The 131,555-nt window shown below is 45.5% G+C and overlaps 46 non-coding genes and 6 pseudogenes across 46 annotated transcripts; all 52 read right to left on the bottom strand.

The window, feature by feature from the left end:
* Positions 1-1,790: 1,790 nt before the first annotated feature.
* Positions 1,791-1,981, bottom strand: LOC130343909 (U2 spliceosomal RNA). Its single transcript, XR_008883043.1, has one exon. It is a non-coding gene; the product is annotated as a U2 spliceosomal RNA (small nuclear RNA).
* A 2,091-nt stretch (positions 1,982-4,072) lies between these two features.
* On the bottom strand, positions 4,073-4,263 carry LOC130343910 (U2 spliceosomal RNA). Its single transcript, XR_008883044.1, has one exon. It is a non-coding gene; the product is annotated as a U2 spliceosomal RNA (small nuclear RNA).
* Positions 4,264-6,355: 2,092 nt separating this feature from the next.
* Positions 6,356-6,546, bottom strand: LOC130343911 (U2 spliceosomal RNA). The gene has a single exon (XR_008883045.1). It is a non-coding gene; the product is annotated as a U2 spliceosomal RNA (small nuclear RNA).
* A 2,084-nt stretch (positions 6,547-8,630) lies between these two features.
* Positions 8,631-8,821, bottom strand: LOC130343912 (U2 spliceosomal RNA). Its single transcript, XR_008883046.1, has one exon. It is a non-coding gene; the product is annotated as a U2 spliceosomal RNA (small nuclear RNA).
* A 2,075-nt stretch (positions 8,822-10,896) lies between these two features.
* Positions 10,897-11,076, bottom strand: LOC130343875 (U2 spliceosomal RNA; annotated as a pseudogene).
* A 687-nt stretch (positions 11,077-11,763) lies between these two features.
* Positions 11,764-11,951, bottom strand: LOC130343882 (U2 spliceosomal RNA). The gene has a single exon (XR_008883022.1). It is a non-coding gene; the product is annotated as a U2 spliceosomal RNA (small nuclear RNA).
* A 2,075-nt stretch (positions 11,952-14,026) lies between these two features.
* On the bottom strand, positions 14,027-14,217 carry LOC130343914 (U2 spliceosomal RNA). The gene has a single exon (XR_008883047.1). It is a non-coding gene; the product is annotated as a U2 spliceosomal RNA (small nuclear RNA).
* Positions 14,218-16,306: 2,089 nt separating this feature from the next.
* Positions 16,307-16,497, bottom strand: LOC130343915 (U2 spliceosomal RNA). Its single transcript, XR_008883048.1, has one exon. It is a non-coding gene; the product is annotated as a U2 spliceosomal RNA (small nuclear RNA).
* Positions 16,498-18,589: 2,092 nt separating this feature from the next.
* Positions 18,590-18,780, bottom strand: LOC130343916 (U2 spliceosomal RNA). Its single transcript, XR_008883049.1, has one exon. It is a non-coding gene; the product is annotated as a U2 spliceosomal RNA (small nuclear RNA).
* Positions 18,781-20,874: 2,094 nt separating this feature from the next.
* LOC130343917 (U2 spliceosomal RNA) lies at positions 20,875-21,065 on the bottom strand. Its single transcript, XR_008883050.1, has one exon. It is a non-coding gene; the product is annotated as a U2 spliceosomal RNA (small nuclear RNA).
* A 2,093-nt stretch (positions 21,066-23,158) lies between these two features.
* On the bottom strand, positions 23,159-23,349 carry LOC130343918 (U2 spliceosomal RNA). Its single transcript, XR_008883051.1, has one exon. It is a non-coding gene; the product is annotated as a U2 spliceosomal RNA (small nuclear RNA).
* A 2,073-nt stretch (positions 23,350-25,422) lies between these two features.
* Positions 25,423-25,613, bottom strand: LOC130343920 (U2 spliceosomal RNA). The gene has a single exon (XR_008883052.1). It is a non-coding gene; the product is annotated as a U2 spliceosomal RNA (small nuclear RNA).
* A 2,084-nt stretch (positions 25,614-27,697) lies between these two features.
* On the bottom strand, positions 27,698-27,888 carry LOC130343867 (U2 spliceosomal RNA). Its single transcript, XR_008883012.1, has one exon. It is a non-coding gene; the product is annotated as a U2 spliceosomal RNA (small nuclear RNA).
* A 2,106-nt stretch (positions 27,889-29,994) lies between these two features.
* Positions 29,995-30,180, bottom strand: LOC130343872 (U2 spliceosomal RNA). The gene has a single exon (XR_008883017.1). It is a non-coding gene; the product is annotated as a U2 spliceosomal RNA (small nuclear RNA).
* Positions 30,181-35,571: 5,391 nt separating this feature from the next.
* On the bottom strand, positions 35,572-35,789 carry LOC130343883 (U2 spliceosomal RNA; annotated as a pseudogene).
* Positions 35,790-37,886: 2,097 nt separating this feature from the next.
* Positions 37,887-38,077, bottom strand: LOC130343922 (U2 spliceosomal RNA). Its single transcript, XR_008883054.1, has one exon. It is a non-coding gene; the product is annotated as a U2 spliceosomal RNA (small nuclear RNA).
* Positions 38,078-40,163: 2,086 nt separating this feature from the next.
* LOC130343923 (U2 spliceosomal RNA) lies at positions 40,164-40,354 on the bottom strand. The gene has a single exon (XR_008883055.1). It is a non-coding gene; the product is annotated as a U2 spliceosomal RNA (small nuclear RNA).
* Positions 40,355-42,445: 2,091 nt separating this feature from the next.
* Positions 42,446-42,634, bottom strand: LOC130343877 (U2 spliceosomal RNA). Its single transcript, XR_008883019.1, has one exon. It is a non-coding gene; the product is annotated as a U2 spliceosomal RNA (small nuclear RNA).
* A 6,871-nt stretch (positions 42,635-49,505) lies between these two features.
* Positions 49,506-49,696, bottom strand: LOC130343924 (U2 spliceosomal RNA). Its single transcript, XR_008883056.1, has one exon. It is a non-coding gene; the product is annotated as a U2 spliceosomal RNA (small nuclear RNA).
* Positions 49,697-51,792: 2,096 nt separating this feature from the next.
* On the bottom strand, positions 51,793-51,983 carry LOC130343925 (U2 spliceosomal RNA). Its single transcript, XR_008883057.1, has one exon. It is a non-coding gene; the product is annotated as a U2 spliceosomal RNA (small nuclear RNA).
* A 2,090-nt stretch (positions 51,984-54,073) lies between these two features.
* Positions 54,074-54,264, bottom strand: LOC130343926 (U2 spliceosomal RNA). The gene has a single exon (XR_008883058.1). It is a non-coding gene; the product is annotated as a U2 spliceosomal RNA (small nuclear RNA).
* A 2,086-nt stretch (positions 54,265-56,350) lies between these two features.
* Positions 56,351-56,541, bottom strand: LOC130343927 (U2 spliceosomal RNA). Its single transcript, XR_008883059.1, has one exon. It is a non-coding gene; the product is annotated as a U2 spliceosomal RNA (small nuclear RNA).
* Positions 56,542-58,627: 2,086 nt separating this feature from the next.
* LOC130343928 (U2 spliceosomal RNA) lies at positions 58,628-58,818 on the bottom strand. The gene has a single exon (XR_008883060.1). It is a non-coding gene; the product is annotated as a U2 spliceosomal RNA (small nuclear RNA).
* A 2,086-nt stretch (positions 58,819-60,904) lies between these two features.
* LOC130343876 (U2 spliceosomal RNA) lies at positions 60,905-61,108 on the bottom strand (annotated as a pseudogene).
* Positions 61,109-66,134: 5,026 nt separating this feature from the next.
* On the bottom strand, positions 66,135-66,267 carry LOC130343887 (U2 spliceosomal RNA; annotated as a pseudogene).
* A 2,088-nt stretch (positions 66,268-68,355) lies between these two features.
* On the bottom strand, positions 68,356-68,546 carry LOC130343929 (U2 spliceosomal RNA). Its single transcript, XR_008883061.1, has one exon. It is a non-coding gene; the product is annotated as a U2 spliceosomal RNA (small nuclear RNA).
* Positions 68,547-70,646: 2,100 nt separating this feature from the next.
* On the bottom strand, positions 70,647-70,837 carry LOC130343908 (U2 spliceosomal RNA). The gene has a single exon (XR_008883042.1). It is a non-coding gene; the product is annotated as a U2 spliceosomal RNA (small nuclear RNA).
* A 2,086-nt stretch (positions 70,838-72,923) lies between these two features.
* Positions 72,924-73,107, bottom strand: LOC130343878 (U2 spliceosomal RNA). Its single transcript, XR_008883020.1, has one exon. It is a non-coding gene; the product is annotated as a U2 spliceosomal RNA (small nuclear RNA).
* A 5,171-nt stretch (positions 73,108-78,278) lies between these two features.
* Positions 78,279-78,411, bottom strand: LOC130343884 (U2 spliceosomal RNA; annotated as a pseudogene).
* Positions 78,412-80,497: 2,086 nt separating this feature from the next.
* Positions 80,498-80,688, bottom strand: LOC130343931 (U2 spliceosomal RNA). Its single transcript, XR_008883062.1, has one exon. It is a non-coding gene; the product is annotated as a U2 spliceosomal RNA (small nuclear RNA).
* Positions 80,689-82,773: 2,085 nt separating this feature from the next.
* On the bottom strand, positions 82,774-82,964 carry LOC130343868 (U2 spliceosomal RNA). The gene has a single exon (XR_008883013.1). It is a non-coding gene; the product is annotated as a U2 spliceosomal RNA (small nuclear RNA).
* A 2,091-nt stretch (positions 82,965-85,055) lies between these two features.
* On the bottom strand, positions 85,056-85,238 carry LOC130343879 (U2 spliceosomal RNA). The gene has a single exon (XR_008883021.1). It is a non-coding gene; the product is annotated as a U2 spliceosomal RNA (small nuclear RNA).
* A 743-nt stretch (positions 85,239-85,981) lies between these two features.
* Positions 85,982-86,091, bottom strand: LOC130343881 (U2 spliceosomal RNA; annotated as a pseudogene).
* A 2,098-nt stretch (positions 86,092-88,189) lies between these two features.
* On the bottom strand, positions 88,190-88,380 carry LOC130343921 (U2 spliceosomal RNA). The gene has a single exon (XR_008883053.1). It is a non-coding gene; the product is annotated as a U2 spliceosomal RNA (small nuclear RNA).
* Positions 88,381-90,465: 2,085 nt separating this feature from the next.
* On the bottom strand, positions 90,466-90,656 carry LOC130343933 (U2 spliceosomal RNA). The gene has a single exon (XR_008883064.1). It is a non-coding gene; the product is annotated as a U2 spliceosomal RNA (small nuclear RNA).
* Positions 90,657-92,742: 2,086 nt separating this feature from the next.
* On the bottom strand, positions 92,743-92,933 carry LOC130343932 (U2 spliceosomal RNA). The gene has a single exon (XR_008883063.1). It is a non-coding gene; the product is annotated as a U2 spliceosomal RNA (small nuclear RNA).
* A 2,091-nt stretch (positions 92,934-95,024) lies between these two features.
* LOC130343854 (U2 spliceosomal RNA) lies at positions 95,025-95,215 on the bottom strand. Its single transcript, XR_008883001.1, has one exon. It is a non-coding gene; the product is annotated as a U2 spliceosomal RNA (small nuclear RNA).
* Positions 95,216-97,319: 2,104 nt separating this feature from the next.
* On the bottom strand, positions 97,320-97,510 carry LOC130343934 (U2 spliceosomal RNA). Its single transcript, XR_008883065.1, has one exon. It is a non-coding gene; the product is annotated as a U2 spliceosomal RNA (small nuclear RNA).
* A 2,091-nt stretch (positions 97,511-99,601) lies between these two features.
* LOC130343895 (U2 spliceosomal RNA) lies at positions 99,602-99,792 on the bottom strand. The gene has a single exon (XR_008883031.1). It is a non-coding gene; the product is annotated as a U2 spliceosomal RNA (small nuclear RNA).
* A 2,083-nt stretch (positions 99,793-101,875) lies between these two features.
* On the bottom strand, positions 101,876-102,066 carry LOC130343935 (U2 spliceosomal RNA). Its single transcript, XR_008883066.1, has one exon. It is a non-coding gene; the product is annotated as a U2 spliceosomal RNA (small nuclear RNA).
* Positions 102,067-104,157: 2,091 nt separating this feature from the next.
* On the bottom strand, positions 104,158-104,348 carry LOC130343936 (U2 spliceosomal RNA). Its single transcript, XR_008883067.1, has one exon. It is a non-coding gene; the product is annotated as a U2 spliceosomal RNA (small nuclear RNA).
* A 2,093-nt stretch (positions 104,349-106,441) lies between these two features.
* Positions 106,442-106,632, bottom strand: LOC130343937 (U2 spliceosomal RNA). The gene has a single exon (XR_008883068.1). It is a non-coding gene; the product is annotated as a U2 spliceosomal RNA (small nuclear RNA).
* Positions 106,633-108,723: 2,091 nt separating this feature from the next.
* On the bottom strand, positions 108,724-108,914 carry LOC130343938 (U2 spliceosomal RNA). The gene has a single exon (XR_008883069.1). It is a non-coding gene; the product is annotated as a U2 spliceosomal RNA (small nuclear RNA).
* Positions 108,915-111,006: 2,092 nt separating this feature from the next.
* LOC130343855 (U2 spliceosomal RNA) lies at positions 111,007-111,197 on the bottom strand. Its single transcript, XR_008883002.1, has one exon. It is a non-coding gene; the product is annotated as a U2 spliceosomal RNA (small nuclear RNA).
* Positions 111,198-113,275: 2,078 nt separating this feature from the next.
* On the bottom strand, positions 113,276-113,466 carry LOC130343856 (U2 spliceosomal RNA). Its single transcript, XR_008883003.1, has one exon. It is a non-coding gene; the product is annotated as a U2 spliceosomal RNA (small nuclear RNA).
* Positions 113,467-115,553: 2,087 nt separating this feature from the next.
* Positions 115,554-115,744, bottom strand: LOC130343858 (U2 spliceosomal RNA). Its single transcript, XR_008883004.1, has one exon. It is a non-coding gene; the product is annotated as a U2 spliceosomal RNA (small nuclear RNA).
* A 2,095-nt stretch (positions 115,745-117,839) lies between these two features.
* LOC130343859 (U2 spliceosomal RNA) lies at positions 117,840-118,030 on the bottom strand. The gene has a single exon (XR_008883005.1). It is a non-coding gene; the product is annotated as a U2 spliceosomal RNA (small nuclear RNA).
* A 2,083-nt stretch (positions 118,031-120,113) lies between these two features.
* LOC130343860 (U2 spliceosomal RNA) lies at positions 120,114-120,304 on the bottom strand. The gene has a single exon (XR_008883006.1). It is a non-coding gene; the product is annotated as a U2 spliceosomal RNA (small nuclear RNA).
* Positions 120,305-122,382: 2,078 nt separating this feature from the next.
* Positions 122,383-122,573, bottom strand: LOC130343862 (U2 spliceosomal RNA). Its single transcript, XR_008883008.1, has one exon. It is a non-coding gene; the product is annotated as a U2 spliceosomal RNA (small nuclear RNA).
* Positions 122,574-124,654: 2,081 nt separating this feature from the next.
* Positions 124,655-124,845, bottom strand: LOC130343864 (U2 spliceosomal RNA). The gene has a single exon (XR_008883009.1). It is a non-coding gene; the product is annotated as a U2 spliceosomal RNA (small nuclear RNA).
* Positions 124,846-126,930: 2,085 nt separating this feature from the next.
* Positions 126,931-127,121, bottom strand: LOC130343865 (U2 spliceosomal RNA). Its single transcript, XR_008883010.1, has one exon. It is a non-coding gene; the product is annotated as a U2 spliceosomal RNA (small nuclear RNA).
* Positions 127,122-129,202: 2,081 nt separating this feature from the next.
* On the bottom strand, positions 129,203-129,393 carry LOC130343866 (U2 spliceosomal RNA). Its single transcript, XR_008883011.1, has one exon. It is a non-coding gene; the product is annotated as a U2 spliceosomal RNA (small nuclear RNA).
* Positions 129,394-131,555: the final 2,162 nt, after the last annotated feature.

Below are 131,555 nucleotides of genomic sequence, written 5' to 3' on the forward strand. Positions count from 1 at the left end.
CACACACCTACCTTTGTTGCCTGCAGATGCCTCCTTGGCTGTCCCCAAACGGTATCAAACCAACACCCACGGGAAGCTGTAAGCATAGAGGACATGCCTGCACCCCATTGGACTTACCTGTGTGGGTTAAATCCGGGTTATTTGACAACCTATGGCGGTGATGGTTCTGCTCAGGCAGAGCAGTGCTGATGCTCCTCATAAAGCTGTCGCTGCTGTGAAGGTTCTAGGTGACATCACAAATCCCTATGGTTACATACACAACAAAGCTGGGTTGTTGTTGTTTACACTCTGCAAGGCCTGTGGAAGTGAGTGACATCATAGCACTGTAGTTCTGAGGGTTCAAGATGGATGCAACAATCTCCTGTTGCTTCTATGAAGGCCGTAATAGACGACATCACCAAACAGCTCCATAGTCACATACACAGCAAAGGAGAGATGTTGTTTACACCTAGTGATGTCAGTGGTATTGAGTGACATCACAGCACAGTGCTAAGGCTCCTGGGCCTGGACACAGCAGCGGCTGCAATATCTCAACGGAGAATACGTTTATATCTATGTGTGTGTGTGCGCATATATATATATATATATATATATATATATATATATATATATATATTTCTCCGCCGAAATCACTTTTAAACCCATTTCCACCTTTTTTTCCCTTCTCTTCCTCTTACTTTTTTTTCACGTTTTTTTACGTTTTTCTCCTTTTCGCCTCTTTTCTGGGCGTATTATTCTTCTTTTTCTTCTTTTTTTTCGTCTAATGCATACCCCATCAGTGCAGCAATGCTTATTCAATACCGCCAGCAGATGGAGACACTGGGGGATCATTTTCTAAGGATTTATACTGATTTTTCCTGTCTGAATTTGTCGCACAGAAAGTTGCAGGCCAAATATGTGTGACATTTCTGCGACTTTAGCTTCTAGAGCATTTTTACAACATTATACATAGGTGCTGAATACATAAAAAGCGACTGTTCAGCGACAGACAAGTCGCATCGGCTGAAAGTAGGCCAGAATGTCAGTCCATGTTGGAGCAGGTTTAGATACAGTCTAAAGCATAGATCTCAAAGTCTGTGCACAGAATTTAGCAAGGGCCTCGCACCTTCTGATGCATCAGGTAGGTGCACAATAGCATAGCCTAACCCTCTGTACTTTGGTCTATATTGATGCGGGACATAGACAGCCAGCTGATGACCAATCCATTAGTGCAATGGATGGCTGGAAGCATTTGTCTTTGCCTTTGCAATACCACAGAAGCAATGCATGGTCAATGTACAGCAATGACACACCTGTGTGAACAGCCAGGAGACCCCCCCCCCCCCCCATGTTATGTTACATAGTTACATAGTTAGTACGGTCGAAAAAAGACATATGTCCATCAAGTTCAACCAGGGAATTAAGGGGTAGGGGTGTGGCGCGATATTGGGGAAGGGATGAGATTTTATATTTCTTCATAAGCATTAATCTTATTTTGTCAATTAGGAACATTCAGCACCCACCCGCTATCAAGGCAGCTGCCTATCATGTCATGCCCTACCTGCACAGGTGTGCTGGCTACTCAAATGATCCAATTAAGGAGGCCATTTAGTCAGCAGCAGCAGAAGTCCTGTGCCTGGACGCTCCAACAGGGGCCAGACACAAGCAGAAGCAGAAGCAGCAGAAGCAGCAGCAGCACCACCTTTTGTTTTTTGGCTGCAGCAGCAGCAAGGCCCACAGGGCTGGCTAGCTGGCTAGCCAGCAAGCAGGTAGCAATGAAAGTAGGAATCTTTCTTTTTAACCCTGTAAGGGGGTGGTGCACTGTACCCGAAGATACTGCCATATCGGGTCAATGCATAGGGCGACGGAAGCAAGCTTCGAAATCGGCCCCCGTTCTCAAAAATCCATTTAATATATGGTCCCCAGATAGGGGACGTATCAGATATTAAACTGATAAGAACAGATACTACACTTGATCTTAGCCAAAAGGCCGAGAAGCGATAACCGTGAAAGGGGCGGGCCCAACAAGGTCCCCTTCATGGGCACTATCACTGCTTGCTGTCAGGGAGGCTGCCAGACAATTTTCCATGCACACTCTGGGCTGGGGGGCAGTCAACCACCAGTACACACAGCAGAACCTAAACCCATACCATTATTGCTAAGCAGCAAGACAGGGGCCCATTGCACTCCCACGGGGCCTTTTTAAATGCAATCCATAACCCGGATTTGCCAGGAACCCTTCTTACTCCTCCTACTTGCATGTGACACTGGGCTTAGGATCTGCATAGGAAACACACACACAAGCACACACCTACCTTTGTTGCCTGCAGATGCCTCCTTGGCTGTCCCCAAACGGTATCAAACCAACACCCACGGGAAGCTGTAAGCATAGAGGACATGCCTGCACCCCATTGGACTTACCTGTGTGGGTTAAATCCGGGTTATTTGACAACCTATGGCGGTGATGGTTCTGCTCAGGCAGAGCAGTGCTGATGCTCCTCATAAAGCTGTCGCTGCTGTGAAGGTTCTAGGTGACATCACAAATCCCTATGGTTACATACACAACAAAGCTGGGTTGTTGTTGTTTACACTCTGCAAGGCCTGTGGAAGTGAGTGACATCATAGCACTGTAGTTCTGAGGGTTCAAGATGGATGCAACAATCTCCTGTTGCTTCTATGAAGGCCGTAATAGACGACATCACCAAACAGCTCCATAGTCACATACACAGCAAAGGAGAGATGTTGTTTACACCTAGTGATGTCAGTGGTATTGAGTGACATCACAGCACAGTGCTAAGGCTCCTGGGCCTGGACACACAGCAGCGGCTGCAATATCTCAACGGAGAATACGTTTATATCTATGTGTGTGTGTGCGCATATATATATATATATATATATATATATATATATATATATATATTTCTCCGCCGAAATCACTTTTAAACCCATTTCCACCTTTTTTTCCCTTCTCTTCCTCTTACTTTTTTTTCACGTTTTTTTACGTTTTTCTCCTTTTCGCCTCTTTTCTGGGCGTATTATTCTTCTTTTTCTTCTTTTTTTTCGTCTAATGCATACCCCATCAGTGCAGCAATGCTTATTCAATACCGCCAGCAGATGGAGACACTGGGGGATCATTTTCTAAGGATTTATACTGATTTTTCCTGTCTGAATTTGTCGCACAGAAAGTTGCAGGCCAAATATGTGTGACATTTCTGCGACTTTAGCTTCTAGAGCATTTTTACAACATTATACATAGGTGCTGAATACATAAAAAGCGACTGTTCAGCGACAGACAAGTCGCATCGGCTGAAAGTAGGCCAGAATGTCAGTCCATGTTGGAGCAGGTTTAGATACAGTCTAAAGCATAGATCTCAAAGTCTGTGCACAGAATTTAGCAAGGGCCTCGCACCTTCTGATGCATCAGGTAGGTGCACAATAGCATAGCCTAACCCTCTGTACTTTGGTCTATATTGATGCGGGACATAGACAGCCAGCTGATGACCAATCCATTAGTGCAATGGATGGCTGGAAGCATTTGTCTTTGCCTTTGCAATACCACAGAAGCAATGCATGGTCAATGTACAGCAATGACACACCTGTGTGAACAGCCAGGAGACCCCCCCCCCCCCCATGTTATGTTACATAGTTACATAGTTAGTACGGTCGAAAAAAGACATATGTCCATCAAGTTCAACCAGGGAATTAAGGGGTAGGGGTGTGGCGCGATATTGGGGAAGGGATGAGATTTTATATTTCTTCATAAGCATTAATCTTATTTTGTCAATTAGGAACATTCAGCACCCACCCGCTATCAAGGCAGCTGCCTATCATGTCATGCCCTACCTGCACAGGTGTGCTGGCTACTCAAATGATCCAATTAAGGAGGCCATTTAGTCAGCAGCAGCAGAAGTCCTGTGCCTGGACGCTCCAACAGGGGCCAGACACAAGCAGAAGCAGAAGCAGCAGAAGCAGCAGCAGCACCACCTTTTGTTTTTTGGCTGCAGCAGCAGCAAGGCCCACAGGGCTGGCTAGCTGGCTAGCCAGCAAGCAGGTAGCAATGAAAGTAGGAATCTTTCTTTTTAACCCTGTAAGGGGGTGGTGCACTGTACCCGAAGATACTGCCATATCGGGTCAATGCATAGGGCGACGGAAGCAAGCTTCGAAATCGGCCCCCGTTCTCAAAAATCCATTTAATATATGGTCCCCAGATAGGGGACGTATCAGATATTAAACTGATAAGAACAGATACTACACTTGATCTTAGCCAAAAGGCCGAGAAGCGATAACCGTGAAAGGGGCGGGCCCAACAAGGTCCCCTTCATGGGCACTATCACTGCTTGCTGTCAGGGAGGCTGCCAGACAATTTTCCATGCACACTCTGGGCTGGGGGGCAGTCAACCACCAGTACACACAGCAGAACCTAAACCCATACCATTATTGCTAAGCAGCAAGACAGGGGCCCATTGCACTCCCACGGGGCCTTTTTAAATGCAATCCATAACCCGGATTTGCCAGGAACCCTTCTTACTCCTCCTACTTGCATGTGACACTGGGCTTAGGATCTGCATAGGAAACACACACACAAGCACACACCTACCTTTGTTGCCTGCAGATGCCTCCTTGGCTGTCCCCAAACGGTATCAAACCAACACCCACGGGAAGCTGTAAGCATAGAGGACATGCCTGCACCCCATTGGACTTACCTGTGTGGGTTAAATCCGGGTTATTTGACAACCTATGGCGGTGATGGTTCTGCTCAGGCAGAGCAGTGCTGATGCTCCTCATAAAGCTGTCGCTGCTGTGAAGGTTCTAGGTGACATCACAAATCCCTATGGTTACATACACAACAAAGCTGGGTTGTTGTTGTTTACACTCTGCAAGGCCTGTGGAAGTGAGTGACATCATAGCACTGTAGTTCTGAGGGTTCAAGATGGATGCAACAATCTCCTGTTGCTTCTATGAAGGCCGTAATAGACGACATCACCAAACAGCTCCATAGTCACATACACAGCAAAGGAGAGATGTTGTTTACACCTAGTGATGTCAGTGGTATTGAGTGACATCACAGCACAGTGCTAAGGCTCCTGGGCCTGGACACAGCAGCGGCTGCAATATCTCAACGGAGAATACGTTTATATCTATGTGTGTGTGTGCGCATATATATATATATATATATATATATATATATATATATATATATATATATTTCTCCGCCGAAATCACTTTTAAACCCATTTCCACCTTTTTTTCCCTTCTCTTCCTCTTACTTTTTTTTCACGTTTTTTTATGTTTTTCTCCTTTTCGCCTCTTTTCTGGGCGTATTATTCTTCTTTTTCTTCTTTTTTTTCGTCTAATGCATACCCCATCAGTGCAGCAATGCTTATTCAATACCGCCAGCAGATGGAGACACTGGGGGATCATTTTCTAAGGATTTATACTGATTTTTCCTGTCTGAATTTGTCGCACAGAAAGTTGCAGGCCAAATATGTGTGACATTTCTGCGACTTTAGCTTCTAGAGCATTTTTACAACATTATACATAGGTGCTGAATACATAAAAAGCGACTGTTCAGCGACAGACAAGTCGCATCGGCTGAAAGTAGGCCAGAATGTCAGTCCATGTTGGAGCAGGTTTAGATACAGTCTAAAGCATAGATCTCAAAGTCTGTGCACAGAATTTAGCAAGGGCCTCGCACCTTCTGATGCATCAGGTAGGTGCACAATAGCATAGCCTAACCCTCTGTACTTTGGTCTATATTGATGCGGGACATAGACAGCCAGCTGATGACCAATCCATTAGTGCAATGGATGGCTGGAAGCATTTGTCTTTGCCTTTGCAATACCACAGAAGCAATGCATGGTCAATGTACAGCAATGACACACCTGTGTGAACAGCCAGGAGACCCCCCCCCCCATGTTATGTTACATAGTTACATAGTTAGTACGGTCGAAAAAAGACATATGTCCATCAAGTTCAACCAGGGAATTAAGGGGTAGGGGTGTGGCGCGATATTGGGGAAGGGATGAGATTTTATATTTCTTCATAAGCATTAATCTTATTTTGTCAATTAGGAACATTCAGCACCCACCCGCTATCAAGGCAGCTGCCTATCATGTCATGCCCTACCTGCACAGGTGTGCTGGCTACTCAAATGATCCAATTAAGGAGGCCATTTAGTCAGCAGCAGCAGAAGTCCTGTGCCTGGACGCTACAACAGCGGCCAGACACAAGCAGAAGCAGAAGCAGCAGAAGCAGCAGCAGCACCACCTTTTGTTTTTTGGCTGCAGCAGCAGCAAGGCCCACAGGGCTGGCTAGCTGGCTAGCCAGCAAGCAGGTAGCAATGAAAGTAGGAATCTTTCTTTTTAACCCTGTAAGGGGGTGGTGCACTGTACCCGAAGATACTGCCATATCGGGTCAATGCATAGGGCGACGGAAGCAAGCTTCGAAATCGGCCCCCGTTCTCAAAAATCCATTTAATATATGGTCCCCAGATAGGGGACGTATCAGATATTAAACTGATAAGAACAGATACTACACTTGATCTTAGCCAAAAGGCCGAGAAGCGATAACCGTGAAAGGGGCGGGCCCAACAAGGTCCCCTTCATGGGCACTATCACTGCTTGCTGTCAGGGAGGCTGCCAGACAATTTTCCATGCACACTCTGGGCTGGGGGGCAGTCAACCACCAGTACACACAGCAGAACCTAAACCCATACCATTATTGCTAAGCAGCAAGACAGGGGCCCATTGCACTCCCACGGGGCCTTTTTAAATGCAATCCATAACCCGGATTTGCCAGGAACCCTTCTTACTCCTCCTACTTGCATGTGACACTGGGCTTAGGATCTGCATAGGAAACACACACACAAGCACACACCTACCTTTGTTGCCTGCAGATGCCTCCTTGGCTGTCCCCAAACGGTATCAAACCAACACCCACGGGAAGCTGTAAGCATAGAGGACATGCCTGCACCCCATTGGACTTACCTGTGTGGGTTAAATCCGGGTTATTTGACAACCTATGGCGGTGATGGTTCTGCTCAGGCAGAGCAGTGCTGATGCTCCTCATAAAGCTGTCGCTGCTGTGAAGGTTCTAGGTGACATCACAAATCCCTATGGTTACATACACAACAAAGCTGGGTTGTTGTTGTTTACACTCTGCAAGGCCTGTGGAAGTGAGTGACATCATAGCACTGTAGTTCTGAGGGTTCAAGATGGATGCAACAATCTCCTGTTGCTTCTATGAAGGCCGTAATAGACGACATCACCAAACAGCTCCATAGTCACATACACAGCAAAGGAGAGATGTTGTTTACACCTAGTGATGTCAGTGGTATTGAGTGACATCACAGCACAGTGCTAAGGCTCCTGGGCCTGGACACAGCAGCGGCTGCAATATCTCAACGGAGAATACGTTTATATCTATGTGTGTGTGTGCGCATATATATATATATATATATATATATATATATATATTTCTCCGCCGAAATCACTTTTAAACCCATTTCCACCTTTTTTTCCCTTCTCTTCCTCTTACTTTTTTTTCACGTTTTTTTACGTTTTTCTCCTTTTCGCCTCTTTTCTGGGCGTATTATTCTTCTTTTTCTTCTTTTTTTTCGTCTAATGCATACCCCATCAGTGCAGCAATGCTTATTCAATACCGCCAGCAGATGGAGACACTGGGGGATCATTTTCTAAGGATTTATACTGATTTTTCCTGTCTGAATTTGTCGCACAGAAAGTTGCAGGCCAAATATGTGTGACATTTCTGCGACTTTAGCTTCTAGAGCATTTTTACAACATTATACATAGGTGCTGAATACATAAAAAGCGACTGTTCAGCGACAGACAAGTCGCATCGGCTGAAAGTAGGCCAGAATGTCAGTCCATGTTGGAGCAGGTTTAGATACAGTCTAAAGCATAGATCTCAAAGTCTGTGCACAGAATTTAGCAAGGGCCTCGCACCTTCTGATGCATCAGGTAGGTGCACAATAGCATAGCCTAACCCTCTGTACTTTGGTCTATATTGATGCGGGACATAGACAGCCAGCTGATGACCAATCCATTAGTGCAATGGATGGCTGGAAGCATTTGTCTTTGCCTTTGCAATACCACAGAAGCAATGCATGGTCAATGTACAGCAATGACACACCTGTGTGAACAGCCAGGAGACCCCCCCCCCCCCCCCCATGTTATGTTACATAGTTACATAGTTAGTACGGTCGAAAAAAGACATATGTCCATCAAGTTCAACCAGGGAATTAAGGGGTAGGGGTGTGGCGCGATATTGGGGAAGGGATGAGATTTTATATTTCTTCATAAGCATTAATCTTATTTTGTCAATTAGGAACATTCAGCACCCACCCGCTATCAAGGCAGCTGCCTATCATGTCATGCCCTACCTGCACAGGTGTGCTGGCTACTCAAATGATCCAATTAAGGAGGCCATTTAGTCAGCAGCAGCAGAAGTCCTGTGCCTGGACGCTCCAACAGGGGCCAGACACAAGCAGAAGCAGAAGCAGCAGAAGCAGCAGCAGCACCACCTTTTGTTTTTTGGCTGCAGCAGCAGCAAGGCCCACAGGGCTGGCTAGCTGGCTAGCCAGCAAGCAGGTAGCAATGAAAGTAGGAATCTTTCTTTTTAACCCTGTAAGGGGGTGGTGCACTGTACCCGAAGATACTGCCATATCGGGTCAATGCATAGGGCGACGGAAGCAAGCTTCGAAATCGGCCCCCGTTCTCAAAAATCCATTTAATATATGGTCCCCAGATAGGGGACGTATCAGATATTAAACTGATAAGAACAGATACTACACTTGATCTTAGCCAAAAGGCCGAGAAGCGATAACCGTGAAAGGGGCGGGCCCAACAAGGTCCCCTTCATGGGCACTATCACTGCTTGCTGTCAGGGAGGCTGCCAGACAATTTTCCATGCACACTCTGGGCTGGGGGGCAGTCAACCACCAGTACACACAGCAGAACCTAAACCCATACCATTATTGCTAAGCAGCAAGACAGGGGCCCATTGCACTCCCACGGGGCCTTTTTAAATGCAATCCATAACCCGGATTTGCCAGGAACCCTTCTTACTCCTCCTACTTGCATGTGACACTGGGCTTAGGATCTGCATAGGAAACACACACACAAGCACACACCTACCTTTGTTGCCTGCAGATGCCTCCTTGGCTGTCCCCAAACGGTATCAAACCAACACCCACGGGAAGCTGTAAGCATAGAGGACATGCCTGCACCCCATTGGACTTACCTGTGTGGGTTAAATCCGGGTTATTTGACAACCTATGGCGGTGATGGTTCTGCTCAGGCAGAGCAGTGCTGATGCTCCTCATAAAGCTGTCGCTGCTGTGAAGGTTCTAGGTGACATCACAAATCCCTTTGGTTACATACACAACAAAGCTGGGTTGTTGTTGTTTACACTCTGCAAGGCCTGTGGAAGTGAGTGACATCATAGCACTGTAGTTCTGAGGGTTCAAGATGGATGCAACAATCTCCTGTTGCTTCTATGAAGGCCGTAATAGACGACATCACCAAACAGCTCCATAGTCACATACACAGCAAAGGAGAGATGTTGTTTACACCTAGTGATGTCAGTGGTATTGAGTGACATCACAGCACAGTGCTAAGGCTCCTGGGCCTGGACACAGCAGCGGCTGCAATATCTCAACGGAGAATACGTTTATATCTATGTGTGTGTGTGCGCATATATATATATATATATATATATATATATATATATATATATTTCTCCGCCGAAATCACTTTTAAACCCATTTCCACCTTTTTTTCCCTTCTCTTCCTCTTACTTTTTTTTCACGTTTTTTTACGTTTTTCTCCTTTTCGCCTCTTTTCTGGGCGTATTATTCTTCTTTTTCTTCTTTTTTTTCGTCTAATGCATACCCCATCAGTGCAGCAATGCTTATTCAATACCGCCAGCAGATGGAGACACTGGGGGATCATTTTCTAAGGATTTATACTGATTTTTCCTGTCTGAATTTGTCGCACAGAAAGTTGCAGGCCAAATATGTGTGACATTTCTGCGACTTTAGCTTCTAGAGCATTTTTACAACATTATACATAGGTGCTGAATACATAAAAAGCGACTGTTCAGCGACAGACAAGTCGCATCGGCTGAAAGTAGGCCAGAATGTCAGTCCATGTTGGAGCAGGTTTAGATACAGTCTAAAGCATAGATCTCAAAGTCTGTGCACAGAATTTAGCAAGGGCCTCGCACCTTCTGATGCATCAGGTAGGTGCACAATAGCATAGCCTAACCCTCTGTACTTTGGTCTATATTGATGCGGGACATAGACAGCCAGCTGATGACCAATCCATTAGTGCAATGGATGGCTGGAAGCATTTGTCTTTGCCTTTGCAATACCACAGAAGCAATGCATGGTCAATGTACAGCAATGACACACCTGTGTGAACAGCCAGGAGACCCCCCCCCCCATGTTATGTTACATAGTTACATAGTTAGTACGGTCGAAAAAAGACATATGTCCATCAAGTTCAACCAGGGAATTAAGGGGTAGGGGTGTGGCGCGATATTGGGGAAGGGATGAGATTTTATATTTCTTCATAAGCATTAATCTTATTTTGTCAATTAGGAACATTCAGCACCCACCCGCTATCAAGGCAGCTGCCTATCATGTCATGCCCTACCTGCACAGGTGTGCTGGCTACTCAAATGATCCAATTAAGGAGGCCATTTAGTCAGCAGCAGCAGAAGTCCTGTGCCTGGACGCTCCAACAGGGGCCAGACACAAGCAGAAGCAGAAGCAGCAGAAGCACCACCTTTTGTTTTTTGGCTGCAGCAGCAGCAAGGCCCACAGGGCTGGCTAGCTGGCTAGCCAGCAAGCAGGTAGCAATGAAAGTAGGAATCTTTCTTTTTAACCCTGTAAGGGGGTGGTGCACTGTACCCGAAGATACTGCCATATCGGGTCAATGCATAGGGCGACGGAAGCAAGCTTCGAAATCGGCCCCCGTTCTCAAAAATCCATTTAATATATGGTCCCCAGATAGGGGACGTATCAGATATTAAACTGATAAGAACAGATTTTTTTATCTAAAGCCGAGGAACGTGCTTTCGATTCACCCAAAGTGCAAGAAAAAGTGCAAACGTGTTACACTAAAAAAAACGTGCACAAAGGATGCGGTCTATCGCAAGCCCTTCTCCGATAGGAGAGAGGCCCCCCAACAAACCTTACCCTTCGCCTCCGGACCAAAAGGTACCTGCGAGGTTCCAGGTTCGATGTCCCTTTTCACCGAAGCTACTAGGGGACCACAAATGCTCCCGGCATCCCCCTTGGCGTTAGCCAAGGTATCTGCCCGCAGAGCCGATTACGGTAGGTACCCTGCCAAAGCAGGAGTACCCGGGGTGTTTGCAGGGAGGTGCGGAACCTAATGGCCACACACACCTCCCCTAGACCGCCAGGAGGGACACCCAGAAGGGCTACCGCATCCTGACAAATCCTGTGAACACACAACACGCAAAAAGTGACACAGTGAGACAAAAAATAAATAAATAAGTGAATGTGTGCAGATATACTGCCCGGACATCCGGCCGGATCTATAAAAATTTCTCTGATCCTAGCCAGAAGGCCGGGAATCAAGAGGTGAGTGCCACAAGGTGAAGAGATTATGGTGCCCGTGCTTCAACTCAGTGAGTCTATCCTCCCAGTGAGTTTCGGCACCTCGGGGTCACCACTCCCCGAGGCACAAAAGTACCTCGGCTCTAGACCCTCTCAGCCTCATGGCGAGACCCGGAGGGAACAGGTCACATCGGGGCAGCCGTCGAGCTGATTCCTCAGAACCAGCCCCGGAAAGCCCTGGTACACCTGCATCCTCCATGCAGCACCCATCCCCACCAGCCCCATATCGGCGTTACGGTCCACCGGTATGAAAAACTGATAAGAACAGATACTACACTTGATCTTAGCCAAAAGGCCGAGAAGCGATAACCGTGAAAGGGGCGGGCCCAACAAGGTCCCCTTCATGGGCACTATCACTGCTTGCTGTCAGGGAGGCTGCCAGACAATTTTCCATGCACACTCTGGGCTGGGGGGCAGTCAACCACCAGTACACACAGCAGAACCTAAACCCATACCATTATTGCTAAGCAGCAAGACAGGGGCCCATTGCACTCCCACGGGGCCTTTTTAAATGCAATCCATAACCCGGATTTGCCAGGAACCCTTCTTACTCCTCCTACTTGCATGTGACACTGGGCTTAGGATCTGCATAGGAAACACACACACAAGCACACACCTACCTTTGTTGCCTGCAGATGCCTCCTTGGCTGTCCCCAAACGGTATCAAACCAACACCCACGGGAAGCTGTAAGCATAGAGGACATGCCTGCACCCCATTGGACTTACCTGTGTGGGTTAAATCCGGGTTATTTGACAACCTATGGCGGTGATGGTTCTGCTCAGGCAGAGCAGTGCTGATGCTCCTCATAAAGCTGTCGCTGCTGTGAAGGTTCTAGGTGACATCACAAATCCCTATGGTTACATACACAACAAAGCTGGGTTGTTGTTGTTTACACTCTGCAAGGCCTGTGGAAGTGAGTGACATCATAGCACTGTAGTTCTGAGGGTTCAAGATGGATGCAACAATCTCCTGTTGCTTCTATGAAGGCCGTAATAGACGACATCACCAAACAGCTCCATAGTCACATACACAGCAAAGGAGAGATGTTGTTTACACCTAGTGATGTCAGTGGTATTGAGTGACATCACAGCACAGTGCTAAGGCTCCTGGGCCTGGACACAGCAGCGGCTGCAATATCTCAACGGAGAATATGTTTATATCTATGTGTGTGTGTGCGCATATATATATATATATATATATATATATATATATATATATATATATATTTCTCCGCCGAAATCACTTTTAAACCCATTTCCACCTTTTTTTCCCTTCTCTTCCTCTTACTTTTTTTTCACGTTTTTTTACGTTTTTCTCCTTTTCGCCTCTTTTCTGGGCGTATTATTCTTCTTTTTCTTCTTTTTTTTCGTCTAATGCATACCCCATCAGTGCAGCAATGCTTATTCAATACCGCCAGCAGATGGAGACACTGGGGGATCATTTTCTAAGGATTTATACTGATTTTTCCTGTCTGAATTTGTCGCACAGAAAGTTGCAGGCCAAATATGTGTGACATTTCTGCGACTTTAGCTTCTAGAGCATTTTTACAACATTATACATAGGTGCTGAATACATAAAAAGCGACTGTTCAGCGACAGACAAGTCGCATCGGCTGAAAGTAGGCCAGAATGTCAGTCCATGTTGGAGCAGGTTTAGATACAGTCTAAAGCATAGATCTCAAAGTCTGTGCACAGAATTTAGCAAGGGCCTCGCACCTTCTGATGCATCAGGTAGGTGCACAATAGCATAGCCTAACCCTCTGTACTTTGGTCTATATTGATGCGGGACATAGACAGCCAGCTGATGACCAATCCATTAGTGCAATGGATGGCTGGAAGCATTTGTCTTTGCCTTTGCAATACCACAGAAGCAATGCATGGTCAATGTACAGCAATGACACACCTGTGTGAACAGCCAGGAGACCCCCCCCCCCATGTTATGTTACATAGTTACATAGTTAGTACGGTCGAAAAAAGACATATGTCCATCAAGTTCAACCAGGGAATTAAGGGGTAGGGGTGTGGCGCGATATTGGGGAAGGGATGAGATTTTATATTTCTTCATAAGCATTAATCTTATTTTGTCAATTAGGAACATTCAGCACCCACCCGCTATCAAGGCAGCTGCCTATCATGTCATGCCCTACCTGCACAGGTGTGCTGGCTACTCAAATGATCCAATTAAGGAGGCCATTTAGTCAGCAGCAGCAGAAGTCCTGTGCCTGGACGCTCCAACAGGGGCCAGACACAAGCAGAAGCAGAAGCAGCACCACCTTTTGTTTTTTGGCTGCAGCAGCAGCAAGGCCCACAGGGCTGGCTAGCTGGCTAGCCAGCAAGCAGGTAGCAATGAAAGTAGGAATCTTTCTTTTTAACCCTGTAAGGGGGTGGTGCACTGTACCCGAAGATACTGCCATATCGGGTCAATGCATAGGGCGACGGAAGCAAGCTTCGAAATCGGCCCCCGTTCTCAAAAATCCATTTAATATATGGTCCCCAGATAGGGGACGTATCAGATATTAAACTGATAAGAACAGATACTACACTTGATCTTAGCCAAAAGGCCGAGAAGCGATAACCGTGAAAGGGGCGGGCCCAACAAGGTCCCCTTCATGGGCACTATCACTGCTTGCTGTCAGGGAGGCTGCCAGACAATTTTCCATGCACACTCTGGGCTGGGGGGCAGTCAACCACCAGTACACACAGCAGAACCTAAACCCATACCATTATTGCTAAGCAGCAAGACAGGGGCCCATTGCACTCCCACGGGGCCTTTTTAAATGCAATCCATAACCCGGATTTGCCAGGAACCCTTCTTACTCCTCCTACTTGCATGTGACACTGGGCTTAGGATCTGCATAGGAAACACACACACAAGCACACACCTACCTTTGTTGCCTGCAGATGCCTCCTTGGCTGTCCCCAAACGGTATCAAACCAACACCCACGGGAAGCTGTAAGCATAGAGGACATGCCTGCACCCCATTGGACTTACCTGTGTGGGTTAAATCCGGGTTATTTGACAACCTATGGCGGTGATGGTTCTGCTCAGGCAGAGCAGTGCTGATGCTCCTCATAAAGCTGTCGCTGCTGTGAAGGTTCTAGGTGACATCACAAATCCCTATGGTTACATACACAACAAAGCTGGGTTGTTGTTGTTTACACTCTGCAAGGCCTGTGGAAGTGAGTGACATCATAGCACTGTAGTTCTGAGGGTTCAAGATGGATGCAACAATCTCCTGTTGCTTCTATGAAGGCCGTAATAGACGACATCACCAAACAGCTCCATAGTCACATACACAGCAAAGGAGAGATGTTGTTTACACCTAGTGATGTCAGTGGTATTGAGTGACATCACAGCACAGTGCTAAGGCTCCTGGGCCTGGACACAGCAGCGGCTGCAATATCTCAACGGAGAATACGTTTATATCTATGTGTGTGTGTGCGCATATATATATATATATATATATATATATATATATATATATATATATATATATATATTTCTCCGCCGAAATCACTTTTAAACCCATTTCCACCTTTTTTTCCCTTCTCTTCCTCTTACTTTTTTTTCACGTTTTTTTACGTTTTTCTCCTTTTCGCCTCTTTTCTGGGCGTATTATTCTTCTTTTTCTTCTTTTTTTTCGTCTAATGCATACCCCATCAGTGCAGCAATGCTTATTCAATACCGCCAGCAGATGGAGACACTGGGGGATCATTTTCTAAGGATTTATACTGATTTTTCCTGTCTGAATTTGTCGCACAGAAAGTTGCAGGCCAAATATGTGTGACATTTCTGCGACTTTAGCTTCTAGAGCATTTTTACAACATTATACATAGGTGCTGAATACATAAAAAGCGACTGTTCAGCGACAGACAAGTCGCATCGGCTGAAAGTAGGCCAGAATGTCAGTCCATGTTGGAGCAGGTTTAGATACAGTCTAAAGCATAGATCTCAAAGTCTGTGCACAGAATTTAGCAAGGGCCTCGCACCTTCTGATGCATCAGGTAGGTGCACAATAGCATAGCCTAACCCTCTGTACTTTGGTCTATATTGATGCGGGACATAGACAGCCAGCTGATGACCAATCCATTAGTGCAATGGATGGCTGGAAGCATTTGTCTTTGCCTTTGCAATACCACAGAAGCAATGCATGGTCAATGTACAGCAATGACACACCTGTGTGAACAGCCAGGAGACCCCCCCCCCCCCCCCCATGTTATGTTACATAGTTACATAGTTAGTACGGTCGAAAAAAGACATATGTCCATCAAGTTCAACCAGGGAATTAAGGGGTAGGGGTGTGGCGCGATATTGGGGAAGGGATGAGATTTTATATTTCTTCATAAGCATTAATCTTATTTTGTCAATTAGGAACATTCAGCACCCACCCGCTATCAAGGCAGCTGCCTATCATGTCATGCCCTACCTGCACAGGTGTGCTGGCTACTCAAATGATCCAATTAAGGAGGCCATTTAGTCAGCAGCAGCAGAAGTCCTGTGCCTGGACGCTCCAACAGGGGCCAGACACAAGCAGAAGCAGCAGCAGCACCACCTTTTGTTTTTTGGCTGCAGCAGCAGCAAGGCCCACAGGGCTGGCTAGCTGGCTAGCCAGCAAGCAGGTAGCAATGAAAGTAGGAATCTTTCTTTTTAACCCTGTAAGGGGGTGGTGCACTGTACCCGAAGATACTGCCATATCGGGTCAATGCATAGGGCGACGGAAGCAAGCTTCGAAATCGGCCCCCGTTCTCAAAAATCCATTTAATATATGGTCCCCAGATAGGGGACGTATCAGATATTAAACTGATAAGAACAGATACTACACTTGATCTTAGCCAAAAGGCCGAGAAGCGATAACCGTGAAAGGGGCGGGCCCAACAAGGTCCCCTTCATGGGCACTATCACTGCTTGCTGTCAGGGAGGCTGCCAGACAATTTTCCATGCACACTCTGGGCTGGGGGGCAGTCAACCACCAGTACACACAGCAGAACCTAAACCCATACCATTATTGCTAAGCAGCAAGACAGGGGCCCATTGCACTCCCACGGGGCCTTTTTAAATGCAATCCATAACCCGGATTTGCCAGGAACCCTTCTTACTCCTCCTACTTGCATGTGACACTGGGCTTAGGATCTGCATAGGAAACACACACACAAGCACACACCTACCTTTGTTGCCTGCAGATGCCTCCTTGGCTGTCCCCAAACGGTATCAAACCAACACCCACGGGAAGCTGTAAGCATAGAGGACATGCCTGCACCCCATTGGACTTACCTGTGTGGGTTAAATCCGGGTTATTTGACAACCTATGGCGGTGATGGTTCTGCTCAGGCAGAGCAGTGCTGATGCTCCTCATAAAGCTGTCGCTGCTGTGAAGGTTCTAGGTGACATCACAAATCCCTATGGTTACATACACAACAAAGCTGGGTTGTTGTTGTTTACACTCTGCAAGGCCTGTGGAAGTGAGTGACATCATAGCACTGTAGTTCTGAGGGTTCAAGATGGATGCAACAATCTCCTGTTGCTTCTATGAAGGCCGTAATAGACGACATCACCAAACAGCTCCATAGTCACATACACAGCAAAGGAGAGATGTTGTTTACACCTAGTGATGTCAGTGGTATTGAGTGACATCACAGCACAGTGCTAAGGCTCCTGGGCCTGGACACAGCAGCGGCTGCAATATCTCAACGGAGAATACGTTTATATCTATGTGTGTGTGTGCGCATATATATATATATATATATATATATATATATATATATATATATATATATATTTCTCCGCCGAAATCACTTTTAAACCCATTTCCACCTTTTTTTCCCTTCTCTTCCTCTTACTTTTTTTTCACGTTTTTTTACGTTTTTCTCCTTTTCGCCTCTTTTCTGGGCGTATTATTCTTCTTTTTCTTCTTTTTTTTCGTCTAATGCATACCCCATCAGTGCAGCAATGCTTATTCAATACCGCCAGCAGATGGAGACACTGGGGGATCATTTTCTAAGGATTTATACTGATTTTTCCTGTCTGAATTTGTCGCACAGAAAGTTGCAGGCCAAATATGTGTGACATTTCTGCGACTTTAGCTTCTAGAGCATTTTTACAACATTATACATAGGTGCTGAATACATAAAAAGCGACTGTTCAGCGACAGACAAGTCGCATCGGCTGAAAGTAGGCCAGAATGTCAGTCCATGTTGGAGCAGGTTTAGATACAGTCTAAAGCATAGATCTCAAAGTCTGTGCACAGAATTTAGCAAGGGCCTCGCACCTTCTGATGCATCAGGTAGGTGCACAATAGCATAGCCTAACCCTCTGTACTTTGGTCTATATTGATGCGGGACATAGACAGCCAGCTGATGACCAATCCATTAGTGCAATGGATGGCTGGAAGCATTTGTCTTTGCCTTTGCAATACCACAGAAGCAATGCATGGTCAATGTACAGCAATGACACACCTGTGTGAACAGCCAGGAGACCCCCCCCCATGTTATGTTACATAGTTACATAGTTAGTACGGTCGAAAAAAGACATATGTCCATCAAGTTCAACCAGGGAATTAAGGGGTAGGGGTGTGGCGCGATATTGGGGAAGGGATGAGATTTTATATTTCTTCATAAGCATTCATCTTATTTTGTCAATTAGGAACATTCAGCACCCACCCGCTATCAAGGCAGCTGCCTATCATGTCATGCCCTACCTGCACAGGTGTGCTGGCTACTCAAATGATCCAATTAAGGAGGCCATTTAGTCAGCAGCAGCAGAAGTCCTGTGCCTGGACGCTCCAACAGGGGCCAGACACAAGCAGAAGCAGAAGCAGCAGAAGCAGCAGCAGCACCACCTTTTGTTTTTTGGCTGCAGCAGCAGCAAGGCCCACAGGGCTGGCTAGCTGGCTAGCCAGCAAGCAGGTAGCAATGAAAGTAGGAATCTTTCTTTTTAACCCTGTAAGGGGGTGGTGCACTGTACCCGAAGATACTGCCATATCGGGTCAATGCATAGGGCGACGGAAGCAAGCTTCGAAATCGGCCCCCGTTCTCAAAAATCCATTTAATATATGGTCCCCAGATAGGGGACGTATCAGATATTAAACTGATAAGAACAGATACTACACTTGATCTTAGCCAAAAGGCCGAGAAGCGATAACCGTGAAAGGGGCGGGCCCAACAAGGTCCCCTTCATGGGCACTATCACTGCTTGCTGTCAGGGAGGCTGCCAGACAATTTTCCATGCACACTCTGGGCTGGGGGGCAGTCAACCACCAGTACACACAGCAGAACCTAAACCCATACCATTATTGCTAAGCAGCAAGACAGGGGCCCATTGCACTCCCACGGGGCCTTTTTAAATGCAATCCATAACCCGGATTTGCCAGGAACCCTTCTTACTCCTCCTACTTGCATGTGACACTGGGCTTAGGATCTGCATAGGAAACACACACACAAGCACACACCTACCTTTGTTGCCTGCAGATGCCTCCTTGGCTGTCCCCAAACGGTATCAAACCAACACCCACGGGAAGCTGTAAGCATAGAGGACATGCCTGCACCCCATTGGACTTACCTGTGTGGGTTAAATCCGGGTTATTTGACAACCTATGGCGGTGATGGTTCTGCTCAGGCAGAGCAGTGCTGATGCTCCTCATAAAGCTGTCGCTGCTGTGAAGGTTCTAGGTGACATCACAAATCCCTATGGTTACATACACAACAAAGCTGGGTTGTTGTTGTTTACACTCTGCAAGGCCTGTGGAAGTGAGTGACATCATAGCACTGTAGTTCTGAGGGTTCAAGATGGATGCAACAATCTCCTGTTGCTTCTATGAAGGCCGTAATAGACGACATCACCAAACAGCTCCATAGTCACATACACAGCAAAGGAGAGATGTTGTTTACACCTAGTGATGTCAGTGGTATTGAGTGACATCACAGCACAGTGCTAAGGCTCCTGGGCCTGGACACAGCAGCGGCTGCAATATCTCAACGGAGAATACGTTTATATCTATGTGTGTGTGTGCGCATATATATATATATATATATATATATATATATATATATATATATATATTTCTCCGCCGAAATCACTTTTAAACCCATTTCCACCTTTTTTTCCCTTCTCTTCCTCTTACTTTTTTTTCACGTTTTTTTACGTTTTTCTCCTTTTCGCCTCTTTTCTGGGCGTATTATTCTTCTTTTTCTTCTTTTTTTTCGTCTAATGCATACCCCATCAGTGCAGCAATGCTTATTCAATACCGCCAGCAGATGGAGACACTGGGGGATCATTTTCTAAGGATTTATACTGATTTTTCCTGTCTGAATTTGTCGCACAGAAAGTTGCAGGCCAAATATGTGTGACATTTCTGCGACTTTAGCTTCTAGAGCATTTTTACAACATTATACATAGGTGCTGAATACATAAAAAGCGACTGTTCAGCGACAGACAAGTCGCATCGGCTGAAAGTAGGCCAGAATGTCAGTCCATGTTGGAGCAGGTTTAGATACAGTCTAAAGCATAGATCTCAAAGTCTGTGCACAGAATTTAGCAAGGGCCTCGCACCTTCTGATGCATCAGGTAGGTGCACAATAGCATAGCCTAACCCTCTGTACTTTGGTCTATATTGATGCGGGACATAGACAGCCAGCTGATGACCAATCCATTAGTGCAATGGATGGCTGGAAGCATTTGTCTTTGCCTTTGCAATACCACAGAAGCAATGCATGGTCAATGTACAGCAATGACACACCTGTGTGAACAGCCAGGAGACCCCCCCCCCCCCCCATGTTATGTTACATAGTTACATAGTTAGTACGGTCGAAAAAAGACATATGTCCATCAAGTTCAACCAGGGAATTAAGGGGTAGGGGTGTGGCGCGATATTGGGGAAGGGATGAGATTTTATATTTCTTCATAAGCATTAATCTTATTTTGTCAATTAGGAACATTCAGCACCCACCCGCTATCAAGGCAGCTGCCTATCATGTCATGCCCTACCTGCACAGGTGTGCTGGCTACTCAAATGATCCAATTAAGGAGGCCATTTAGTCAGCAGCAGCAGAAGTCCTGTGCCTGGACGCTCCAACAGGGGCCAGACACAAGCAGAAGCAGAAGCAGCAGAAGCAGCAGCAGCACCACCTTTTGTTTTTTGGCTGCAGCAGCAGCAAGGCCCACAGGGCTGGCTAGCTGGCTAGCCAGCAAGCAGGTAGCAATGAAAGTAGGAATCTTTCTTTTTAACCCTGTAAGGGGGTGGTGCACTGTACCCGAAGATACTGCCATATCGGGTCAATGCATAGGGCGACGGAAGCAAGCTTCGAAATCGGCCCCCGTTCTCAAAAATCCATTTAATATATGGTCCCCAGATAGGGGACGTATCAGATATTAAACTGATAAGAACAGATACTACACTTGATCTTAGCCAAAAGGCCGAGAAGCGATAACCGTGAAAGGGGCGGGCCCAACAAGGTCCCCTTCATGGGCACTATCACTGCTTGCTGTCAGGGAGGCTGCCAGACAATTTTCCATGCACACTCTGGGCTGGGGGGCAGTCAACCACCAGTACACACAGCAGAACCTAAACCCATACCATTATTGCTAAGCAGCAAGACAGGGGCCCATTGCACTCCCACGGGGCCTTTTTAAATGCAATCCATAACCCGGATTTGCCAGGAACCCTTCTTACTCCTCCTACTTGCATGTGACACTGGGCTTAGGATCTGCATAGGAAACACACACACAAGCACACACCTACCTTTGTTGCCTGCAGATGCCTCCTTGGCTGTCCCCAAACGGTATCAAACCAACACCCACGGGAAGCTGTAAGCATAGAGGACATGCCTGCACCCCATTGGACTTACCTGTGTGGGTTAAATCCGGGTTATTTGACAACCTATGGCGGTGATGGTTCTGCTCAGGCAGAGCAGTGCTGATGCTCCTCATAAAGCTGTCGCTGCTGTGAAGGTTCTAGGTGACATCACAAATCCCTATGGTTACATACACAACAAAGCTGGGTTGTTGTTGTTTACACTCTGCAAGGCCTGTGGAAGTGAGTGACATCATAGCACTGTAGTTCTGAGGGTTCAAGATGGATGCAACAATCTCCTGTTGCTTCTATGAAGGCCGTAATAGACGACATCACCAAACAGCTCCATAGTCACATACACAGCAAAGGAGAGATGTTGTTTACACCTAGTGATGTCAGTGGTATTGAGTGACATCACAGCACAGTGCTAAGGCTCCTGGGCCTGGACACAGCAGCGGCTGCAATATCTCAACGGAGAATACGTTTATATCTATGTGTGTGTGTGCGCATATATATATATATATATATATATATATATATATATATATATATTTCTCCGCCGAAATCACTTTTAAACCCATTTCCACCTTTTTTTCCCTTCTCTTCCTCTTACTTTTTTTTCACGTTTTTTTACGTTTTTCTCCTTTTCGCCTCTTTTCTGGGCGTATTATTCTTCTTTTTCTTCTTTTTTTTCGTCTAATGCATACCCCATCAGTGCAGCAATGCTTATTCAATACCGCCAGCAGATGGAGACACTGGGGGATCATTTTCTAAGGATTTATACTGATTTTTCCTGTCTGAATTTGTCGCACAGAAAGTTGCAGGCCAAATATGTGTGACATTTCTGCGACTTTAGCTTCTAGAGCATTTTTACAACATTATACATAGGTGCTGAATACATAAAAAGCGACTGTTCAGCGACAGACAAGTCGCATCGGCTGAAAGTAGGCCAGAATGTCAGTCCATGTTGGAGCAGGTTTAGATACAGTCTAAAGCATAGATCTCAAAGTCTGTGCACAGAATTTAGCAAGGGCCTCGCACCTTCTGATGCATCAGGTAGGTGCACAATAGCATAGCCTAACCCTCTGTACTTTGGTCTATATTGATGCGGGACATAGACAGCCAGCTGATGACCAATCCATTAGTGCAATGGATGGCTGGAAGCATTTGTCTTTGCCTTTGCAATACCACAGAAGCAATGCATGGTCAATGTACAGCAATGACACACCTGTGTGAACAGCCAGGAGACCCCCCCCCCCCCCCCCCATGTTATGTTACATAGTTACATAGTTAGTACGGTCGAAAAAAGACATATGTCCATCAAGTTCAACCAGGGAATTAAGGGGTAGGGGTGTGGCGCGATATTGGGGAAGGGATGAGATTTTATATTTCTTCATAAGCATTAATCTTATTTTGTCAATTAGGAACATTCAGCACCCACCCGCTATCAAGGCAGCTGCCTATCATGTCATGCCCTACCTGCACAGGTGTGCTGGCTACTCAAATGATCCAATTAAGGAGGCCATTTAGTCAGCAGCAGCAGAAGTCCTGTGCCTGGACGCTCCAACAGGGGCCAGACACAAGCAGAAGCAGAAGCAGCAGAAGCAGCAGCAGCACCACCTTTTGTTTTTTGGCTGCAGCAGCAGCAAGGCCCACAGGGCTGGCTAGCTGGCTAGCCAGCAAGCAGGTAACAATGAAAGTAGGAATCTTTCTTTTTAACCCTGTAAGGGGGTGGTGCACTGTACCCGAAGATACTGCCATATCGGGTCAATGCATAGGGCGACGGAAGCAAGCTTCGAAATCGGCCCCCGTTCTCAAAAATCCATTTAATATATGGTCCCCAGATAGGGGACGTATCAGATATTAAACTGATAAGAACAGATACTACACTTGATCTTAGCCAAAAGGCCGAGAAGCGATAACCGTGAAAGGGGCGGGCCCAACAAGGTCCCCTTCATGGGCACTATCACTGCTTGCTGTCAGGGAGGCTGCCAGACAATTTTCCATGCACACTCTGGGCTGGGGGGCAGTCAACCACCAGTACACACAGCAGAACCTAAACCCATACCATTATTGCTAAGCAGCAAGACAGGGGCCCATTGCACTCCCACGGGGCCTTTTTAAATGCAATCCATAACCCGGATTTGCCAGGAACCCTTCTTACTCCTCCTACTTGCATGTGACACTGGGCTTAGGATCTGCATAGGAAACACACACACAAGCACACACCTACCTTTGTTGCCTGCAGATGCCTCCTTGGCTGTCCCCAAACGGTATCAAACCAACACCCACGGGAAGCTGTAAGCATAGAGGACATGCCTGCACCCCATTGGACTTACCTGTGTGGGTTAAATCCGGGTTATTTGACAACCTATGGCGGTGATGGTTCTGCTCAGGCAGAGCAGTGCTGATGCTCCTCATAAAGCTGTCGCTGCTGTGAAGGTTCTAGGTGACATCACAAATCCCTATGGTTACATACACAACAAAGCTGGGTTGTTGTTGTTTACACTCTGCAAGGCCTGTGGAAGTGAGTGACATCATAGCACTGTAGTTCTGAGGGTTCAAGATGGATGCAACAATCTCCTGTTGCTTCTATGAAGGCCGTAATAGACGACATCACCAAACAGCTCCATAGTCACATACACAGCAAAGGAGAGATGTTGTTTACACCTAGTGATGTCAGTGGTATTGAGTGACATCACAGCACAGTGCTAAGGCTCCTGGGCCTGGACACAGCAGCGGCTGCAATATCTCAACGGAGAATACGTTTATATCTATGTGTGTGTGTGCGCATATATATATATATATATATATATATATATTTCTCCGCCGAAATCACTTTTAAACCCATTTCCACCTTTTTTTCCCTTCTCTTCCTCTTACTTTTTTTTCACGTTTTTTTACGTTTTTCTCCTTTTCGCCTCTTTTCTGGGCGAATTATTCTTCTTCTTTTTCTTCTTTTTTTTCGTCTAATGCATACCCCATCAGTGCAGCAATGCTTATTCAATACCGCCAGCAGATGGAGACACTGGGGGATCATTTTCTAAGGATTTATACTGATTTTTCCTGTCTGAATTTGTCGCACAGAAAGTTGCAGGCCAAATATGTGTGACATTTCTGCGACTTTAGCTTCTAGAGCATTTTTACAACATTATACATAGGTGCTGAATACATAAAAAGCGACTGTTCAGCGACAGACAAGTCGCATCGGCTGAAAGTAGGCCAGAATGTCAGTCCATGTTGGAGCAGGTTTAGATACAGTCTAAAGCATAGATCTCAAAGTCTGTGCACAGAATTTAGCAAGGGCCTCGCACCTTCTGATGCATCAGGTAGGTGCACAATAGCATAGCCTAACCCTCTGTACTTTGGTCTATATTGATGCGGGACATAGACAGCCAGCTGATGACCAATCCATTAGTGCAATGGATGGCTGGAAGCATTTGTCTTTGCCTTTGCAATACCACAGAAGCAATGCATGGTCAATGTACAGCAATGACACACCTGTGTGAACAGCCAGGAGACCCCCCCCCCCCCCCATGTTATGTTACATAGTTACATAGTTAGTACGGTCGAAAAAAGACATATGTCCATCAAGTTCAACCAGGGAATTAAGGGGTAGGGGTGTGGCGCGATATTGGGGAAGGGATGAGATTTTATATTTCTTCATAAGCATTAATCTTATTTTGTCAATTAGGAACATTCAGCACCCACCCGCTATCAAGGCAGCTGCCTATCATGTCATGCCCTACCTGCACAGGTGTGCTGGCTACTCAAATGATCCAATTAAGGAGGCCATTTAGTCAGCAGCAGCAGAAGTCCTGTGCCTGGACGCTCCAACAGGGGCCAGACACAAGCAGAAGCAGCAGAAGCAGCAGCAGCACCACCTTTTGTTTTTTGGCTGCAGCAGCAGCAAGGCCCACAGGGCTGGCTAGCTGGCTAGCCAGCAAGCAGGTAGCAATGAAAGTAGGAATCTTTCTTTTTAACCCTGTAAGGGGGTGGTGCACTGTACCCGAAGATACTGCCATATCGGGTCAATGCATAGGGCGACGGAAGCAAGCTTCGAAATCGGCCCCCGTTCTCAAAAATCCATTTAATATATGGTCCCCAGATAGGGGACGTATCAGATATTAAACTGATAAGAACAGATACTACACTTGATCTTAGCCAAAAGGCCGAGAAGCGATAACCGTGAAAGGGGCGGGCCCAACAAGGTCCCCTTCATGGGCACTATCACTGCTTGCTGTCAGGGAGGCTGCCAGACAATTTTCCATGCACACTCTGGGCTGGGGGGCAGTCAACCACCAGTACACACAGCAGAACCTAAACCCATACCATTATTGCTAAGCAGCAAGACAGGGGCCCATTGCACTCCCACGGGGCCTTTTTAAATGCAATCCATAACCCGGATTTGCCAGGAACCCTTCTTACTCCTCCTACTTGCATGTGACACTGGGCTTAGGATCTGCATAGGAAACACACACACAAGCACACACCTACCTTTGTTGCCTGCAGATGCCTCCTTGGCTGTCCCCAAACGGTATCAAACCAACACCCACGGGAAGCTGTAAGCATAGAGGACATGCCTGCACCCCATTGGACTTACCTGTGTGGGTTAAATCCGGGTTATTTGACAACCTATGGCGGTGATGGTTCTGCTCAGGCAGAGCAGTGCTGATGCTCCTCATAAAGCTGTCGCTGCTGTGAAGGTTCTAGGTGACATCACAAATCCCTATGGTTACATACACAACAAAGCTGGGTTGTTGTTGTTTACACTCTGCAAGGCCTGTGGAAGTGAGTGACATCATAGCACTGTAGTTCTGAGGGTTCAAGATGGATGCAACAATCTCCTGTTGCTTCTATGAAGGCCGTAATAGACGACATCACCAAACAGCTCCATAGTCACATACACAGCAAAGGAGAGATGTTGTTTACACCTAGTGATGTCAGTGGTATTGAGTGACATCACAGCACAGTGCTAAGGCTCCTGGGCCTGGACACAGCAGCGGCTGCAATATCTCAACGGAGAATACGTTTATATCTATGTGTGTGTGTGCGCATATATATATATATATATATATATATATATATATATATATATATTTCTCCGCCGAAATCACTTTTAAACCCATTTCCACCTTTTTTTCCCTTCTCTTCCTCTTACTTTTTTTTCACGTTTTTTTACGTTTTTCTCCTTTTCGCCTCTTTTCTGGGCGTATTATTCTTCTTTTTCTTCTTTTTTTTCGTCTAATGCATACCCCATCAGTGCAGCAATGCTTATTCAATACCGCCAGCAGATGGAGACACTGGGGGATCATTTTCTAAGGATTTATACTGATTTTTCCTGTCTGAATTTGTCGCACAGAAAGTTGCAGGCCAAATATGTGTGACATTTCTGCGACTTTAGCTTCTAGAGCATTTTTACAACATTATACATAGGTGCTGAATACATAAAAAGCGACTGTTCAGCGACAGACAAGTCGCATCGGCTGAAAGTAGGCCAGAATGTCAGTCCATGTTGGAGCAGGTTTAGATACAGTCTAAAGCATAGATCTCAAAGTCTGTGCACAGAATTTAGCAAGGGCCTCGCACCTTCTGATGCATCAGGTAGGTGCACAATAGCATAGCCTAACCCTCTGTACTTTGGTCTATATTGATGCGGGACATAGACAGCCAGCTGATGACCAATCCATTAGTGCAATGGATGGCTGGAAGCATTTGTCTTTGCCTTTGCAATACCACAGAAGCAATGCATGGTCAATGTACAGCAATGACACACCTGTGTGAACAGCCAGGAGACCCCCCCCCCCCCCCCCATGTTATGTTACATAGTTAGTACGGTCGAAAAAAGACATATGTCCATCAAGTTCAACCAGGGAATTAAGGGGTAGGGGTGTGGCGCGATATTGGGGAAGGGATGAGATTTTATATTTCTTCATAAGCATTAATCTTATTTTGTCAATTAGGAACATTCAGCACCCACCCGCTATCAAGGCAGCTGCCTATCATGTCATGCCCTACCTGCACAGGTGTGCTGGCTACTCAAATGATCCAATTAAGGAGGCCATTTAGTCAGCAGCAGCAGAAGTCCTGTGCCTGGACGCTCCAACAGGGGCCAGACACAAGCAGAAGCAGAAGCAGCAGAAGCAGCAGCAGCACCACCTTTTGTTTTTTGGCTGCAGCAGCAGCAAGGCCCACAGGGCTGGCTAGCTGGCTAGCCAGCAAGCAGGTAGCAATGAAAGTAGGAATCTTTCTTTTTAACCCTGTAAGGGGGTGGTGCACTGTACCCGAAGATACCGCCATATCGGGTCAATGCATAGGGCGACGGAAGCAAGCTTCGAAATCGGCCCCCGTTCTCAAAAATCCATTTAATATATGGTCCCCAGATAGGGGACGTATCAGATATTAAACTGATAAGAACAGATACTACACTTGATCTTAGCCAAAAGGCCGAGAAGCGATAACCGTGAAAGGGGCGGGCCCAACAAGGTCCCCTTCATGGGCACTATCACTGCTTGCTGTCAGGGAGGCTGCCAGACAATTTTCCATGCACACTCTGGGCTGGGGGGCAGTCAACCACCAGTACACACAGCAGAACCTAAACCCATACCATTATTGCTAAGCAGCAAGACAGGGGCCCATTGCACTCCCACGGGGCCTTTTTAAATGCAATCCATAACCCGGATTTGCCAGGAACCCTTCTTACTCCTCCTACTTGCATGTGACACTGGGCTTAGGATCTGCATAGGAAACACACACACAAGCACACACCTACCTTTGTTGCCTGCAGATGCCTCCTTGGCTGTCCCCAAACGGTATCAAACCAACACCCACGGGAAGCTGTAAGCATAGAGGACATGCCTGCACCCCATTGGACTTACCTGTGTGGGTTAAATCCGGGTTATTTGACAACCTATGGCGGTGATGGTTCTGCTCAGGCAGAGCAGTGCTGATGCTCCTCATAAAGCTGTCGCTGCTGTGAAGGTTCTAGGTGACATCACAAATCCCTATGGTTACATACACAACAAAGCTGGGTTGTTGTTGTTTACACTCTGCAAGGCCTGTGGAAGTGAGTGACATCATAGCACTGTAGTTCTGAGGGTTCAAGATGGATGCAACAATCTCCTGTTGCTTCTATGAAGGCCGTAATAGACGACATCACCAAACAGCTCCATAGTCACATACACAGCAAAGGAGAGATGTTGTTTACACCTAGTGATGTCAGTGGTATTGAGTGACATCACAGCACAGTGCTAAGGCTCCTGGGCCTGGACACAGCAGCGGCTGCAATATCTCAACGGAGAATACGTTTATATCTATGTGTGTGTGTGCGCATATATATATATATATATATATATATATATATATATATATATATATATATATATATATTTCTCCGCCGAAATCACTTTTAAACCCATTTCCACCTTTTTTTCCCTTCTCTTCCTCTTACTTTTTTTTCACGTTTTTTTACGTTTTTCTCCTTTTCGCCTCTTTTCTGGGCGTATTATTCTTCTTTTTCTTCTTTTTTTTCGTCTAATGCATACCCCATCAGTGCAGCAATGCTTATTCAATACCGCCAGCAGATGGAGACACTGGGGGATCATTTTCTAAGGATTTATACTGATTTTTCCTGTCTGAATTTGTCGCACAGAAAGTTGCAGGCCAAATATGTGTGACATTTCTGCGACTTTAGCTTCTAGAGCATTTTTACAACATTATACATAGGTGCTGAATACATAAAAAGCGACTGTTCAGCGACAGACAAGTCGCATCGGCTGAAAGTAGGCCAGAATGTCAGTCCATGTTGGAGCAGGTTTAGATACAGTCTAAAGCATAGATCTCAAAGTCTGTGCACAGAATTTAGCAAGGGCCTCGCACCTTCTGATGCATCAGGTAGGTGCACAATAGCATAGCCTAACCCTCTGTACTTTGGTCTATATTGATGCGGGACATAGACAGCCAGCTGATGACCAATCCATTAGTGCAATGGATGGCTGGAAGCATTTGTCTTTGCCTTTGCAATACCACAGAAGCAATGCATGGTCAATGTACAGCAATGACACACCTGTGTGAACAGCCAGGAGACCCCCCCCCCCCCCCCCATGTTATGTTACATAGTTACATAGTTAGTACGGTCGAAAAAAGACATATGTCCATCAAGTTCAACCAGGGAATTAAGGGGTAGGGGTGTTGCGCGATATTGGGGAAGGGATGAGATTTTATATTTCTTCATAAGCATTAATCTTATTTTGTCAATTAGGAACATTCAGCACCCACCCGCTATCAAGGCAGCTGCCTATCATGTCATGCCCTACCTGCACAGGTGTGCTGGCTACTCAAATGATCCAATTAAGGAGGCCATTTAGTCAGCAGCAGCAGAAGTCCTGTGCCTGGACGCTCCAACAGGGGCCAGACACAAGCAGAAGCAGAAGCAGCAGAAGCAGCAGCAGCACCACCTTTTGTTTTTTGGCTGCAGCAGCAGCAAGGCCCACAGGGCTGGCTAGCTGGCTAGCCAGCAAGCAGGTAGCAATGAAAGTAGGAATCTTTCTTTTTAACCCTGTAAGGGGGTGGTGCACTGTACCCGAAGATACTGCCATATCGGGTCAATGCATAGGGCGACGGAAGCAAGCTTCGAAATCGGCCCCCGTTCTCAAAAATCCATTTAATATATGGTCCCCAGATAGGGGACGTATCAGATATTAAACTGATAAGAACAGATAAGGTTTCAACAAAATTTTATTGAATAAATAAGAAACCATACAAAATTTAAAATGCAAAATAATAAAAGGTTCACAAAAGTTTTAAAATACAAATAATAAAACCAGTAATAAAAGGAGAAAAAATAAAAATGGCAGGATAAAACATTATACAAATATCATATAAAAACTGATTATACTGTTATTTCGTTCCATAGAGGCAGACACCACATGGATGCTGCCTCGCTGGCCCCCAACTGTTTCTTGTCTCTTAGGTAATAGATGTACATCTCACTCAGGGCCAGCTTTATACAGTTTTTAACATCAATAAAATCATGTTTAAAAAGTAAGATGTTCCTAACTTTCCAGATGGCATTTTTAAAACAATTAATAATCATCCAGCAGATCATCTGCTGTTTAAAATTGGGGCAGTTAAAAAGACCGTAAAAGACACATTCGTGATTAAAATCTTTTAGGCCGCAGGCCCACTTCAAAAGTGGGCCTACCTTCCTCCAAAGCTCCCGTGCAAAAGGGCAGTTCCAAAATATGTGCAGCACCGTTTCGTCCACTCCGCAGCCATCTCTCGGGCACTTGGCTCTCGCCACCAGTCCTCGCCTGTGCTGGAACTCACGAGTAGGGAGGCACTGGTGGACGATTGCCCAGGCAAGATCCCTGTGTACATTCGCCAGAAACTTCCCGTACACGTTCCGCCATACCTTTTTGGATCTTGCCTGTGTGAAATTGGACACTGCCAGGGTAACCTCACTCCGCCTGAGGACCTTTGATACCTTTCTCTGGTCCCCCAGTATGTCAGGCTCCAAATCTTGGAGACCTAGGAGCCTGACTGTCTTTTCCAACACCACATAATGTTTTGGGGGACACAGAAGCACCGGAGCGTTCAGAGGGATGCGCAACCATCTTTTAAAAACCATGCCCGCAGCGTACCTTAAAAAGCAGCTAAAAATGCCATCGGATTTAATAATTTTAAAACAGAAACAGAAATACTTTATGTAAAAGAAAGTAAAAAGGTTAGGAACATCTTTCCCGCCATTATCTTTACTTTTGTACATAAAATCACGCTTTAATTTCTCCATTTTTGAACCCCATAAAAAGGTAAAAACAATTCTAGTTACTTTTTTAATGTATAAAATAGATGGAGGAAATACCATGGCAATGTATAGCATAATAGGGAGTAAAACCATCTTTATTATTAAAATCTTCCCCTCCATGGTAAGGTTTCTAAGATTCCACATTAAAATCTTCTTCTCCATCTTAGCTATAGCTGAATCCCAGTTAGGGCTCCCATCATTGACCTGGTTAAAAACAATACCTAAAACTTTAATTTGATCCTGTTGCATTGTGACTCCTGGGGTGATGGATGAATCCCAGGAGCCAATATAAAAACAGTCACATTTATCTGTGTTTAGCTTAAAACCAGAGACCTCGCAGAAATAGCTGGTGTTCCTCAATGCCCCCCTCATGGATGGAGAGTCCGGGCACAGTATGGTGACATCATCCATGTACCCCAACACCTTTAGATGGGTCCCTCCTCCACCAGGTATCGGTACGCCTCTTACTACCCAGTCTTTTCTGAGGAGGGCCATCAGTGGTTCGATTGCGCAAATAAAAAGGAGTGGGGACAGGGGGCAGCCCTGTTTGACACCTGATAAAAGAGGAACACCGCTGGTTAAAAAGCCATTAACAGAGACTTGACTAAAACAGGATCGGTATAAAAGCATGATTCGGCTTAAAATCGTTTCAGGCACTGCAATCTTTTTAAGAACTAAAAACAGGTATTCATGGGAGACCCTATCAAAGGCTTTTTCAAAGTCTAAGGATAAAATTGCTACAGTTTGATTTCTATCCTTAAAATACCATAAAACATCTCTTAAAATATTTAGGGATTCAGCTATAGACCTTCCAGGTACCCCACAAACCTGATTTGGGTGAATTAATTTATGAATAAAAGGTTTAAAACGGACAGCTAATAACTTGGCTAAAACTTTATAATCGACATTTAAAAGTGTGATGGGGCGCCAATTTTTTAGCATATCCTTTTCACCTTTTTTAAAAAGTAATGATACAATCCCCCTCCTCCAGGAAGGGGGAAGTTCATTAACAATAAAAGTTTCTTTATACAATAAAACCATATCATCCTTTAAAATATCCCAAAAAGCTAAATAAAATTCGATGGGTAAACCATCTTCCCCAGGGGCCTTCCCACTAGAAAAACTTTTAAAAACAAATAAAAGTTCAACTAAGTTAAGATCACGGGATAAAACCTCCTGGTCTAAAACATCTAGCTTAAAATCAAGGGAATTAAGAACATGTTCTAAAAAGGATGGATTAAGATCTTTCTTATTAAAAAGAAGCTGGTAGAAGTTAAAAACTGCATCTAACATGCCTTTTGGAGTGGATTCACCCTCAAGGTTTTGGATGATATCCCTCCTATTCATCACTTTTTTAAAAAAGAAACGGGAACATTTCTCGCCCTCCTCCAGGTGCTGCACATGTGAGTTAAAAATGATTTGTTTCCCTTTCTTTTCTATGGCATGTTTTATTTCAGTTTTAAGGTTTAAAATATCATTTTCTACATCCATACCAGCTTCTTTCAATTTAAAAAGTACATTTAAACGCATGTTAAGAACATAAAACCACTGTTTTTCCATTTTTGCCTTCTTCTTACCTGCTTTGATAAAAAAAAATCTGATTTTAGATTTGGTGCCCTCCCACCAGTGCAGCATAGGCTCGTGGGGTTTTCTTTGTGATTGCCAGCACTGGTAGGTCCGCACAAACTCCTCTTTTATCTCAGGGTCCTCTAGGAGTGTGGTGTTTAATCTCCAGAGGCCCCTTTTTGCTTTTTGCTCCCCCTCTAGCTCCAGGCCCACCAAGAGGAGCTTATGATCAGAGAAGATATTCTGCTCGAGCGTGCATTTCAGGGGTTTAAAAGCTCTAGAGGAAAAAATAAAATCGATTCTGGAGCTCACTCTTCCATTGGACCATGTGGCGCCCGGGTCCTCCGGCAAGAGATCCTTCCAGCAATCTTTCAAATTAAAATCATCAATAAAATTTTTAAGCAGGTAAGAAGTGCGGTCTTTACGATTAATATCCCCACCCTGCCGGTGTTCCCCATCACGTATGCAGTTAAAATCACCTCCCACCAGCAGGGGAGAAGACCCAACACAAAACAGTGGTAAAATTTCAAATAGTTCTGCCCGATCCTGTTTATCAGGAGGGGCATACACATTTAAAACACGAATTAAAAGTCCATTAAAATATAGATGAATTAAAAGAGCTCTGCCAGGCACAATCTCAGTTACTGTATGAATAGAAAAGGACTGGCCTCGGCAGAGCAGCCCAACACCCACAGAACGACAGTCATTTGCACCGGACCATATGGATGGGCCCAGCTTCCAGTCTTCTTTTAAGTCTTTATAGTCCATTTTACTAGGGATTCCACATTCTTGTAGCAGGCAAAGGTCAAAGTCACATGTCTCTAGATAAGAAAATAAAGCAGCCCTGCGATCAGGGCTCTTTAAGGACCTCACATTGAGTGAGGCAATTTTTACAGGGATAGGCATAGTTTATGGAGAGTCAGTGCTTGGAGAATCAAAGTCAATAATAAGCTGCGTACCGTCATCCCCCGCCTGCGGGGTCATCAGCTCCTTGATGTTCTGAGGGTCGGAGCTTGAGATCGATGATGCCCCGACCCTGAGCTCGCTCTCGTCCGAACTACGGCACGCCGCTTTCCTTTGAATGTCTTCCTCTTCTTCTTCTCTTTGTCTTTTAAATGTCACACTGCTGTCCATATCCTCTGTGTTGCTCTCACTCGATGTAATCTCTGGCCCCCGGCTGATGGATCTGCGTCTTCTTTCATCATTTGACGACTGGAACTGCTGCACAGGGGCCTGTGAGGCCTCTTTTCCGGAACCTTTGCCGCTACCTTGGGAAGTTTTCATCGCTTGTTCCCCAGCAAGCGTTGCTGAGGACTGTTGCTCCAACTTCCCCATCGATCGACGATGGCCAGTTTTACCCACCGGGTCCACTGCTGGCGGGGCAGCAAACCCTGGTTTGGCGCCACTTGTCTTCTTGGCCCTGTCCTGTATAGGCGGAGTAACAGGACCGGGCTCAGACCTGGCCACCTGGCTCCCCTTCCGGCGGGCTTTCACCGGGGCCTCTTCGTCCGGAGCAGGGCGACCCTGGGCCAAGCCAGTACCTGGCTTATGCTGCAATTTTGGGTCCACCTTTGCCCCCACCGAGGCCCGTCGGCTGCCACCCGCCACAGGTGAGCCCCCTTCAGAAGTTTCGGCGGGCTCTTGAGCCAGGTAGGAAGTCGATCGACGTCTTTCAATTTCCCGGGCAGTAAACTCGATTACCCGCCCGGGCTTCGTGGAATCCCCATGGCCTCCCCCTAGCACTACCACCGGTGGGCCCCCCGATGGAGCACCAGAGGTCTTGGGCCTGGACCCATCAGTACCTGCCATCTGGGGTTTGGGCATCTTAAAAAAGGACGTCTTTTGTCCTGTCCCCTCTTTGGGTGGGCCCAGCCTTGACCCACCCATCGTAGTTTTTGCTTTATGGGGACAGGAATTAAAATCGTGATTTTCCTCTCCGCAGAGGTTGCACCTTATCGTATGGCTACATCTTGAGGCTATGTGACCTTCTTGGCCACACCTATTGCAGCGAATCACACGCTCCGCGCCGCAGGTCTCCTGGGTGTGGCCAAACCTCAAGCAATTTCGGCAATACATAGGCATTTGAGGATAGAACAGGAAGCCCCGAACTCTCCCGATGGCAAAATTTGGGGGCGGATGGCAAAGACCCCCAATACCACCGGGATCCTTACGGAGCTTGACCCAGAACTTCCTCTTGCCGTTCCAGAACCGCACGGAGTTCAAGATTTTGTTTGCGAATCGCACCTCTTCGCAGTATCGCCGAAGAAAAGTGGCTATATCCTCCGTGGTCACATAAGGGCTGTGCATAGCCACCACCAACGGTATATGTTCCTCACCATAGAGGAACTGGAACGAAAGACCGTCGAGTCGATCGTCCCTCTGGTCCGCACCAGACAAGGTTGCATAGATGTTATCGCAACACGCCGTGGCCGTGAAGGTGACGGTATACAGGCCACGGCTTTCCTGGTCATTTAGACACAGGATGTCCTCCCTATTGAGGCGGAAGTAGTCAAGAAGAATCACCTCCGCAATGAAGCGGAGGTTCTTCAACTGACGATGGCTCTCCGACACCTCTATGCGGATGGTATTTCGCATCGACATTTCCCCAGAGGGGAAAGCCCAGGAGAACGGCATCTTCCACACCCAGGGACTAAGCCCCTTCCCCAATAGCAGCAGGGGCTCGGAATCCCGCTATAAAAGCGGAACCCTTACCCAAGGCAGAGGTCGGGGGTACCCTAGGTGCTTCCGAAGCTACAGGTAACGCTCAACGTACCGAAAATGCCTTCTGAGACACAAGGTCCCAGAGACAGGGGGATCGCAACCCGTTGTCCGTGGACTAAGCCCGCTCCCCAATAGCAGCAAGGGGGTGAAGTCCCTCCGTAAGGAGAGACAATCCCCCAAGGCCGAGAAGCGGGGTACCACAGACACCTTCCGACCAGACCAAATGCAGATACTACACTTGATCTTAGCCAAAAGGCCGAGAAGCGATAACCGTGAAAGGGGCGGGCCCAACAAGGTCCCCTTCATGGGCACTATCACTGCTTGCTGTCAGGGAGGCTGCCAGACAATTTTCCATGCACACTCTGGGCTGGGGGGCAGTCAACCACCAGTACACACAGCAGAACCTAAACCCATACCATTATTGCTAAGCAGCAAGACAGGGGCCCATTGCACTCCCACGGGGCCTTTTTAAATGCAATCCATAACCCGGATTTGCCAGGAACCCTTCTTACTCCTCCTACTTGCATGTGACACTGGGCTTAGGATCTGCATAGGAAACACACACACAAGCACACACCTACCTTTGTTGCCTGCAGATGCCTCCTTGGCTGTCCCCAAACGGTATCAAACCAACACCCACGGGAAGCTGTAAGCATAGAGGACATGCCTGCACCCCATTGGACTTACCTGTGTGGGTTAAATCCGGGTTATTTGACAACCTATGGCGGTGATGGTTCTGCTCAGGCAGAGCAGTGCTGATGCTCCTCATAAAGCTGTCGCTGCTGTGAAGGTTCTAGGTGACATCACAAATCCCTATGGTTACATACACAACAAAGCTGGGTTGTTGTTGTTTACACTCTGCAAGGCCTGTGGAAGTGAGTGACATCATAGCACTGTAGTTCTGAGGGTTCAAGATGGATGCAACAATCTCCTGTTGCTTCTATGAAGGCCGTAATAGACGACATCACCAAACAGCTCCATAGTCACATACACAGCAAAGGAGAGATGTTGTTTACACCTAGTGATGTCAGTGGTATTGAGTGACATCACAGCACAGTGCTAAGGCTCCTGGGCCTGGACACAGCAGCGGCTGCAATATCTCAACGGAGAATACGTTTATATCTATGTGTGTGTGTGCGCATATATATATATATATATATATATATATATATATATATATATATATTTCTCCGCCGAAATCACTTTTAAACCCATTTCCACCTTTTTTTCCCTTCTCTTCCTCTTACTTTTTTTTCACGTTTTTTTACGTTTTTCTCCTTTTCGCCTCTTTTCTGGGCGTATTATTCTTCTTTTTCTTCTTTTTTTTCGTCTAATGCATACCCCATCAGTGCAGCAATGCTTATTCAATACCGCCAGCAGATGGAGACACTGGGGGATAATTTTCTAAGGATTTATACTGATTTTTCCTGTCTGAATTTGTCGCACAGAAAGTTGCAGGCCAAATATGTGTGACATTTCTGCGACTTTAGCTTCTAGAGCATTTTTACAACATTATACATAGGTGCTGAATACATAAAAAGCGACTGTTCAGCGACAGACAAGTCGCATCGGCTGAAAGTAGGCCAGAATGTCAGTCCATGTTGGAGCAGGTTTAGATACAGTCTAAAGCATAGATCTCAAAGTCTGTGCACAGAATTTAGCAAGGGCCTCGCACCTTCTGATGCATCAGGTAGGTGCACAATAGCATAGCCTAACCCTCTGTACTTTGGTCTATATTGATGCGGGACATAGACAGCCAGCTGATGACCAATCCATTAGTGCAATGGATGGCTGGAAGCATTTGTCTTTGCCTTTGCAATACCACAGAAGCAATGCATGGTCAATGTACAGCAATGACACACCTGTGTGAACAGCCAGGAGACCCCCCCCCCCCCCCCCCCCATGTTATGTTACATAGTTACATAGTTAGTACGGTCGAAAAAAGACATCTGTCCATCAAGTTCAACCAGGGAATTAAGGGGTAGGGGTGTGGCGCGATATTGGGGAAGGGATGAGATTTTATATTTCTTCATAAGCATTAATCTTATTTTGTCAATTAGGAACATTCAGCACCCACCCGCTATCAAGGCAGCTGCCTATCATGTCATGCCCTACCTGCACAGGTGTGCTGGCTACTCAAATGATCCAATTAAGGAGGCCATTTAGTCAGCAGCAGCAGAAGTCCTGTGCCTGGACGCTCCAACAGGGGCCAGACACAAGCAGAAGCAGAAGCAGCAGAAGCAGCAGCAGCACCACCTTTTGTTTTTTGGCTGCAGCAGCAGCAAGGCCCACAGGGCTGGCTAGCTGGCTAGCCAGCAAGCAGGTAGCAATGAAAGTAGGAATCTTTCTTTTTAACCCTGTAAGGGGGTGGTGCACTGTACCCGAAGATACTGCCATATCGGGTCAATGCATAGGGCGACGGAAGCAAGCTTCGAAATCGGCCCCCGTTCTCAAAAATCCATTTAATATATGGTCCCCAGATAGGGGACGTATCAGATATTAAACTGATAAGAACAGATACTACACTTGATCTTAGCCAAAAGGCCGAGAAGCGATAACCGTGAAAGGGGCGGGCCCAACAAGGTCCCCTTCATGGGCACTATCACTGCTTGCTGTCAGGGAGGCTGCCAGACAATTTTCCATGCACACTCTGGGCTGGGGGGCAGTCAACCACCAGTACACACAGCAGAACCTAAACCCATACCATTATTGCTAAGCAGCAAGACAGGGGCCCATTGCACTCCCACGGGGCCTTTTTAAATGCAATCCATAACCCGGATTTGCCAGGAACCCTTCTTACTCCTCCTACTTGCATGTGACACTGGGCTTAGGATCTGCATAGGAAACACACACACAAGCACACACCTACCTTTGTTGCCTGCAGATGCCTCCTTGGCTGTCCCCAAACGGTATCAAACCAACACCCACGGGAAGCTGTAAGCATAGAGGACATGCCTGCACCCCATTGGACTTACCTGTGTGGGTTAAATCCGGGTTATTTGACAACCTATGGCGGTGATGGTTCTGCTCAGGCAGAGCAGTGCTGATGCTCCTCATAAAGCTGTCGCTGCTGTGAAGGTTCTAGGTGACATCACAAATCCCTATGGTTACATACACAACAAAGCTGGGTTGTTGTTGTTTACACTCTGCAAGGCCTGTGGAAGTGAGTGACATCATAGCACTGTAGTTCTGAGGGTTCAAGATGGATGCAACAATCTCCTGTTGCTTCTATGAAGGCCGTAATAGACGACATCACCAAACAGCTCCATAGTCACATACACAGCAAAGGAGAGATGTTGTTTACACCTAGTGATGTCAGTGGTATTGAGTGACATCACAGCACAGTGCTAAGGCTCCTGGGCCTGGACACAGCAGCGGCTGCAATATCTCAACGGAGAATACGTTTATATCTATGTGTTTGTGTGCGCATATATATATATATATATATATATATATATATATATATATATATTTCTCCGCCGAAATCCCTTTTAAACCCATTTCCACCTTTTTTTCCCTTCTCTTCCTCTTACTTTTTTTTCACGTTTTTTTACGTTTTTCTCCTTTTCGCCTCTTTTCTGGGCGTATTATTCTTCTTTTTCTTCTTTTTTTTCGTCTAATGCATACCCCATCAGTGCAGCAATGCTTATTCAATACCGCCAGCAGATGGAGACACTGGGGGATCATTTTCTAAGGATTTATACTGATTTTTCCTGTCTGAATTTGTCGCACAGAAAGTTGCAGGCCAAATATGTGTGACATTTCTGCGACTTTAGCTTCTAGAGCATTTTTACAACATTATACATAGGTGCTGAATACATAAAAAGCGACTGTTCAGCGACAGACAAGTCGCATCGGCTGAAAGTAGGCCAGAATGTCAGTCCATGTTGGAGCAGGTTTAGATACAGTCTAAAGCATAGATCTCAAAGTCTGTGCACAGAATTTAGCAAGGGCCTCGCACCTTCTGATGCATCAGGTAGGTGCACAATAGCATAGCCTAACCCTCTGTACTTTGGTCTATATTGATGCGGGACATAGACAGCCAGCTGATGACCAATCCATTAGTGCAATGGATGGCTGGAAGCATTTGTCTTTGCCTTTGCAATACCACAGAAGCAATGCATGGTCAATGTACAGCAATGACACACCTGTGTGAACAGCCAGGAGACCCCCCCCCCCCATGTTATGTTACATAGTTACATAGTTAGTACGGTCGAAAAAAGACATATGTCCATCAAGTTCAACCAGGGAATTAAGGGGTAGGGGTGTGGCGCGATATTGGGGAAGGGATGAGATTTTATATTTCTTCATAAGCATTAATCTTATTTTGTCAATTAGGAACATTCAGCACCCACCCGCTATCAAGGCAGCTGCCTATCATGTCATGCCCTACCTGCACAGGTGTGCTGGCTACTCAAATGATCCAATTAAGGAGGCCATTTAGTCAGCAGCAGCAGAAGTCCTGTGCCTGGACCTCCAACAGGGGCCAGACACAAGCAGAAGCAGAAGCAGCAGAAGCAGCAGCAGCACCACCTTTTGTTTTTTGGCTGCAGCAGCAGCAAGGCCCACAGGGCTGGCTAGCTGGCTAGCCAGCAAGCAGGTAGCAATGAAAGTAGGAATCTTTCTTTTTAACCCTGTAAGGGGGTGGTGCACTGTACCCGAAGATACTGCCATATCGGGTCAATGCATAGGGCGACGGAAGCAAGCTTCGAAATCGGCCCCCGTTCTCAAAAATCCATTTAATATATGGTCCCCAGATAGGGGACGTATCAGATATTAAACTGATAAGAACAGATACTACACTTGATCTTAGCCAAAAGGCCGAGAAGCGATAACCGTGAAAGGGGCGGGCCCAACAAGGTCCCCTTCATGGGCACTATCACTGCTTGCTGTCAGGGAGGCTGCCAGACAATTTTCCATGCACACTCTGGGCTGGGGGGCAGTCAACCACCAGTACACACAGCAGAACCTAAACCCATACCATTATTGCTAAGCAGCAAGACAGGGGCCCATTGCACTCCCACGGGGCCTTTTTAAATGCAATCCATAACCCGGATTTGCCAGGAACCCTTCTTACTCCTCCTACTTGCATGTGACACTGGGCTTAGGATCTGCATAGGAAACACACACACAAGCACACACCTACCTTTGTTGCCTGCAGATGCCTCCTTGGCTGTCCCCAAACGGTATCAAACCAACACCCACGGGAAGCTGTAAGCATAGAGGACATGCCTGCACCCCATTGGACTTACCTGTGTGGGTTAAATCCGGGTTATTTGACAACCTATGGCGGTGATGGTTCTGCTCAGGCAGAGCAGTGCTGATGCTCCTCATAAAGCTGTCGCTGCTGTGAAGGTTCTAGGTGACATCACAAATCCCTATGGTTACATACACAACAAAGCTGGGTTGTTGTTGTTTACACTCTGCAAGGCCTGTGGAAGTGAGTGACATCATAGCACTGTAGTTCTGAGGGTTCAAGATGGATGCAACAATCTCCTGTTGCTTCTATGAAGGCCGTAATAGACGACATCACCAAACAGCTCCATAGTCACATACACAGCAAAGGAGAGATGTTGTTTACACCTAGTGATGTCAGTGGTATTGAGTGACATCACAGCACAGTGCTAAGGCTCCTGGGCCTGGACACAGCAGCGGCTGCAATATCTCAACGGAGAATACGTTTATATCTATGTGTGTGTGTGCGCATATATATATATATATATATATATATATATATATATATATTTCTCCGCCGAAATCACTTTTAAACCCATTTCCACCTTTTTTTCCCTTCTCTTCCTCTTACTTTTTTTTCACGTTTTTTTACGTTTTTCTCCTTTTCGCCTCTTTTCTGGGCGTATTATTCTTCTTTTTCTTCTTTTTTTTCGTCTAATGCATACCCCATCAGTGCAGCAATGCTTATTCAATACCGCCAGCAGATGGAGACACTGGGGGATCATTTTCTAAGGATTTATACTGATTTTTCCTGTCTGAATTTGTCGCACAGAAAGTTGCAGGCCAAATATGTGTGACATTTCTGCGACTTTAGCTTCTAGAGCATTTTTACAACATTATACATAGGTGCTGAATACATAAAAAGCGACTGTTCAGCGACAGACAAGTCGCATCGGCTGAAAGTAGGCCAGAATGTCAGTCCATGTTGGAGCAGGTTTAGATACAGTCTAAAGCATAGATCTCAAAGTCTGTGCACAGAATTTAGCAAGGGCCTCGCACCTTCTGATGCATCAGGTAGGTGCACAATAGCATAGCCTAACCCTCTGTACTTTGGTCTATATTGATGCGGGACATAGACAGCCAGCTGATGACCAATCCATTAGTGCAATGGATGGCTGGAAGCATTTGTCTTTGCCTTTGCAATACCACAGAAGCAATGCATGGTCAATGTACAGCAATGACACACCTGTGTGAACAGCCAGGAGACCCCCCCCCCCCCCCCCCCCATGTTATGTTACATAGTTACATAGTTAGTACGGTCGAAAAAAGACATATGTCCATCAAGTTCAACCAGGGAATTAAGGGGTAGGGGTGTGGCGCGATATTGGGGAAGGGATGAGATTTTATATTTCTTCATAAGCATTAATCTTATTTTGTCAATTAGGAACATTCAGCACCCACCCGCTATCAAGGCAGCTGCCTATCATGTCATGCCCTACCTGCACAGGTGTGCTGGCTACTCAAATGATCCAATTAAGGAGGCCATTTAGTCAGCAGCAGCAGAAGTCCTGTGCCTGGACGCTCCAACAGGGGCCAGACACAAGCAGAAGCAGAAGCAGCAGAAGCAGCAGCAGCACCACCTTTTGTTTTTTGGCTGCAGCAGCAGCAAGGCCCACAGGGCTGGCTAGCTGGCTAGCCAGCAAGCAGGTAGCAATGAAAGTAGGAATCTTTCTTTTTAACCCTGTAAGGGGGTGGTGCACTGTACCCGAAGATACTGCCATATCGGGTCAATGCATAGGGCGACGGAAGCAAGCTTCGAAATCGGCCCCCGTTCTCAAAAATCCATTTAATATATGGTCCCCAGATAGGGGACGTATCAGATATTAAACTGATAAGAACAGATTTTTTTTTTTTTTACATTTTTATTGAAAAAACTCAAAAACTTAAATACATCACAAGAAAATTTTTACAATACTTCAAATACTGTTTTCCATAAATGTAAATTCCACATAGCTAATGCTTTTTTCTGCCCATATCTCTTTTTATCAATTAAATAGTACAAGTAAACTTCACTGTATATCATCTTCAAACATTCTTTTTCACAAATAAAATCTCTTTTGAAGACAAGGATATTACGAACTTTCCATAATACATTTTTTGTACAGTTGATAAAAATCCACAAAATTCTCTCTTTTTCTTTCGTAACTCCATCACTTTTGCCATATAAAACAACTTCATGATTTAAAACTTTTAGACCTGTTAGGAATTTCAATAAAGAACCAATTAGTCTAAAAACCTTTTGTGCAAAATAACAATTCCAGAAAAGGTGCAAAACAGTTTCATCTATATTGCAATTTTCCCGGGGACAGACACATACAGCATTTAGACCTCTTCTATATTGGAAAAATCTTACCGGAAGACACTCATGGATAATCATCCATGCTAAATCCTTGTGCTCATTAAAAAGATATGGCTCGTTTACCTTTTTCCATATTTGTACACACCTATTATAAGAAAAATTAGAGACCATACATATTTCTTCTTGCAAATTTAACTGTACTTCTATCTTGCGAGCATCCCTCAAGGTTAACAAGTCAAAGTCTTTAAGGTTATACATACGTATAATTTTTTCTAAGATGGCATAATGTTTAGGCGGAGTTAAAAGTACAGGAGAAGATAATGATAAAAACACCCATTTTCTTCTTCTAAAAATATGTCCCGCAGAGTACTTTAAAAAACAGGACCATACACTTTTCATAAAAAGTCCCCTAAAACACCAACTAAAAAACCTTAAGTATAAAAATTTTCTAATACAGGGAACCTGTTTTCCTCCATTTTTTTGTGACTTATACATAATATCTCTTTTTAATTTTTCTGCTTTAGAACTCCATAGAAACTCAAAGAGAATCCTCTGAAGTTGCCTAGACATAAGTTCATTAGGAGGATAAATCATATTTAAATAGAGCATAATGGGTATTAGCATAGCCTTAATCACCAAAATTTTACCTTCTAAAGATAATTTCCTAAGGGACCAAAAGTCTACCTTCTTCTTTACCTTTTCTTTTACCATTAGCCAACTTTCCTCACCATTGTTATTTTTATCAAAGATGACTCCAAGGATTTTTATTTTTTCTGACTGTAATTTTAGGTTTGGTATTTGCACGTTTTCCCATTTACCTATATAAAAACAGTCACATTTAGATAAATTAAGTTTAAAAGCAGAAGCTTTACAAAAGAAATCAGTAACATCAACAACTCTTTGTAAAGAGAAGGAACTTTCACAAAAAACATTAATATCATCCATATAGCCACACACTTTAAGGGTGGCACTATTACCTCCAGGAACTGGCACTCCTTTTATTATTTTATCATTCCTTATTAAGTTTAACAGAGGTTCTATTGCACATATAAACAGTATAGGAGACAGAGGGCAGCCTTGCTTTACCCCTGATGATAAATTAATAAAATCTGTAAGGAAACCATTTATTAAAATCCTGCTAAAAGAACCTTTATATAAGAGAGCAATTTGCTTAATAAGTATGTTAGGAAAACCCATGCGTTGTAAAACCATCCATAAAAAACAATGTGATACTCTATCGAACGCTTTATGAAAATCTAGAGATAGAATGGCTATATTTTGATTCCGCTCTTGCTGATACCATATGACGTCTCTAATAGCATTTAAAGGTTCAGCTACACTCCTTCCTGGGACACCACATACCTGATCCACATGGATGACCTTGTGCAAAAATGGCTTCATTCTGTTAACAAAAATTTTTGACATAATCTTATAATCAACATTAAGAAGCGTAATTGGTCTCCAATTTTCTAAGCTGTTCCTATCCCCCTTTTTGGGGATCAGAGACACTATACCACTCCTCCAAGATAAAGGTAGAACATCAGAATTAAAAGCCTCCTTAAAAATATTAAGCAAATCATCTTTAAAAATTTCCCAAAAGGTTTTATAAAACTCTACAGGAAGTCCATCAGAACCTGGTGTTTTACCTGTGGATAAACTTTTAGCAGCAATTTCTAATTCTTGGCATCTTACTTCTGTGCAAAGTGCATCTTGGTCCTCCTTACTTAAACCACAATCTAAAGTGCTTAGGAGAAAATTAGCAGCAGATATATCAATGGGTTTCTCATTAAACAGATCTTGATAAAAGGATTTAGCTTTGGATAACATTCCTACATTAGTAGTTTCATCCTCAATGTTAATCATTAACTTTTTTGTTTCCATTACCTTTTTAAAAAAGAATCTTGTACACTTTTCATCCTTCTCTTTACATTCAACTTTGGAGTTAAAAATTATTTCTTTCCCTTTGTTAGTTATAGCCTTCTGAATATCACTTTTAACACTTAAAATCAGATCGTCTACATATACACCCAGCTCTTTGAGTTGATAATAGGTTTGTAGTTTTGTGTTAAGATCTCTATACCATTTCAATTTCTCTTTTGTTTTTTTAACACCCATCTTAATAAAATACTCTTTAAATTTTACCTTGCAGAATTCCCACCATGCTAAAAGAGAATTAAAATTAGTCCTTGAGTTCTGCAATTTTTTAAAAAGATAGATAAAATTACATTTAATTTCTTCATCTTCAAGCAAAGAGACATTCAGACGCCAGACTCCTTTGGCTCTGCAAACCCCATCAAACTTACATGTAGCAGATAAAATCTTATGATCTGAAAAAAAGGTAGAAGTCAATTGCATGTTCCCATAAAATGCAAATCCAGAAGCAAAAATATAATCAATCCTTGACATATAAAGGCTATTCCCCCAGGTATACCCAGGGTCATTAGGGAAAGAGGTTCTCCACAAATCTTTTAAATTAAAATCAACTATAAAATCCTTTAGTTGTTTTTCAGTCTTATCTTTCCTTTGTTCAGATCCTCCAGCCCGCTCCTCTCCTGCCATTATACAATTAAAATCACCAGCGATGATAAGCGGGGATGAACCCGGTAAATAAAACTGAATTTTCTCTAATAAATCAGATCTTTCATCCTTATCTGGAGAGGCATATACATTTAAAAGTCTCATATTCATGTCATTATAAATAATATGAACGAGCAGGGCTCTACCGGGTACAATGTCTGTGAAGGAGGTAACTTTATACTCACTGCTCTTGAACAGTATGCCAACACCAGTCACTTTCCTCTCATTATCCCCTGACCACACAGACGGGCCAAGAGTCCATTCAGATCTCAAAGATGAATAATTGATATCATAATCAATGGCACATTCCTGTAAAAATAAAATGTCTGTAGGCAAAGAAGACAAGAAAGAAAATAAAGCAGCCCTCCTCTCTGGGCTCTTCAAACTCCTCACATTGAAGGAGGAGATATTAACACTTGGTAGCTCCTGGGTCATTCATTATCCTCAGACAAAGAACCCCAATCTGTAGGTGGTGACACAAATTCCTCAATATTAACAGGGTCGGATGCTGTTATAACCTTTTGGCAGACAATCTCCACGTTCCCCTCGTCCGCACTAACTCGACCACTCCTTTTGATGTTAAGGCCCTTTTCCTCTTTCCGGTCTCTGCTTTTCCTCTTTCGCCGTTCTTCTACATCCATCTCCTCTGTATCCCTTCTGGGCGGTCCAGGACCCTCAACTTCCATGAGAGGAGAACCCCTCACTTCTGTCTCAGGTCCCACGACCTTCCCCGGGGACACAATGCTTTTGGAGACATGAGCCACAGCAGGTATCACAGGAATTCCGGTAGCAGAAGACTCAGGCATCACTTTCAGGGTGTGGGTCTTAGGCACAGGCACAGCATCCATGGAGCTCTTCCTCATCGAGGGACCAGCCGACGTAGCCACAATATTGGCCCAGGAGCGTTGAGGACAATCCTTAAAAGCGTGTCCTTTCTGCTTACACACATTACACAGAATCTCATTTTGACAGTCCAAAGTGGTGTGGCCTTTTTGGCCACATCTTTTGCAAATAACCACTTCCTCTTTGCAAGATTCTTGTGTATGACCATATTCATGGCATTTCCTGCAATAATACGGCATCCCAGGGTAGAATAAATAGCCACGTTTACGCCCAATTAAAAAATTTGCAGGTGGGCGACACAGACCTCCAATTCCTCTCACATCTTCTCTGAACTTAACAGCAAACTTATGCTTTCCAGTCCAAAAGTCCATTGCATTCATTATTTTATGAGAGTATTTGACTTCCGCACAATATTGGTTTAAAAATAAGACAATGTCTCTTATATCCACGTATGGATCGTGCATAGTAACCACCAGTGGAACATCGCCATTAGAATATAGAGCAATGAAAACAAGTCCTTTCATATCCTCCTCATTGGCAAGCTCCCGAACTTTCTCAAACATATGGTCACATGCAGATGCGGAAGTCAAGGTAAGAATGAAAAGTCCTTTACCTGGGTCTTTTAGGCAAAACACATCTTCTCTCTGAATGTGCAATAAATCCAGCATAATTCTCTTGACAAAAAATTCCAAAGTCATCTTCTCCTTTTTCTCCTCATCCACTTCAATACGGAAGGTGTTCTTAATCCGAGTTTCAGTATGCGCAGCAAACCTAAGGGTCGCCATGGGGGATCGCCTTCCCGTTCTTTGTAAGTCCTCCTCCTATAGCAGCATGAGGCTTAAGACGGCTAAAAAACCGCCGATGCCTCAAGGCCGAAGGTTCGACGAACTCAGAGCCCCTTGACAAGATACAAGATCTTAGCCAAAAGGCCGAGAAGCGATAACCGTGAAAGGGGCGGGCCCAACAAGGTCCCCTTCATGGGCACTATCACTGCTTGCTGTCAGGGAGGCTGCCAGACAATTTTCCATGCACACTCTGGGCTGGGGGGCAGTCAACCACCAGTACACACAGCAGAACCTAAACCCATACCATTATTGCTAAGCAGCAAGACAGGGGCCCATTGCACTCCCACGGGGCCTTTTTAAATGCAATCCATAACCCGGATTTGCCAGGAACCCTTCTTACTCCTCCTACTTGCATGTGACACTGGGCTTAGGATCTGCATAGGAAACACACACACAAGCACACACCTACCTTTGTTGCCTGCAGATGCCTCCTTGGCTGTCCCCAAACGGTATCAAACCAACACCCACGGGAAGCTGTAAGCATAGAGGACATGCCTGCACCCCATTGGACTTACCTGTGTGGGTTAAATCCGGGTTATTTGACAACCTATGGCGGTGATGGTTCTGCTCAGGCAGAGCAGTGCTGATGCTCCTCATAAAGCTGTCGCTGCTGTGAAGGTTCTAGGTGACATCACAAATCCCTATGGTTACATACACAACAAAGCTGGGTTGTTGTTGTTTACACTCTGCAAGGCCTGTGGAAGTGAGTGACATCATAGCACTGTAGTTCTGAGGGTTCAAGATGGATGCAACAATCTCCTGTTGCTTCTATGAAGGCCGTAATAGACGACATCACCAAACAGCTCCATAGTCACATACACAGCAAAGGAGAGATGTTGTTTACACCTAGTGATGTCAGTGGTATTGAGTGACATCACAGCACAGTGCTAAGGCTCCTGGGCCTGGACACAGCAGCGGCTGCAATATCTCAACGGAGAATACGTTTATATCTATGTGTGTGTGTGCGCATATATATATATATATATATATATATATATATATATATATATTTCTCCGCCGAAATCACTTTTAAACCCATTTCCACCTTTTTTTCCCTTCTCTTCCTCTTACTTTTTTTTCACGTTTTTTTACGTTTTTCTCCTTTTCGCCTCTTTTCTGGGCGTATTATTCTTCTTTTTCTTCTTTTTTTTCGTCTAATGCATACCCCATCAGTGCAGCAATGCTTATTCAATACCGCCAGCAGATGGAGACACTGGGGGATCATTTTCTAAGGATTTATACTGATTTTTCCTGTCTGAATTTGTCGCACAGAAAGTTGCAGGCCAAATATGTGTGACATTTCTGCGACTTTAGCTTCTAGAGCATTTTTACAACATTATACATAGGTGCTGAATACATAAAAAGCGACTGTTCAGCGACAGACAAGTCGCATCGGCTGAAAGTAGGCCAGAATGTCAGTCCATGTTGGAGCAGGTTTAGATACAGTCTAAAGCATAGATCTCAAAGTCTGTGCACAGAATTTAGCAAGGGCCTCGCACCTTCTGATGCATCAGGTAGGTGCACAATAGCATAGCCTAACCCTCTGTACTTTGGTCTATATTGATGCGGGACATAGACAGCCAGCTGATGACCAATCCATTAGTGCAATGGATGGCTGGAAGCATTTGTCTTTGCCTTTGCAATACCACAGAAGCAATGCATGGTCAATGTACAGCAATGACACACCTGTGTGAACAGCCAGGAGACCCCCCCCCCCCCCCCATGTTATGTTACATAGTTACATAGTTAGTACGGTCGAAAAAAGACATATGTCCATCAAGTTCAACCAGGGAATTAAGGGGTAGGGGTGTGGCGCGATATTGGGGAAGGGATGAGATTTTATATTTCTTCATAAGCATTAATCTTATTTTGTCAATTAGGAACATTCAGCACCCACCCGCTATCAAGGCAGCTGCCTATCATGTCATGCCCTACCTGCACAGGTGTGCTGGCTACTCAAATGATCCAATTAAGGAGGCCATTTAGTCAGCAGCAGCAGAAGTCCTGTGCCTGGACGCTCCAACAGGGGCCAGACACAAGCAGAAGCAGAAGCAGCAGAAGCAGCAGCAGCACCACCTTTTGTTTTTTGGCTGCAGCAGCAGCAAGGCCCACAGGGCTGGCTAGCTGGCTAGCCAGCAAGCAGGTAGCAATGAAAGTAGGAATCTTTCTTTTTAACCCTGTAAGGGGGTGGTGCACTGTACCCGAAGATACTGCCATATCGGGTCAATGCATAGGGCGACGGAAGCAAGCTTCGAAATCGGCCCCCGTTCTCAAAAATCCATTTAATATATGGTCCCCAGATAGGGGACGTATCAGATATTAAACTGATAAGAACAGATACTACACTTGATCTTAGCCAAAAGGCCGAGAAGCGATAACCGTGAAAGGGGCGGGCCCAACAAGGTCCCCTTCATGGGCACTATCACTGCTTGCTGTCAGGGAGGCTGCCAGACAATTTTCCATGCACACTCTGGGCTGGGGGGCAGTCAACCACCAGTACACACAGCAGAACCTAAACCCATACCATTATTGCTAAGCAGCAAGACAGGGGCCCATTGCACTCCCACGGGGCCTTTTTAAATGCAATCCATAACCCGGATTTGCCAGGAACCCTTCTTACTCCTCCTACTTGCATGTGACACTGGGCTTAGGATCTGCATAGGAAACACACACACAAGCACACACCTACCTTTGTTGCCTGCAGATGCCTCCTTGGCTGTCCCCAAACGGTATCAAACCAACACCCACGGGAAGCTGTAAGCATAGAGGACATGCCTGCACCCCATTGGACTTACCTGTGTGGGTTAAATCCGGGTTATTTGACAACCTATGGCGGTGATGGTTCTGCTCAGGCAGAGCAGTGCTGATGCTCCTCATAAAGCTGTCGCTGCTGTGAAGGTTCTAGGTGACATCACAAATCCCTATGGTTACATACACAACAAAGCTGGGTTGTTGTTGTTTACACTCTGCAAGGCCTGTGGAAGTGAGTGACATCATAGCACTGTAGTTCTGAGGGTTCAAGATGGATGCAACAATCTCCTGTTGCTTCTATGAAGGCCGTAATAGACGACATCACCAAACAGCTCCATAGTCACATACACAGCAAAGGAGAGATGTTGTTTACACCTAGTGATGTCAGTGGTATTGAGTGACATCACAGCACAGTGCTAAGGCTCCTGGGCCTGGACACAGCAGCGGCTGCAATATCTCAACGGAGAATACGTTTATATCTATGTGTGTGTGTGCGCATATATATATATATATATATATATATATATATATATATATATATATTTCTCCGCCGAAATCACTTTTAAACCCATTTCCACCTTTTTTTCCCTTCTCTTCCTCTTACTTTTTTTTCAAGTTTTTTTACGTTTTTCTCCTTTTCGCCTCTTTTCTGGGCGTATTATTCTTCTTTTTCTTCTTTTTTTTCGTCTAATGCATACCCCATCAGTGCAGCAATGCTTATTCAATACCGCCAGCAGATGGAGACACTGGGGGATCATTTTCTAAGGATTTATACTGATTTTTCCTGTCTGAATTTGTCGCACAGAAAGTTGCAGGCCAAATATGTGTGACATTTCTGCGACTTTAGCTTCTAGAGCATTTTTACAACATTATACATAGGTGCTGAATACATAAAAAGCGACTGTTCAGCGACAGACAAGTCGCATCGGCTGAAAGTAGGCCAGAATGTCAGTCCATGTTGGAGCAGGTTTAGATACAGTCTAAAGCATAGATCTCAAAGTCTGTGCACAGAATTTAGCAAGGGCCTCGCACCTTCTGATGCATCAGGTAGGTGCACAATAGCATAGCCTAACCCTCTGTACTTTGGTCTATATTGATGCGGGACATAGACAGCCAGCTGATGACCAATCCATTAGTGCAATGGATGGCTGGAAGCATTTGTCTTTGCCTTTGCAATACCACAGAAGCAATGCATGGTCAATGTACAGCAATGACACACCTGTGTGAACAGCCAGGAGACCCCCCCCCCCCCCCCCCCATGTTATGTTACATAGTTACATAGTTAGTACGGTCGAAAAAAGACATATGTCCATCAAGTTCAACCAGGGAATTAAGGGGTAGGGGTGTGGCGCGATATTGGGGAAGGGATGAGATTTTATATTTCTTCATAAGCATTAATCTTATTTTGTCAATTAGGAACATTCAGCACCCACCCGCTATCAAGGCAGCTGCCTATCATGTCATGCCCTACCTGCACAGGTGTGCTGGCTACTCAAATGATCCAATTAAGGAGGCCATTTAGTCAGCAGCAGCAGAAGTCCTGTGCCTGGACGCTCCAACAGGGGCCAGACACAAGCAGAAGCAGAAGCAGCAGAAGCAGCAGCAGCACCACCTTTTGTTTTTTGGCTGCAGCAGCAGCAAGGCCCACAGGGCTGGCTAGCTGGCTAGCCAGCAAGCAGGTAGCAATGAAAGTAGGAATCTTTCTTTTTAACCCTGTAAGGGGGTGGTGCACTGTACCCGAAGATACTGCCATATCGGGTCAATGCATAGGGCGACGGAAGCAAGCTTCGAAATCGGCCCCCGTTCTCAAAAATCCATTTAATATATGGTCCCCAGATAGGGGACGTATCAGATATTAAACTGATAAGAACAGATACTACACTTGATCTTAGCCAAAAGGCCGAGAAGCGATAACCGTGAAAGGGGCGGGCCCAACAAGGTCCCCTTCATGGGCACTATCACTGCTTGCTGTCAGGGAGGCTGCCAGACAATTTTCCATGCACACTCTGGGCTGGGGGGCAGTCAACCACCAGTACACACAGCAGAACCTAAACCCATACCATTATTGCTAAGCAGCAAGACAGGGGCCCATTGCACTCCCACGGGGCCTTTTTAAATGCAATCCATAACCCGGATTTGCCAGGAACCCTTCTTACTCCTCCTACTTGCATGTGACACTGGGCTTAGGATCTGCATAGGAAACACACACACAAGCACACACCTACCTTTGTTGCCTGCAGATGCCTCCTTGGCTGTCCCCAAACGGTATCAAACCAACACCCACGGGAAGCTGTAAGCATAGAGGACATGCCTGCACCCCATTGGACTTACCTGTGTGGGTTAAATCCGGGTTATTTGACAACCTATGGCGGTGATGGTTCTGCTCAGGCAGAGCAGTGCTGATGCTCCTCATAAAGCTGTCGCTGCTGTGAAGGTTCTAGGTGACATCACAAATCCCTATGGTTACATACACAACAAAGCTGGGTTGTTGTTGTTTACACTCTGCAAGGCCTGTGGAAGTGAGTGACATCATAGCACTGTAGTTCTGAGGGTTCAAGATGGATGCAACAATCTCCTGTTGCTTCTATGAAGGCCGTAATAGACGACATCACCAAACAGCTCCATAGTCACATACACAGCAAAGGAGAGATGTTGTTTACACCTAGTGATGTCAGTGGTATTGAGTGACATCACAGCACAGTGCTAAGGCTCCTGGGCCTGGACACAGCAGCGGCTGCAATATCTCAACGGAGAATACGTTTATATCTATGTGTGTGTGTGCGCATATATATATATATATATATATATATATATATATATATATATATATATTTCTCCGCCGAAATCACTTTTAAACCCATTTCCACCTTTTTTTCCCTTCTCTTCCTCTTACTTTTTTTTCACGTTTTTTTACGTTTTTCTCCTTTTCGCCTCTTTTCTGGGCGTATTATTCTTCTTTTTCTTCTTTTTTTTCGTCTAATGCATACCCCATCAGTGCAGCAATGCTTATTCAATACCGCCAGCAGATGGAGACACTGGGGGATCATTTTCTAAGGATTTATACTGATTTTTCCTGTCTGAATTTGTCGCACAGAAAGTTGCAGGCCAAATATGTGTGACATTTCTGCGACTTTAGCTTCTAGAGCATTTTTACAACATTATACATAGGTGCTGAATACATAAAAAGCGACTGTTCAGCGACAGACAAGTCGCATCGGCTGAAAGTAGGCCAGAATGTCAGTCCATGTTGGAGCAGGTTTAGATACAGTCTAAAGCATAGATCTCAAAGTCTGTGCACAGAATTTAGCAAGGGCCTCGCACCTTCTGATGCATCAGGTAGGTGCACAATAGCATAGCCTAACCCTCTGTACTTTGGTCTATATTGATGCGGGACATAGACAGCCAGCTGATGACCAATCCATTAGTGCAATGGATGGCTGGAAGCATTTGTCTTTGCCTTTGCAATACCACAGAAGCAATGCATGGTCAATGTACAGCAATGACACACCTGTGTGAACAGCCAGGAGACCCCCCCCCCCCATGTTATGTTACATAGTTACATAGTTAGTACGGTCAAAAAAGACATATGTCCATCAAGTTCAACCAGGGAATTAAGGGGTAGGGGTGTGGCGCGATATTGGGGAAGGGATGAGATTTTATATTTCTTCATAAGCATTAATCTTATTTTGTCAATTAGGAACATTCAGCACCCACCCGCTATCAAGGCAGCTGCCTATCATGTCATGCCCTACCTGCACAGGTGTGCTGGCTACTCAAATGATCCAATTAAGGAGGCCATTTAGTCAGCAGCAGCAGAAATCCTGTGCCTGGACGCTCCAACAGGGGCCAGACACAAGCAGAAGCAGAAGCAGCAGAAGCAGCAGCAGCACCACCTTTTGTTTTTTGGCTGCAGCAGCAGCAAGGCCCACAGGGCTGGCTAGCTGGCTAGCCAGCAAGCAGGTAGCAATGAAAGTAGGAATCTTTCTTTTTAACCCTGTAAGGGGGTGGTGCACTGTACCCGAAGATACTGCCATATCGGGTCAATGCATAGGGCGACGGAAGCAAGCTTCGAAATCGGCCCCCGTTCTCAAAAATCCATTTAATATATGGTCCCCAGATAGGGGACGTATCAGATATTAAACTGATAAGAACAGATACTACACTTGATCTTAGCCAAAAGGCCGAGAAGCGATAACCGTGAAAGGGGCGGGCCCAACAAGGTCCCCTTCATGGGCACTATCACTGCTTGCTGTCAGGGAGGCTGCCAGACAATTTTCCATGCACACTCTGGGCTGGGGGGCAGTCAACCACCAGTACACACAGCAGAACCTAAACCCATACCATTATTGCTAAGCAGCAAGACAGGGGCCCATTGCACTCCCACGGGGCCTTTTTAAATGCAATCCATAACCCGGATTTGCCAGGAACCCTTCTTACTCCTCCTACTTGCATGTGACACTGGGCTTAGGATCTGCATAGGAAACACACACACAAGCACACACCTACCTTTGTTGCCTGCAGATGCCTCCTTGGCTGTCCCCAAACGGTATCAAACCAACACCCACGGGAAGCTGTAAGCATAGAGGACATGCCTGCACCCCATTGGACTTACCTGTGTGGGTTAAATCCGGGTTATTTGACAACCTATGGCGGTGATGGTTCTGCTCAGGCAGAGCAGTGCTGATGCTCCTCATAAAGCTGTCGCTGCTGTGAAGGTTCTAGGTGACATCACAAATCCCTATGGTTACATACACAACAAAGCTGGGTTGTTGTTGTTTACACTCTGCAAGGCCTGTGGAAGTGAGTGACATCATAGCACTGTAGTTCTGAGGGTTCAAGATGGATGCAACAATCTCCTGTTGCTTCTATGAAGGCCGTAATAGACGACATCACCAAACAGCTCCATAGTCACATACACAGCAAAGGAGAGATGTTGTTTACACCTAGTGATGTCAGTGGTATTGAGTGACATCACAGCACAGTGCTAAGGCTCCTGGGCCTGGACACAGCAGCGGCTGCAATATCTCAACGGAGAATACGTTTATATCTATGTGTGTGTGTGCGCATATATATATATATATATATATATATATATATATATATATATATATTTCTCCGCCGAAATCACTTTTAAACCCATTTCCACCTTTTTTTCCCTTCTCTTCCTCTTACTTTTTTTTCAAGTTTTTTTACGTTTTTCTCCTTTTCGCCTCTTTTCTGGGCGTATTATTCTTCTTTTTCTTCTTTTTTTTCGTCTAATGCATACCCCATCAGTGCAGCAATGCTTATTCAATACCGCCAGCAGATGGAGACACTGGGGGATCATTTTCTAAGGATTTATACTGATTTTTCCTGTCTGAATTTGTCGCACAGAAAGTTGCAGGCCAAATATGTGTGACATTTCTGCGACTTTAGCTTCTAGAGCATTTTTACAACATTATACATAGGTGCTGAATACATAAAAAGCGACTGTTCAGCGACAGACAAGTCGCATCGGCTGAAAGTAGGCCAGAATGTCAGTCCATGTTGGAGCAGGTTTAGATACAGTCTAAAGCATAGATCTCAAAGTCTGTGCACAGAATTTAGCAAGGGCCTCGCACCTTCTGATGCATCAGGTAGGTGCACAATAGCATAGCCTAACCCTCTGTACTTTGGTCTATATTGATGCGGGACATAGACAGCCAGCTGATGACCAATCCATTAGTGCAATGGATGGCTGGAAGCATTTGTCTTTGCCTTTGCAATACCACAGAAGCAATGCATGGTCAATGTACAGCAATGACACACCTGTGTGAACAGCCAGGAGACCCCCCCCCATGTTATGTTACATAGTTACATAGTTAGTACGGTCGAAAAAAGACATATGTCCATCAAGTTCAACCAGGGAATTAAGGGGTAGGGGTGTGGCGCGATATTGGGGAAGGGATGAGATTTTATATTTCTTCATAAGCATTCATCTTATTTTGTCAATTAGGAACATTCAGCACCCACCCGCTATCAAGGCAGCTGCCTATCATGTCATGCCCTACCTGCACAGGTGTGCTGGCTACTCAAATGATCCAATTAAGGAGGCCATTTAGTCAGCAGCAGCAGAAGTCCTGTGCCTGGACGCTCCAACAGGGGCCAGACACAAGCAGAAGCAGAAGCAGCAGAAGCAGCAGCAGCACCACCTTTTGTTTTTTGGCTGCAGCAGCAGCAAGGCCCACAGGGCTGGCTAGCTGGCTAGCCAGCAAGCAGGTAGCAATGAAAGTAGGAATCTTTCTTTTTAACCCTGTAAGGGGGTGGTGCACTGTACCCGAAGATACTGCCATATCGGGTCAATGCATAGGGCGACGGAAGCAAGCTTCGAAATCGGCCCCCGTTCTCAAAAATCCATTTAATATATGGTCCCCAGATAGGGGACGTATCAGATATTAAACTGATAAGAACAGATACTACACTTGATCTTAGCCAAAAGGCCGAGAAGCGATAACCGTGAAAGGGGCGGGCCCAACAAGGTCCCCTTCATGGGCACTATCACTGCTTGCTGTCAGGGAGGCTGCCAGACAATTTTCCATGCACACTCTGGGCTGGGGGGCAGTCAACCACCAGTACACACAGCAGAACCTAAACCCATACCATTATTGCTAAGCAGCAAGACAGGGGCCCATTGCACTCCCACGGGGCCTTTTTAAATGCAATCCATAACCCGGATTTGCCAGGAACCCTTCTTACTCCTCCTACTTGCATGTGACACTGGGCTTAGGATCTGCATAGGAAACACACACACAAGCACACACCTACCTTTGTTGCCTGCAGATGCCTCCTTGGCTGTCCCCAAACGGTATCAAACCAACACCCACGGGAAGCTGTAAGCATAGAGGACATGCCTGCACCCCATTGGACTTACCTGTGTGGGTTAAATCCGGGTTATTTGACAACCTATGGCGGTGATGGTTCTGCTCAGGCAGAGCAGTGCTGATGCTCCTCATAAAGCTGTCGCTGCTGTGAAGGTTCTAGGTGACATCACAAATCCCTATGGTTACATACACAACAAAGCTGGGTTGTTGTTGTTTACACTCTGCAAGGCCTGTGGAAGTGAGTGACATCATAGCACTGTAGTTCTGAGGGTTCAAGATGGATGCAACAATCTCCTGTTGCTTCTATGAAGGCCGTAATAGACGACATCACCAAACAGCTCCATAGTCACATACACAGCAAAGGAGAGATGTTGTTTACACCTAGTGATGTCAGTGGTATTGAGTGACATCACAGCACAGTGCTAAGGCTCCTGGGCCTGGACACAGCAGCGGCTGCAATATCTCAACGGAGAATACGTTTATATCTATGTGTGTGTGTGCGCATATATATATATATATATATATATATATATATATATATATATATTTCTCCGCCGAAATCACTTTTAAACCCATTTCCACCTTTTTTTCCCTTCTCTTCCTCTTACTTTTTTTTCACGTTTTTTTACGTTTTTCTCCTTTTCGCCTCTTTTCTGGGCGTATTATTCTTCTTTTTCTTCTTTTTTTTCGTCTAATGCATACCCCATCAGTGCAGCAATGCTTATTCAATACCGCCAGCAGATGGAGACACTGGGGGATCATTTTCTAAGGATTTATACTGATTTTTCCTGTCTGAATTTGTCGCACAGAAAGTTGCAGGCCAAATATGTGTGACATTTCTGCGACTTTAGCTTCTAGAGCATTTTTACAACATTATACATAGGTGCTGAATACATAAAAAGCGACTGTTCAGCGACAGACAAGTCGCATCGGCTGAAAGTAGGCCAGAATGTCAGTCCATGTTGGAGCAGGTTTAGATACAGTCTAAAGCATAGATCTCAAAGTCTGTGCACAGAATTTAGCAAGGGCCTCGCACCTTCTGATGCATCAGGTAGGTGCACAATAGCATAGCCTAACCCTCTGTACTTTGGTCTATATTGATGCGGGACATAGACAGCCAGCTGATGACCAATCCATTAGTGCAATGGATGGCTGGAAGCATTTGTCTTTGCCTTTGCAATACCACAGAAGCAATGCATGGTCAATGTACAGCAATGACACACCTGTGTGAACAGCCAGGAGACCCCCCCCCCCCATGTTATGTTACATAGTTACATAGTTAGTACGGTCAAAAAAGACATATGTCCATCAAGTTCAACCAGGGAATTAAGGGGTAGGGGTGTGGCGCGATATTGGGGAAGGGATGAGATTTTATATTTCTTCATAAGCATTAATCTTATTTTGTCAATTAGGAACATTCAGCACCCACCCGCTATCAAGGCAGCTGCCTATCATGTCATGCCCTACCTGCACAGGTGTGCTGGCTACTCAAATGATCCAATTAAGGAGGCCATTTAGTCAGCAGCAGCAGAAATCCTGTGCCTGGACGCTCCAACAGGGGCCAGACACAAGCAGAAGCAGAAGCAGCAGAAGCAGCAGCAGCACCACCTTTTGTTTTTTGGCTGCAGCAGCAGCAAGGCCCACAGGGCTGGCTAGCTGGCTAGCCAGCAAGCAGGTAGCAATGAAAGTAGGAATCTTTCTTTTTAACCCTGTAAGGGGGTGGTGCACTGTACCCGAAGATACTGCCATATCGGGTCAATGCATAGGGCGACGGAAGCAAGCTTCGAAATCGGCCCCCGTTCTCAAAAATCCATTTAATATATGGTCCCCAGATAGGGGACGTATCAGATATTAAACTGATAAGAACAGATACTACACTTGATCTTAGCCAAAAGGCCGAGAAGCGATAACCGTGAAAGGGGCGGGCCCAACAAGGTCCCCTTCATGGGCACTATCACTGCTTGCTGTCAGGGAGGCTGCCAGACAATTTTCCATGCACACTCTGGGCTGGGGGGCAGTCAACCACCAGTACACACAGCAGAACCTAAACCCATACCATTATTGCTAAGCAGCAAGACAGGGGCCCATTGCACTCCCACGGGGCCTTTTTAAATGCAATCCATAACCCGGATTTGCCAGGAACCCTTCTTACTCCTCCTACTTGCATGTGACACTGGGCTTAGGATCTGCATAGGAAACACACACACAAGCACACACCTACCTTTGTTGCCTGCAGATGCCTCCTTGGCTGTCCCCAAACGGTATCAAACCAACACCCACGGGAAGCTGTAAGCATAGAGGACATGCCTGCACCCCATTGGACTTACCTGTGTGGGTTAAATCCGGGTTATTTGACAACCTATGGCGGTGATGGTTCTGCTCAGGCAGAGCAGTGCTGATGCTCCTCATAAAGCTGTCGCTGCTGTGAAGGTTCTAGGTGACATCACAAATCCCTATGGTTACATACACAACAAAGCTGGGTTGTTGTTGTTTACACTCTGCAAGGCCTGTGGAAGTGAGTGACATCATAGCACTGTAGTTCTGAGGGTTCAAGATGGATGCAACAATCTCCTGTTGCTTCTATGAAGGCCGTAATAGACGACATCACCAAACAGCTCCATAGTCACATACACAGCAAAGGAGAGATGTTGTTTACACCTAGTGATGTCAGTGGTATTGAGTGACATCACAGCACAGTGCTAAGGCTCCTGGGCCTGGACACAGCAGCGGCTGCAATATCTCAACGGAGAATACGTTTATATCTATGTGTGTGTGTGCGCATATATATATATATATATATATATATATATATATATATATTTCTCCGCCGAAATCACTTTTAAACCCATTTCCACCTTTTTTTCCCTTCTCTTCCTCTTACTTTTTTTTCACGTTTTTTTACGTTTTTCTCCTTTTCGCCTCTTTTCTGGGCGTATTATTCTTCTTTTTCTTCTTTTTTTTCGTCTAATGCATACCCCATCAGTGCAGCAATGCTTATTCAATACCGCCAGCAGATGGAGACACTGGGGGATCATTTTCTAAGGATTTATACTGATTTTTCCTGTCTGAATTTGTCGCACAGAAAGTTGCAGGCCAAATATGTGTGACATTTCTGCGACTTTAGCTTCTAGAGCATTTTTACAACATTATACATAGGTGCTGAATACATAAAAAGCGACTGTTCAGCGACAGACAAGTCGCATCGGCTGAAAGTAGGCCAGAATGTCAGTCCATGTTGGAGCAGGTTTAGATACAGTCTAAAGCATAGATCTCAAAGTCTGTGCACAGAATTTAGCAAGGGCCTCGCACCTTCTGATGCATCAGGTAGGTGCACAATAGCATAGCCTAACCCTCTGTACTTTGGTCTATATTGATGCGGGACATAGACAGCCAGCTGATGACCAATCCATTAGTGCAATGGATGGCTGGAAGCATTTGTCTTTGCCTTTGCAATACCACAGAAGCAATGCATGGTCAATGTACAGCAATGACACACCTGTGTGAACAGCCAGGAGACCCCCCCCCCCCCCCATGTTATGTTACATAGTTACATAGTTAGTACGGTCGAAAAAAGACATATGTCCATCAAGTTCAACCAGGGAATTAAGGGGTAGGGGTGTGGCGCGATATTGGGGAAGGGATGAGATTTTATATTTCTTCATAAGCATTAATCTTATTTTGTCAATTAGGAACATTCAGCACCCACCCGCTATCAAGGCAGCTGCCTATCATGTCATGCCCTACCTGCACAGGTGTGCTGGCTACTCAAATGATCCAATTAAGGAGGCCATTTAGTCAGCAGCAGCAGAAGTCCTGTGCCTGGACGCTCCAACAGGGGCCAGACACAAGCAGAAGCAGAAGCAGCAGAAGCAGCAGCAGCACCACCTTTTGTTTTTTGGCTGCAGCAGCAGCAAGGCCCACAGGGCTGGCTAGCTGGCTAGCCAGCAAGCAGGTAGCAATGAAAGTAGGAATCTTTCTTTTTAACCCTGTAAGGGGGTGGTGCACTGTACCCGAAGATACTGCCATATCGGGTCAATGCATAGGGCGACGGAAGCAAGCTTCGAAATCGGCCCCCGTTCTCAAAAATCCATTTAATATATGGTCCCCAGATAGGGGACGTATCAGATATTAAACTGATAAGAACAGATTTTTTTTTTAACTTGACTACCCTTACGGGGGCAACTTTATTAAAAATTAAATAATGTTAACAAAGTTGTGCAAATATGTCAATAAAAACAGTTACATATAAATAACATATTTACAACATGTTAAAACAAAAAATGGGCACTTGGTGGCTTTACAAGATAGAATTCCATTCTTTTAAAAACCATTTTCTAGATAAAAGCGGAAATCTCTTCTTGTCTAAAAGATAGTACTGGTACATTTCATAAAAACAGATAGATAAAATGTCCTTCACAGATAAAACCTCATGCTTGAACAATAAAATATTCCTGGCCTTCCACAGAGCTGCCTTCACACAGTTTATGATCTTCCATGCAATAGTCTCTTGAGTCCGTGTTGGGCATTCCAGGCAACCATAAAAAACCACTGCAATATTTAAGTCTTTTAGTCCAGTTATCCTTTTTACCAGAGGGAGTATCTTTGTCCATATTTTCTGCGAGTAAAAACAAGTCCATATTAGATGGTGCACGGTCTCCTCTTGTCGGCATCCCTCCCTCGGGCAGGTTGCAGAGTTGGATAATCCTCTTCGGTGCTGGAATGCCCGGCATGGAAGACACTCGTGTGCGCAGCTCCAGGCCAGGTCCTTCTGTGAATTAAAAAGATAATTAATACTCAACATCTTCCAAATCTGTATACACTTCTGTTCGTTAAAATTTTTGATGGGAGTCACGGTACTGGTTTCTTTTATTTCCTTTAGTAGTTTTTTGCTATTGCACAGATCCTGAACACTTTTACCTTTAAAATTATATAAGTTTAAAATTTTTCCTAAAATCATGTATTGAGGGGGTAAATTCAAAGAATAAGGGCAACTTAAAACTGTAGAAAACCAGCCGTTCCTCCGCATAAAATAACCAGTATTAAAACGAACAAAATAAGACCAGTAGCTATCTTTAAAAACAGTAGTAAAACACATGCTAAAAAACTTTATTAAAAGGAAAGCTTTAAAATCTGGAAAATCCTTACCGCCCCTGGAGTTCGGTTTTATCACAATTTGTCTCTTTAATTTTTCGCTCTTAGAACTCCAAAAGAAAGTAAAACAAGCTTTTGTTATTTTCTTTAGAACCATTTCGGGGGGTGGGAAAACCAGACTTAAATACAATAAAATAGGTAAAAGCACCATTTTTGTAATTAAAACCTTCCCTTCCATTGTAAGTTCTCGCATGTTCCACATACATATTTTCTTATTTATTTTTTGAGCCACCAAGTCCCAGCTATTAAAACCATTATTAGACTTGTCAAAGGAGACACCTAAAATCTGCACCGACTCAGACACAGGGACGGGCACATCATACAAAGGCATTCCGCCTATGTTTAAAATGTTACTTTTGTTAAAATTGACTTTAAAACCGGAGGCACAATTAAAATATTGAATCTGTTTTAGCGTCTTCTGAAGCGATGGGGTGTCCCTGCAAAACACCGCAACATCGTCCATGTACCCCACTACCTTCGCCTCTAGTCCCCCTCCTCCTGGCAGGGGGACTCCATGGATCTGCTTATCCTTTCGTATTGTACATAAAAGAGGCTCTATTGCGCAAATGAAGAGTAGTGGGGACAAGGGACACCCCTGCTTCACTCCGGAATTTAAAATCACGCCCTGTGTCTTAAAACCATTTACTAAAATTTTACTAGTACAGTTATCATAAAAAGCTCTAAGAGACAATAAAAAGCCATCAGGTATACCCATTTTCTCTAAAACCTTAAAAAGATAAAAATGCGACACCCTGTCGAAAGCTTTTTCAAAATCTATGGATAAAACCGCCAGCTTTCCTTTTCTTAATTTGGTGTCGCTAATTACATCCTTTAAAAGGTTTAGGTTCTCCCATAAACTCCTCCCAGGCACCCCACAGACTTGGTTTGTATGAATTATTTTATGGATTACGTTCTTTAAGCGGTTAGCACACAGTTTCGCCATTATTTTATAGTCGCAGTTCAGAAGGGTGATTGGTCTCCAGTTTTTGAGTTCCGACCGGTCTCCCTTTTTGAATAGCAGGGAGACATCACCCTTCTTCCATGAGCCTGGGAGGATTTTAGACTTAAAGACTTCCGTAAAAAGGGAGAACAAATCTTCTTTTAAAATACCATAAAAAGTAACATAAAATTCAATGGGTATACCATCCGGCCCAGGCACTTTACCTGTTTTAAAACTCTTGACGGTCTCTAAAATCTCCTGCTCTGAAATATTCTGCAATAAAAAAGACTGTGAGACAGGATCTAAAAAATTGGTGATCTCCTTTAACGAGTCATTCATAAAACATTCATCAATGTGTTTTACATTAAAAAGATCCGCATAAAACTCTTGCACCTTTTTTAAAATACCCTGTACATCATTCACTCCTTCAATGTTTTCTATTAACCTTCTATTTTCATGTATTTTCTTAAAAAAATACCTGGAGCAGGTCTCGTTTTCCTCAAGATGCTGTATTCGAGACCTAAAGATAATTTCTTTTCCTTTCTGCTCCAGGCACTTAGTTATTTCTTTTTTAAGATCATGTACCTCCTTCTCCACCTCCATCCCATGTGCTCTGAATTTGTACAGGGTTTGCAGACGAGTATTTAGGATATTATAAAATTCACGTTTTTCTTTAGCTTTCCTAACCCCAACACGGATAAAAAATTCTTTTATTTTTAGTTTCATTTTTTCCCACCAGATACTGGTGGGAGTGTTGGGGTCTTTTACTCGTCTGCATTCCTTGTAAAAGGTGATAAAATCTGATAAAACCTGCGGATCTTCTAAAAGGGACACGTTTAACTTCCAGGCATTCCTACCAGTTCTCCTTTTAAAATCACTTTTAACTTTAAAATACAATAATTTATGGTCAGAAAAAACATTGGTAAAAAGATCACAGTTAAAAGGCAGTACTTGATAAGAACAAAAAATAAAATCTATCCTGGAGCTACAGCTTGCATTGCTCCAGGTAACACCGTCTTCCTCTGGTACGTTAAAATTACATTTTTTAAAAACATCAGTGAGATTAAAATCTAAAATCAAGTTTTTTAACATAAAAGACGTCTTATCATAGTTCCTACTCACTGCGTTCGAAAAACGGCGTTCTCCCCTTAAAATACAATTAAAATCACCTGATAAAACAAGAGGACTAGAATTGTTAATAAAAAGGGGTAAAATCTCCAACATTTTTATTCTTTCATTCTTATCAGGAGAACCATAAAAATTTAAAAACTGCCATTTAATACCATTAATAAAAGCGCTGACCAATAAAATTCTGCCTGGTAAAATTTCGTTAAAACTCTCAATTAAAACGTTCCCTTTAAAAAGTATGGCGACCCCTGCTGATCTGGACTCATTTGATCCAGACCAGACTGATGGACCGTGCACCCAATCATCTTCATATTCTTTATAATTTAATCTGTGCGGGATGCCACATTCCTGCAGGAAAAGGACGGAAGCAGCAAAAACCGACAAGTAATTAAATAGGGCAACCCTTCTTACTCTGGCGCTCACACTTCTCACGTTCAAGGACAGACCGGACAACTCAGCCATGGGAATGTACAAGAAAACGTCTTACACCTCTGATTCCCCCTCCGAAGCCTCATACCCCCCAAAATCTGACTCAACTGTACGCATAGAGGAAGCAGGAGAGGAGGCACCATCACTCAGCCGACCCCCCTCCTCCATCATGATTGAGGCATAGTTGTTCTCGGGCATCCTGGCAATCAGGGCTCCAGACTCATTGGGTTCTTCCACCTCTTGCCCCTCCATAGGGGTCGGGTGTTCACTTAGTTCCGTCTCTGGTACCTCAGAGACGGTCACCCCTGAAACCTCCTCCTGGCAGGGAGGAGGGGGGGTATCCCCTATGGGGACCTGTGGAGGAACGTCACTTGGGTTCCCTGCATCCGCAGGTACTTCCATCGGCTCCCCCTGGACCGCCTCCGAATAGAGTCTTCTGGAGCCCCTCCGCCTTTTAACCTTCACCTCTCCACCCGGATCATCGCTCTCAGGGGGACCCTGAGCCAGAGGTTGCTGAGGAGCGGATTCGGCCGCCGTCCGCTCCTCTCTTAACCCAGCATGCTCCTGGGGGCCAGTTTTTTCACCACTTGCACGTTTTTTGGCCATCCTCTGCTCTTTAGGGTCCCCTCCTTTTGCCTGAGGGGGGTCTTTCTCCTTCTCCATCTCACCGCTTACCTCTTGTGGGGGGGTAATCACTGGCTCTGCTTGCCTCGGCTGGTGTCCCGGTTGCTGTCCTTGCTGCCTCCAGGGTTGCCACTGCTGCTCCGTCCTATGTCTGTGGGGACAAGAGGAGAAAAGGTGACCGAATTGTTGACAGAAATTGCACCTCCCTCCTCTTGTGCATTTCTCTGTCTCGTGCTGTGTGCTACCACATTTTTTGCATGTACTTTCACAGTTTTCTTTTGTGTGTCCATATCTGTGACACTTCCTGCAGTAGCTTGGCATCCCCGCATAAAAGAGGTCGCCACACATATTATTTATTTTAAAACGAGCTGGTGGTAGTTGTATTCCCCCTGGCAATCTGTCATCTTTTTTGCATGTAACCTGAAATCTCCACTTAGATGTCCAGATGCCACAGCTGTTCATGATTTTTCCTCTGCACTCAACCTTACTAAAATAGACTTGTAAAAACAACTCAACATCGTGTAGGTTGGCGAAAGGGGAATACATCTTTACTACCACCAGCTTAATATCGTCTAGAACGTGCTCAATAATCCGGACACCCTGAAGCTTTTTGTCTTTACTCGCAGCAGCTCTGGTAACAAAATCTCTGTGGATGCCATTTTGTGTGAACGTCACATCAAAAATTTTACGCTTCGGGTAGTCCTGGATTGCCAATATCTCGCCCTTCTGTATTCCGAAAACTCCTCCGAGCACGTCCTCTACTACGAATTTCAAATCGTCCGCCCTTTTGGTATCATCCGTGAGAATGACTCTCACGGTGTTTTTGATCCTTGCGTATGCCGGCACAGAACCTGGATCCGGATCATCATCCATGGTTCTAACCTCTCTCCACCCGAAGGTCTTGAGAGGCGATCGCTACTCATTACCCTGGGACTAGGCCCTCTCCCCAATAGCAACAAGTGGGTGAAGCCCAGGCAATAAACCTGGGCGATCCCACAAGGCCGAGGAGAGGGGTACCCGAGTACCTTCTGACCAGATCTCCTGTATTACTACACTTGATCTTAGCCAAAAGGCCGAGAAGCGATAACCGTGAAAGGGGCGGGCCCAACAAGGTCCCCTTCATGGGCACTATCACTGCTTGCTGTCAGGGAGGCTGCCAGACAATTTTCCATGCACACTCTGGGCTGGGGGGCAGTCAACCACCAGTACACACAGCAGAACCTAAACCCATACCATTATTGCTAAGCAGCAAGACAGGGGCCCATTGCACTCCCACGGGGCCTTTTTAAATGCAATCCATAACCCGGATTTGCCAGGAACCCTTCTTACTCCTCCTACTTGCATGTGACACTGGGCTTAGGATCTGCATAGGAAACACACACACAAGCACACACCTACCTTTGTTGCCTGCAGATGCCTCCTTGGCTGTCCCCAAACGGTATCAAACCAACACCCACGGGAAGCTGTAAGCATAGAGGACATGCCTGCACCCCATTGGACTTACCTGTGTGGGTTAAATCCGGGTTATTTGACAACCTATGGCGGTGATGGTTCTGCTCAGGCAGAGCAGTGCTGATGCTCCTCATAAAGCTGTCGCTGCTGTGAAGGTTCTAGGTGACATCACAAATCCCTATGGTTACATACACAACAAAGCTGGGTTGTTGTTGTTTACACTCTGCAAGGCCTGTGGAAGTGAGTGACATCATAGCACTGTAGTTCTGAGGGTTCAAGATGGATGCAACAATCTCCTGTTGCTTCTATGAAGGCCGTAATAGACGACATCACCAAACAGCTCCATAGTCACATACACAGCAAAGGAGAGATGTTGTTTACACCTAGTGATGTCAGTGGTATTGAGTGACATCACAGCACAGTGCTAAGGCTCCTGGGCCTGGACACAGCAGCGGCTGCAATATCTCAACGGAGAATACGTTTATATCTATGTGTGTGTGTGCGCATATATATATATATATATATATATATATATATATATATTTCTCCGCCGAAATCACTTTTAAACCCATTTCCACCTTTTTTTCCCTTCTCTTCCTCTTACTTTTTTTTCACGTTTTTTTACGTTTTTCTCCTTTTCGCCTCTTTTCTGGGCGTATTATTCTTCTTTTTCTTCTTTTTTTTCGTCTAATGCATACCCCATCAGTGCAGCAATGCTTATTCAATACCGCCAGCAGATGGAGACACTGGGGGATCATTTTCTAAGGATTTATACTGATTTTTCCTGTCTGAATTTGTCGCACAGAAAGTTGCAGGCCAAATATGTGTGACATTTCTGCGACTTTAGCTTCTAGAGCATTTTTACAACATTATACATAGGTGCTGAATACATAAAAAGCGACTGTTCAGCGACAGACAAGTCGCATCGGCTGAAAGTAGGCCAGAATGTCAGTCCATGTTGGAGCAGGTTTAGATACAGTCTAAAGCATAGATCTCAAAGTCTGTGCACAGAATTTAGCAAGGGCCTCGCACCTTCTGATGCATCAGGTAGGTGCACAATAGCATAGCCTAACCCTCTGTACTTTGGTCTATATTGATGCGGGACATAGACAGCCAGCTGATGACCAATCCATTAGTGCAATGGATGGCTGGAAGCATTTGTCTTTGCCTTTGCAATACCACAGAAGCAATGCATGGTCAATGTACAGCAATGACACACCTGTGTGAACAGCCAGGAGACCCCCCCCCCCCCCCCCCCATGTTATGTTACATAGTTACATAGTTAGTACGGTCGAAAAAAGACATATGTCCATCAAGTTCAACCAGGGAATTAAGGGGTAGGGGTGTGGCGCGATATTGGGGAAGGGATGAGATTTTATATTTCTTCATAAGCATTAATCTTATTTTGTCAATTAGGAACATTCAGCACCCACCCGCTATCAAGGCAGCTGCCTATCATGTCATGCCCTACCTGCACAGGTGTGCTGGCTACTCAAATGATCCAATTAAGGAGGCCATTTAGTCAGCAGCAGCAGAAGTCCTGTGCCTGGACGCTCCAACAGGGGCCAGACACAAGCAGAAGCAGAAGCAGCAGAAGCAGCAGCAGCACCACCTTTTGTTTTTTGGCTGCAGCAGCAGCAAGGCCCACAGGGCTGGCTAGCTGGCTAGCCAGCAAGCAGGTAGCAATGAAAGTAGGAATCTTTCTTTTTAACCCTGTAAGGGGGTGGTGCACTGTACCCGAAGATACTGCCATATCGGGTCAATGCATAGGGCGACGGAAGCAAGCTTCGAAATCGGCCCCCGTTCTCAAAAATCCATTTAATATATGGTCCCCAGATAGGGGACGTATCAGATATTAAACTGATAAGAACAGATACTACACTTGATCTTAGCCAAAAGGCCGAGAAGCGATAACCGTGAAAGGGGCGGGCCCAACAAGGTCCCCTTCATGGGCACTATCACTGCTTGCTGTCAGGGAGGCTGCCAGACAATTTTCCATGCACACTCTGGGCTGGGGGGCAGTCAACCACCAGTACACACAGCAGAACCTAAACCCATACCATTATTGCTAAGCAGCAAGACAGGGGCCCATTGCACTCCCACGGGGCCTTTTTAAATGCAATCCATAACCCGGATTTGCCAGGAACCCTTCTTACTCCTCCTACTTGCATGTGACACTGGGCTTAGGATCTGCATAGGAAACACACACACAAGCACACACCTACCTTTGTTGCCTGCAGATGCCTCCTTGGCTGTCCCCAAACGGTATCAAACCAACACCCACGGGAAGCTGTAAGCATAGAGGACATGCCTGCACCCCATTGGACTTACCTGTGTGGGTTAAATCCGGGTTATTTGACAACCTATGGCGGTGATGGTTCTGCTCAGGCAGAGCAGTGCTGATGCTCCTCATAAAGCTGTCGCTGCTGTGAAGGTTCTAGGTGACATCACAAATCCCTATGGTTACATACACAACAAAGCTGGGTTGTTGTTGTTTACACTCTGCAAGGCCTGTGGAAGTGAGTGACATCATAGCACTGTAGTTCTGAGGGTTCAAGATGGATGCAACAATCTCCTGTTGCTTCTATGAAGGCCGTAATAGACGACATCACCAAACAGCTCCATAGTCACATACACAGCAAAGGAGAGATGTTGTTTACACCTAGTGATGTCAGTGGTATTGAGTGACATCACAGCACAGTGCTAAGGCTCCTGGGCCTGGACACAGCAGCGGCTGCAATATCTCAACGGAGAATACGTTTATATCTATGTGTGTGTGTGCGCATATATATATATATATATATATATATATATATATATATATATATATATTTCTCCGCCGAAATCACTTTTAAACCCATTTCCACCTTTTTTTCCCTTCTCTTCCTCTTACTTTTTTTTCAAGTTTTTTTACGTTTTTCTCCTTTTCGCCTCTTTTCTGGGCGTATTATTCTTCTTTTTCTTCTTTTTTTTCGTCTAATGCATACCCCATCAGTGCAGCAATGCTTATTCAATACCGCCAGCAGATGGAGACACTGGGGGATCATTTTCTAAGGATTTATACTGATTTTTCCTGTCTGAATTTGTCGCACAGAAAGTTGCAGGCCAAATATGTGTGACATTTCTGCGACTTTAGCTTCTAGAGCATTTTTACAACATTATACATAGGTGCTGAATACATAAAAAGCGACTGTTCAGCGACAGACAAGTCGCATCGGCTGAAAGTAGGCCAGAATGTCAGTCCATGTTGGAGCAGGTTTAGATACAGTCTAAAGCATAGATCTCAAAGTCTGTGCACAGAATTTAGCAAGGGCCTCGCACCTTCTGATGCATCAGGTAGGTGCACAATAGCATAGCCTAACCCTCTGTACTTTGGTCTATATTGATGCGGGACATAGACAGCCAGCTGATGACCAATCCATTAGTGCAATGGATGGCTGGAAGCATTTGTCTTTGCCTTTGCAATACCACAGAAGCAATGCATGGTCAATGTACAGCAATGACACACCTGTGTGAACAGCCAGGAGACCCCCCCCCCCCCCCCCCCCCATGTTATGTTACATAGTTACATAGTTAGTACGGTCGAAAAAAGACATATGTCCATCAAGTTCAACCAGGGAATTAAGGGGTAGGGGTGTGGCGCGATATTGGGGAAGGGATGAGATTTTATATTTCTTCATAAGCATTAATCTTATTTTGTCAATTAGGAACATTCAGCACCCACCCGCTATCAAGGCAGCTGCCTATCATGTCATGCCCTACCTGCACAGGTGTGCTGGCTACTCAAATGATCCAATTAAGGAGGCCATTTAGTCAGCAGCAGCAGAAGTCCTGTGCCTGGACGCTCCAACAGCGGCCAGACACAAGCAGAAGCAGAAGCAGCAGAAGCAGCAGCAGCACCACCTTTTGTTTTTTGGCTGCAGCAGCAGCAAGGCCCACAGGGCTGGCTAGCTGGCTAGCCAGCAAGCAGGTAGCAATGAAAGTAGGAATCTTTCTTTTTAACCCTGTAAGGGGGGGGTGCACTGTACCCGAAGATACTGCCATATCGGGTCAATGCATAGGGCGACGGAAGCAAGCTTCGAAATCGGCCCCCGTTCTCAAAAATCCATTTAATATATGGTCCCCAGATAGGGGACGTATCAGATATTAAACTGATAAGAACAGATACTACACTTGATCTTAGCCAAAAGGCCGAGAAGCGATAACCGTGAAAGGGGCGGGCCCAACAAGGTGCCCTTCATGGGCACTATCACTGCTTGCTGTCAGGGAGGCTGCCAGACAATTTTCCATGCACACTCTGGGCTGGGGGGCAGTCAACCACCAGTACACACAGCAGAACCTAAACCCATACCATTATTGCTAAGCAGCAAGACAGGGGCCCATTGCACTCCCACGGGGCCTTTTTAAATGCAATCCATAACCCGGATTTGCCAGGAACCCTTCTTACTCCTCCTACTTGCATGTGACACTGGGCTTAGGATCTGCATAGGAAACACACACACAAGCACACACCTACCTTTGTTGCCTGCAGATGCCTCCTTGGCTGTCCCCAAACGGTATCAAACCAACACCCACGGGAAGCTGTAAGCATAGAGGACATGCCTGCACCCCATTGGACTTACCTGTGTGGGTTAAATCCGGGTTATTTGACAACCTATGGCGGTGATGGTTCTGCTCAGGCAGAGCAGTGCTGATGCTCCTCATAAAGCTGTCGCTGCTGTGAAGGTTCTAGGTGACATCACAAATCCCTATGGTTACATACACAACAAAGCTGGGTTGTTGTTGTTTACACTCTGCAAGGCCTGTGGAAGTGAGTGACATCATAGCACTGTAGTTCTGAGGGTTCTAGATGGATGCAACAATCTCCTGTTGCTTCTATGAAGGCCATAATAGACGACATCACCAAACAGCTCCATAGTCACATACACAGCAAAGGAGAGATGTTGTTTACACCTAGTGATGTCAGTGGTATTGAGTGACATCACAGCACAGTGCTAAGGCTCCTGGGCCTGGACACAGCAGCGGCTGCAATATCTCAACGGAGAATACGTTTATATATATGTGTGTGTGTGCGCGTATATATATATATATATATATATATATATATATATATATATATTTCTCCGCCGAAATCACTTTTAAACCCATTTCCACCTTTTTTTCCCTTCTCTTCCTCTTACTTTTTTTTCACGTTTTTTTACGTTTTTCTCCTTTTCGCCTCTTTTCTGGGCGTATTATTCTTCTTTTTCTTCTTTTTTTTCGTCTAATGCATACCCCATCAGTGCAGCAATGCTTATTCAATACCGCCAGCAGATGGAGACACTGGGGGATAATTTTCTAAGGATTTATACTGATTTTTCCTGTCTGAATTTGTCGCACAGAAAGTTGCAGGCCAAATATGTGTGACATTTCTGCGACTTTAGCTTCTAGAGCATTTTTACAACATTATACATAGGTGCTGAATACATAAAAAGCGACTGTTCAGCGACAGACAAGTCGCATCGGCTGAAAGTAGGCCAGAATGTCAGTCCATGTTGGAGCAGGTTTAGATACAGTCTAAAGTATAGATCTCAAAGTCTGTGCACAGAATTTAGCAAGGGCCTCGCACCTTCTGATGCATCAGGTAGGTGCACAATAGCATAGCCTAACCCTCTGTACTTTGGTCTATATTGATGCGGGACATAGACAGCCAGCTGATGACCAATCCATTAGTGCAATGGATGGCTGGAAGCATTTGTCTTTGCCTTTGCAATACCACAGAAGCAATGCATGGTCAATGTACAGCAATGACACACCTGTGTGAACAGCCAGGAGACCCCCCCCCCCATGTTATGTTACATAGTTACATAGTTAGTACGGTCGAAAAAAGACATATGTCCATCAAGTTCAACCAGGGAATTAAGGGGTAGGGGTGTGGCGCGATATTGGGGAAGGGATGAGATTTTATATTTCTTCATAAGCATTAATCTTATTTTGTCAATTAGGAACATTCAGCACCCACCCGCTATCAAGGCAGCTGCCTATCATGTCATGCCCTACCTGCACAGGTGTGCTGGCTACTTAAATGATCCAATTAAGGAGGCCATTTAGTCAGCAGCAGCAGAAGTCCTGTGCCTGGACGCTCCAACAGCGGCCAGACACAAGCAGAAGCAGAAGCAGCAGAAGCAGCAGCAGCACCACCTTTTGTTTTTTGGCTGCAGCAGCAGCAAGGCCCACAGGGCTGGCTAGCTGGCTAGCCAGCAAGCAGGTAGCAATGAAAGTAGGAATCTTTCTTTTTAACCCTGTAAGGGGGTGGTGCACTGTACCCGAAGATACTGCCATATCGGGTCAATGCATAGGGCGACGGAAGCAAGCTTCGAAATCGGCCCCCGTTCTCAAAAATCCATTTAATATATGGTCCCCAGATAGGGGAGGTATCAGATATTAAACTGATAAGAACAGATTTTTTTAACTTGGCTACCCCTGAGGGGTATCTTTTTATTTAGAATTCATAACATTTTACAAAGTGCATTACGATTTATAAATATAATTTTTTTTTCAATAAAAACAAATTTTGATAATAAAATCACATATAACAATAAAAGTTCACATAAATACAATCATAATACACTTAAAATGGGCACTTGGTGGCTTTACAAAAGGGCGTTCCATTCATTAAAATACCATTTTCTAGCTAATAAAGGATAATATTTCTTGTCTAATAAAAAGTACTGGTACATATCACTAAAACAAAGAGCTAAAACATCATTCACAGATAAAATCTCATGTTTAAAAAGTAAAATGTTTCTGGCATTCCATAGAGCTGCTTTAACACAGTTTATGATCTTCCATGCCATTGTCTCTTGAGTCCGTATTGGGCATTCCAGACATCCATAAAAAACAGCTGCAGAGTTTAAGTCCTTTATTTCTGTTATCTTCTTCACCAGAGGGAGTATTTTAGTCCATATCCTTTTTGCATAAAAACAAGTCCAGAAAAGGTGGTACACGGTCTCGGGTTCCTGGCAGCCCTCCCTCGGGCATACTGCAGTGTTGGCCATCCTTCTTCGGTGCTGGAATGCCCGGCATGGAAGACACTCGTGTATGCAGCTCCAGGCCAGATCTTTCTGTGAATTAAAAAGATAAATCATATTTGCCATCTTCCATATTTTCCTGCATTTCTCTTCATTAAAATTATTCACAGGGGCAATAAAACCACTTTCTTTAACATATTTTAACATTTTTTTGCTATTAGTTACTTCATTAATACTTTTTCCGTTAAAGTTGTACAAGTTGAAAATTTTCTCTAAAATCTTGTATTGTTGGGGAAGATTAAAAGCATAAGGACAGCTTAAAACAGTTTTAAACCACCCATTCCTCCTCATAAAAAAACCTGTATTAAAACGGATAAAATATGACCAGTAACTATCCTTAAAAAGTGTGCTAACACACATACTAAAAAACTTGGTAAAAAGGAACGCCCTGATGTCGGGGAAGTCCTTTCCACCCATACCTTTTGGCATCATGACGATCTCTCTTCTCAATTTTTCACTCTTGGAGCTCCATAAAAAGGTAAAACATGCTTTAATAATTTTATTTAAAATCATTTCGGGGGGTGGAAAGACCATGCCAAGATACAATAAAATGGGTAAAATCACCATCTTTGTAACTAAAACCTTCCCCTCCATCGTTAGCTTTCTCATGTTCCACATACAAATTTTTGTGTTTATTTTTTGAGCCACCAAGTCCCAGCTATTAAAACCATTGTTTGACTCACTGAAGGAGACCCCTAAAATCTGCACAGACTCAGACACAGGAATGGGTAAATCCCTTAAAAACAGTCCTCCTATATTTAAAACACTGCTTTTATTAAAATTTACCTTAAAACCGGAGGCACAACAAAAAAATTCAACTTGCTTTAGGGCTTTTTGAAGCGATGGGGTGTCCCTTCCGAGCACTGCCACATCGTCCATGTACCCCACTACTTTAGCCTCTAGTCCCCCTCCTCCCGGCAGGGGGACCCCTCTTATTTGCTTATCTCTCCTCAAGGTGCATAGTAGAGGCTCAAGCGCACATATGAAAAGTAGTGGGGACAAAGGACACCCCTGCTTCACTCCGGAATTTAAAATCACATCCTGTGTCTTAAAACCGTTAACTAAAATCTTGCTTGTGCAGTTTTTATAAAAGGCCTTAAGAGACAATAAAAAGCCTTCAGGTATACCCATTTTCTCTAAAACCTTAAAAAGATAAAAATGTGACACTCTGTCAAAAGCCTTCTCGAAGTCTAAGGATAAAATGGCTAGTTTTCCGTTTCTAGACTTTGTGTCACTAATCACATCTTTTAAAAGGTTAAGATTTTCCCATATGCTCCTCCCAGGCACCCCACAGACCTGATTTGAATGGATTATTTTCTCTATTACACTTTTTAATCTATTTGCGCACAGTTTTGCCATCACTTTGTAGTCACAGTTGAGGAGGGTGATTGGTCTCCAGTTCTTTAGATCTGACCGGTCTCCCTTTTTGAACAGCAGGGAGACATCACCCTTCCTCCATGAACCTGGGAGGGCTTTTGTTTTAAATACTTCCGTAAAAAGGGAAAAAAGGTCATCTTTTAAAACACCATAAAAAATGACATAAAACTCAATGGGTATACCGTCAGGACCAGGCACCTTACCGGATTTAAAACTCCTGATCGTCTCTAAAACCTCCTGTTCCGAGATCTCCCTCTGTAAAAGAGACTGGGACACAGGGTCTAAAACATTGGTAATCTCCTTCAATGAGTCATTCATAAAATCAATATCAATATTTTTTGTATTAAAAAGATCCGCATAAAATGAATGTACCCTTTTTAAAATACCCTGTACATCTTTTTCTCCTTGTATATTATCAATTAAAACCTTTTTATCCGTTACTTTCTTAAAAAAGTACCTGGAGCAGGTCTCGTTCTCTTCAAGGTGCTTTATTTTGGATCTGAAAATTATCTCTTTTCCCTTCTGCTCCAGGCACTGTTTTATTTCTTTTTTTAAGTCAGTAATTTCTCTATAAACCTCTATACCATTGTCTCTGAATTTGTACAGGGTCTGCAGACGGGTATTTAGAAGGGAGTAAAACTCACGCTTCTCTTTAGCTCTAGAGATCCCTACTCTAATAAAAAACTCTTTTATTTTTATTTTCATTTTCTCCCACCATATACTGATGGGAGTGTTAGGATCTCTTACCCGTCTGCAGTCCTTGTAGAAGTTGATAAAATCGGATAAAACCTGCGGATCTTCTAAAAGGGATACATTCATCTTCCAGGCATTCCTCCCAGTCTTTTTTCTAAAATCACTCTTCACCTTAAAAGATAAAAGTTTGTGATCAGAAAAAACATTGGTTAAAACATCACACTTAAAAGGCAGTACTTGATAAGAACAGAAGATAAAATCGATCCTGGAGCTGCAGTTTGCGTTGCTCCAGGTCACACCGTCTCTTTCTGGTAAAATACTATTGCATTTCTTAAAAACATCAGTAAGTCTAAAATCAATAATCATATTTTTTAACATAGAAGATGTTTTATCATAGTTTCTACTTACTGAATTGGTAAAACGGTGCTCCCCCCTTAAAATACAATTAAAATCACCTGCTAAAATAAGAGGTTCAGAATCATTGATAAAAAGGGGTAAAATCTCTAACATCCGTGCTCTATCATTTTTATTGGGTGAACCATAAAAATTTAAAAACTGCCATTTAATACCATCAATAAAAGCTTTAACCAATAAAATTCTGCCTGGTAAAATCTCATGAATAAAATCAATAAAAGCATTTCCTTTAAAAAGTATGGCGACCCCTGCTGATCTGGATTCGTTAGATCCAGACCAGACTGATGGACCGTGTACCCAATCTTTTTTATACTTTTCATAATTTAAACTATGCGGGATGCCGCACTCCTGCAGGAAAACCACAGAAGCAGCAAAAATAGACAAGTAGTTAAAAAGGGCAACCCGTTTCGCTCGTGAACTTATACTTCTTACATTCATAGACAATCCGGACAACTCAGCCATTGGAGATGTAAAAAAAAGGGAGGCTCAGATAACAAACTAAAAACCAGATTGCGCACTGGAGCTCTCGTTACCCCCCACCTCCGACTCTACCGTACACATAGAGGAAGCCGGAGAGGAACCACCATCGCTCGAGCAGCCCCCCTCTTCCAAGACCACAGGTGTATAGACGGAGTACATTGGTAAGAACAGCTTCTGGGCTCCATTCTCTTTTTCGGCGTCCACCTCTTGCCCCTCCATAGGGGTCGGGTGCGTACTTAGGTCCGTTTCCGGGACCTCGGAGATGGTCACCCCTGAAACCTCCTCCTGGCTGGGAGGAGGAGGGGTATCCACCGCTGGGACCTGTGGAGGAGCTTCACTTGGAGCCCCCGTCACGACAGGAACTTCCATCTGCTCCTCCTGGACCACCTCCGAGTCCGGACGCCCTTTGGAGCCCCTTCGTCTTTTCACCTTTGCTACTCCGTCCGGGTTTTCACACTCAGGGGGACCCCGAGCAGGAGGACCTTCCGGGGTGGAATCGGGCACCTCTCGCTCTTCCACCTTCTCTGAGGTATCTGCCCGATCCCCTCTCACATTTCTCTTCCCCGGCCTCCTCTCATTTGGGGTCCCCCTTTCCACCTGTGCCTCTTTCTCCTGGGGTTCTTTTGGGGGGGCCGTGGTCTCCATCTCACAGCTTACCTCTTCTTGTGGGGGGTGCTCCTCCTCTCTGGCTTTTCCCCAGGCTGGTCTCCGGACGTCTCTCTTGGGTTGCCCTTGCTGTTCTGTGGTTTTTTTTGGTCTGTGGGGACAGAAAGCATACACGTGACCAAAGTGACGGCAAAAATTACATCTCAAACCCTTATCACATTTTTCTGTTTCATGTTGCATGCTTCCACATTTCTTACAGGAACTTTCACAATTTTCCTTTATGTGCCCATAACGTTGGCACCTTCTGCAGAAGTTTGGCATTCCCGCAAAAAAGAGGTCGCCACACACATTGTTTAATTTAAAACGAGCAGGCGGTAATAGTATCCCCCCTGGGAGGGTGGGGTCTTTGTTGCACGTGACTTGATATCGCCATTTTGAGGTCCAGACACCACAGTCGTTCATGATTTTTCCTCTGAACTCCACCTTTTTAAAGTAGGCTGCCAGGAACCCATCGATCTCTCTCTGATTTACAAAAGGGGAGTACATCTTCACGACAATCAACTTGGTTTCATCTAGGACGTGCTCGACAATTTGGATACCCTTAAGCCTCGGATCATCTTGCTTTGGAATTTTCATTACTGCATCTAAGAATACGCCTTCCCCTATGAAAGTGCAGTCGTAGATCCTCCGCTTAGGGTAATCCTGGATGGCCAAAATCTCTCGCTTACGAACATTAAGAATCTTGTCGAGCACGTCCTCTATCACGAACCTCATGCCACGTGCATCCGCCGCATCACCTGTGAGAATGACCCGCACAGTGTGTTTAATCCGGGCATAAGCCGGTACCGAACCAGGATCTAGATCTTCATCCATGGTTCATTCGTGTTTTGGTCTGGTTCTCTCCGCTCCAACCAACCAGCCAATTCGCTCAAACCTCTCTCCACCCGAAGGCTTTGAGAGGCGATCGCAACCCGTTACCCTGGGACTAAGCCCTCTCCCCAATAGCAACAAGTGGGTGAAGCCCAGGCAATAAACCTGGGCGATCCCACAAGGCCGAGGAGAGGGGTACCCGAGTACCTTCCGACCAGATCTCCTGTATTACTACACTTGATCTTAGCCAAAAGGCCGAGAAGCGATAACCGTGAAAGGGGCGGGCCCAACAAGGTGCCCTTCATGGGCACTATCACTGCTTGCTGTCAGGGAGGCTGCCAGACAATTTTCCATGCACACTCTGGGCTGGGGGGCAGTCAACCACCAGTACACACAGCAGAACCTAAACCCATACCATTATTGCTAAGCAGCAAGACAGGGGCCCATTGCACTCCCACGGGGCCTTTTTAAATGCAATCCATAACCCGGATTTGCCAGGAACCCTTCTTACTCCTCCTACTTGCATGTGACACTGGGCTTAGGATCTGCATAGGAAACACACACACAAGCACACACCTACCTTTGTTGCCTGCAGATGCCTCCTTGGCTGTCCCCAAACGGTATCAAACCAACACCCACGGGAAGCTGTAAGCATAGAGGACATGCCTGCACCCCATTGGACTTACCTGTGTGGGTTAAATCCGGGTTATTTGACAACCTATGGCGGTGATGGTTCTGCTCAGGCAGAGCAGTGCTGATGCTCCTCATAAAGCTGTCACTGCTGTGAAGGTTCTAGGTGACATCACAAATCCCTATGGTTACATACACAACAAAGCTGGGTTGTTGTTGTTTACACTCTGCAAGGCCTGTGGAAGTGAGTGACATCATAGCACTGTAGTTCTGAGGGTTCTAGATGGATGCAACAATCTCCTGTTGCTTCTATGAAGGCCATAATAGACGACATCACCAAACAGCTCCATAGTCACATACACAGCAAAGGAGAGATGTTGTTTACACCTAGTGATGTCAGTGGTATTGAGTGACATCACAGCACAGTGCTAAGGCTCCTGGGCCTGGACACAGCAGCGGCTGCAATATCTCAACGGAGAATACGTTTATATATATGTGTGTGTGTGCGCGTATATATATATATATATATATATATATATATATATATATATATTCTCCGCCGAAATCACTTTTAAACCCATTTCCACCTTTTTTTCCCTTCTCTTCCTCTTACTTTTTTTTCACGTTTTTTTACGTTTTTCTCCTTTTCGCCTCTTTTCTGGGCGTATTATTCTTCTTTTTCTTCTTTTTTTTCGTCTAATGCATACCCCATCAGTGCAGCAATGCTTATTCAATACCGCCAGCAGATGGAGACACTGGGGGATAATTTTCTAAGGATTTATACTGATTTTTCCTGTCTGAATTTGTCGCACAGAAAGTTGCAGGCCAAATATGTGTGACATTTCTGCGACTTTAGCTTCTAGAGCATTTTTACAACATTATACATAGGTGCTGAATACATAAAAAGCGACTGTTCAGCGACAGACAAGTCGCATCGGCTGAAAGTAGGCCAGAATGTCAGTCCATGTTGGAGCAGGTTTAGATACAGTCTAAAGTATAGATCTCAAAGTCTGTGCACAGAATTTAGCAAGGGCCTCGCACCTTCTGATGCATCAGGTAGGTGCACAATAGCATAGCCTAACCCTCTGTACTTTGGTCTATATTGATGCGGGACATAGACAGCCAGCTGATGACCAATCCATTAGTGCAATGGATGGCTGGAAGCATTTGTCTTTGCCTTTGCAATACCACAGAAGCAATGCATGGTCAATGTACAGCAATGACACACCTGTGTGAACAGCCAGGAGACCCCCCCCCCCCATGTTATGTTACATAGTTACATAGTTAGTACGGTCGAAAAAAGACATATGTCCATCAAGTTCAACCAGGGAATTAAGGGGTAGGGGTGTGGCGCGATATTGGGGAAGGGATGAGATTTTATATTTCTTCATAAGCATTAATCTTATTTTGTCAATTAGGAACATTCAGCACCCACCCGCTATCAAGGCAGCTGCCTATCATGTCATGCCCTACCTGCACAGGTGTGCTGGCTACTCAAATGATCCAATTAAGGAGGCCATTTAGTCAGCAGCAGCAGAAGTCCTGTGCCTGGACGCTCCAACAGCGGCCAGACACAAGCAGAAGCAGAAGCAGCAGAAGCAGCAGCAGCACCACCTTTTGTTTTTTGGCTGCAGCAGCAGCAAGGCCCACAGGGCTGGCTAGCTGGCTAGCCAGCTAGCAGGTAGCAATGAAAGTAGGAATCTTTCTTTTTAACCCTGTAAGGGGGTGGTGCACTGTACCCGAAGATACTGCCATATCGGGTCAATGCATAGGGCGACGGAAGCAAGCTTCGAAATCGGCCCCCGTTCTCAAAAATCCATTTAATATATGGTCCCCAGATAGGGGACGTATCAGATATTAAACTGATAAGAACAGATACTACACTTGATCTTAGCCAAAAGGCCGAGAAGCGATAACCGTGAAAGGGGCGGGCCCAACAAGGTGCCCTTCATGGGCACTATCACTGCTTGCTGTCAGGGAGGCTGCCAGACAATTTTCCATGCACACTCTGGGCTGGGGGGCAGTCAACCACCAGTACACACAGCAGAACCTAAACCCATACCATTATTGCTAAGCAGCAAGACAGGGGCCCATTGCACTCCCACGGGGCCTTTTTAAATGCAATCCATAACCCGGATTTGCCAGGAACCCTTCTTACTCCTCCTACTTGCATGTGACACTGGGCTTAGGATCTGCATAGGAAACACACACACAAGCACACACCTACCTTTGTTGCCTGCAGATGCCTCCTTGGCTGTCCCCAAACGGTATCAAACCAACACCCACGGGAAGCTGTAAGCATAGAGGACATGCCTGCACCCCATTGGACTTACCTGTGTGGGTTAAATCCGGGTTATTTGACAACCTATGGCGGTGATGGTTCTGCTCAGGCAGAGCAGTGCTGATGCTCCTCATAAAGCTGTCGCTGCTGTGAAGGTTCTAGGTGACATCACAAATCCCTATGGTTACATACACAACAAAGCTGGGTTGTTGTTGTTTACACTCTGCAAGGCCTGTGGAAGTGAGTGACATCATAGCACTGTAGTTCTGAGGGTTCTAGATGGATGCAACAATCTCCTGTTGCTTCTATGAAGGCCATAATAGACGACATCACCAAACAGCTCCATAGTCACATACACAGCAAAGGAGAGATGTTGTTTACACCTAGTGATGTCAGTGGTATTGAGTGACATCACAGCACAGTGCTAAGGCTCCTGGGCCTGGACACAGCAGCGGCTGCAATATCTCAACGGAGAATACGTTTATATATATGTGTGTGTGTGCGCGTATATATATATATATATATATATATATATATATATATATATATTTCTCCGCCGAAATCACTTTTAAACCCATTTCCACCTTTTTTTCCCTTCTCTTCCTCTTACTTTTTTTTCACGTTTTTTTACGTTTTTCTCCTTTTCGCCTCTTTTCTGGGCGTATTATTCTTCTTTTTCTTCTTTTTTTTCGTCTAATGCATACCCCATCAGTGCAGCAATGCTTATTCAATACCGCCAGCAGATGGAGACACTGGGGGATAATTTTCTAAGGATTTATACTGATTTTTCCTGTCTGAATTTGTCGCACAGAAAGTTGCAGGCCAAATATGTGTGACATTTCTGCGACTTTAGCTTCTAGAGCATTTTTACAACATTATACATAGGTGCTGAATACATAAAAAGCGACTGTTCAGCGACAGACAAGTCGCATCGGCTGAAAGTAGGCCAGAATGTCAGTCCATGTTGGAGCAGGTTTAGATACAGTCTAAAGTATAGATCTCAAAGTCTGTGCACAGAATTTAGCAAGGGCCTCGCACCTTCTGATGCATCAGGTAGGTGCACAATAGCATAGCCTAACCCTCTGTACTTTGGTCTATATTGATGCGGGACATAGACAGCCAGCTGATGACCAATCCATTAGTGCAATGGATGGCTGGAAGCATTTGTCTTTGCCTTTGCAATACCACAGAAGCAATGCATGGTCAATGTACAGCAATGACACACCTGTGTGAACAGCCAGGAGACCCCCCCCCCCCCCCCATGTTATGTTACATAGTTACATAGTTAGTACGGTCGAAAAAAGACATATGTCCATCAAGTTCAACCAGGGAATTAAGGGGTAGGGGTGTGGCGCGATATTGGGGAAGGGATGAGATTTTATATTTCTTCATAAGCATTAATCTTATTTTGTCAATTAGGAACATTCAGCACCCACCCGCTATCAAGGCAGCTGCCTATCATGTCATGCCCTACCTGCACAGGTGTGCTGGCTACTCAAATGATCCAATTAAGGAGGCCATTTAGTCAGCAGCAGCAGAAGTCCTGTGCCTGGACGCTCCAACAGCGGCCAGACACAAGCAGAAGCAGCAGAAGCAGCAGCAGCACCACCTTTTGTTTTTTGGCTGCAGCAGCAGCAAGGCCCACAGGGCTGGCTAGCTGGCTAGCCAGCAAGCAGGTAGCAATGAAAGTAGGAATCTTTCTTTTTAACCCTGTAAGGGGGTGGTGCACTGTACCCGAAGATACTGCCATATCGGGTCAATGCATAGGGCGACGGAAGCAAGCTTCGAAATCGGCCCCCGTTCTCAAAAATCCATTTAATATATGGTCCCCAGATAGGGGAGGTATCAGATATTAAACTGATAAGAACAGATACTACACTTGATCTTAGCCAAAAGGCCGAGAAGCGATAACCGTGAAAGGGGCGGGCCCAACAAGGTGCCCTTCATGGGCACTATCACTGCTTGCTGTCAGGGAGGCTGCCAGACAATTTTCCATGCACACTCTGGGCTGGGGGGCAGTCAACCACCAGTACACACAGCAGAACCTAAACCCATACCATTATTGCTAAGCAGCAAGACAGGGGCCCATTGCACTCCCACGGGGCCTTTTTAAATGCAATCCATAACCCGGATTTGCCAGGAACCCTTCTTACTCCTCCTACTTGCATGTGACACTGGGCTTAGGATCTGCATAGGAAACACACACACAAGCACACACCTACCTTTGTTGCCTGCAGATGCCTCCTTGGCTGTCCCCAAACGGTATCAAACCAACACCCACGGGAAGCTGTAAGCATAGAGGACATGCCTGCACCCCATTGGACTTACCTGTGTGGGTTAAATCCGGGTTATTTGACAACCTATGGCGGTGATGGTTCTGCTCAGGCAGAGCAGTGCTGATGCTCCTCATAAAGCTGTCGCTGCTGTGAAGGTTCTAGGTGACATCACAAATCCCTATGGTTACATACACAACAAAGCTGGGTTGTTGTTGTTTACACTCTGCAAGGCCTGTGGAAGTGAGTGACATCATAGCACTGTAGTTCTGAGGGTTCTAGATGGATGCAACAATCTCCTGTTGCTTCTATGAAGGCCATAATAGACGACATCACCAAACAGCTCCATAGTCACATACACAGCAAAGGAGAGATGTTGTTTACACCTAGTGATGTCAGTGGTATTGAGTGACATCACAGCACAGTGCTAAGGCTCCTGGGCCTGGACACAGCAGCGGCTGCAATATCTCAACGGAGAATACGTTTATATATATGTGTGTGTGTGCGCGTATATATATATATATATATATATATATATATATATATATATATATTTCTCCGCCGAAATCACTTTTAAACCCATTTCCACCTTTTTTTCCCTTCTCTTCCTCTTACTTTTTTTTCACGTTTTTTTACGTTTTTCTCCTTTTCGCCTCTTTTCTGGGCGTATTATTCTTCTTTTTCTTCTTTTTTTTCGTCTAATGCATACCCCATCAGTGCAGCAATGCTTATTCAATACCGCCAGCAGATGGAGACACTGGGGGATAATTTTCTAAGGATTTATACTGATTTTTCCTGTCTGAATTTGTCGCACAGAAAGTTGCAGGCCAAATATGTGTGACATTTCTGCGACTTTAGCTTCTAGAGCATTTTTACAACATTATACATAGGTGCTGAATACATAAAAAGCGACTGTTCAGCGACAGACAAGTCGCATCGGCTGAAAGTAGGCCAGAATGTCAGTCCATGTTGGAGCAGGTTTAGATACAGTCTAAAGTATAGATCTCAAAGTCTGTGCACAGAATTTAGCAAGGGCCTCGCACCTTCTGATGCATCAGGTAGGTGCACAATAGCATAGCCTAACCCTCTGTACTTTGGTCTATATTGATGCGGGACATAGACAGCCAGCTGATGACCAATCCATTAGTGCAATGGATGGCTGGAAGCATTTGTCTTTGCCTTTGCAATACCACAGAAGCAATGCATGGTCAATGTACAGCAATGACACACCTGTGTGAACAGCCAGGAGACCCCCCCCCCCCCCATTTTATGTTACATAGTTACATAGTTAGTACGGTCGAAAAAAGACATATGTCCATCAAGTTCAACCAGGGAATTAAGGGGTAGGGGTGTGGCGCGATATTGGGGAAGGGATGAGATTTTATATTTCTTCATAAGCATTAATCTTATTTTGTCAATTAGGAACATTCAGCACCCACCCGCTATCAAGGCAGCTGCCTATCATGTCATGCCCTACCTGCACAGGTGTGCTGGCTACTCAAATGATCCAATTAAGGAGGCCATTTAGTCAGCAGCAGCAGAAGTCCTGTGCCTGGACGCTCCAACAGGGGCCAGACACAAGCAGAAGCAGAAGCAGCAGAAGCAGCAGCAGCACCACCTTTTGTTTTTTGGCTGCAGCAGCAGCAAGGCCCACAGGGCTGGCTAGCTGGCTAGCCAGCAAGCAGGTAGCAATGAAAGTAGGAATCTTTCTTTTTAACCCTGTAAGGGGGTGGTGCACTGTACCCGAAGATACTGCCATATCGGGTCAATGCATAGGGCGACGGAAGCAAGCTTCGAAATCGGCCCCCGTTCTCAAAAATCCATTTAATATATGGTCCCCAGATAGGGGAGGTATCAGATATTAAACTGATAAGAACAGATTTTTTTTTTTTTTTTTATCTAAAGCCGAGGAACGTGCTTTCGATTCACCCAAAGTGCAAGAAAAAGTGCAAACGTGTTACACTAAAAAAACGTGCACAAAGGATGCGGTCTATCGCAAGCCCTACTCCGATAGGAGAGAGGCCCCCCAACAAACCTTACCCTTCGCCTCCGGACCAAAAGGTACCTGCGAGGTTCCAGGTTCGATGTCCCTTTTCGCCGAAGCTACTAGGGGACCACAAATGCTCCCGGCATCCCCCTTGGCGTTAGCCAAGGTATCTGCCCGCAGAGCCGATTACGGTAGGTACCCTGCCAAAGCAGGAGTACCCGGGGTGTTTGCAGGGAGGTGCGGAACCTAATGGCCACACACACCTCCCCTAGACCGCCAGGAGGGACACCCAGAAGGGCTACCGCATCCTGACAAATCCTGTGAACACACAACACGCAAAAAGTGACACAGTGAGACAAAAAAGAAATAAATAAGTGAATGTGTGCAGATATACTGCCCGGACATCCGGCCGGATCTATAAAAATTTCTCTGATCCTAGCCAGAAGGCCGGGAATCAAGAGGTGAGTGCCACAAGGTGAAGAGATTATGGTGCCCGTGCTTCAACTCAGTGAGTCTATTCTCCCAGTGAGTTTCGGCACCTCGGGGTCACCACTCCCCGAGGCACAAAAGTACCTCGGCTCTAGACCCTCTCAGCCTCATGGCGAGACCCGGAGGGAACAGGTCACATCGGGGCAGCCGTCGAGCTGATTCCTCAGAACCAGCCCCGGAAAGCCCTGGTACACCTGCATCCTCCATGCAGCACCCATACCCACCAGCATGAAAACTGATAAGAACAGATACTACACTTGATCTTAGCCAAAAGGCCGAGAAGCGATAACCGTGAAAGGGGCGGGCCCAACAAGGTGCCCTTCATGGGCACTATCACTGCTTGCTGTCAGGGAGGCTGCCAGACAATTTTCCATGCACACTCTGGGCTGGGGGGCAGTCAACCACCAGTACACACAGCAGAACCTAAACCCATACCATTATTGCTAAGCAGCAAGACAGGGGCCCATTGCACTCCCACGGGGCCTTTTTAAATGCAATCCATAACCCGGATTTGCCAGGAACCCTTCTTACTCCTCCTACTTGCATGTGACACTGGGCTTAGGATCTGCATAGGAAACACACACACAAGCACACACCTACCTTTGTTGCCTGCAGATGCCTCCTTGGCTGTCCCCAAACGGTATCAAACCAACACCCACGGGAAGCTGTAAGCATAGAGGACATGCCTGCACCCCATTGGACTTACCTGTGTGGGTTAAATCCGGGTTATTTGACAACCTATGGCGGTGATGGTTCTGCTCAGGCAGAGCAGTGCTGATGCTCCTCATAAAGCTGTCGCTGCTGTGAAGGTTCTAGGTGACATCACAAATCCCTATGGTTACATACACAACAAAGCTGGGTTGTTGTTGTTTACACTCTGCAAGGCCTGTGGAAGTGAGTGACATCATAGCACTGTAGTTCTGAGGGTTCTAGATGGATGCAACAATCTCCTGTTGCTTCTATGAAGGCCATAATAGACGACATCACCAAACAGCTCCATAGTCACATACACAGCAAAGGAGAGATGTTGTTTACACCTAGTGATGTCAGTGGTATTGAGTGACATCACAGCACAGTGCTAAGGCTCCTGGGCCTGGACACAGCAGCGGCTGCAATATCTCAACGGAGAATACGTTTATATATATGTGTGTGTGTGCGCGTATATATATATATATATATATATATATATATATATATATATATATATTTCTCCGCCGAAAACACTTTTAAACCCATTTCCACCTTTTTTTCCCTTCTCTTCCTCTTACTTTTTTTTCACGTTTTTTTACGTTTTTCTCCTTTTCGCCTCTTTTCTGGGCGTATTATTCTTCTTTTTCTTCTTTTTTTTCGTCTAATGCATACCCCATCAGTGCAGCAATGCTTATTCAATACCGCCAGCAGATGGAGACACTGGGGGATAATTTTCTAAGGATTTATACTGATTTTTCCTGTCTGAATTTGTCGCACAGAAAGTTGCAGGCCAAATATGTGTGACATTTCTGCGACTTTAGCTTCTAGAGCATTTTTACAACATTATACATAGGTGCTGAATACATAAAAAGCGACTGTTCAGCGACAGACAAGTCGCATCGGCTGAAAGTAGGCCAGAATGTCAGTCCATGTTGGAGCAGGTTTAGATACAGTCTAAAGTATAGATCTCAAAGTCTGTGCACAGAATTTAGCAAGGGCCTCGCACCTTCTGATGCATCAGGTAGGTGCACAATAGCATAGCCTAACCCTCTGTACTTTGGTCTATATTGATGCGGGACATAGACAGCCAGCTGATGACCAATCCATTAGTGCAATGGATGGCTGGAAGCATTTGTCTTTGCCTTTGCAATACCACAGAAGCAATGCATGGTCAATGTACAGCAATGACACACCTGTGTGAACAGCCAGGAGACCCCCCCCCCCCCCCCCCCATGCTATGTTACATAGTTACATAGTTAGTACGGTCGAAAAAAGACATATGTCCATCAAGTTCAACCAGGGAATTAAGGGGTAGGGGTGTGGCGCGATATTGGGGAAGGGATGAGATTTTATATTTCTTCATAAGCATTAATCTTATTTTGTCAATTAGGAACATTCAGCACCCACCCGCTATCAAGGCAGCTGCCTATCATGTCATGCCCTACCTGCACAGGTGTGCTGGCTACTCAAATGATCCAATTAAGGAGGCCATTTAGTCAGCAGCAGCAGAAGTCCTGTGCCTGGACGCTCCAACAGCGGCCAGACACAAGCAGAAGCAGAAGCAGCAGAAGCAGCAGCAGCACCACCTTTTGTTTTTTGGCTGCAGCAGCAGCAAGGCCCACAGGGCTGGCTAGCTGGCTAGCCAGCAAGCAGGTAGCAATGAAAGTAGGAATCTTTCTTTTTAACCCTGTAAGGGGGTGGTGCACTGTACCCGAAGATACTGCCATATCGGGTCAATGCATAGGGCGACGGAAGCAAGCTTCAAAATCGGCCCCCGTTCTCAAAAATCCATTTAATATATGGTCCCCAGATAGGGGACGTATCAGATATTAAACTGATAAGAACAGATACTACACTTGATCTTAGCCAAAAGGCCGAGAAGCGATAACCGTGAAAGGGGCGGGCCCAACAAGGTGCCCTTCATGGGCACTATCACTGCTTGCTGTCAGGGAGGCTGCCAGACAATTTTCCATGCACACTCTGGGCTGGGGGGCAGTCAACCACCAGTACACACAGCAGAACCTAAACCCATACCATTATTGCTAAGCAGCAAGACAGGGGCCCATTGCACTCCCACGGGGCCTTTTTAAATGCAATCCATAACCCGGATTTGCCAGGAACCCTTCTTACTCCTCCTACTTGCATGTGACACTGGGCTTAGGATCTGCATAGGAAACACACACACAAGCACACACCTACCTTTGTTGCCTGCAGATGCCTCCTTGGCTGTCCCCAAACGGTATCAAACCAACACCCACGGGAAGCTGTAAGCATAGAGGACATGCCTGCACCCCATTGGACTTACCTGTGTGGGTTAAATCCGGGTTATTTGACAACCTATGGCGGTGATGGTTCTGCTCAGGCAGAGCAGTGCTGATGCTCCTCATAAAGCTGTCGCTGCTGTGAAGGTTCTAGGTGACATCACAAATCCCTATGGTTACATACACAACAAAGCTGGGTTGTTGTTGTTTACACTCTGCAAGGCCTGTGGAAGTGAGTGACATCATAGCACTGTAGTTCTGAGGGTTCTAGATGGATGCAACAATCTCCTGTTGCTTCTATGAAGGCCATAATAGACGACATCACCAAACAGCTCCATAGTCACATACACAGCAAAGGAGAGATGTTGTTTACACCTAGTGATGTCAGTGGTATTGAGTGACATCACAGCACAGTGCTAAGGCTCCTGGGCCTGGACACAGCAGCGGCTGCAATATCTCAACGGAGAATACGTTTATATGTATGTGTGTGTGTGCGCGTATATATATATATATATATATATATATATATATATATTTCTCCGCCGAAATCACTTTTAAACCCATTTCCACCTTTTTTTCCCTTCTCTTCCTCTTACTTTTTTTTCACGTTTTTTTACGTTTTTCTCCTTTTCGCCTCTTTTCTGGGCGTATTATTCTTCTTTTTCTTCTTTTTTTTCGTCTAATGCATACCCCATCAGTGCAGCAATGCTTATTCAATACCGCCAGCAGATGGAGACACTGGGGGATAATTTTCTAAGGATTTATACTGATTTTTCCTGTCTGAATTTGTCGCACAGAAAGTTGCAGGCCAAATATGTGTGACATTTCTGAGACTTTAGCTTCTAGAGCATTTTTACAACATTATACATAGGTGCTGAATACATAAAAAGCGACTGTTCAGCGACAGACAAGTCGCATCGGCTGAAAGTAGGCCAGAATGTCAGTCCATGTTGGAGCAGGTTTAGATACAGTCTAAAGTATAGATCTCAAAGTCTGTGCACAGAATTTAGCAAGGGCCTCGCACCTTCTGATGCATCAGGTAGGTGCACAATAGCATAGCCTAACCCTCTGTACTTTGGTCTATATTGATGCGGGACATAGACAGCCAGCTGATGACCAATCCATTAGTGCAATGGATGGCTGGAAGCATTTGTCTTTGCCTTTGCAATACCACAGAAGCAATGCATGGTCAATGTACAGCAATGACACACCTGTGTGAACAGCCAGGAGACCCCCCCCCCCCCCCCATGTTATGTTACATAGTTACATAGTTAGTACGGTCGAAAAAAGACATATGTCCATCAAGTTCAACCAGGGAATTAAAGGGTAGGGGTGTGGCGCGATATTGGGGAAGGGATGAGATTTTATATTTCTTCATAAGCATTAATCTTATTTTGTCAATTAGGAACATTCAGCACCCACCCGCTATCAAGGCAGCTGCCTATCATGTCATGCCCTACCTGCACAGGTGTGCTGGCTACTCAAATGATCCAATTAAGGAGGCCATTTAGTCAGCAGCAGCAGAAGTCCTGTGCCTGGACGCTCCAACAGCGGCCAGACACAAGCAGAAGCAGAAGCAGCAGAAGCAGCAGCAGCACCACCTTTTGTTTTTTGGCTGCAGCAGCAGCAAGGCCCACAGGGCTGGCTAGCTGGCTAGCCAGCAAGCAGGTAGCAATGAAAGTAGGAATCTTTCTTTTTAACCCTGTAAGGAGGTGGTGCACTGTACCCGAAGATACTGCCATATCGGGTCAATGCATAGGGCGACGGAAGCAAGCTTCGAAATCGGCCCCCGTTCTCAAAAATCCATTTAATATATGGTCCCCAGATAGGGGACGTATCAGATATTAAACTGATAAGAACAGATACTACACTTGATCTTAGCCAAAAGGCCGAGAAGCGATAACCGTGAAAGGGGCGGGCCCAACAAGGTGCCCTTCATGGGCACTATCACTGCTTGCTGTCAGGGAGGCTGCCAGACAATTTTCCATGCACACTCTGGGCTGGGGGGCAGTCAACCACCAGTACACACAGCAGAACCTAAACCCATACCATTATTGCTAAGCAGCAAGACAGGGGCCCATTGCACTCCCACGGGGCCTTTTTAAATGCAATCCATAACCCGGATTTGCCAGGAACCCTTCTTACTCCTCCTACTTGCATGTGACACTGGGCTTAGGATCTGCATAGGAAACACACACACAAGCACACACCTACCTTTGTTGCCTGCAGATGCCTCCTTGGCTGTCCCCAAACGGTATCAAACCAACACCCACGGGAAGCTGTAAGCATAGAGGACATGCCTGTACCCCATTGGACTTACCTGTGTGGGTTAAATCCGGGTTATTTGACAACCTATGGCGGTGATGGTTCTGCTCAGGCAGAGCAGTGCTGATGCTCCTCATAAAGCTGTCGCTGCTGTGAAGGTTCTAGGTGACATCACAAATCCCTATGGTTACATACACAACAAAGCTGGGTTGTTGTTGTTTACACTCTGCAAGGCCTGTGGAAGTGAGTGACATCATAGCACTGTAGTTCTGAGGGTTCTAGATGGATGCAACAATCTCCTGTTGCTTCTATGAAGGCCATAATAGACGACATCACCAAACAGCTCCATAGTCACATACACAGCAAAGGAGAGATGTTGTTTACACCTAGTGATGTCAGTGGTATTGAGTGACATCACAGCACAGTGCTAAGGCTCCTGGGCCTGGACACAGCAGCGGCTGCAATATCTCAACGGAGAATACGTTTATATATATGTGTGTGTGTGCGCGTATATATATATATATATATATATATATATATATATATTTCTCCGCCGAAATCACTTTTAAACCCATTTCCACCTTTTTTTCCCTTCTCTTCCTCTTACTTTTTTTTCACGTTTTTTTACGTTTTTCTCCTTTTCGCCTCTTTTCTGGGCGTATTATTCTTCTTTTTCTTCTTTTTTTTCGTCTAATGCATACCCCATCAGTGCAGCAATGCTTATTCAATACCGCCAGCAGATGGAGACACTGGGGGATAATTTTCTAAGGATTTATACTGATTTTTCCTGTCTGAATTTGTCGCACAGAAAGTTGCAGGCCAAATATGTGTGACATTTCTGCGACTTTAGCTTCTAGAGCATTTTTACAACATTATACATAGGTGCTGAATACATAAAAAGCGACTGTTCAGCGACAGACAAGTCGCATCGGCTGAAAGTAGGCCAGAATGTCAGTCCATGTTGGAGCAGGTTTAGATACAGTCTAAAGTATAGATCTCAAAGTCTGTGCACAGAATTTAGCAAGGGCCTCGCACCTTCTGATGCATCAGGTAGGTGCACAATAGCATAGCCTAACCCTCTGTACTTTGGTCTATATTGATGCGGGACATAGACAGCCAGCTGATGACCAATCCATTAGTGCAATGGATGGCTGGAAGCATTTGTCTTTGCCTTTGCAATACCACAGAAGCAATGCATGGTCAATGTACAGCAATGACACACCTGTGTGAACAGCCAGGAGACCCCCCCCCCCCCCCCCATGTTATGTTACATAGTTACATAGTTAGTACGGTCGAAAAAAGACATATGTCCATCAAGTTCAACCAGGGAATTAAGGGGTAGGGGTGTGGCGCGATATTGGGGAAGGGATGAGATTTTATATTTCTTCATAAGCATTAATCTTATTTTGTCAATTAGGAACATTCAGCACCCACCCGCTATCAAGGCAGCTGCCTATCATGTCATGCCCTACCTGCACAGGTGTGCTGGCTACTCAAATGATCCAATTAAGGAGGCCATTTAGTCAGCAGCAGCAGAAGTCCTGTGCCTGGACGCTCCAACAGCGGCCAGACACAAGCAGAAGCAGAAGCAGCAGAAGCAGCAGCAGCACCACCTTTTGTTTTTTGGCTGCAGCAGCAGCAAGGCCCACAGGGCTGGCTAGCTGGCTAGCCAGCAAGCAGGTAGCAATGAAAGTAGGAATCTTTCTTTTTAACCCTGTAAGGGGGTGGTGCACTGTACCCGAAGATACTGCCATATCGGGTCAATGCATAGGGCGACGGAAGCAAGCTTCGAAATCGGCCCCCGTTCTCAAAAATCCATTTAATATATGGTCCCCAGATAGGGGACGTATCAGATATTAAACTGATAAGAACAGATACTACACTTGATCTTAGCCAAAAGGCCGAGAAGCGATAACCGTGAAAGGGGCGGGCCCAACAAGGTGCCCTTCATGGGCACTATCACTGCTTGCTGTCAGGGAGGCTGCCAGACAATTTTCCATGCACACTCTGGGCTGGGGGGCAGTCAACCACCAGTACACACAGCAGAACCTAAACCCATACCATTATTGCTAAGCAGCAAGACAGGGGCCCATTGCACTCCCACGGGGCCTTTTTAAATGCAATCCATAACCCGGATTTGCCAGGAACCCTTCTTACTCCTCCTACTTGCATGTGACACTGGGCTTAGGATCTGCATAGGAAACACACACACAAGCACACACCTACCTTTGTTGCCTGCAGATGCCTCCTTGGCTGTCCCCAAACGGTATCAAACCAACACCCACGGGAAGCTGTAAGCATAGAGGACATGCCTGCACCCCATTGGACTTACCTGTGTGGGTTAAATCCGGGTTATTTGACAACCTATGGCGGTGATGGTTCTGCTCAGGCAGAGCAGTGCTGATGCTCCTCATAAAGCTGTCGCTGCTGTGAAGGTTCTAGGTGACATCACAAATCCCTATGGTTACATACACAACAAAGCTGGGTTGTTGTTGTTTACACTCTGCAAGGCCTGTGGAAGTGAGTGACATCATAGCACTGTAGTTCTGAGGGTTCTAGATGGATGCAACAATCTCCTGTTGCTTCTATGAAGGCCATAATAGACGACATCACCAAACAGCTCCATAGTCACATACACAGTAAAGGAGAGATGTTGTTTACACCTAGTGATGTCAGTGGTATTGAGTGACATCACAGCACAGTGCTAAGGCTCCTGGGCCTGGACACAGCAGCGGCTGCAATATCTCAACGGAGAATACGTTTATATATATGTGTGTGTGTGCGCGTATATATATATATATATATATATATATATATATATATATATATATTTCTCCGCCGAAATCACTTTTAAACCCATTTCCACCTTTTTTTCCCTTCTCTTCCTCTTACTTTTTTTTCACGTTTTTTTACGTTTTTCTCCTTTTCGCCTCTTTTCTGGGCGTATTATTCTTCTTTTTCTTCTTTTTTTTCGTCTAATGCATACCCCATCAGTGCAGCAATGCTTATTCAATACCGCCAGCAGATGGAGACACTGGGGGATAATTTTCTAAGGATTTATACTGATTTTTCCTGTCTGAATTTGTCGCACAGAAAGTTGCAGGCCAAATATGTGTGACATTTCTGCGACTTTAGCTTCTAGAGCATTTTTACAACATTATACATAGGTGCTGAATACATAAAAAGCGACTGTTCAGCGACAGACAAGTCGCATCGGCTGAAAGTAGGCCAGAATGTCAGTCCATGTTGGAGCAGGTTTAGATACAGTCTAAAGTATAGATCTCAAAGTCTGTGCACAGAATTTAGCAAGGGCCTCGCACCTTCTGATGCATCAGGTAGGTGCACAATAGCATAGCCTAACCCTCTGTACTTTGGTCTATATTGATGCGGGACATAGACAGCCAGCTGATGACCAATCCATTAGTGCAATGGATGGCTGGAAGCATTTGTCTTTGCCTTTGCAATACCACAGAAGCAATGCATGGTCAATGTACAGCAATGACACACCTGTGTGAACAGCCAGGAGACCCCCCCCCCCCCCATGTTATGTTACATAGTTACATAGTTAGTACGGTCGAAAAAAGACATATGTCCATCAAGTTCAACCAGGGAATTAAGGGGTAGGGGTGTGGCGCGATATTGGGGAAGGGATGAGATTTTATATTTCTTCATAAGCATTAATCTTATTTTGTCAATTAGGAACATTCAGCACCCACCCGCTATCAAGGCAGCTGCCTATCATGTCATGCCCTACCTGCACAGGTGTGCTGGCTACTCAAATGATCCAATTAAGGAGGCCATTTAGTCAGCAGCAGCAGAAGTCCTGTGCCTGGACGCTCCAACAGCGGCCAGACACAAGCAGAAGCAGAAGCAGCAGAAGCAGCAGCAGCACCACCTTTTGTTTTTTGGCTGCAGCAGCAGCAAGGCCCACAGGGCTGGCTAGCTGGCTAGCCAGCAAGCAGGTAGCAATGAAAGTAGGAATCTTTCTTTTTAACCCTGTAAGGGGGTGGTGCACTGTACCCGAAGATACTGCCATATCGGGTCAATGCATAGGGCGGCGGAAGCAAGCTTCGAAATCGGCCCCCGTTCTCAAAAATCCATTTAATATATGGTCCCCAGATAGGGGACGTATCAGATATTAAACTGATAAGAACAGATACTACACTTGATCTTAGCCAAAAGGCCGAGAAGCGATAACCGTGAAAGGGGCGGGCCCAACAAGGTGCCCTTCATGGGCACTATCACTGCTTGCTGTCAGGGAGGCTGCCAGACAATTTTCCATGCACACTCTGGGCTGGGGGGCAGTCAACCACCAGTACACACAGCAGAACCTAAACCCATACCATTATTGCTAAGCAGCAAGACAGGGGCCCATTGCACTCCCACGGGGCCTTTTTAAATGCAATCCATAACCCGGATTTGCCAGGAACCCTTCTTACTCCTCCTACTTGCATGTGACACTGGGCTTAGGATCTGCATAGGAAACACACACACAAGCACACACCTACCTTTGTTGCCTGCAGATGCCTCCTTGGCTGTCCCCAAACGGTATCAAACCAACACCCACGGGAAGCTGTAAGCATAGAGGACATGCCTGCACCCCATTGGACTTACCTGTGTGGGTTAAATCCGGGTTATTTGACAACCTATGGCGGTGATGGTTCTGCTCAGGCAGAGCAGTGCTGATGCTCCTCATAAAGCTGTCGCTGCTGTGAAGGTTCTAGGTGACATCACAAATCCCTATGGTTACATACACAACAAAGCTGGGTTGTTGTTGTTTACACTCTGCAAGGCCTGTGGAAGTGAGTGACATCATAGCACTGTAGTTCTGAGGGTTCTAGATGGATGCAACAATCTCCTGTTGCTTCTATGAAGGCCATAATAGACGACATCACCAAACAGCTCCATAGTCACATACACAGCAAAGGAGAGATGTTGTTTACACCTAGTGATGTCAGTGGTATTGAGTGACATCACAGCACAGTGCTAAGGCTCCTGGGCCTGGACACAGCAGCGGCTGCAATATCTCAACGGAGAATACGTTTATATATATGGGTGTGTGTGCGCGTATATATATACATATATATATATATATATATATATATATATATATATATATATATATTCTCCGCCGAAATCACTTTTAAACCCATTTCCACCTTTTTTTCCCTTCTCTTCCTCTTACTTTTTTTTCACGTTTTTTTACGTTTTTCTCCTTTTCGCCTCTTTTCTGGGCGTATTATTCTTCTTTTTCTTCTTTTTTTTCGTCTAATGCATACCCCATCAGTGCAGCAATGCTTATTCAATACCGCCAGCAGATGGAGACACTGGGGGATAATTTTCTAAGGATTTATACTGATTTTTCCTGTCTGAATTTGTCGCACAGAAAGTTGCAGGCCAAATATGTGTGACATTTCTGCGACTTTAGCTTCTAGAGCATTTTTACAACATTATACATAGGTGCTGAATACATAAAAAGCGACTGTTCAGCGACAGACAAGTCGCATCGGCTGAAAGTAGGCCAGAATGTCAGTCCATGTTGGAGCAGGTTTAGATACAGTCTAAAGTATAGATCTCAAAGTCTGTGCACAGAATTTAGCAAGGGCCTCGCACCTTCTGATGCATCAGGTAGGTGCACAATAGCATAGCCTAACCCTCTGTACTTTGGTCTATATTGATGCGGGACATAGACAGCCAGCTGATGACCAATCCATTAGTGCAATGGATGGCTGGAAGCATTTGTCTTTGCCTTTGCAATACCACAGAAGCAATGCATGGTCAATGTACAGCAATGACACACCTGTGTGAACAGCCAGGAGACCCCCCCCCCCCCCCCATGTTATGTTACATAGTTACATAGTTAGTACGGTCGAAAAAAGACATATGTCCATCAAGTTCAACCAGGGAATTAAGGGGTAGGGGTGTGGCGCGATATTGGGGAAGGGATGAGATTTTATATTTCTTCATAAGCATTAATCTTATTTTGTCAATTAGGAACATTCAGCACCCACCCGCTATCAAGGCAGCTGCCTATCATGTCATGCCCTACCTGCACAGGTGTGCTGGCTACTCAAATGATCCAATTAAGGAGGCCATTTAGTCAGCAGCAGCAGAAGTCCTGTGCCTGGACGCTCCAACAGCGGCCAGACACAAGCAGAAGCAGAAGCAGCAGAAGCAGCAGCAGCACCACCTTTTGTTTTTTGGCTGCAGCAGCAGCAAGGCCCACAGGGCTGGCTAGCTGGCTAGCCAGCAAGCAGGTAGCAATGAAAGTAGGAATCTTTCTTTTTAACCCTGTAAGGGGGTGGTGCACTGTACCCGAAGATACTGCCATATCGGGTCAATGCATAGGGCGACGGAAGCAAGCTTCGAAATCGGCCCCCGTTCTCAAAAATCCATTTAATATATGGTCCCCAGATAGGGGACGTATCAGATATTAAACTGATAAGAACAGATACTACACTTGATCTTAGCCAAAAGGCCGAGAAGCGATAACCGTGAAAGGGGCGGGCCCAACAAGGTGCCCTTCATGGGCACTATCACTGCTTGCTGTCAGGGAGGCTGCCAGACAATTTTCCATGCACACTCTGGGCTGGGGGGCAGTCAACCACCAGTACACACAGCAGAACCTAAACCCATACCATTATTGCTAAGCAGCAAGACAGGGGCCCATTGCACTCCCACGGGGCCTTTTTAAATGCAATCCATAACCCGGATTTGCCAGGAACCCTTCTTACTCCTCCTACTTGCATGTGACACTGGGCTTAGGATCTGCATAGGAAACACACACACAAGCACACACCTACCTTTGTTGCCTGCAGATGCCTCCTTGGCTGTCCCCAAACGGTATCAAACCAACACCCACGGGAAGCTGTAAGCATAGAGGACATGCCTGCACCCCATTGGACTTACCTGTGTGGGTTAAATCCGGGTTATTTGACAACCTATGGCGGTGATGGTTCTGCTCAGGCAGAGCAGTGCTGATGCTCCTCATAAAGCTGTCGCTGCTGTGAAGGTTCTAGGTGACATCACAAATCCCTATGGTTACATACACAACAAAGCTGGGTTGTTGTTGTTTACACTCTGCAAGGCCTGTGGAAGTGAGTGACATCATAGCACTGTATTTCTGAGGGTTCTAGATGGATGCAACAATCTCCTGTTGCTTCTATGAAGGCCATAATAGACGACATCACCAAACAGCTCCATAGTCACATACACAGCAAAGGAGAGATGTTGTTTACACCTAGTGATGTCAGTGGTATTGAGTGACATCACAGCACAGTGCTAAGGCTCCTGGGCCTGGACACAGCAGCGGCTGCAATATCTCAACGGAGAATACGTTTATATATATGTGTGTGTGTGCGCGTATATATATATATATATATATATATATATATATATATATATATTTCTCCGCCGAAATCACTTTTAAACCCATTTCCACCTTTTTTTCCCTTCTCTTCCTCTTACTTTTTTTTCACGTTTTTTTACGTTTTTCTCCTTTTCGCCTCTTTTCTGGGCGTATTATTCTTCTTTTTCTTCTTTTTTTTCGTCTAATGCATACCCCATCAGTGCAGCAATGCTTATTCAATACCGCCAGCAGATGGAGACACTGGGGGATCATTTTCTAAGGATTTATACTGATTTTTCCTGTCTGAATTTGTCGCACAGAAAGTTGCAGGCCAAATATGTGTGACATTTCTGCGACTTTAGCTTCTAGAGCATTTTTACAACATTATACATAGGTGCTGAATACATAAAAAGCGACTGTTCAGCGACAGACAAGTCGCATCGGCTGAAAGTAGGCCAGAATGTCAGTCCATGTTGGAGCAGGTTTAGATACAGTCTAAAGTATAGATCTCAAAGTCTGTGCACAGAATTTAGCAAGGGCCTCGCACCTTCTGATGCATCAGGTAGGTGCACAATAGCATAGCCTAACCCTCTGTACTTTGGTCTATATTGATGCGGGACATAGACAGCCAGCTGATGACCAATCCATTAGTGCAATGGATGGCTGGAAGCATTTGTCTTTGCCTTTGCAATACCACAGAAGCAATGCATGGTCAATGTACAGCAATGACACACCTGTGTGAACAGCCAGGAGACCCCCCCCCCCCCCCCATGTTATGTTACATAGTTACATAGTTAGTACGGTCGAAAAAAGACATATGTCCATCAAGTTCAACCAGGGAATTAAGGGGTAGGGGTGTGGCGCGATATTGGGGAAGGGATGAGATTTTATATTTCTTCATAAGCATTAATCTTATTTTGTCAATTAGGAACATTCAGCACCCACCCGCTATCAAGGCAGCTGCCTATCATGTCATGCCCTACCTGCACAGGTGTGCTGGCTACTCAAATGATCCAATTAAGGAGGCCATTTAGTCAGCAGCAGCAGAAGTCCTGTGCCTGGACGCTCCAACAGCGGCCAGACACAAGCAGAAGCAGAAGCAGCAGAAGCAGCAGCAGCACCACCTTTTGTTTTTTGGCTGCAGCAGCAGCAAGGCCCACAGGGCTGGCTAGCTGGCTAGCCAGCAAGCAGGTAGCAATGAAAGTAGGAATCTTTCTTTTTAACCCTGTAAGGGGGTGGTGCACTGTACCCGAAGATACTGCCATATCGGGTCAATGCATAGGGCGACGGAAGCAAGCTTCGAAATCAGCCCCCGTTCTCAAAAATCCATTTAATATATGGTCCCCAGATAGGGGACGTATCAGATATTAAACTGATAAGAACAGATACTACACTTGATCTTAGCCAAAAGGCCGAGAAGCGATAACCGTGAAAGGGGCGGGCCCAACAAGGTGCCCTTCATGGGCACTATCACTGTTTGCTGTCAGGGAGGCTGCCAGACAATTTTCCATGCACACTCTGGGCTGGGGGGCAGTCAACCACCAGTACACACAGCAGAACCTAAACCCATACCATTATTGCTAAGCAGCAAGACAGGGGCCCATTGCACTCCCACGGGGCCTTTTTAAATGCAATCCATAACCCGGATTTGCCAGGAACCCTTCTTACTCCTCCTACTTGCATGTGACACTGGGCTTAGGATCTGCATAGGAAACACACACACAAGCACACACCTACCTTTGTTGCCTGCAGATGCCTCCTTGGCTGTCCCCAAACGGTATCAAACCAACACCCACGGGAAGCTGTAAGCATAGAGGACATGCCTGCACCCCATTGGACTTACCTGTGTGGGTTAAATCCGGGTTATTTGACAACCTATGGCGGTGATGGTTCTGCTCAGGCAGAGCAGTGCTGATGCTCCTCATAAAGCTGTCGCTGCTGTGAAGGTTCTAGGTGACATCACAAATCCCTATGGTTACATACACAACAAAGCTGGGTTGTTGTTGTTTACACTCTGCAAGGCCTGTGGAAGTGAGTGACATCATAGCACTGTAGTTCTGAGGGTTCTAGATGGATGCAACAATCTCCTGTTGCTTCTATGAAGGCCATAATAGACGACATCACCAAACAGCTCCATAGTCACATACACAGCAAAGGAGAGATGTTGTTTACACCTAGTGATGTCAGTGGTATTGAGTGACATCACAGCACAGTGCTAAGGCTCCTGGGCCTGGACACAGCAGCGGCTGCAATATCTCAACGGAGAATACGTTTATATATATGTGTGTGTGTGCGCGTATATATATATATATATATATATATATATATATATATATATATATTCTCCGCCGAAATCACTTTTAAACCCATTTCCACCTTTTTTTCCCTTCTCTTCCTCTTACTTTTTTTTCACGTTTTTTTACGTTTTTCTCCTTTTCGCCTCTTTTCTGGGCGTATTATTCTTCTTTTTCTTCTTTTTTTTCGTCTAATGCATACCCCATCAGTGCAGCAATGCTTATTCAATACCGCCAGCAGATGGAGACACTGGGGGATAATTTTCTAAGGATTTATACTGATTTTTCCTGTCTGAATTTGTCGCACAGAAAGTTGCAGGCCAAATATGTGTGACATTTCTGCGACTTTAGCTTCTAGAGCATTTTTACAACATTATACATAGGTGCTGAATACATAAAAAGCGACTGTTCAGCGACAGACAAGTCGCATCGGCTGAAAGTAGGCCAGAATGTCAGTCCATGTTGGAGCAGGTTTAGATACAGTCTAAAGTATAGATCTCAAAGTCTGTGCACAGAATTTAGCAAGGGCCTCGCACCTTCTGATGCATCAGGTAGGTGCACAATAGCATAGCCTAACCCTCTGTACTTTGGTCTATATTGATGCGGGACATAGACAGCCAGCTGATGACCAATCCATTAGTGCAATGGATGGCTGGAAGCATTTGTCTTTGCCTTTGCAATACCACAGAAGCAATGCATGGTCAATGTACAGCAATGACACACCTGTGTGAACAGCCAGGAGACCCCCCCCCCCCCCCCATGTTATGTTACATAGTTACATAGTTAGTACGGTCGAAAAAAGACATATGTCCATCAAGTTCAACCAGGGAATTAAGGGGTAGGGGTGTGGCGCGATATTGGGGAAGGGATGAGATTTTATATTTCTTCATAAGCATTAATCTTATTTTGTCAATTAGGAACATTCAGCACCCACCCGCTATCAAGGCAGCTGCCTATCATGTCATGCCCTACCTGCACAGGTGTGCTGGCTACTCAAATGATCCAATTAAGGAGGCCATTTAGTCAGCAGCAGCAGAAGTCCTGTGCCTGGACGCTCCAACAGCGGCCAGACACAAGCAGAAGCAGAAGCAGCAGCAGCACCACCTTTTGTTTTTTGGCTGCAGCAGCAGCAAGGCCCACAGGGCTGGCTAGCTGGCTAGCCAGCAAGCAGGTAGCAATGAAAGTAGGAATCTTTCTTTTTAACCCTGTAAGGGGGTGGTGCACTGTACCCGAAGATACTGCCATATCGGGTCAATGCATAGGGCGACGGAAGCAAGCTTCGAAATCGGCCCCCGTTCTCAAAAATCCATTTAATATATGGTCCCCAGATAGGGGACGTATCAGATATTAAACTGATAAGAACAGATACTACACTTGATCTTAGCCAAAAGGCCGAGAAGCGATAACCGTGAAAGGGGCGGGCCCAACAAGGTGCCCTTCATGGGCACTATCACTGCTTGCTGTCAGGGAGGCTGCCAGACAATTTTCCATGCACACTCTGGGCTGGGGGGCAGTCAACCACCAGTACACACAGCAGAACCTAAACCCATACCATTATTGCTAAGCAGCAAGACAGGGGCCCATTGCACTCCCAGGGGGCCTTTTTAAATGCAATCCATAACCCGGATTTGCCAGGAACCCTTCTTACTCCTCCTACTTGCATGTGACACTGGGCTTAGGATCTGCATAGGAAACACACACACAAGCACACACCTACCTTTGTTGCCTGCAGATGCCTCCTTGGCTGTCCCCAAACGGTATCAAACCAACACCCACGGGAAGCTGTAAGCATAGAGGACATGCCTGCACCCCATTGGACTTACCTGTGTGGGTTAAATCCGGGTTATTTGACAACCTATGGCGGTGATGGTTCTGCTCAGGCAGAGCAGTGCTGATGCTCCTCATAAAGCTGTCGCTGCTGTGAAGGTTCTAGGTGACATCACAAATCCCTATGGTTACATACACAACAAAGCTGGGTTGTTGTTGTTTACACTCTGCAAGGCCTGTGGAAGTGAGTGACATCATAGCACTGTAGTTCTGAGGGTTCTAGATGGATGCAACAATCTCCTGTTGCTTCTATGAAGGCCATAATAGACGACATCACCAAACAGCTCCATAGTCACATACACAGCAAAGGAGAGATGTTGTTTACACCTAGTGATGTCAGTGGTATTGAGTGACATCACAGCACAGTGCTAAGGCTCCTGGGCCTGGACACAGCAGCGGCTGCAATATCTCAACGGAGAATACGTTTATATATATGTGTGTGTGTGCGCGTATATATATATATATATATATATATATATATATATATATATATTCTCCGCCGAAATCACTTTTAAACCCATTTCCACCTTTTTTTCCCTTCTCTTCCTCTTACTTTTTTTTCACGTTTTTTTACGTTTTTCTCCTTTTCGCCTCTTTTCTGGGCGTATTATTCTTCTTTTTCTTCTTTTTTTTCGTCTAATGCATACCCCATCAGTGCAGCAATGCTTATTCAATACCGCCAGCAGATGGAGACACTGGGGGATAATTTTCTAAGGATTTATACTGATTTTTCCTGTCTGAATTTGTCGCACAGAAAGTTGCAGGCCAAATATGTGTGACATTTCTGCGACTTTAGCTTCTAGAGCATTTTTACAACATTATACATAGGTGCTGAATACATAAAAAGCGACTGTTCAGCGACAGACAAGTCGCATCGGCTGAAAGTAGGCCAGAATGTCAGTCCATGTTGGAGCAGGTTTAGATACAGTCTAAAGTATAGATCTCAAAGTCTGTGCACAGAATTTAGCAAGGGCCTCGCACCTTCTGATGCATCAGGTAGGTGCACAATAGCATAGCCTAACCCTCTGTACTTTGGTCTATATTGATGCGGGACATAGACAGCCAGCTGATGACCAATCCATTAGTGCAATGGATGGCTGGAAGCATTTGTCTTTGCCTTTGCAATACCACAGAAGCAATGCATGGTCAATGTACAGCAATGACACACCTGTGTGAACAGCCAGGAGACCCCCCCCCCCCCCCCCATGTTATGTTACATAGTTACATAGTTAGTACGGTCGAAAAAAGACATATGTCCATCAAGTTCAACCAGGGAATTAAGGGGTAGGGGTGTGGCGCGATATTGGGGAAGGGATGAGATTTTATATTTCTTCATAAGCATTAATCTTATTTTGTCAATTAGGAACATTCAGCACCCACCCGCTATCAAGGCAGCTGCCTATCATGTCATGCCCTACCTGCACAGGTGTGCTGGCTACTCAAATGATCCAATTAAGGAGGCCATTTAGTCAGCAGCAGCAGAAGTCCTGTGCCTGGACGCTCCAACAGCGGCCAGACACAAGCAGAAGCAGAAGCAGCAGAAGCAGCAGCAGCAGCACCTTTTGTTTTTTGGCTGCAGCAGCAGCAAGGCCCACAGGGCTGGCTAGCTGGCTAGCCAGCAAGCAGGTAGCAATGAAAGTAGGAATCTTTCTTTTTAACCCTGTAAGGGGGTGGTGCACTGTACCCGAAGATACTGCCATATCGGGTCAATGCATAGGGCGACGGAAGCAAGCTTCGAAATCGGCCCCCGTTCTCAAAAATCCATTTAATATATGGTCCCCAGATAGGGGACGTATCAGATATTAAACTGATAAGAACAGATACTACACTTGATCTTAGCCAAAAGGCCGAGAAGCGATAACCGTGAAAGGGGCGGGCCCAACAAGGTCCCCTTCATGGGCACTATCACTGCTTGCTGTCAGGGAGGCTGCCAGACAATTTTCCATGCACACTCTGGGCTGGGGGGCAGTCAACCACCAGTACACACAGCAGAACCTAAACCCATACCATTATTGCTAAGCAGCAAGACAGGGGCCCATTGCACTCCCAGGGGGCCTTTTTAAATGCAATCCATAACCCGGATTTGCCAGGAACCCTTCTTACTCCTCCTACTTGCATGTGACACTGGGCTTAGGATCTGCATAGGAAACACACACACAAGCACACACCTACCTTTGTTGCCTGCAGATGCCTCCTTGGCTGTCCCCAAACGGTATCAAACCAACACCCACGGGAAGCTGTAAGCATAGAGGACATGCCTGCACCCCATTGGACTTACCTGTGTGGGTTAAATCCGGGTTATTTGACAACCTATGGCGGTGATGGTTCTGCTCAGGCAGAGCAGTGCTGATGCTCCTCATAAAGCTGTCGCTGCTGTGAAGGTTCTAGGTGACATCACAAATCCCTATGGTTACATACACAACAAAGCTGGGTTGTTGTTGTTTACACTCTGCAAGGCCTGTGGAAGTGAGTGACATCATAGCACTGTAGTTCTGAGGGTTCTAGATGGATGCAACAATCTCCTGTTGCTTCTATGAAGGCCATAATAGACGACATCACCAAACAGCTCCATAGTCACATACACAGCAAAGGAGAGATGTTGTTTACACCTAGTGATGTCAGTGGTATTGAGTGACATCACAGCACAGTGCTAAGGCTCCTGGGCCTGGACACAGCAGCGGCTGCAATATCTCAACGGAGAATACGTTTATATATATGTGTGTGTGTGCGCGTATATATATATATATATATATATATATATATATATATATATATATCTCCGCCGAAATCACTTTTAAACCCATTTCCACCTTTTTTTCCCTTCTCTTCCTCTTACTTTTTTTTCACGTTTTTTTACGTTTTTCTCCTTTTCGCCTCTTTTCTGGGCGTATTATTCTTCTTTTTCTTCTTTTTTTTCGTCTAATGCATACCCCATCAGTGCAGCAATGCTTATTCAATACCGCCAGCAGATGGAGACACTGGGGGATAATTTTCTAAGGATTTATACTGATTTTTCCTGTCTGAATTTGTCGCACAGAAAGTTGCAGGCCAAATATGTGTGACATTTCTGCGACTTTAGCTTCTAGAGCATTTTTACAACATTATACATAGGTGCTGAATACATAAAAAGCGACTGTTCAGCGACAGACAAGTCGCATCGGCTGAAAGTAGGCCAGAATGTCAGTCCATGTTGGAGCAGGTTTAGATACAGTCTAAAGTATAGATCTCAAAGTCTGTGCACAGAATTTAGCAAGGGCCTCGCACCTTCTGATGCATCAGGTAGGTGCACAATAGCATAGCCTAACCCTCTGTACTTTGGTCTATATTGATGCGGGACATAGACAGCCAGCTGATGACCAATCCATTAGTGCAATGGATGGCTGGAAGCATTTGTCTTTGCCTTTGCAATACCACAGAAGCAATGCATGGTCAATGTACAGCAATGACACACCTGTGTGAACAGCCAGGAGACCCCCCCCCCCCCCCCCCATGTTATGTTACATAGTTACATAGTTAGTACGGTCGAAAAAAGACATATGTCCATCAAGTTCAACCAGGGAATTAAGGGGTAGGGGTGTGGCGCGATATTGGGGAAGGGATGAGATTTTATATTTCTTCATAAGCATTAATCTTATTTTGTCAATTAGGAACATTCAGCACCCACCCGCTATCAAGGCAGCTGCCTATCATGTCATGCCCTACCTGCACAGGTGTGCTGGCTACTCAAATGATCCAATTAAGGAGGCCATTTAGTCAGCAGCAGCAGAAGTCCTGTGCCTGGACGCTCCAACAGCGGCCAGACACAAGCAGAAGCAGAAGCAGCAGAAGCAGCAGCAGCAGCACCTTTTGTTTTTTGGCTGCAGCAGCAGCAAGGCCCACAGGGCTGGCTAGCTGGCTAGCCAGCAAGCAGGTAGCAATGAAAGTAGGAATCTTTCTTTTTAACCCTGTAAGGGGGTGGTGCACTGTACCCGAAGATACTGCCATATCGGGTCAATGCATAGGGCGACGGAAGCAAGCTTCGAAATCGGCCCCCGTTCTCAAAAATCCATTTAATATATGGTCCCCAGATAGGGGACGTATCAGATATTAAACTGATAAGAACAGATACTACACTTGATCTTAGCCAAAAGGCCGAGAAGCGATAACCGTGAAAGGGGCGGGCCCAACAAGGTCCCCTTCATGGGCACTATCACTGCTTGCTGTCAGGGAGGCTGCCAGACAATTTTCCATGCACACTCTGGGCTGGGGGGCAGTCAACCACCAGTACACACAGCAGAACCTAAACCCATACCATTATTGCTAAGCAGCAAGACAGGGGCCCATTGCACTCCCACGGGGCCTTTTTAAATGCAATCCATAACCCGGATTTGCCAGGAACCCTTCTTACTCCTCCTACTTGCATGTGACACTGGGCTTAGGATCTGCATAGGAAACACACACACAAGCACACACCTACCTTTGTTGCCTGCAGATGCCTCCTTGGCTGTCCCCAAACGGTATCAAACCAACACCCACGGGAAGCTGTAAGCATAGAGGACATGCCTGCACCCCATTGGACTTACCTGTGTGGGTTAAATCCGGGTTATTTGACAACCTATGGCGGTGATGGTTCTGCTCAGGCAGAGCAGTGCTGATGCTCCTCATAAAGCTGTCGCTGCTGTGAAGGTTCTAGGTGACATCACAAATCCCTATGGTTACATACACAACAAAGCTGGGTTGTTGTTGTTTACACTCTGCAAGGCCTGTGGAAGTGAGTGACATCATAGCACTGTAGTTCTGAGGGTTCTAGATGGATGCAACAATCTCCTGTTGCTTCTATGAAGGCCATAATAGACGACATCACCAAACAGCTCCATAGTCACATACACAGCAAAGGAGAGATGTTGTTTACACCTAGTGATGTCAGTGGTATTGAGTGACATCACAGCACAGTGCTAAGGCTCCTGGGCCTGGACACAGCAGCGGCTGCAATATCTCAACGGAGAATACGTTTATATATATGTGTGTGTGTGCGCGTATATATATATATAGATATATATATATATATATATATATATATATATATATTTCTCCGCCGAAATCACTTTTAAACCCATTTCCACCTTTTTTTCCCTTCTCTTCCTCTTACTTTTTTTTCACGTTTTTTTACGTTTTTCTCCTTTTCGCCTCTTTTCTGGGCGTATTATTCTTCTTTTTCTTCTTTTTTTTCGTCTAATGCATACCCCATCAGTGCAGCAATGCTTATTCAATACCGCCAGCAGATGGAGACACTGGGGGATAATTTTCTAAGGATTTATACTGATTTTTCCTGTCTGAATTTGTCGCACAGAAAGTTGCAGGCCAAATATGTGTGACATTTCTGCGACTTTAGCTTCTAGAGCATTTTTACAACATTATACATAGGTGCTGAATACATAAAAAGCGACTGTTCAGCGACAGACAAGTCGCATCGGCTGAAAGTAGGCCAGAATGTCAGTCCATGTTGGAGCAGGTTTAGATACAGTCTAAAGTATAGATCTCAAAGTCTGTGCACAGAATTTAGCAAGGGCCTCGCACCTTCTGATGCAACAGGTAGGTGCACAATAGCATAGCCTAACCCTCTGTACTTTGGTCTATATTGATGCGGGACATAGACAGCCAGCTGATGACCAATCCATTAGTGCAATGGATGGCTGGAAGCATTTGTCTTTGCCTTTGCAATACCACAGAAGCAATGCATGGTCAATGTACAGCAATGACACACCTGTGTGAACAGCCAGGAGACCCCCCCCCCCCCCCCCCCCCCCATGTTATGTTACATAGTTACATAGTTAGTACGGTCGAAAAAAGACATATGTCCATCAAGTTCAACCAGGGAATTAAGGGGTAGGGGTGTGGCGCGATATTGGGGAAGGGATGAGATTTTATATTTCTTCATAAGCATTAATCTTATTTTGTCAATTAGGAACATTCAGCACCCACCCGCTATCAAGGCAGCTGCCTATCATGTCATGCCCTACCTGCACAGGTGTGCTGGCTACTCAAATGATCCAATTAAGGAGGCCATTTAGTCAGCAGCAGCAGAAGTCCTGTGCCTGGACGCTCCAACAGCGGCCAGACACAAGCAGAAGCAGAAGCAGCACCACCTTTTGTTTTTTGGCTGCAGCAGCAGCAAGGCCCACAGGGCTGGCTAGCTGGCTAGCCAGCAAGCAGGTAGCAATGAAAGTAGGAATCTTTCTTTTTAACCCTGTAAGGGGGTGGTGCACTGTACCCGAAGATACTGCCATATCGGGTCAATGCATAGGGCGACGGAAGCAAGCTTCGAAATCGGCCCCCGTTCTCAAAAATCCATTTAATATATGGTCCCCAGATAGGGGACGTATCAGATATTAAACTGATAAGAACAGATACTACACTTGATCTTAGCCAAAAGGCCGAGAAGCGATAACCGTGAAAGGGGCGGGCCCAACAAGGTCCCCTTCATGGGCACTATCACTGCTTGCTGTCAGGGAGGCTGCCAGACAATTTTCCATGCACACTCTGGGCTGGGGGGCAGTCAACCACCAGTACACACAGCAGAACCTAAACCCATACCATTATTGCTAAGCAGCAAGACAGGGGCCCATTGCACTCCCACGGGGCCTTTTTAAATGCAATCCATAACCCGGATTTGCCAGGAACCCTTCTTACTCCTCCTACTTGCATGTGACACTGGGCTTAGGATCTGCATAGGAAACACACACACAAGCACACACCTACCTTTGTTGCCTGCAGATGCCTCCTTGGCTGTCCCCAAACGGTATCAAACCAACACCCACGGGAAGCTGTAAGCATAGAGGACATGCCTGCACCCCATTGGACTTACCTGTGTGGGTTAAATATCCGGGTTATTTGACAACCTATGGCGGTGATGGTTCTGCTCAGGCAGAGCAGTGCTGATGCTCCTCATAAAGCTGTCGCTGCTGTGAAGGTTCTAGGTGACATCACAAATCCCTATGGTTACATACACAACAAAGCTGGGTTGTTGTTGTTTACACTCTGCAAGGCCTGTGGAAGTGAGTGACATCATAGCACTGTAGTTCTGAGGGTTCTAGATGGATGCAACAATCTCCTGTTGCTTCTATGAAGGCCATAATAGACGACATCACCAAACAGCTCCATAGTCACATACACAGCAAAGGAGAGATGTTGTTTACACCTAGTGATGTCAGTGGTATTGAGTGACATCACAGCACAGTGCTAAGGCTCCTGGGCCTGGACACAGCAGCGGCTGCAATATCTCAACGGAGAATACGTTTATATATATGTGTGTGTGTGCGCGTATATATATATATATATATATATATATATATATATATATATATATATATTTCTCCGCCGAAATCACTTTTAAACCCATTTCCACCTTTTTTTCCCTTCTCTTCCTCTTACTTTTTTTTCACGTTTTTTTACGTTTTTCTCCTTTTCGCCTCTTTTCTGGGCGTATTATTCTTCTTTTTCTTCTTTTTTTTCGTCTAATGCATACCCCATCAGTGCAGCAATGCTTATTCAATACCGCCAGCAGATGGAGACACTGGGGGATAATTTTCTAAGGATTTATACTGATTTTTCCTGTCTGAATTTGTCGCACAGAAAGTTGCAGGCCAAATATGTGTGACATTTCTGCGACTTTAGCTTCTAGAGCATTTTTACAACATTATACATAGGTGCTGAATACATAAAAAGCGACTGTTCAGCGACAGACAAGTCGCATCGGCTGAAAGTAGGCCAGAATGTCAGTCCATGTTGGAGCAGGTTTAGATACAGTCTAAAGTATAGATCTCAAAGTCTGTGCACAGAATTTAGCAAGGGCCTCGCACCTTCTGATGCATCAGGTAGGTGCACAATAGCATAGCCTAACCCTCTGTACTTTGGTCTATATTGATGCGGGACATAGACAGCCAGCTGATGACCAATCCATTAGTGCAATGGATGGCTGGAAGCATTTGTCTTTGCCTTTGCAATACCACAGAAGCAATGCATGGTCAATGTACAGCAATGACACACCTGTGTGAACAGCCAGGAGACCCCCCCCCCCCCCCATGTTATGTTACATAGTTACATAGTTAGTACGGTCGAAAAAAGACATATGTCCATCAAGTTCAACCAGGGAATTAAGGGGTAGGGGTGTGGCGCGATATTGGGGAAGGGATGAGATTTTATATTTCTTCATAAGCATTAATCTTATTTTGTCAATTAGGAACATTCAGCACCCACCCGCTATCAAGGCAGCTGCCTATCATGTCATGCCCTACCTGCACAGGTGTGCTGGCTACTCAAATGATCCAATTAAGGAGGCCATTTAGTCAGCAGCAGCAGAAGTCCTGTGCCTGGACGCTCCAACAGCGGCCAGACACAAGCAGAAGCAGCAGAAGCAGCAGCAGCAGCACCACCTTTTGTTTTTTGGCTGCAGCAGCAAGGCCCACAGGGCTGGCTAGCTGGCTAGCCAGCAAGCAGGTAGCAATGAAAGTAGGAATCTTTCTTTTTAACCCTGTAAGGGGGTGGTGCACTGTACCCGAAGATACTGCCATATCGGGTCAATGCATAGGGCGACGGAAGCAAGCTTCGAAATCGGCCCCCGTTCTCAAAAATCCATTTAATATATGGTCCCCAGATAGGGGACGTATCAGATATTAAACTGATAAGAACAGATACTACACTTGATCTTAGCCAAAAGGCCGAGAAGCGATAACCGTGAAAGGGGCGGGCCCAACAAGGTCCCCTTCATGGGCACTATCACTGCTTGCTGTCAGGGAGGCTGCCAGACAATTTTCCATGCACACTCTGGGCTGGGGGGCAGTCAACCACCAGTACACACAGCAGAACCTAAACCCATACCATTATTGCTAAGCAGCAAGACAGGGGCCCATTGCACTCCCACGGGGCCTTTTTAAATGCAATCCATAACCCGGATTTGCCAGGAACCCTTCTTACTCCTCCTACTTGCATGTGACACTGGGCTTAGGATCTGCATAGGAAACACACACACAAGCACACACCTACCTTTGTTGCCTGCAGATGCCTCCTTGGCTGTCCCCAAACGGTATCAAACCAACACCCACGGGAAGCTGTAAGCATAGAGGACATGCCTGCACCCCATTGGACTTACCTGTGTGGGTTAAATCCGGGTTATTTGACAACCTATGGCGGTGATGGTTCTGCTCAGGCAGAGCAGTGCTGATGCTCCTCATAAAGCTGTCGCTGCTGTGAAGGTTCTAGGTGACATCACAAATCCCTATGGTTACATACACAACAAAGCTGGGTTGTTGTTGTTTACACTCTGCAAGGCCTGTGGAAGTGAGTGACATCATAGCACTGTAGTTCTGAGGGTTCTAGATGGATGCAACAATCTCCTGTTGCTTCTATGAAGGCCATAATAGACGACATCACCAAACAGCTCCATAGTCACATACACAGCAAAGGAGAGATGTTGTTTACACCTAGTGATGTCAGTGGTATTGAGTGACATCACAGCACAGTGCTAAGGCTCCTGGGCCTGGACACAGCAGCGGCTGCAATATCTCAACGGAGAATACGTTTATATATATGTGTGTGTGTGCGCGTATATATATATATATATATATATATATATATATATATTTCTCCGCCGAAATCACTTTTAAACCCATTTCCACCTTTTTTTCCCTTCTCTTCCTCTTACTTTTTTTTCAAGTTTTTTTACGTTTTTCTCCTTTTCGCCTCTTTTCTGGGCGTATTATTCTTCTTTTTCTTCTTTTTTTTCGTCTAATGCATACCCCATCAGTGCAGCAATGCTTATTCAATACCGCCAGCAGATGGAGACACTGGGGGATAATTTTCTAAGGATTTATACTGATTTTTCCTGTCTGAATTTGTCGCACAGAAAGTTGCAGGCCAAATATGTGTGACATTTCTGCGACTTTAGCTTCTAGAGCATTTTTACAACATTATACATAGGTGCTGAATACATAAAAAGCGACTGTTCAGCGACAGACAAGTCGCATCGGCTGAAAGTAGGCCAGAATGTCAGTCCATGTTGGAGCAGGTTTAGATACAGTCTAAAGTATAGATCTCAAAGTCTGTGCACAGAATTTAGCAAGGGCCTCGCACCTTCTGATGCATCAGGTAGGTGCACAATAGCATAGCCTAACCCTCTGTACTTTGGTCTATATTGATGCGGGACATAGACAGCCAGCTGATGACCAATCCATTAGTGCAATGGATGGCTGGAAGCATTTGTCTTTGCCTTTGCAATACCACAGAAGCAATGCATGGTCAATGTACAGCAATGACACACCTGTGTGAACAGCCAGGAGACCCCCCCCCCCCCCCATGTTATGTTACATAGTTACATAGTTAGTACGGTCGAAAAAAGACATATGTCCATCAAGTTCAACCAGGGAATTAAGGGGTAGGGGTGTGGCGCGATATTGGGGAAGGGATGAGATTTTATATTTCTTCATAAGCATTAATCTTATTTTGTCAATTAGGAACATTCAGCACCCACCCGCTATCAAGGCAGCTGCCTATCATGTCATGCCCTACCTGCACAGGTGTGCTGGCTACTCAAATGATCCAATTAAGGAGGCCATTTAGTCAGCAGCAGCAGAAGTCCTGTGCCTGGACGCTCCAACAGCGGCCAGACACAAGCAGAAGCAGCAGAAGCAGCAGCAGCAGCACCACCTTTTGTTTTTTGGCTGCAGCAGCAAGGCCCACAGGGCTGGCTAGCTGGCTAGCCAGCAAGCAGGTAGCAATGAAAGTAGGAATCTTTCTTTTTAACCCTGTAAGGGGGTGGTGCACTGTACCCGAAGATACTGCCATATCGGGTCAATGCATAGGGCGACGGAAGCAAGCTTCGAAATCGGCCCCCGTTCTCAAAAATCCATTTAATATATGGTCCCCAGATAGGGGACGTATCAGATATTAAACTGATAAGAACAGATACTACACTTGATCTTAGCCAAAAGGCCGAGAAGCGATAACCGTGAAAGGGGCGGGCCCAACAAGGTCCCCTTCATGGGCACTATCACTGCTTGCTGTCAGGGAGGCTGCCAGACAATTTTCCATGCACACTCTGGGCTGGGGGGCAGTCAACCACCAGTACACACAGCAGAACCTAAACCCATACCATTATTGCTAAGCAGCAAGACAGGGGCCCATTGCACTCCCACGGGGCCTTTTTAAATGCAATCCATAACCCGGATTTGCCAGGAACCCTTCTTACTCCTCCTACTTGCATGTGACACTGGGCTTAGGATCTGCATAGGAAACACACACACAAGCACACACCTACCTTTGTTGCCTGCAGATGCCTCCTTGGCTGTCCCCAAACGGTATCAAACCAACACCCACGGGAAGCTGTAAGCATAGAGGACATGCCTGCACCCCATTGGACTTACCTGTGTGGGTTAAATCCGGGTTATTTGACAACCTATGGCGGTGATGGTTCTGCTCAGGCAGAGCAGTGCTGATGCTCCTCATAAAGCTGTCGCTGCTGTGAAGGTTCTAGGTGACATCACAAATCCCTATGGTTACATACACAACAAAGCTGGGTTGTTGTTGTTTACACTCTGCAAGGCCTGTGGAAGTGAGTGACATCATAGCACTGTAGTTCTGAGGGTTCTAGATGGATGCAACAATCTCCTGTTGCTTCTATGAAGGCCATAATAGACGACATCACCAAACAGCTCCATAGTCACATACACAGCAAAGGAGAGATGTTGTTTACACCTAGTGATGTCAGTGGTATTGAGTGACATCACAGCACAGTGCTAAGGCTCCTGGGCCTGGACACAGCAGCGGCTGCAATATCTCAACGGAGAATACGTTTATATATATGTGTGTGTGTGCGCGTATATATATATATATATATATATATATATATATATATATTTCTCCGCCGAAATCACTTTTAAACCCATTTCCACCTTTTTTTCCCTTCTCTTCCTCTTACTTTTTTTTCAAGTTTTTTTACGTTTTTCTCCTTTTCGCCTCTTTTCTGGGCGTATTATTCTTCTTTTTCTTCTTTTTTTTCGTCTAATGCATACCCCATCAGTGCAGCAATGCTTATTCAATACCGCCAGCAGATGGAGACACTGGGGGATAATTTTCTAAGGATTTATACTGATTTTTCCTGTCTGAATTTGTCGCACAGAAAGTTGCAGGCCAAATATGTGTGACATTTCTGCGACTTTAGCTTCTAGAGCATTTTTACAACATTATACATAGGTGCTGAATACATAAAAAGCGACTGTTCAGCGACAGACAAGTCGCATCGGCTGAAAGTAGGCCAGAATGTCAGTCCATGTTGGAGCAGGTTTAGATACAGTCTAAAGTATAGATCTCAAAGTCTGTGCACAGAATTTAGCAAGGGCCTCGCACCTTCTGATGCATCAGGTAGGTGCACAATAGCATAGCCTAACCCTCTGTACTTTGGTCTATATTGATGCGGGACATAGACAGCCAGCTGATGACCAATCCATTAGTGCAACGGATGGCTGGAAGCATTTGTCTTTGCCTTTGCAATACCACAGAAGCAATGCTTGGTCAATGTACAGCAATGACACACCTGTGTGAACAGCCAGGAGACCCCCCCCCCCCCCCCCATGTTATGTTACATAGTTACATAGTTAGTACGGTCGAAAAAAGACATATGTCCATCAAGTTCAACCAGGGAATTAAGGGGTAGGGGTGTGGCGCGATATTGGGGAAGGGATGAGATTTTATATTTCTTCATAAGCATTAATCTTATTTTGTCAATTAGGAACATTCAGCACCCACCCGCTATCAAGGCAGCTGCCTATCATGTCATGCCCTACCTGCACAGGTGTGCTGGCTACTCAAATGATCCAATTAAGGAGGCCATTTAGTCAGCAGCAGCAGAAGTCCTGTGCCTGGACGCTCCAACAGCGGCCAGACACAAGCAGAAGCAGCAGAAGCAGCAGCAGCACCACCTTTTGTTTTTTGGCTGCAGCAGCAAGGCCCACAGGGCTGGCTGGCTGGCTAGCTGGCTAGCCAGCAAGCAGGTAGCAATGAAAGTAGGAATCTTTCTTTTTAACCCTGTAAGGGGGTGGTGCACTGTACCCGAAGATACTGCCATATCGGGTCAATGCATAGGGCGACGGAAGCAAGCTTCGAAATCGGCCCCCGTTCTCAAAAATCCATTTAATATATGGTCCCCAGATAGGGGACGTATCAGATATTAAACTGATAAGAACAGATACTACACTTGATCTTAGCCAAAAGGCCGAGAAGCGATAACCGTGAAAGGGGCGGGCCCAACAAGGTCCCCTTCATGGGCACTATCACTGCTTGCTGTCAGGGAGGCTGCCAGACAATTTTCCATGCACACTCTGGGCTGGGGGGCAGTCAACCACCAGTACACACAGCAGAACCTAAACCCATACCATTATTGCTAAGCAGCAAGACAGGGGCCCATTGCACTCCCACGGGGCCTTTTTAAATGCAATCCATAACCTGGATTTGCCAGGAACCCTTCTTACTCCTCCTACTTGCATGTGACACTGGGCTTAGGATCTGCATAGGAAACACACACACAAGCACACACCTACCTTTGTTGCCTGCAGATGCCTCCTTGGCTGTCCCCAAACGGTATCAAACCAACACCCACGGGAAGCTGTAAGCATAGAGGACATGCCTGCACCCCATTGGACTTACCTGTGTGGGTTAAATCCGGGTTATTTGACAACCTATGGCGGTGATGGTTCTGCTCAGGCAGAGCAGTGCTGATGCTCCTCATAAAGCTGTCGCTGCTGTGAAGGTTCTAGGTGACATCACAAATCCCTATGGTTACATACACAACAAAGCTGGGTTGTTGTTGTTTACACTCTGCAAGGCCTGTGGAAGTGAGTGACATCATAGCACTGTAGTTCTGAGGGTTCTAGATGGATGCAACAATCTCCTGTTGCTTCTATGAAGGCCATAATAGACGACATCACCAAACAGCTCCATAGTCACATACACAGCAAAGGAGAGATGTTGTTTACACCTAGTGATGTCAGTGGTATTGAGTGACATCACAGCACAGTGCTAAGGCTCCTGGGCCTGGACACAGCAGCGGCTGCAATATCTCAACGGAGAATACGTTTATATATATGTGTGTGTGTGCGCGTATATATATATATATATATATATATATATATATATATATATATATTTCTCCGCCGAAATCACTTTTAAACCCATTTCCACCTTTTTTTCCCTTCTCTTCCTCTTACTTTTTTTTCACGTTTTTTTACGTTTTTCTCCTTTTCGCCTCTTTTCTGGGCGTATTATTCTTCTTTTTCTTCTTTTTTTTCGTCTAATGCATACCCCATCAGTGCAGCAATGCTTATTCAATACCGCCAGCAGATGGAGACACTGGGGGATAATTTTCTAAGGATTTATACTGATTTTTCCTGTCTGAATTTGTCGCACAGAAAGTTGCAGGCCAAATATGTGTGACATTTCTGCGACTTTAGCTTCTAGAGCATTTTTACAACATTATACATAGGTGCTGAATACATAAAAAGCGACTGTTCAGCGACAGACAAGTCGCATCGGCTGAAAGTAGGCCAGAATGTCAGTCCATGTTGGAGCAGGTTTAGATACAGTCTAAAGTATAGATCTCAAAGTCTGTGCACAGAATTTAGCAAGGGCCTCGCACCTTCTGATGCATCAGGTAGGTGCACAATAGCATAGCCTAACCCTCTGTACTTTGGTCTATATTGATGCGGGACATAGACAGCCAGCTGATGACCAATCCATTAGTGCAATGGATGGCTGGAAGCATTTGTCTTTGCCTTTGCAATACCACAGAAGCAATGCATGGTCAATGTACAGCAATGACACACCTGTGTGAACAGCCAGGAGACCCCCCCCCCCCCCCCCCCCCATGTTATGTTACATAGTTACATAGTTAGTACGGTCGAAAAAAGACATATGTCCATCAAGTTCAACCAGGGAATTAAGGGGTAGGGGTGTGGCGCGATATTGGGGAAGGGATGAGATTTTATATTTCTTCATAAGCATTAATCTTATTTTGTCAATTAGGAACATTCAGCACCCACCCGCTATCAAGGCAGCTGCCTATCATGTCATGCCCTACCTGCACAGGTGTGCTGGCTACTCAAATGATCCAATTAAGGAGGCCATTTAGTCAGCAGCAGCAGAAGTCCTGTGCCTGGACGCTCCAACAGCGGCCAGACACAAGCAGAAGCAGCAGAAGCAGCAGCAGCAGCAGCACCACCTTTTGTTTTTTGGCTGCAGCAGCAAGGCCCACAGGGCTGGCTAGCTGGCTAGCCAGCAAGCAGGTAGCAATGAAAGTAGGAATCTTTCTTTTTAACCCTGTAAGGGGGTGGTGCACTGTACCCGAAGATACTGCCATATCGGGTCAATGCATAGGGCGACGGAAGCAAGCTTCGAAATCGGCCCCCGTTCTCAAAAATCCATTTAATATATGGTCCCCAGATAGGGGACGTATCAGATATTAAACTGATAAGAACAGATACTACACTTGATCTTAGCCAAAAGGCCGAGAAGCGATAACCGTGAAAGGGGCGGGCCCAACAAGGTCCCCTTCATGGGCACTATCACTGCTTGCTGTCAGGGAGGCTGCCAGACAATTTTCCATGCACACTCTGGGCTGGGGGGCAGTCAACCACCAGTACACACAGCAGAACCTAAACCCATACCATTATTGCTAAGCAGCAAGACAGGGGCCCATTGCACTCCCACGGGGCCTTTTTAAATGCAATCCATAACCCGGATTTGCCAGGAACCCTTCTTACTCCTCCTACTTGCATGTGACACTGGGCTTAGGATCTGCATAGGAAACACACACACAAGCACACACCTACCTTTGTTGCCTGCAGATGCCTCCTTGGCTGTCCCCAAACGGTATCAAACCAACACCCACGGGAAGCTGTAAGCATAGAGGACATGCCTGCACCCCATTGGACTTACCTGTGTGGGTTAAATCCGGGTTATTTGACAACCTATGGCGGTGATGGTTCTGCTCAGGCAGAGCAGTGCTGATGCTCCTCATAAAGCTGTCGCTGCTGTGAAGGTTCTAGGTGACATCACAAATCCCTATGGTTACATACACAACAAAGCTGGGTTGTTGTTGTTTACACTCTGCAAGGCCTGTGGAAGTGAGTGACATCATAGCACTGTAGTTCTGAGGGTTCTAGATGGATGCAACAATCTCCTGTTGCTTCTATGAAGGCCGTAATAGACGACATCACCAAACAGCTCCATAGTCACATACACAGCAAAGGAGAGATGTTGTTTACACCTAGTGATGTCAGTGGTATTGAGTGACATCACAGCACAGTGCTAAGGCTCCTGGGCCTGGACACAGCAGCGGCTGCAATATCTCAACGGAGAATACGTTTATATATATGTGTGTGTGTGCGCGTATATATATATATATATATATATATATATATATATATATATTTCTCCGCCGAAATCACTTTTAAACCCATTTCCACCTTTTTTTCCCTTCTCTTCCTCTTACTTTTTTTTCACGTTTTTTTACGTTTTTCTCCTTTTCGCCTCTTTTCTGGGCGTATTATTCTTCTTTTTCTTCTTTTTTTTCGTCTAATGCATACCCCATCAGTGCAGCAATGCTTATTCAATACCGCCAGCAGATGGAGACACTGGGGGATAATTTTCTAAGGATTTATACTGATTTTTCCTGTCTGAATTTGTCGCACAGAAAGTTGCAGGCCAAATATGTGTGACATTTCTGCGACTTTAGCTTCTAGAGCATTTTTACAACATTATACATAGGTGCTGAATACATAAAAAGCGACTGTTCAGCGACAGACAAGTCGCATCGGCTGAAAGTAGGCCAGAATGTCAGTCCATGTTGGAGCAGGTTTAGATACAGTCTAAAGTATAGATCTCAAAGTCTGTGCACAGAATTTAGCAAGGGCCTCGCACCTTCTGATGCACCAGGTAGGTGCACAATAGCATAGCCTAACCCTCTGTACTTTGGTCTATATTGATGCGGGACATAGACAGCCAGCTGATGACCAATCCATTAGTGCAATGGATGGCTGGAAGCATTTGTCTTTGCCTTTGCAATACCACAGAAGCAATGCATGGTCAATGTACAGCAATGACACACCTGTGTGAACAGCCAGGAGACCCCCCCCCCCCCCCCATGTTATGTTACATAGTTACATAGTTAGTACGGTCGAAAAAAGACATATGTCCATCAAGTTCAACCAGGGAATTAAGGGGTAGGGGTGTGGCGCGATATTGGGGAAGGGATGAGATTTTATATTTCTTCATAAGCATTAATCTTATTTTGTCAATTAGGAACATTCAGCACCCACCCGCTATCAAGGCAGCTGCCTATCATGTCATGCCCTACCTGCACAGGTGTGCTGGCTACTCAAATGATCCAATTAAGGAGGCCATTTAGTCAGCAGCAGCAGAAGTCCTGTGCCTGGACGCTCCAACAGCGGCCAGACACAAGCAGAAGCAGCAGAAGCAGCAGCAGCAGCACCACCTTTTGTTTTTTGGCTGCAGCAGCAAGGCCCACAGGGCTGGCTAGCTGGCTAGCCAGCAAGCAGGTAGCAATGAAAGTAGGAATCTTTCTTTTTAACCCTGTAAGGGGGTGGTGCACTGTACCCGAAGATACTGCCATATCGGGTCAATGCATAGGGCGACGGAAGCAAGCTTCGAAATCGGCCCCCGTTCTCAAAAATCCATTTAATATATGGTCCCCAGATAGGGGACGTATCAGATATTAAACTGATAAGAACAGATACTACACTTGATCTTAGCCAAAAGGCCGAGAAGCGATAACCGTGAAAGGGGCGGGCCCAACAAGGTCCCCTTCATGGGCACTATCACTGCTTGCTGTCAGGGAGGCTGCCAGACAATTTTCCATGCACACTCTGGGCTGGGGGGCAGTCAACCACCAGTACACACAGCAGAACCTAAACCCATACCATTATTGCTAAGCAGCAAGACAGGGGCCCATTGCACTCCCACGGGGCCTTTTTAAATGCAATCCATAACCCGGATTTGCCAGGAACCCTTCTTACTCCTCCTACTTGCATGTGACACTGGGCTTAGGATCTGCATAGGAAACACACACACAAGCACACACCTACCTTTGTTGCCTGCAGATGCCTCCTTGGCTGTCCCCAAACGGTATCAAACCAACACCCACGGGAAGCTGTAAGCATAGAGGACATGCCTGCACCCCATTGGACTTACCTGTGTGGGTTAAATCCGGGTTATTTGACAACCTATGGCGGTGATGGTTCTGCTCAGGCAGAGCAGTGCTGATGCTCCTCATAAAGCTGTCGCTGCTGTGAAGGTTCTAGGTGACATCACAAATCCCTATGGTTACATACACAACAAAGCTGGGTTGTTGTTGTTTACACTCTGCAAGGCCTGTGGAAGTGAGTGACATCATAGCACTGTAGTTCTGAGGGTTCTAGATGGATGCAACAATCTCCTGTTGCTTCTATGAAGGCCATAATAGACGACATCACCAAACAGCTCCATAGTCACATACACAGCAAAGGAGAGATGTTGTTTACACCTAGTGATGTCAGTGGTATTGAGTGACATCACAGCACAGTGCTAAGGCTCCTGGGCCTGGACACAGCAGCGGCTGCAATATCTCAACGGAGAATACGTTTATATATATGTGTGTGTGTGCGCGTATATATATATATATATATATATATATATATATATATTTCTCCGCCGAAATCACTTTTAAACCCATTTCCACCTTTTTTTCCCTTCTCTTCCTCTTACTTTTTTTTCACGTTTTTTTACGTTTTTCTCCTTTTCGCCTCTTTTCTGGGCGTATTATTCTTCTTTTTCTTCTTTTTTTTCGTCTAATGCATACCCCATCAGTGCAGCAATGCTTATTCAATACCGCCAGCAGATGGAGACACTGGGGGATAATTTTCTAAGGATTTATACAGATTTTTCCTGTCTGAATTTGTCGCACAGAAAGTTGCAGGCCAAATATGTGTGACATTTCTGCGACTTTAGCTTCTAGAGCATTTTTACAACATTATACATAGGTGCTGAATACATAAAAAGCGACTGTTCAGCGACAGACAAGTCGCATCGGCTGAAAGTAGGCCAGAATGTCAGTCCATGTTGGAGCAGGTTTAGATACAGTCTAAAGTATAGATCTCAAAGTCTGTGCACAGAATTTAGCAAGGGCCTCGCACCTTCTGATGCATCAGGTAGGTGCACAATAGCATAGCCTAACCCTCTGTACTTTGGTCTATATTGATGCGGGACATAGACAGCCAGCTGATGACCAATCCATTAGTGCAATGGATGGCTGGAAGCATTTGTCTTTGCCTTTGCAATACCACAGAAGCAATGCATGGTCAATGTACAGCAATGACACACCTGTGTGAACAGCCAGGAGACCCCCCCCCCCCCCCATGTTATGTTACATAGTTACATAGTTAGTACGGTCGAAAAAAGACATATGTCCATCAAGTTCAACCAGGGAATTAAGGGGTAGGGGTGTGGCGCGATATTGGGGAAGGGATGAGATTTTATATTTCTTCATAAGCATTAATCTTATTTTGTCAATTAGGAACATTCAGCACCCACCCGCTATCAAGGCAGCTGCCTATCATGTCATGCCCTACCTGCACAGGTGTGCTGGCTACTCAAATGATCCAATTAAGGAGGCCATTTAGTCAGCAGCAGCAGAAGTCCTGTGCCTGGACGCTCCAACAGCGGCCAGACACAAGCAGAAGCAGCAGAAGCAGCAGCAGCAGCACCACCTTTTGTTTTTTGGCTGCAGCAGCAAGGCCCACAGGGCTGGCTAGCTGGCTAGCCAGCAAGCAGGTAGCAATGAAAGTAGGAATCTTTCTTTTTAACCCTGTAAGGGGGTGGTGCACTGTACCCGAAGATACTGCCATATCGGGTCAATGCATAGGGCGACGGAAGCAAGCTTCGAAATCGGCCCCCGTTCTCAAAAATCCATTTAATATATGGTCCCCAGATAGGGGACGTATCAGATATTAAACTGATAAGAACAGATACTACACTTGATCTTAGCCAAAAGGCCGAGAAGCGATAACCGTGAAAGGGGCGGGCCCAACAAGGTCCCCTTCATGGGCACTATCACTGCTTGCTGTCAGGGAGGCTGCCAGACAATTTTCCATGCACACTCTGGGCTGGGGGGCAGTCAACCACCAGTACACACAGCAGAACCTAAACCCATACCATTATTGCTAAGCAGCAAGACAGGGGCCCATTGCACTCCCACGGGGCCTTTTTAAATGCAATCCATAACCCGGATTTGCCAGGAACCCTTCTTACTCCTCCTACTTGCATGTGACACTGGGCTTAGGATCTGCATAGGAAACACACACACAAGCACACACCTACCTTTGTTGCCTGCAGATGCCTCCTTGGCTGTCCCCAAACGGTATCAAACCAACACCCACGGGAAGCTGTAAGCATAGAGGACATGCCTGCACCCCATTGGACTTACCTGTGTGGGTTAAATCCGGGTTATTTGACAACCTATGGCGGTGATGGTTCTGCTCAGGCAGAGCAGTGCTGATGCTCCTCATAAAGCTGTCGCTGCTGTGAAGGTTCTAGGTGACATCACAAATCCCTATGGTTACATACACAACAAAGCTGGGTTGTTGTTGTTTACACTCTGCAAGGCCTGTGGAAGTGAGTGACATCATAGCACTGTAGTTCTGAGGGTTCTAGATGGATGCAACAATCTCCTGTTGCTTCTATGAAGGCCATAATAGACGACATCACCAAACAGCTCCATAGTCACATACACAGCAAAGGAGAGATGTTGTTTACACCTAGTGATGTCAGTGGTATTGAGTGACATCACAGCACAGTGCTAAGGCTCCTGGGCCTGGACACAGCAGCGGCTGCAATATCTCAACGGAGAATACGTTTATATATATGTGTGTGTGTGCGCGTATATATATATATATATATATATATATATATATATATATTTCTCCGCCGAAATCACTTTTAAACCCATTTCCACCTTTTTTTCCCTTCTCTTCCTCTTACTTTTTTTTCAAGTTTTTTTACGTTTTTCTCCTTTTCGCCTCTTTTCTGGGCGTATTATTCTTCTTTTTCTTCTTTTTTTTCGTCTAATGCATACCCCATCAGTGCAGCAATGCTTATTCAATACCGCCAGCAGATGGAGACACTGGGGGATAATTTTCTAAGGATTTATACTGATTTTTCCTGTCTGAATTTGTCGCACAGAAAGTTGCAGGCCAAATATGTGTGACATTTCTGCGACTTTAGCTTCTAGAGCATTTTTACAACATTATACATAGGTGCTGAATACATAAAAAGCGACTGTTCAGCGACAGACAAGTCGCATCGGCTGAAAGTAGGCCAGAATGTCAGTCCATGTTGGAGCAGGTTTAGATACAGTCTAAAGTATAGATCTCAAAGTCTGTGCACAGAATTTAGCAAGGGCCTCGCACCTTCTGATGCATCAGGTAGGTGCACAATAGCATAGCCTAACCCTCTGTACTTTGGTCTATATTGATGCGGGACATAGACAGCCAGCTGATGACCAATCCATTAGTGCAATGGATGGCTGGAAGCATTTGTCTTTGCCTTTGCAATACCACAGAAGCAATGCATGGTCAATGTACAGCAATGACACACCTGTGTGAACAGCCAGGAGACCCCCCCCCCCCCCCCATGTTATGTTACATAGTTACATAGTTAGTACGGTCGAAAAAAGACATATGTCCATCAAGTTCAACCAGGGAATTAAGGGGTAGGGGTGTGGCGCGATATTGGGGAAGGGATGAGATTTTATATTTCTTCATAAGCATTAATCTTATTTTGTCAATTAGGAACATTCAGCACCCACCCGCTATCAAGGCAGCTGCCTATCATGTCATGCCCTACCTGCACAGGTGTGCTGGCTACTCAAATGATCCAATTAAGGAGGCCATTTAGTCAGCAGCAGCAGAAGTCCTGTGCCTGGACGCTCCAACAGCGGCCAGACACAAGCAGAAGCAGCAGAAGCAGCAGCAGCAGCACCACCTTTTGTTTTTTGGCTGCAGCAGCAAGGCCCACAGGGCTGGCTAGCTGGCTAGCCAGCAAGCAGGTAGCAATGAAAGTAGGAATCTTTCTTTTTAACCCTGTAAGGGGGTGGTGCACTGTACCCGAAGATACTGCCATATCGGGTCAATGCATAGGGCGACGGAAGCAAGCTTCGAAATCGGCCCCCGTTCTCAAAAATCCATTTAATATATGGTCCCCAGATAGGGGACGTATCAGATATTAAACTGATAAGAACAGATACTACACTTGATCTTAGCCAAAAGGCCGAGAAGCGATAACCGTGAAAGGGGCGGGCCCAACAAGGTCCCCTTCATGGGCACTATCACTGCTTGCTGTCAGGGAGGCTGCCAGACAATTTTCCATGCACACTCTGGGCTGGGGGGCAGTCAACCACCAGTACACACAGCAGAACCTAAACCCATACCATTATTGCTAAGCAGCAAGACAGGGGCCCATTGCACTCCCACGGGGCCTTTTTAAATGCAATCCATAACCCGGATTTGCCAGGAACCCTTCTTACTCCTCCTACTTGCATGTGACACTGGGCTTAGGATCTGCATAGGAAACACACACACAAGCACACACCTACCTTTGTTGCCTGCAGATGCCTCCTTGGCTGTCCCCAAACGGTATCAAACCAACACCCACGGGAAGCTGTAAGCATAGAGGACATGCCTGCACCCCATTGGACTTACCTGTGTGGGTTAAATCCGGGTTATTTGACAACCTATGGCGGTGATGGTTCTGCTCAGGCAGAGCAGTGCTGATGCTCCTCATAAAGCTGTCGCTGCTGTGAAGGTTCTAGGTGACATCACAAATCCCTATGGTTACATACACAACAAAGCTGGGTTGTTGTTGTTTACACTCTGCAAGGCCTGTGGAAGTGAGTGACATCATAGCACTGTAGTTCTGAGGGTTCTAGATGGATGCAACAATCTCCTGTTGCTTCTATGAAGGCCATAATAGACGACATCACCAAACAGCTCCATAGTCACATACACAGCAAAGGAGAGATGTTGTTTACACCTAGTGATGTCAGTGGTATTGAGTGACATCACAGCACAGTGCTAAGGCTCCTGGGCCTGGACACAGCAGCGGCTGCAATATCTCAACGGAGAATACGTTTATATATATGTGTGTGTGTGCGCGTATATATATATATATATATATATATATATATATATATATTTCTCCGCCGAAATCACTTTTAAACCCATTTCCACCTTTTTTTCCCTTCTCTTCCTCTTACTTTTTTTTCAAGTTTTTTTACGTTTTTCTCCTTTTCGCCTCTTTTCTGGGCGTATTATTCTTCTTTTTCTTCTTTTTTTTCGTCTAATGCATACCCCATCAGTGCAGCAATGCTTATTCAATACCGCCAGCAGATGGAGACACTGGGGGATAATTTTCTAAGGATTTATACTGATTTTTCCTGTCTGAATTTGTCGCACAGAAAGTTGCAGGCCAAATATGTGTGACATTTCTGCGACTTTAGCTTCTAGAGCATTTTTACAACATTATACATAGGTGCTGAATACATAAAAAGCGACTGTTCAGCGACAGACAAGTCGCATCGGCTGAAAGTAGGCCAGAATGTCAGTCCATGTTGGAGCAGGTTTAGATACAGTCTAAAGTATAGATCTCAAAGTCTGTGCACAGAATTTAGCAAGGGCCTCGCACCTTCTGATGCATCAGGTAGGTGCACAATAGCATAGCCTAACCCTCTGTACTTTGGTCTATATTGATGCGGGACATAGACAGCCAGCTGATGACCAATCCATTAGTGCAATGGATGGCTGGAAGCATTTGTCTTTGCCTTTGCAATACCACAGAAGCAATGCATGGTCAATGTACAGCAATGACACACCTGTGTGAACAGCCAGGAGACCCCCCCCCCCCCCCATGTTATGTTACATAGTTACATAGTTAGTACGGTCGAAAAAAGACATATGTCCATCAAGTTCAACCAGGGAATTAAGGGGTAGGGGTGTGGCGCGATATTGGGGAAGGGATGAGATTTTATATTTCTTCATAAGCATTAATCTTATTTTGTCAATTAGGAACATTCAGCACCCACCCGCTATCAAGGCAGCTGCCTATCATGTCATGCCCTACCTGCACAGGTGTGCTGGCTACTCAAATGATCCAATTAAGGAGGCCATTTAGTCAGCAGCAGCAGAAGTCCTGTGCCTGGACGCTCCAACAGCGGCCAGACACAAGCAGAAGCAGCAGAAGCAGCAGCAGCACCACCTTTTGTTTTTTGGCTGCAGCAGCAAGGCCCACAGGGCTGGCTGGCTGGCTAGCTGGCTAGCCAGCAAGCAGGTAGCAATGAAAGTAGGAATCTTTCTTTTTAACCCTGTAAGGGGGTGGTGCACTGTACCCGAAGATACTGCCATATCGGGTCAATGCATAGGGCGACGGAAGCAAGCTTCGAAATCGGCCCCCGTTCTCAAAAATCCATTTAATATATGGTCCCCAGATAGGGGACGTATCAGATATTAAACTGATAAGAACAGATACTACACTTGATCTTAGCCAAAAGGCCGAGAAGCGATAACCGTGAAAGGGGCGGGCCCAACAAGGTCCCCTTCATGGGCACTATCACTGCTTGCTGTCAGGGAGGCTGCCAGACAATTTTCCATGCACACTCTGGGCTGGGGGGCAGTCAACCACCAGTACACACAGCAGAACCTAAACCCATACCATTATTGCTAAGCAGCAAGACAGGGGCCCATTGCACTCCCACGGGGCCTTTTTAAATGCAATCCATAACCTGGATTTGCCAGGAACCCTTCTTACTCCTCCTACTTGCATGTGACACTGGGCTTAGGATCTGCATAGGAAACACACACACAAGCACACACCTACCTTTGTTGCCTGCAGATGCCTCCTTGGCTGTCCCCAAACGGTATCAAACCAACACCCACGGGAAGCTGTAAGCATAGAGGACATGCCTGCACCCCATTGGACTTACCTGTGTGGGTTAAATCCGGGTTATTTGACAACCTATGGCGGTGATGGTTCTGCTCAGGCAGAGCAGTGCTGATGCTCCTCATAAAGCTGTCGCTGCTGTGAAGGTTCTAGGTGACATCACAAATCCCTATGGTTACATACACAACAAAGCTGGGTTGTTGTTGTTTACACTCTGCAAGGCCTGTGGAAGTGAGTGACATCATAGCACTGTAGTTCTGAGGGTTCTAGATGGATGCAACAATCTCCTGTTGCTTCTATGAAGGCCATAATAGACGACATCACCAAACAGCTCCATAGTCACATACACAGCAAAGGAGAGATGTTGTTTACACCTAGTGATGTCAGTGGTATTGAGTGACATCACAGCACAGTGCTAAGGCTCCTGGGCCTGGACACAGCAGCGGCTGCAATATCTCAACGGAGAATACGTTTATATATATGTGTGTGTGTGCGCGTATATATATATATATATATATATATATATATATATTTCTCCGCCGAAATCACTTTTAAACCCATTTCCACCTTTTTTTCCCTTCTCTTCCTCTTACTTTTTTTTCACGTTTTTTTACGTTTTTCTCCTTTTCGCCTCTTTTCTGGGCGTATTATTCTTCTTTTTCTTCTTTTTTTTCGTCTAATGCATACCCCATCAGTGCAGCAATGCTTATTCAATACCGCCAGCAGATGGAGACACTGGGGGATAATTTTCTAAGGATTTATACTGATTTTTCCTGTCTGAATTTGTCGCACAGAAAGTTGCAGGCCAAATATGTGTGACATTTCTGCGACTTTAGCTTCTAGAGCATTTTTACAACATTATACATAGGTGCTGAATACATAAAAAGCGACTGTTCAGCGACAGACAAGTCGCATCGGCTGAAAGTAGGCCAGAATGTCAGTCCATGTTGGAGCAGGTTTAGATACAGTCTAAAGTATAGATCTCAAAGTCTGTGCACAGAATTTAGCAAGGGCCTCGCACCTTCTGATGCATCAGGTAGGTGCACAATAGCATAGCCTAACCCTCTGTACTTTGGTCTATATTGATGCGGGACATAGACAGCCAGCTGATGACCAATCCATTAGTGCAATGGATGGCTGGAAGCATTTGTCTTTGCCTTTGCAATACCACAGAAGCAATGCATGGTCAATGTACAGCAATGACACACCTGTGTGAACAGCCAGGAGACCCCCCCCCCCCCCCCCCCCATGTTATGTTACATAGTTACATAGTTAGTACGGTCGAAAAAAGACATATGTCCATCAAGTTCAACCAGGGAATTAAGGGGTAGGGGTGTGGCGCGATATTGGGGAAGGGATGAGATTTTATATTTCTTCATAAGCATTAATCTTATTTTGTCAATTAGGAACATTCAGCACCCACCCGCTATCAAGGCAGCTGCCTATCATGTCATGCCCTACCTGCACAGGTGTGCTGGCTACTCAAATGATCCAATTAAGGAGGCCATTTAGTCAGCAGCAGCAGAAGTCCTGTGCCTGGACGCTCCAACAGCGGCCAGACACAAGCAGAAGCAGCAGAAGCAGCAGCAGCAGCACCACCTTTTGTTTTTTGGCTGCAGCAGCAAGGCCCACAGGGCTGGCTAGCTGGCTAGCCAGCAAGCAGGTAGCAATGAAAGTAGGAATCTTTCTTTTTAACCCTGTAAGGGGGTGGTGCACTGTACCCGAAGATACTGCCATATCGGGTCAATGCATAGGGCGACGGAAGCAAGCTTCGAAATCGGCCCCCGTTCTCAAAAATCCATTTAATATATGGTCCCCAGATAGGGGACGTATCAGATATTAAACTGATAAGAACAGATACTACACTTGATCTTAGCCAAAAGGCCGAGAAGCGATAACCGTGAAAGGGGCGGGCCCAACAAGGTCCCCTTCATGGGCACTATCACTGCTTGCTGTCAGGGAGGCTGCCAGACAATTTTCCATGCACTCTGGGCTGGGGGGCAGTCAACCACCAGTACACACAGCAGAACCTAAACCCATACCATTATTGCTAAGCAGCAAGACAGGGGCCCATTGCACTCCCACGGGGCCTTTTTAAATGCAATCCATAACCCGGATTTGCCAGGAACCCTTCTTACTCCTCCTACTTGCATGTGACACTGGGCTTAGGATCTGCATAGGAAACACACACACAAGCACACACCTACCTTTGTTGCCTGCAGATGCCTCCTTGGCTGTCCCCAAACGGTATCAAACCAACACCCACGGGAAGCTGTAAGCATAGAGGACATGCCTGCACCCCATTGGACTTACCTGTGTGGGTTAAATCCGGGTTATTTGACAACCTATGGCGGTGATGGTTCTGCTCAGGCAGAGCAGTGCTGATGCTCCTCATAAAGCTGTCGCTGCTGTGAAGGTTCTAGGTGACATCACAAATCCCTATGGTTACATACACAACAAAGCTGGGTTGTTGTTGTTTACACTCTGCAAGGCCTGTGGAAGTGAGTGACATCATAGCACTGTAGTTCTGAGGGTTCTAGATGGATGCAACAATCTCCTGTTGCTTCTATGAAGGCCATAATAGACGACATCACCAAACAGCTCCATAGTCACATACACAGCAAAGGAGAGATGTTGTTTACACCTAGTGATGTCAGTGGTATTGAGTGACATCACAGCACAGTGCTAAGGCTCCTGGGCCTGGACACAGCAGCGGCTGCAATATCTCAACGGAGAATACGTTTATATATATGTGTGTGTGTGCGCGTATATATATATATATATATATATATATATTTCTCCGCCGAAATCACTTTTAAAACCCATTTCCACCTTTTTTTCCCTTCTCTTCCTCTTACTTTTTTTTCACGTTTTTTTACGTTTTTCTCCTTTTCGCCTCTTTTCTGGGCGTATTATTCTTCTTTTTCTTCTTTTTTTTCGTCTAATGCATACCCCATCAGTGCAGCAATGCTTATTCAATACCGCCAGCAGATGGAGACACTGGGGGATAATTTTCTAAGGATTTATACTGATTTTTCCTGTCTGAATTTGTCGCACAGAAAGTTGCAGGCCAAATATGTGTGACATTTCTGCGACTTTAGCTTCTAGAGCATTTTTACAACATTATACATAGGTGCTGAATACATAAAAAGCGACTGTTCAGCGACAGACAAGTCGCATCGGCTGAAAGTAGGCCAGAATGTCAGTCCATGTTGGAGCAGGTTTAGATACAGTCTAAAGTATAGATCTCAAAGTCTGTGCACAGAATTTAGCAAGGGCCTCGCACCTTCTGATGCATCAGGTAGGTGCACAATAGCATAGCCTAACCCTCTGTACTTTGGTCTATATTGATGCGGGACATAGACAGCCAGCTGATGACCAATCCATTAGTGCAATGGATGGCTGGAAGCATTTGTCTTTGCCTTTGCAATACCACAGAAGCAATGCATGGTCAATGTACAGCAATGACACACCTGTGTGAACAGCCAGGAGACCCCCCCCCCCCCCCCATGTTATGTTACATAGTTACATAGTTAGTACGGTCGAAAAAAGACATATGTCCATCAAGTTCAACCAGGGAATTAAGGGGTAGGGGTGTGGCGCGATATTGGGGAAGGGATGAGATTTTATATTTCTTCATAAGCATTAATCTTATTTTGTCAATTAGGAACATTCAGCACCCACCCGCTATCAAGGCAGCTGCCTATCATGTCATGCCCTACCTGCACAGGTGTGCTGGCTACTCAAATGATCCAATTAAGGAGGCCATTTAGTCAGCAGCAGCAGAAGTCCTGTGCCTGGACGCTCCAACAGCGGCCAGACACAAGCAGAAGCAGCAGAAGCAGCAGCAGCAGCACCACCTTTTGTTTTTTGGCTGCAGCAGCAAGGCCCACAGGGCTGGCTAGCTGGCTAGCCAGCAAGCAGGTAGCAATGAAAGTAGGAATCTTTCTTTTTAACCCTGTAAGGGGGTGGTGCACTGTACCCGAAGATACTGCCATATCGGGTCAATGCATAGGGCGACGGAAGCAAGCTTCGAAATCGGCCCCCGTTCTCAAAAA

This window comes from Hyla sarda, unplaced genomic scaffold (genome assembly GCF_029499605.1).
Source record: "Hyla sarda isolate aHylSar1 unplaced genomic scaffold, aHylSar1.hap1 scaffold_697, whole genome shotgun sequence".
NCBI classification, from domain to species: domain Eukaryota; kingdom Metazoa; phylum Chordata; class Amphibia; order Anura; family Hylidae; genus Hyla; species Hyla sarda.